The sequence below is a fragment of the Cupressus sempervirens genome, chromosome 5, assembly GCF_028749045.1.
Source record: "Cupressus sempervirens isolate cs-2001-9-10 chromosome 5, ASM2874904v1, whole genome shotgun sequence".
NCBI classification, from domain to species: domain Eukaryota; kingdom Viridiplantae; phylum Streptophyta; class Pinopsida; order Cupressales; family Cupressaceae; genus Cupressus; species Cupressus sempervirens.
In genome coordinates, this window is record NC_143122.1 from 55,720,768 (window position 1) to 55,864,946 (window position 144,179).

The following is a 144,179-nucleotide window of genomic DNA, read 5'->3' on the forward strand; positions in this document are numbered from 1 at the left end:
GCCTTGTTTGGAAAATTGGCTCCTAGAATCAAATCCATTTGGTAACTAATCTTCCTCATTGGGGGCAATCCATCAGGTACATTATCCAACACAATGTTAGAAAACTCTCCCAACATATCTGCAACTTCTGCAGGTATCTCCTCTATTTCTTCTTTACCATCTTTTGGAATTACAACAAAACACATATGTTCATGCTTCATACCTTTGAGAAACTCCTTTCCATCAATGAAACATATTCTGATAGCACTACATACCTTTTCTTCTTTCTCCTTCAACAACTTCGACTTATGTTTCACTCCATCCTTGGTCAAAGTGTAGGTATTTACTTGCCCATCATGTACAACACACTTGTCAAACTATCATGGCCTACCCAACAACATATGACATATATACAAAGTTATGATATCACACAATACCTCATCCTAGTGGCTTCTGATCTTGAACTTCACTGAGCATTGCTCATTGACCATGATCTTGTGGTCATCTTGCACCCAAGCAATACATTATGGATATGGGTGTTTCTGTCTCTTTAGCTTCAACTTTATGACCATCATTTCTGACACTAGATTGTTAATACTTCCACCATTAATTATCACATTAGAACACTTATCTTCACATTTGCACCTTGTGTGAAACAAACTCCTTCTTTGATCTGGTTTATTCTCACCACTTGGTAGGACTCATCTGTTGACTAGGACTTCTCTTTTAACATCTTTAGAATGTGATGATTTGACATCTTTGTCAAAATGTGCAACTTTGGCCTGGCCTTCAATTCTTTGATCTGTCCTTCCTTGGCATTAAGAACATTCAAATGCTCTATGCCCTTCTTCTTCGTAGTGAAAATATTTCTCACAGAAGTCTCCTCTTCCAGATCCTTGTCCTCTACCTCTTCCTCTCTGATCTCTATTGTTATGATCATGGAAAGGATTGAAATTATTTCTCCTCTAGTTTTGACTACTACTTCTAGCCTCATCCTTGTTCTTTTGATCATCATTTCATCTGCCATAAGATTGTCTGTCAAATCTTCCACCGTGACCTCTTCCACTATTCTTGTTTTCAAACTTATTGCTTAGTTTCTCCTCAACTCTTAGGGAAAATTGATATGCCTCCTCAATATTGGTCATTCAAACCAGATTCATCTCATCCTGAATACTTGGCCTTAATCCATTAAGATAACGAGCCACTTTCTCCTTATTAGCTTCTACATGTCGATTCTAATGAGAACTTGGTAGAACTCTTTGGTATACTCTTAAATAGATTTTCCCACTCCCTTCAACCCTTGATAAAGAATTTAATGATCCATAAAAATATGAATAAAATAGTTTTTTTTATTTTGAATGTAGTTTTTTTATTTTGAAGGTAATTTTTGTAGTTATTTTTGTATTTACTTATGTTTTGTATGACATCATTTTGGGACTTAGCCAATTTTCCCAAATGTTGCCATCAATGCCAAATGGGGAGATTGTTGGAAATATAGTTAGTAAGATGTCTAGAGTGTTGTCATTTATGGAAACATGTATTCAACATTTCATTTATGCATTTAAAGTTAGAAAATTGTCTAAGTGTTAGACAGTTTGCCACAGTATAGAGATAGATGTGATGAATACGGATAACACACTTCAAGTTAGCTCATGCGTAGTTGAGGATAATGATATGACGTAAGTAATTGCACAAATGTGTACAATGCAAGTTACAATAAAATTCTAGTTCAAGTATTTAACAAAGCATATCAGAGCTTTGAGTTGTATGATCTAATGAATTATTTTGGTGACTAAATAATTACTTAGTCATGATGGGCCGATATTGAAAATATTAATCCATAAGTGATTTTATATTTAGTCAAGCATGTGAAGACATGAAAGCTGATAAAGCTAAGATTTATTAATGTGCGAGGTATAAGTAAAGATTTTATCTTGCATCGATAATGTGGAAGTGGAGAAACATGTGAACTATTGTGAATATAGTTTGAAAGATATGCGAGCCTTATGTGACACGAAATCTAATGTATGATTAGATCAAGTGTGAGTTTCAATAGTGAGAAAATATTATATGTATACCTATACTTGTGAAGAACTTATTTGTATAATTGCATGTTAGGGCAGTAGCTCTTCTTGCATAATTTGTATTTGACCTACCAACTCCTAACAGGGTTGAGGCTTTTAACATGGCCTAGTCCTCTAACAAGGACTTGAGACACTATATCATAGACTCCTAATAGGATCAATATCCTTAATAGGATTGTTTTGTTTAGTGGATCATCTTGTGGGTATCATCTCCATCGGGGTTTTCCCTTGGCCAAGGTTTCCCTAGTTAACAAATAATGGTGTTATGAGTTCTCTTTGTGCATGGTTATATTTACTATTCAACATTGTTGGTTTACTTTTATATGCAAGTTATAAAGTAATTAACAATATTTAGTTGTGGAGAAAAGTTTATAAAATATTGATTCACCCTCCCTCTTAGTATTATCTATTTCTAACAAGACAAGCATATTATGTTCCTTTTTGAAGACATCCTATTGGAAATTATGAAAGAATACTTGAGTACCTTGGGATCAATTTTCATTATAAGCTCAATTGGGAGACATATAGAGCAAAAAAGATACTAGAGGGTGTTTCTACTCTAGATTTGATGAAGGATGGTTGAACTTTGGGATTGGAAAACCAAGAGTGTTTTTTTGCGTTTATTGGTCATGCTGGTGGTTCTATATGGTTGCGAGATTCAGGGTGACAACATGTCAAACAATAGATGGAGACAACTAGAGATAATTTAGAAGTGCCTAATCACAAACAATATCAAAATTAAAAACTTTTTTGCTTATGATATTGTTTGGCAAAGGCTGAAACTTTTTCATCAGAAGCCTCAACAATAACTTAATTATTTAAAGAAGGTTTAAAACATGCATAGCCAATGTTAATGTTTAGTAGCTTAAGTTTGATAAACTCAAGAGACTAAACAAAAGTTATATATATATATAAAATAAACTATTATTAATTAAATATAATGAATAGACATGTCCCATAAAGGGACATGTCTATTCATATCCCATCTACAATATAAAGAGGAATTGTTAGTTTAAATAATTAATTATTGTTACACTTTACTTAAGTTTACTTAGGTTAATTCATTATTATATTAGTTGACATGTAGACACCTAGTAGTATGTGTAGTCATATGAGTTGTCTTGCTGAAAACACAAGAGTTTGCATAATCATCTAAGTTGTCATGTAGACAACACAGGTGTTCACACTCCAATTGAGTACATGGTGTCTACAAAATCTCTTTACGAGATACACCTATGTAAGTTTATCCTCTCATCATCACACAAACTCTTATGCTCGACGAAGGATTATCCACTCTTGGTGGACATGTGCTTAGTTGTAAGGCTCATCACTTTGCTAACTCCTAGTCATTCTAGATGCCTTTATATACAGGCACTTCTAGTGTGTATTCATATGATATTCATTCTCATTATTGTTATTATAATCATACATTATTGGTCCATACTATGCTAAGTGCTTGAGCTTCTTAATCTTGGTGTCATTTTGCCCTAACGTAAATTCCTACATGGTATCAGAGTTAAGGGAGCTTCTTGATCTTGGTGTCATTTTTCTCTAAGGTAAATTCTTACATCTTTAAGTGCAACTTAGGGGAAAGCACTTAAGCTGACAAAAGCTATGATGAAAATGCATGATTGGTCCATATTGTGCTAAGTGATTGAGCTTCTTGATCTTGGTGTCATTTTTCCCTAAGGCAAATTCTTACAGGAATCATTGTACTTAGAACACATATACCTCAAAAAGGGCAATATAACTACATTACAATGATCCACAAATTCAATATGGTATCAAGGCCAAATTGCAAATGTATGATTGCATCCCACAATGCTCACATGGATGATGAAAAAATGTGGCAGACTGAAAAATCAATGTCAAACTTAGAATGGATAATGATCCAATGTTTTGATTAGATCATGATCGTAAATCATCCAATACATGGCATAGTTTGTGTCACAATTTCTTAGAAGTTTGTGATCACATTGCCTATGATAGTTCATTCAAAAATGTTGGTCGACAGTCCACCTGGCTTGGTCTATGCTATGCATGCAGGAATGGGCAGGTCTGTTGAAATGTCCCCTTTTTTGATTTGATATGATATTTCACACCTCTAATCAGATTTTCAAAATCAAACAACTGATATCACAAAGATCCACCAAATTTCTCAAGAAACCCCAAATCGGGTATGCCGAAAATAGTGCCAAAAAGCTTCACAGCTTCACCTGTTATTAATAAATCTGAAAGTAGACATTTTTACAGAAATTTGAGTAGCATAACAGCCTATAAAATGACATTTCCAGATCTGTATAACATGCACACAATAGCTCCCAAATGGAGGACAAAAACAATGCTCATCGGGCTCCCGAAAATAGCACAAAATAGCCCGAAATCACCACAAAAACTTAATAATCTATCATAGAAGTATAATCATATCCAAATACATATTTTCAGCCCTATTTTAACACTTAAAAGTCTGATATACAGCAACAACCCAAACTGATATGAAATACTCAACCGGAAACACCAAACTCTTACAAAAAATACACCCGAAAACTCACAAATTTGCACTATTTAGCACAAAGGAAAACTCTGCATGAGCATGCACATGGAATGGCTTCAAACTCCCGTCCTTAGCCTTCTTGGAAACCTGCAAACTCCCGTTGTTGGGTCTCCCTGGAAACCTGCAAACTCTCGTTCTTGGGTCTCCTTCTCCACAGGTTTGGCAGCCTCTGAAGAATAACAAAGAATGAGCAAAATCAAGTTCTGGAATGAGCCCAAAATGCCTCCAAACCCCTTAAAAGAGGGCATAACTATAACTCACATCCAAGAGAGGTTAATGAAACATATTTTAATAATAATTTTTATTTATTAGTCCAACGGTTTCCAAAGATTAACCCCCCTTTTTTCGAAACTTCACTTTCTTGGGCCTGCCTGCCTTAGCAAAGATTATTATTTTTAAATTATTTTAAAAGGGGACATGACAAGTCCTCCCCTCCCAAACATTGCTTGTCCTCAAGCAATGGCTGAACAATAAACCAATCAATCCACCTGGATCCCAAATGTAGTCATGAACTATACTAGTACCAATTAACACAAGCTCCTGCAATATCCTCTGCAATATGACCAAGAGGAATCCATAATCAAACTGAAAATTATAGCTCAACCAAACTCCAAAATCACCACTACCATAGTCAAAAACCCATGAGACACAAACTCTTTGAACATCAGAATCCAAGTAAATTGGACAAATCAAACTACCAACACAGTAAATACCATCAACGCATCCTACTGACCCATATGGAATGTACAATCCAACTCTGCAACAATGGTGAACGCTCTCGAATGAAACTGTACCAAGTATGGAGAATCCACACACTGTACAACTCCTACAGTCAACACAACTCTGCAAATCATCGGCCACTATCTCATAACCATAACTCCCATGCACTGCTGATGGTGAAAAGACATTACAAGATAAAGAGTAAGAAATGGAATCCAAACCAAATTTGCCTGCCATCAACTCCTCAAAACAAGGATCAAATGCTAACTGATGTACATACCCTGCAATATAATATTGATTAAAAAAACCAACCTCAGTCAACAGCTCACCATGAACAAGTGATACAACCCACTATGACTGATCACTAGCTAAGTCAGGAGATGTCATAGCCAAAGGAGTAGAATCAATAACAACACCCACTGAAGCATCACTCCCAAAATCCTGCTCTAAGTCACATATTATCAAGTTGTCAGCTGCAGAACCTATCACCATGTCATGCCCATCACAACTCTCATCTTGAGGCATCAAACTGTCCCATAACTGATGATAAGCACTAGGAACCAAAGTACATCTCTGTATCATCATCTCATCAACATGGTCATCAAAGGTAAATTGATGAGCATACCTCACAGTGTAATGTCGATAGAATGCGCCAATCTCAGTCAGTGGCTCAGATTGTAATCCAGATGAAACTAACTGCAATTGATCATTAACCATGTTGGAACTGACTACTACCTCCGAAGATATCCCCAAGGGAGTAGTATTACTAGCAGGAACCATGCCAACTGCCGAATCACCAACATCACACATGATCTTTGATACATCTCTAGTCTCCGTGCCATTAGTACTAGAGGCCACCACCATGTCAGGCATACAACAATTTGCTACAACACCCAACTCAACTGAACCTGACTCTAGTGGGAATGAACCTGATATGCCAATGTTAGTATCAAGAATGGATACATCCCCATCTCCACTGTCTCTAACAATCTCAGCCATGGACATCCTCGGATCACCAAACACCACAGCTTGTGACTGTATAGAATCAGGTAAAGACTGTAGTTGCTCTAACTCCATGGTCACCTTAGCCAAATGAAACCGTGACTCCTTGAAAGCCAACTGTGTACTCTCAACAATCTCAAAAGTCACCTCAAGCTGCTCAGTAAGCTCACTCACCTCATCTTCCTTGGCCAACAATGCATCATATGCTGTATTGCCCCACTCCATAAGATAGTCTCTTTCGGCTACCAAATGCATATAATCCTGTCTCAGAATCTGGATAGCCTCCCATAAAGAGTGGAACTCTGTCAAGGAAAGATAACTGCCTCCCTGCTCATCACTAGTAGGAGTACCCCATCCATAAACTGCTAACAACTGACGAGCAGCATCGAAATGCTGGCAAGTGATAGCAATGTCTCGGTCACTAACTCTTAACTAATTAGACACATGATGGCACTGGCTTGATTGTCTCCTACAAACCTCCTCTGATGCACTATCTAAAGGAGTATCCTCAAAGTTACTAGTCTCTAGAGTATTACCATCCATATTCTGTAAATCAAATCTGAAGCTCATATCAACATACAGAGTATCAAAAACTATAGCACTACTGTCCAACTCCTTTGTACCCAAGGAAACTAAGTCTTCAAAACTACCCACTGCATCCTCCTAGATGTCATCAATGCCAATATGATCCTGGGACTCATCTGTACACACTGCCAAATATGAAAGATCATCAACACATTCCATCAAGTATGGTCGACTGGATATATGAACAAAGCCCAACACCGGTGTATAAAAACTAATACCAACATCGGACAAGCTGCTAGCACAAGAAAAGACAACACCATGCAATCTGCAAATCAAATCCATGATAACACCTAAACAAACACTGCTACCAAAATGTGTTAAAGATCTCCAGTCAACTAAATCCCAAATGCCAATATAACAATCTCGATTCCATATCTGTAAACTAGAATCAACCGATAACTCAAGCAAAATCCTCACTTGAGTAATATGACCAATACCAACTAACTCCACATACCTGTCATGATGAGATAATGAAGTCACAATACTATCTTTGTTCACCTTCAGCTGGCTGGACAAATCATGTGAAGTACTACCAGCCTCAACCTCATGTGATGAAGCATCTAACTGTGCCTGGTACTCTTTCTCAGCAAAGTCATGAATGCTCAATGTCTGCTCATCTCTACCAGGTATCTCACCATCCTGCACAACAACATCCTCATAATCATTATCTGAACCCACTACACTGTAGTCATTGCCTGTTGTAACTATACCATCTTGAATACCTGTGGCATCACCCTTTGACGACCTGTAAACAATTGTCTCAATTTGAGTATCAAGATGACCATTACTATCAATCTGTGTAATATCCTTTCCCACCACCTCCTGTGGCAAAGTAGAATCTGAGACCTCTACCTGGCTATCAGCTAGTTTCTCAAACTCCTCATGCAAGTTCTTGGGAATTGTGTCATCTGTCCTGTGAGAAAATCTGCCAAATAGAAATCCAGTCAACTTATCCACCTTAGCTGGGTCGGACAACATGTCATTCATTATACGGTGGTGCTCAACTAACTGTTCAGACATGTCATGACTTATTTTCATAAGTTTATCTCGAATGTCTAAATAACCATCCTTTCTACTATTTTGACTCTAGATATCAATTGTCCAAGATCGTGTCCTCTGAGACTCTGTACTACACCTGTCCATTCTGGATAAAGTAGAGTGTAACCCCAATAGGATATAACTTCTTCAAACACCAAGAACTAACATGCAAATGATTAGAAGTAGCATGCAACCATAGATTTTGACATGCAACTGATTAGAAGCAACATGCAACCACCAAATTATGACATGCAAGATCTGGGTAGTTGTCAAAACTGACATGCAAGATCTGGGTAGTTGTCAAAACTGACACGCAAGATCTGGGTAGTTGTCAAAATTGACATGCAAGATCTGGGTAGTTGTCAAAACTGACATGCAAACTTCTACAACCACCAAATTCACCAAGAAGTAACATGCAAATGATTAGAAGTAGCATGCAACCATAAATTTTGACATGCAGCTGATTAGAAGCAACATGCAACCATAAATTATGACATGCAAGATTTGGGTAGTTCTCAAAACTAACATGCAAACTTCTACAACCACCAAATTCACCAAGAAATAACATGCAAATGATTAGAAGTAGCATGCAACCATAAATTTTGACATGCAGCTGATTAGAAGCAACATGCAATCATAAATTATGACATGCAAGATCTGGGTAGTTGTCAAAACTGACATGCAAGCTTCTACAAACCCTCAGGTTGGCAAGATCATGGCTTTGATACCACTGAAATGTCCCTTTTTCTGATTTGATATGATATTTAACACCTCTAATCAGATTTTCAAAATCAAACAACTGATATCACAAAGATCCACCAAATTTCTCAAGAAACCCCAAATCGGGTATGCCGAAAATAGTGCCAAAAAGCTTCACAGCTTCACCTGTTATTAATAAATCTGAAAGTAGAAATTTTTACAGAAATTTGAGCAGCATAACAGCCTATAAAATGACATTTCCATATTTGTATAACATGCACACAATAGCTCCCAAATGGAGGACAAAAACAATGCTCATCGGGCTCCCAAAAATAACACAAAATAGCCCGAAATCACCACAAAAACTTAATAATCTATCACAGAAGTATAATCATATCCAAATACATATTTTCAGCTCTATTTTAACATTTAAAAGTCTGATATACAGCAGCAACCCAAACTGATATGAAATACTCAACCAGAAACACCAAACTCTTACAAAAAGTACACCCGAAAACTCACAAATCTGCACTGTTTAGCACAAAGGCAAACTCTGAATGAGCATGCACATGGAATGGCTTCAAAATCCCATCCTTAGCCTTCTTGGAAACCTGCAAACTCCCGTTCTTGGGTCTCCCTGGAAACCTGCAAACTCCCGTTCTTGGGTCTCCTTCTCCACAGGTTTGGCAGCCTCTGAAGAATAACAAAGAATGAACAAAATCAAGTTCTGGAATGAGCCCAAAATACCTCCAAACCCCTTAAAAGAGGGCATAACTATAACTCACGTCCAAGAGAGGTTAATGAAACATATTTTAATAATAATTTTCATTTATTAGTCCAACGGTTTCCAAAGATTAAGCCCCCTTTTTTCGAAACTTCACTTTCTTGGGCCTGCCTGCCTTAGCAAAGATTATTATTTTTTAATTATTTTAAAAGGGGACATGACATCTGTGTGTGCAATCATGGTGTCATTCTCTAGATTGGAAGGAAGTATCAATTCTTTCACTCATTTGGCCCACCTACTTAACCCAAGGGGACTTACCTTTGTTAATATAGAAGGGAACCAATGTTGTATGTTGGATGCAAATGAAAAAGCGGGTAAGGGCTTTCAGTTCTTGATAATCTTCGATGGCTTCGAGGAAGAGAAGGATTGCCGCTATGATTGTGCTCTTTTGGAGGAGCATCTGGTCACTAGTCTCATAGAGAAGCTATCTCATATCACTTGCATTATCACCGAAAGCTTCACATATTCCATGCACCAACTAGCCCTAAATATGTGATTGTTCTGAGTTGTCTTGTGGACACATTTCACGACTATATCAGTTACATAGTTTAATGCAAAGTTTCTTCTCTCTCGGGGGTATATTCCTGTGAAAAGTAGAAGGAGCAAAAAGACCAAAGGTTGTGATCAGATGCTTTCTAGGTTTGGGTGATCTCATTGCCAAGTGTAACGAGGATATTAAATACTGTAAGGTATAAACAAGGAAAATTTTTATACTAATGGACGAGGATTCCATGTCAATGAAGAGGCCTCTACACTATGGGCAAGGAAGAAATATAAAAACATCAGTCTATATTTAAAACTTACATGCTCGTCAAGGGATGTGAACAAAGGCTATCACTAATAATTTCACATTCCATGTCAATAGTTGGGACCCACCGCAAATCAAGTGGGAAGTAAATAACACAGATATAATATAATAAAAGACTGCCACATACATGTGGGTAGAGAGAGATAAAATGATGTATAGTTGTACTTCTTTAGTTTATATTTTTATAAATAGTTTATATTTATAAACATAGTATTATCTTATTCATTATGAATATATATGACAAATAGTTATATAGATATGAACTTATTTAAAAATTCATATATTTGTTATTAGAATATTAAAATTAATTTCTAGTATTATCTTTACAATCATTCACCTTATATTTATATTTACATGGTGAGCTCTAATCTAAATCTAAATATATAATATCTATAAATGGAAATTAAAATATATATGGGAGAATCACTAGTACTAAAGTGGATCAGGTATTGTCAGAAGGACATTATCCTTTGACTACAAGAGATAAGTATTTTTTGATTATTATATCTCGAGAAAGTACCTTTATTTTATTTTATTTTATATATTTACTATAAGAGCTATTTTCCTTGATCCTTTCCTCTTAGTATGTTATTGTAGAAAATGAGAGATTGATATCAAATTTAGAGGGAGTCTGACACTTCTTTTAAGGTAAAGGAGGTCATAAGATTGATGAATCAAACGAATTTTTTTTTTTTTTTTGTAAACTTTTGATGTCATATGTGTGACTGTATGATTTATGGGCCTACCCCCTGTGTACATCATGAGGAAGTGACGACTTCCAAATGATTATCACTTGTGTCTGTAGAGGTTATTGAAAGGTGGCGATCTCTCAATAAATTAACCTTCTATTGTGATAGACATTTTTTGATGTCTGAAACATATCATGTAATAGATTGTAAACTTGCATGGTGGATTAAGTTCCTTAAACAGACCATGGCCATCTATTTGTGATAAGACACATTTATGATGTCTGAAGTAGATCACAATAGATGATAAATTGCATGGTGACCACATCCTTCTACTGTGTGGGCATCTTATGATGTCTAAGTAGATCACAATAGAAGATTACTTGCATGGTGGATTAAGCTCCTTAAATAGACCATGACTGTTCATATGGTAAGCATTATGAGAATGTGTGTGCACATACCTTATGAACAATTTTTTATATATGTTGTGCAAATTGATGTTTTGGAGGCCAATGATATCAAAGTGTTGAATATCTTCTGATAAAATATATTCTTATATTACATTGAGGTGATACATGGTCTTGTGTTCATCCTCCCCAGCTAAGAGGGAGTGTTAATGTTTAGTAGCTTAAGTTGGATAAACTCAAGAGACTAAACTAAAGTTGTGTGTATGTGTGTGTGTGTGTGTGTAGTTAAATAATAAACTATTATTAACTAAATATAATGAATAGACATGTCCCATAAAGGGACATGTCTATTCATATCCCATCCACAATGTAAAGAAGGAGATCTCGTTGCACTTGGAACACACATACCTCAAAAAGGGCAATGCAACTACATTTGTAATGATCCACAAATTCAATAGCCAACACTGACCAAAATTGTGAAAGAAGATGATTTTTATTGTAGAAAGAAAACTGGGATGAAACAAAAATAAGAAGTGTTTGAATAAATGGGACATTAAGCTTCATGAGTCTCATAATACAAATGTGGATATAAAAAGTTTGCCATAGATAAGTTTTTGAGTGCCATGTAGACTAATAACATTGATAGAATAAATGCTTACTACATTCAAGAATTCAACCCAACCTTAGAACATGGTGAGAAAGCATGACAAGGGGCTGCTATTAAAGGAAAAACAAGGTTTTTAGTGGCACAATTGAGGACAATATCTCATCATCTTAAATGGGAGACAGGTAGATGGAAGAGGTCCAAAGAGTTATGGGAGGAGAGAATTTTCATGTTTTGTGAGATGGGAACAGTTAAAAATAAATGATACTTTCCCAATGAATGCACAACCCATGATGAACTTTGCGCTCATTATCAAATCATCTCAATTTATTTGAAGAAAATCAAATTAACGAAAAGGTAATTTTTTTTTTAATATAATCTTTAATAGAATTTTGAAAAAAAAAAGGTTTTTAGTTATGATCTATAATAGAAAATGGAAAAAACAAATAAATATTAAAATTGCTTAAGCCTACTGTCTTCTTCCATTAGCCTGTTTGATGTCATAAACATTATTCAGACCACTCAATTCATACACTGCTCACTCCTTCTTGAATTAGAATGACGCGCTGTCTCAATATAGGTATCATTTTTTTCAAACTTCCTTCGGTATCAGCATGAGGGAATAGATCTGTCATTATCAAACCGAAAACAATTTATCTTCTTAAGCGGGGACTGCACTGAGAGGAAACAAAACCTAAATTGGGAGTCCAACAACAATCAGTTCCCAGATTGAAGACAATTTGCTCTCACTTACTCAAGCGCCAAACAGCGCTCTCGCAGTCGCTTAAATTATTTGATAGGATTTACTCTCCAAGTTTCACATAAATTTGTAGTCATTTATATGTGAAACTCAATATAAAATGGCACTATGGATGGAAGAAGGCAGCACACCATTCACTGAGAAAGAACAAGCGGATTTGGATGCCATCAATGCCCTTCGAGAATCTTCTGCACTGGAACTCAAGGTACACATAATCAAACATAGGTCTTCATTTCACTTCCTCCTACTGCTTTCCCTTTTATACCTCTATTCGGATTTGCTTTTCGCTTCTTTATTATTCTCTCTTTCAATCTGGTTTGATTATGGGTGGGCACTAACTCAGGTTCTCAATACATATTATCTTCTTGTCTATCTATCTACAATAGGAAGAGTTGAATATACCCTTTTTCTGTCGAGCCATGCTTAGTTCTTCATTTAGACATTGTCAAAGTTTTGATCCATAATCACTTCATGCTTTTTTGTCACAGTTGCTAAAACTGAAATTTTAAATATTTCACGTTTGTGGCAGCTACTACATTGAAATTTCTCTAAATTTAAATATTGGGTTCAAATTAACGAATTTAAGCAAAATTTTATAGAGATCTAGTTTCATACAAGTGCTAGCAAATATGATGACGTCGACAAATTATTTTTCATTATTGAACTCTGGCCTTGTGGTTCATGTCGTTGTTGGCAGTTTTGTTAGTTCTGTCAGGTTTCTTTTGTTTTTTATCTGTTAAATTTTTACGAGTGCATGATACGAAGTGCCCTGGAAAGAAAGTAACATATCTTTTAAATATAATAAAAATAATAAAAAATATTAAAACTAAGAACTGAAATAACATTTTAAGGGTAAATTTTGGTCGGTAGGACTGCATAAGGTTATGTGCTCATTTGTTTTTGACGGTTGTTTCTACGAATTAGTTGTTCTCAGTTGAAGTCTCCAAGATTTGAAATATATGATAACGAATATGAAAATCGTTGGCATTCTTCGGCCAAATTATCTTTATCAAAGTGTATTCAAAATGGTGAACAAATCTTGTACAATCATTACGTTGAATGATAAATTCTCGAAGTTTATTGATCTGTTAATCAGAAGTAAGGAAATCGATCTGACATTCTGAAGAGTATCTCCGATATCTTGAAGTGTTTTATAAGAAAAGTCTAAAGATAAGTGTAGTCCAAGTTAATTTGAGACTGAGTCTGATTTCTAGATCGAAAATTGGAAACAAAGGCTTCATATATTCCTGCTCTATTCAACAACTGAGGGCCTCTTACAAAAATACCCTTTTAAACTTATACACGTCAAGCTGTCGTGTTAAAAAGATGAAGCTTTCCAAGAAATCACATACAAAATGATTGAAAAATTGTTCAAACCATGCATCGTGGTACATCGTCAGAATGAATGATAAGAAACCAGATGCGGGCTCTCCAAATAGATAATTACAATCAAAAGTAGAAAACCAAATTTAGCGATTCTTCCAATTATGTATGCTTTGGTACACCATTAAATAGTCACGAAGCCATTGATTAGAAGTTAGAACTGTATTATGATTGAGTAACTAATTAGTTCATGAAAATTGATAAATTTTTATTCTTGCACTAAGATTATTAAAATAAATTCTCTAGAGCATAATCTTGGGTAGATATAAGACCTGTTGTATCTGAGTATACATTTCTACCGAACCAAGTTTTTGTAGCATGGCCACTAGTCATGCAGCTTAGATAGTTAATAGAGAGCTGGATGCTAACTTTGACAAGAGGGGTAGACAATAGCTTAAAATATTGTCTCTCTCTTGCAACTTTTAGTCGCCTAATTCGGGAAGCTTGTAAGGAACAGAAAAGAATTGCAGCAGAAAGTAAATTGTATAAAGAAAATCTTTTGTCACTTGGCCACAAGTCATACAGATTAGATACTCAATAGAGGATTCAATGCTAACTTTGACAAAAGGGGGTAAGCTAACATTTTAAATTATTGTGGCTCTGATTTGACTGTTATTTTCCTAAATCTGGTTCACTTGGTCACAAGTCGCACAGATTATATACTTAATAGAGGATTCGATGCTATCTTTGACAAGAGGGGTTAAGATAACATTTTAATTTTTTATGGCTCTGATGTGACTGTTATTTTCCTAAATCTGGAAACTAAAAGTGAACAGAAAATAATTGCAAAGAAAGAAAGGAGTCTAGAAAGAAGTTTGAAATCTCTTTGTAGCTCAGTCACAAGTCATACAGCTTAGATAATCAATAGACTCACTATTCGCTTTGACAAGAGGCAGGGAGACAGCATTTTAAAATGTTGTGGCTTTGATACCACACTTAATTGAATATTTCCTAAGTTGAATTTTACCATAAATAACATTTTCAGACATCACATAAATCATCATTCTTTCCCAAGAAGTTATGGTTGCAATCTCAGATAGAAAGCAAAGCTAGTATGGGTACTGCAATTGGCTGAATGCACAGATGTTCCAAGATCTTAAGACATTCAAGATATCTTATGTGGAATGATTCCTTTTTCTCATGAGGGATACTAGGTACCCAATCTGCTTTGTTATTAATGGATTATGGCCTTTTGTTATGAGACTTGAGGGTCTTGTGGTGTTTGTGGTTTTAGAGGGTGGCTTGCCCCATGTGGAAAATCTTCAGACCAAGAGTTTGGTTGTTGCTTCTGATGTCCACTCCATATGCACGTGGCTCCAGATTTATTGAGGACCTAGTCCCATTTGGGATGTCTTCGTTGCAGATAGTTACATCCCTCTTGCTTCATCTTCTTTTGGCATTCACAATGATGGGCATCCCTACCTGGACCTTTCTCTAGAGAGCACCAAATGCTCCACACCTTGCAATATCATTCTTTTGTGAAACTTTGATTACCATATTGTGACCCTCTAGACACCCATTCATTATCTTGCAAAGGATGAGCTATGTCTTCATGAGATGGATCTTGAGGAGTTTGTTTTATAGAGAGTTTCTGTTGACAGGAATATTGCTATCATTATCTATGGAGAAATCTTCGATCAAGGGAATCTTAGATCCTCCACATTCTCAATGGGCTTCCTCACTCCCCTAATTTTGATAGATTCACCCATTTTTCTCATGGCGGTGCTGCAAGTGTCATGGATCGTGTTCGCACTTGTGGGTCCCTCATGCTCCATATCTGCGGTCTCCATACATCTCCCCAGCAATTGCTGATCATGCCACAATGCCCTTCACCCTTCTTGCTAATTCTCACTTGTTTCATCCACCCCCTCTCACCGTGTCCCTTATCGCTAGACATCCCACTATCTGTTTTGTTGATGACCATACATTTTATTATTCAACTTGTCTCTCCCTTCTTTTGATGGATTTCTACTCCATCCCCTTTCCCACCATCAACTCCATGTATGACTTCATCAAGGCCTTTGGGATGCTGCCTTTCAATCTTGTCCCCACACTTTACTTCTCCCTCAGCTTCCTTACCTGCATGGATCTTGCTCTATAAATTGGTGGTTTGTCGATCAATGCAAATCTCTTCACCGAAGGCTTTGGTTATTTCTATATCATGACCCTTCTTCTGTGCTTTAGGCTCAGACCTGTTCTGATACCATGAAATTGTTGAAAACTGAACAAACAAAGAAAACGGAATGAATATTGCATTAACAACGAACTGTTAAACAGAGTTTACAGACGCTGATTATAGCGCAAACAAAAAAGCAAGGTTATTTAAATAAAGACATCTTTAAATAGAACTGAAAGAGCAAAGAAAGAGAAAGCGCAAATGACCATCAATTAGGACTAGCTAAATATAGTGAGATATTAAAAATATTTAAATTATTCTTATACATCTATGGGGATTATTGTTGTCTTCTCTGTTGCAAGAAGTGGGATCTCTTCCTTCTCAGTGCCTTGCCCTCTTTGCTGGTCTTCACTACCCCTCCAAACACTTTTGATGCACTCTTCTCCCAAGGAAATCTGCAGGTATAGCCTCTGAAGCCAGCCCCATTGCATAGGCTTCATATCCTAGCTCTCTGTACGATGTGCCAAACCAACTCAATGTGTTGATGCCAAACCAATTCAATGTGTTGGTTCCTACTTCACCATCTATATTTTCACCTCTAATATCGCCATTAAAAATATTATATGAAATATAATCAACAAAATAGTAACTACTGCAACAGATATAATCCTCAATAATACAATATAATATGGAAAAATTAACACGTTACACAACCATCCACGATAATTGATGATGCTTACTATCAATGTGATTTCAACTTTTAATCAATTTACTATTATTAAGGCTTTTTGGAAGCAATAGAAGAAAATTTTATTATTAAAAAATATAGCAAATCCATGGAATGGTGCTAAATAAATCATGCAATCATTACAAACTATAGGCACTAAGGTAGCCCCACCTATCACCTAAACACATAGGCATTGTAGGAGCTTCCAAAAAAGCAAAAGTGGCACCATGACAGTCAGCTGATGCAAGCAGCATGGACACTTAAGGAATACCATTGCCAACAGTGATGTTTGCCTTGTGAACTCATCATATAATTAGCAATTTGTTGCAGCACAAACACAATCTCTCCATGGAATGACATCAGGTTGAACCAGGGGTTTCCATTTACTAATCTAGTTATGCTAATTGCAAGTTTCTATTCTCCAATCTCTAGTGACAGATGAACAAGATCTCCAATTGATTTGAAGCAATCAATTAATAAAACAAACATACCATCTTTCATCATGGCTTAGATGAAAAAGTCACTTGAGTGCCCAACTTTTTTTCCACAAGACAAATTCAAATTCTTCGCTTTTTCTCTCCACAAGATCCTCACTCACAACCTGCGGCCAATGCAACTTAAGAAATAAAAAATATTTACCTAACACAAATGGCTCCATATCGTGGGTTCCCACTTTAACAGCACTTAAGGAGCTCTTTAGAGTTTAATACAACACCCTTAGAGAATATAGTTTATTTCCCTAAGCCTACAGGAAATGTGAAATATGCTTTCAGATCATGATGGAACTGTATTTGAAAAGGGAAGATTACAATCCGTCTGCTTTGAAATTGCTTGTCCTCAAGCAATTCAGATTTGACCTTCCAACTACTTCCATCTGAACCTTTTGCAAATACTAGGTTTATTAATCATCCGAGGGAGTTGCCGCATCCATTTGTTCAATCTATCAAAAGGGTGAGAGAGCTTCTGCAAACCCCTCCATTATTTGTTTTGTCCTTGTAAATTCAAACTTACAAGGGGCTGCCTTATGTGAAGATGAACTCACCATCATGCTTAAACTATGCTTCTCTGATGTAAGAAGTAGATGAAAATCTACTATCATTTTTCAGTTTTGTTAAGCACTCCATGTGGACTCATAGGAGGAAGCAGCAAATTTTTAACATGATCATCTTTTTCATGCCTTGGGCTGCCAATAAGGAGCCCACCCTCCTTTGTCAAAATAGGAATTGTGGAGATAACCTTGATATTTTTATCCTTGTGAAAAATAATTTCAGTTTTAAGAGTCAAAAACATTTCCTTCAATTACTTTCCTGTCAATATGGTGATCCTGGAAATCTATTTTATGGGGTAGAAGCTCAAGTTTTGGAAGACTCTGTTCAATTATACACCATCAATACAAACATTTTGTTTGGTAGAACTTACTAGCATTCCTTTTTTTGTCAAGGATCATTCATCTTAAATTTGTATGGTGATTCGTTTTGTTTTTGCTCACTTATTTTTGTCAGTTTTGGTTTTGTCCTTTCTTCTTCTTTTGGCTTATGTTCTGTGAATTCTTCTTTGACCTTATCTTGTAATTTTGTCTCCTGATTACTTGCCACTGGTTCCATGATCTTCTATAAAATCTTCATTTGATTTTCTGTCATTGCCCCATGAAGTGAATTTGTATATGTGATTGTGCTCCCAAGCTTCTTTACATGAGAAGCAAAGTTTCTTTCTTTGGAATTCGTTTCTATTTTCATTTTTCTTTTTTGTACGGGAATTTTTCTCTTGCTGGCGCAAAAGAGGTGTCATCGGGTGGATGTTTTTTGGTGGTATTAGGATTTAACAGTTCTAGTAATGTAGTCTTCTTGATGATCCCCATAATAATCTTTTGAGTTTTCCGCTCTCTCTCTCTCTCTCTCTCAATTCTTTTCTATTCCTCTTCATTTTCATCAATATATCTGCATGTTATCCTAATACTGAACTGGAATCTTTTGGGTTTGAGGGACATTAGAATGTATCAAATGATAGATCATTCTGAACTTTTGGCTCAAGAGTTTTGCATTCAATATTGACGATTGAAATATTTTATTAAATCAGTTGTCTCTTCTTTTGGTGAATCTTTGCTTATTTGAAGGAATTTGGGCTGGAAGGCATTGAGCAAAGAACCAATACCTCTGATGCACTTCTAGTAGATGATTTTGGCACTCCAAGAGCTTTTTGCCCTTAGATAACTTGCATCAACATTGCCATCATGTCTTTAAGGGCTTGGTAGATTTCCCTTTGTCCTGCATTCAGATTGACAACTTTTCCAACATTGGCTACATCTTTTTGTCTTTTGTCAAATTGTGCCTTCATTCTGTCATATTGTGTTTGCTCTGATATACTACTATCTACTATTCAGTATATAGCATCAGCTCTTGTTCCATAGGTTGGCAGAATCAAGGCACAAATATGGCTGTAATATGTGATTTCTAATTTTCAAAATTAGATTTTCTGCAACAGATATTGCCCTCAATATCATATTTAGAAATATGTCCTATTATACCCGTTTTGAAAATCTCCTTGTTTTCTTTAAGCATAATAAAACCTAATTCATAAGGATAGTTGCATTATTAGTTATAAGTATAAATTTAACCTAGAATTTGTAGTTTTTAATAATTATTATGTAACTCACATTAACACAGATTAAAAGCTTGTAATGTATCTCAGAAAATGTAAAACTTATCATTATATCTCTGCTGTAATTCTCCAAGAACCTGCAGTGTTATCTCTCTTTTAAATGTCTTTGACTTATTTGCTAAAATTTGCCAAGTCCCATTCACTAACTCAGCTATAGAAAGTAAGTTTGTGTCCTTTGATTTCAGGCCTAAAGGGATTTTGTCCTCAGGTTGGTTAAATACTTAATTCTTGGTACATTGGAAATATAAGTAGTTATTTTTTCACCAATTTATGTCTTCCTTTCCTTACTTGGACTCAAATAGATTATTTATCCAAGAGTCACCTACTCTTTGAATGTCCCTTTATAACTTCATCAGTTTATCCGAGCATTGCCTTGTTGTCTTTTGCAATTTCTTTAATTTGGTATCTTTTTGTCTTTTAGTGCTGACGCAGTTTTTCTCATTCAGCACATCTAATTCCTTTGGTGGCAAAAATGACATTTTATTAAAAAGTAACCCTCTCTTGTCATGTAGCAGCTATTCCAAATGGGGCCTTCTTAAAATCACCTTGATATATTAATAATTTAATTTTTGAATCAGGGTGATATTAGAAAGGTTGTATAGGATAGTTAATAGGCTTGATGGTGAATCAACCAAAGATGAAGTCAGAAGGTATAATTGGTCGAATAGTTTTTAAGAAGCCATTGGGTATCTGTGCTTGTATTTCTCTCCTGATTTTTTTCTCATTGAGAACTTGGGTTATGGTTGTGTGGAATTTGTTGTCAGAATTGTTTGGGCAAACAAATGAAATTAAGGAAGATTTGTTGGAAAATGAACTAATAAGTCTCAGCCCATGCCATTTTGACAATACAGGACTTCATCATCAAATTGAAGCCTCTAAAAGAACAATTGAAGGATTGTAAATTTGAAATTATCAGATTTAAAGTCTCATCACTACCTTCATCTCTACCTCATCATTCATCACAAGATCTCTTCTTCTTCCGGATCCTGGACTGTCATTTTCACTAGTCTGGCCTTTGTGCAGCTTTTGGTACTGATATGGGGACATCTGAGCAAAGACTTCACACATCTTCATCTTCCATCCCTCATATTCCTTTGTATATCGGTTTTGTATCTTGCATACACCTTTGGTTTTGTATCTTTTTAAGTAGATAATATTGTTCAATGATCATGGACCAGCTTCTATATTCAGTTTCCACCATCTACCATTGGTGCAATAGATTCTACAATGAGGGGTTGCTGCATGGTTTCTCTTTTTTATTTCTTATGGGCGGGGAGGAGATTTTTTTGATCACATGGAGTCTTGTAGGTAAGGATGGAAAATTTGTTTAGCAAAATAAATATAATTCCTTCATTTATTCTGAACCACAGTACTGCAAATTTAATGAAATGTTTTCTGAATTTTCTGACCTGCTAAACCTGCAAAAGCATGTAATGCCCAAATTGGACCTTTGTTTTAAGCCAATGAAGAGAATCAGAAGATTTTCATGCATCAAGTTTTGATAATCACAGTGGGTTTTCATTCTTCGGGAGAGATGTTAAACCAGGATTCCACAGCAAAGGTTTCTAGAAATTAATAATGATAGAATGATTTTCTTTTTCCATTTTTTTTAATAATTCCGTTTCAATCTAATCCTGAAAGTAATTCAAAAGCTCTATTTTTATTTTATTTGAATTTTCATCATTTTTCTTTAAAAAAAATAAAATTATTAATTGAATATTCCTTTTAACTGAATTTTTATTTGCTTTTTGTCCCCATTTAAGAAAATAGATTAAATGTCCTTTTCCAAATTTATAACTTGAGATACCTTTGAGACAACCTAACAAATCAAATTTATCAGATTTCCACAATCCATTTGAATTTAAAGCTTAAAACTTCTGGTTTTGACTGTGCTTGTTTTTTAGCATCAATGTTTCGGATCACACTTTGTGATCCATCATCAGGATGTAAGTATTACAGGAAGTAATTGGTAAAATACTTGCTTCATATTAAGAATGATCAAGAGATCAATATATACAAAAGAATGAATCATGTTTCCTTAGGAAACAATCATAAATAATAGAAACATTCTATTCTAGATACAAGAAACTAAATATTAGAAACATTCTAATATTTTTAGGAGATTACAATAGATACCATTAAATAATAAATAATAATAATAGAAACTATCTATTATCATATTACCCTCCCTTAATGGTTAATCTATCCACAACACCAAGCTGTCCTCTGAATTGGACAAACTTATCTGGATAAAGAGGCTTGGTGAGAATGTTTGCAACCTGATCCACTGTAGGAATCCACTGCAAGTCAATTGTCCTGTCTTCAACCCACTGTCGTATGTAGTGACAGTGAACATCCACATGCTTAATTCGTTCATGGAAGATTGGATTTCGAGCTAACTTGATAACACCTTGATTATCAATAAACAAAGTTGTCGAGTCTGCTTGTGACATCTGCATATCACCAAGCATTCGACAAAGCTAAACAACTTTACAACCTGCCTCGACTATCCCTTTGTATTCAACCTCTGTAGAGGAGAGAGAAACTGCATGTTGCTTCTTATTGGTCCGTGTGATGTCAATGAAACCCAAACTGAACACATTTAGAAGTTGACTTTTTATCATCAATAAAACCTACCTAGTTTGAATTTGTAACCCACCGAGTTTACGATTAGAACTCGAAGAGTCAAGAAGTCCATAATAAGTAGTACCCTTCACATAACAAAGCACACGCTTTGCTACCATCCAATGATCAGCCTTAGGAGCTGTCATAAAACATGAGGTGTAGCTGATTGCGAAGCTGATATTAGGTCTAGTAGTAGAGAGGTAGATGAGGCTGCCTACTAGTTGCCTGTATGTAGTATCATCAATTGGAGGAGAATCAGACTTGGCTGATAACTTCAGACCTTTCTCCATGGGTGTAGATGTAGGCTTGCAATCCTGCATACGAAATTTGTCTAACAAAGCCCTGGCATATTTGGACTGAGAAATGAATATACTAGTAGACTGCTGCCAAATCTCAACACCTAGGCAATAATGCATGAGCCCAAGTTCGATTTGATTCCCTTAATTAAAGATGCTGAACTTCTAGTGATGATCAAATAATCCACATAAATGACCAGTAGGATGATGTCACTATGAGTAATCTTGATGTACAAGTTTAAGTTTGAAGAACTCTTTTTGAAGCCTTATCACTGAGGTACTTATCAATTTTCATGTACCATGCCCTAGGGGCCTACTTCAAACCATAGAGAACTTTCACTAGTCTAAGAACTGGTGATCTTTACCAACAACCTTGAAACTAGGAGGCTACGTCATGTATAACTCTTCTTGCAAGTCACAATTTAGTAAAGCACTCTTGATGTCCATCTAATAGACCTTCTAGCCAAACTGTGCTTCCATGGCTAGGACTAATTTGATTGTGCTCATTTTTGCAATAGGAGCAAAGGTCTTCTCATAATCAATGCCCTGACACTGAGAAAAGCCCTTTGCAACTAAACGAGCTTTGTACTTATCCAAAGTACCATAAGAATTGTATTTGATTTTGTAAGTGTTATTCTTCAGTAGGCTCTGGTGTTCAGATGTCATGGCCTATTCCCACTTTGGAATTCCTTTAGCTTCAAAATATGTTTGAGGTTCAAACATACTGTTAATGTTGGCCATGAGAGCAAAGTTAACTAACTTTGTAGGTTTGCTCTTTTTCCAAGCAGTTCTCCCATCAATGAGCTCATCATCTCTAAGATCAACAATTGTCTTAGCCCACCACTTAGGTCGGGAAGGAGAATGACGAACATTAGTATCTTAAGATGCTCTATAATCAGCTTACTCATCAGAAGAATTGAGATCAAATTCAGGTGAAGGATTTACATATCTAGGTGATCCTACAGGAGAAGCCGAAGGTGTACAGGAATCATTGGTATAACTAGAGTTGTAGGAGCCCTCCCATCAGTTGGACTTAATGGAAGCCAAACTCCCAAATCATGAGCTTGATAGGTTGGTCTCTTGGATTAGGAACAAGAGAAACAAGCATGTATGGTCCTTGTTGCTCAACAAAGATTACATCACGACTGTACATGAGACAAGATGCCTTAGTGTCCAGGAAGCGGTATGCTTTGTGAAGACAACTGTATCGAACAAGTATGAGTTTTTGACTCTTGGTATCCAACTTGGTGCGTGACGCATTAGGGGTCCAAACAAAAGCAAGAGCCAAAAACCTTCAGGTGACTGATTCTAGGCTTGCGACCTGACCAAGTCTCTTCCAGAGTCTTACCTTTGACCACTATTGTGGGTGATCAGTTCAAAAGATAAACTACAATTTAATTACTTCTACCGAAAACTTCTTCATAACATGTCTGTGTTCAAGCATGGATCAAGCCATCTCGGTGATTGTTCTGTTCCGATGTTTAACTTCATTGTTCTACTGTGGTGTGTGGTTAACAAGTTCTTGATGCCATGAGTATCACAGAAGCTAGAGAATTCATTAGAACAAAACTCGCCCCCTCTGCGTCCCCTCCCCCTTTTTTGACCTAAGAGTAATAATAGATATCCTAGACTCCTTTTCAACTAAAGGTTTAAACTTCTGAACTACAATAGATGCTTCTAATTTTGTTTTAAGAAAATATACCCACATTTTTCTACCTGAAATCATCAACAAACAACTAAAAATACTTGGACCTAACAACAGAGGGAGTGGCCATAGGGCTGCAGATATCGACATGAACAAGCTGAAGTACCTGAGAAGCTCGCCATCAATCGCCATTGGTGAAAGGTGTGTGATGTTGCTTCCCAGCCTTGCATGCATCACAAACTTCAAGTTGTTGAGCTTGAATCTTTGGCAATTTGAGGACAAGTTCTCCACGAGCAAGCTAAGAGAGATAGTGCACATTCAAGTGCCCATACCGCTGATGCCAAAGTGCTGACATAAGACTACTGAGCAGCCATAGCTAAGTCCTGAGAATCACTAGAATTAGTAAGTCTGAAAAGACCATGATTCTCAAGACCCATTACAACAATAGACTGAGTCACACTATCAGTGATGGTGCACTAATGTGAACTGAAGGTGACATCCAACTGTGGAGAGTGTCGCAACAACTAACTGATTGAGAGTAGATTTAGTTCCATCCCTAGAACATAGTACACATCGAGGAAAATGAGATTCCTCCCAACAGATTGAATCCGAATGTTGCCTTTGTTGACAACGATGTACTCTTTTCCTCCACCAAAAATAAAAGAATTTGAATAAGGCTGGTAATTAGTGAACTGGTTTTTGCGGTGGGTGAAATGACGAGAGGCACTTGAATCAATGCACCAGGCAGACAACTTCACATGATTTGCAGGTTTTTTAGCCATGAAGGCGTAAAGGTTAGATTCTATTTGCTCAGTGTGCATTGCACTATTCGCTTTGGGAGATAAATCATATTGTTTAGATTGGGCAGCTAAGTGTTTCCGACATTCAACCTTCATGTGACCATACTTGTGGCAATAGTTGCATTGAATGTTCTTTTTCATAGAGCCTTTTGAAGCTTGAACAGAAGACTTTTGTTGAGAAGACTGTTGTGAATGAGACTTGCCTTCATCCTTTTGAAAGGATTTAGCAGCAAAGGCTTGCTCTGTGGAGGTGGAGTTGGAACTATTACCGAATTGTTGTTTCCACCGATCTTGCTAAAGCAAAATTGTGCAGAGATTTGTGAACTTCAGATCAACATTAATAGAAGTGATGTTGAGAGTCTTGATAAGATGCTTGTAGGACATGGGTAAACTTCTGAGGGTTATGATAACAATGTCCTCTTCCTCCATCTTGCATCCAATAGCAAGCAACTGATCATGGATTTCCTGAATCCTATTTAGGTGTTCTTGGAGCGATTTTCCCTCATCCATGACGATAGAAAACTAAGTGTTCTTGAGAAAGAAGGTTTTGCTTTTGTCTGAAGTCTCAGAAGTTTCTTGAGATGCACCCATATCTTGACAGTTGTTTTGTCGTATGCAATCTGAGGGAGCTGATCATTAGCTATAGATAATTTGAGAAAGATCATTGTCTCCCGATTATTTTGATCAATATTGACTGCAGTTAGACGTTATGTAACACCCAAAACAATCTGATCCGCATTCCAATAGTCAAAGATTGTTAACATCTGTTGCTTCCATGTGCTATAATTTCGACATTGAATTTTCAATTTCCATTGAGTTGATTGTTTGTCAAAGATGCCATAGTGCATTTTTTAGTGAAAAATGTGAAAATCTGTTAATGGACGTACTTCAAGGCAAAATTTTGGAAGACCTAGATAAAATGAAGAGGTACCCAGAAGAGAGCTCAAAAAACCAAGAAAGAAGATGTTGTCAGGTTTTGGATTCACTGGTTCGAAGATCGAGGCACCTAGAAAATTCTAACTACTTAGTTGAGCTCTCAAAAAACCCACCAAGAAAATTTATTAATAATTTGGATTTGGTCTAAAAAATTAGGGTTTAGAGCAAAACCCTATTCGGCTGCAAAACAAGCTCCAAACAATGGCAGATTTGCAGAAAAAATGCTAATTCTAGGCGCAAATCTGGTGTTGAGGGTTGAAGAAACCCTAGATGTCGCCCCAAGGAGCTTAAAACACCACATAAAAACTGGAAATCTGTTGAAGTTTGTAGCTTCGGTTAGACAATATTTGTAATTGATATCAGAATCTATACATACATACATACATACATACATACATACATACATACATACATATATATATATATATATATATATATATATATATATATATATATATATATATATATGAGTACATACTGATATATATACACATGTATATATTCTGAATTTATCAATTGTATATTTGTTGTTCTCTACATCATAACCGATATCATATATATATTCTGATTGTATCACAGCGGTATCTTATTTATACTGATCCTTATTTTGAATCAATATTGATTTGAATGCTTCAAATTGGGCTGCGATCAACACCATATTGGTTATTGATATCATTATTGATGGTAAACATATAATGATCTTTGATTGGTGATTATTACTTGTTAATTCCAATCGGGTATGATCGTGAATGATCATGTCTCCATTTAGAGACATGCCCATTACCCTTTCGTGATATATGTATATTCAATCTGCCCAAACTTGCTAAGTATCAAAATCTATTAATACAAGGCAGATTTGAAGGAGTGTAAATCAAACTTGAAGAATAATTATGACATATACATTCTGAACCAATTCATTGTCATTCAAACCTGCAATCAAATAGATCAACTGTGAGCATTATACTGAAATTAAATAAATATTCTGAAATCTGATAGAAACTTTACAAAATCCCATCCAAAACCACGAGCATAAACCCGTTGCGGCGACCAGTATAAAATGCGATGTTTTGGCATCAAAACTCTGCATATCAGGGCCAAAAAAGGTGTTAGTACAGACACAATTTGCAGTCAAAAGACACAGGAGCAGGAGATATGCTTGCAAAATCCAACAACTTTGAAACCCTGCAAAGGTAGAAAATGTCTATTTCAAAAAAACGCGATTTGTAACAGGAAAGCCTTGTGCATGGTTTATTTTCAAAAAAAATTGGCACTGATATCATAGTATAGTAAGTAATTGGTAAAATACGTGCTTCGTATTAGCAATGATCAAGAGATCAATATATACAAAAGAATGAACGATGTTTCCTTAGGAATCAATTGTAAAGAATAGAAACATTCTATTCTAGATACATGAAACTAAATATTAGAAACATTCTAATATATATTGGAGATTACAATAGATAACCATAAACTTATAAATAATAATAATAGAAACTATCTATTATTGTAATAGTAAGAGCAAAGAGGATATTTTGTTTGGCATCTTATGTTTACATATCCTACATGCTCTTTGCTCTCACATCTTGATGATGGATCACAAAGTGTGATCCGAAACGTTGATGCTAAAGAACAAACACTATCAAAACTAGAAGTTTTAAGCTTTAAACTTAATATATTCTATTTCCTTGCAAATTTACCCTTTAATCTTGGGGCAATAAAAATAGGCTTCAAGTCCTCTCATTTCATTTAGTTTGAAATAGGGGACATTACATGCTTTTGCTAGCATCTTTTAGAATATTTGCAGTAAGATGCCTAGTGTGAAGTGAGGGATTATGTGACCTTATCTAGGAGGAATATGGTTACATATTGTTACCTAGACCCCATTTTTATTTAAAAATGAAATTATGTATGGTCCAAATTGGAGTCATACCCTTTTTCATTAAAGTATTGTGTTAAATTTCAGTCAAGTAAAGGAAACAAACTATTGAACCTTCTAAACATTGAACTAGTTGAACCGGTTCAAATGTTTAATGGGTCCAACTATTGCAATAATAGATAAAATTGTCTATTATTAGTTAATGGTTATCTCATGTAAATATCTTAAGCTTTAGTTTGCTTTCATTTTTTGCTTTCTCTAGAATAGAATGTTTCTATTCTTTACGATCGTTTCCTAAGGAAACATCGTCTCATTCTTTTGTATATATTGACCTTTTAGTCTTTGTTAAAATCAAGTAAGTATTTACCACTAAGTTACCGATTCGGATGCGGATTCTGGAAGCGGATACGGGATGCGGGGATTTTTTTTTTTTTTTTGGATGCGGATGCCGGAGGAAACGTATATAAATATATATTATAATATTAACATATGCAAAGAAATGCAAGAAATATACAAAAACAAATCATTTGATAAAGCATAATATGACTATGAATCTATGATACTTAACAGTTAACTGAACGCTTAAACAAAATTCAAGATATTTCAAAATTCATATGATATTCATATATCAATATCAATATGTGCTTGTCCAACATTAGCGTTTAGTCTTGACTCTTAAACAATAAGTTCAAATAGGTCATGTTCAAGATTCCAACAAAATAGAATTTAAAAACATGGTAAATGATTGAAGTCTGAAGATTCAATCAATCAGAGTCTGGCTCTGAATCATAGGGATTTGCAAGAAAATCCACATTCTCATTGTCATCTCCAACTGCTGAAAGATAATTTGAACCAAGCATGGTTCCACTTATGCTAGATGCACCATGTGCCACACTAACATCACCGTCTCCAACAGTAACAAGATCATGAAGTGTTGCATCCAAATCTGCACACTCAGGGGCTACATCCCAAAGCTTTGTTGCCCCTTCCTTGTAATGATCATTCTTAAGTGACAAAAGACGCAAGTTGGTGTGGACAAAGACCAAGTCCTCAGCTTTCTTGGAGCCTAACCGGTTGCGCTTCACCGAATGGATAAAGGAGTATGTACTCCAATTCCTTTCAGCAACAGAAGAACTAGAAACCTATATAGTTGTCACAAAACATACAAATGAAAATCAAATTAATTTTATAGAATGTGTGAAACACTAAATTCTACAATGCAAGTGTAAACATAAAATTTTAAAACAAATTTACAAAACAAAATAAAAAACTTACTTGTGATAGGACTTTGATTGCAAGAGGTTGAAGATGCTTGAAAGGTTGACCATACATGTACCACCATGTGATAGCTCCCATTCTATTTTGGTCCTTTAGTGCAAATGGAGAATGCTTTAACCCCGAAGCAAACAACCCAAATTCTTCCCTCACTTTTTTATGCATTTCTTCTAGTGGGAAGAGTCTTGAAAGGGCTTTGTGGCACCCCTCAGCAACCTCCTCATCCGCAAATGGTGCAACTCTACCCGGCATACCAGCTATCTCCTCACTATAGTACCTAGGAGATAAGGCATATGCAAGGAGGTGCAATGGGGTAGTCATCTTATTCCAGCGATGGTTGATAATTGCTTGCACTTGTTTGCATAAGGCTTCACATTGTGTGGGGTCACTCTCATGTGCTTGTATAGAATGTTTTACCTTCTCAACCATGGTGTCCATGCCATCATACACATTCCCTAAGCAAGGTGTATTTGTATCAGCAAAATGGAGCATAGTCATGATGGGCTCGGTGAAATCCAATACATATGCCACACGAGCCCACCAACTCTCATTCAGGATCAAATTCCTGATCCTTTGTGCTCTTTCTGAATTTGAGATCTTCCATACACCCCATTGATGACCAATGACCATTTGACTTAATGCATCTTTTACCTTGAGGAGTCGTCTCATAACGATTGTATGAGATGCAAAACGAGTCTCAGCAACCTAAGCAAGTTAACAATATGTCAATTGACAATATAATTATAAATTTCAATTTTTAACTAAACTACAAAACCATGAAACTTAGTAATTTAAAAAAATTAATTTACCTTCAGCAACTCCAATTTGGAGTATGTTCTAAAAATGGATTGTGACATGTGGTAGTTGGTCACAAACATCTGTATGTCCTCCCCCCCTTCATATATTTTCTTCACCCAATCTACTTCAGTGCCAATCCTTTGCATGATCAAGTTAAGAGAGTGAACAGTGCATGGAGTCCAAAAAATATGGTCATACCGACTCTCAACTAAAGTACCCGCCCCCTGCAATTTTTGGCATTGTCAATGACCACCTGTACCACATTCTCACTACCCACCATCTTAATGGCCTCAATGAGAATTCTAAAAATGAATTCCGAATCCTTTACTTGCCCTTCACAATCAATGGCCTTCAAAAACATTGCCCCTTTGGGGGAAATTGCAATCACATTAATCAGTGGCCGGTTTCTTGTATCCTTCCAACCATCTAACACAATAGTTAGACCCAAAGTTTTGCAAGATTTTTTGATTGGTTGAAGGTCTCTCTCTATATGTGCCCTCTCTTGTTGCAATAAAGTTGTACACACCTTTTCATAGCCCGGGCTTGTGTAGTCAGCTGGTGATTCTTTGATTGCTGCCACCATTTCCTTCCAATATGGTGATCTCACCAAGTTGAAAGAAAGCCCATTCGCATAGAGGCAACGTGCAATAGCTTCATCAGTGCGGTCTCTTGCCCCCATTTTAAATGCGGTGTCCAATGGGCCTCTTTTACGGGTTAAAATTTCCACTTCTTCCTCATCCTCTTCTAGCACAGGTACTTGCAAGAATGGGTGTTGGCAGGATGCCATTGGTTCAGTGGGTGTCTTTGGCTTGCTCTTTGAGGAAGGACCTTGATAGTAGCTTTTTTTTGATCTATTGATCAATGCATCAGCAGCTTCTTGTTCTCTTACACATGAAAGTATTTCCGCGCTAGTCATCCCAGTACCATTTTTGCCTTTGCACATTCCAAATCCTTTGCCAGCAGGGCCCATAAAATGAAGCTTCACTCGAGAATATGAGCTATTGAAAGGTTTTCCTTTGTTACTTTGACAATAATTGCACTTCCAATAGTATGAGCCACCTCCTGAAACTTGCAATATCCGTGTTGTATGTCTCCACAAAGGAGAACCTACATCGATTTTGAAATTATCAGTGCCTTCCCCTCTTTGGGCCCCTATTGAACTTTGACTAGCACTACCACCGGTATCCATTCTTGCCTAGTTTTTTGCAACCTATTTTATAAGAAAATAAGTAAATTTTAATTAGTTCCTAACAACGATGAACATCAATGATCATGCATACAAGTGGAAAGAAGTGAGAAAAACTACTAAAATAGATACCCAAAGTTGCTTCTACATATCTTTCAAAAAAAAAAATTGAAAAAAAACTTTTAAAAAATCTTCAAGAACTTAAAAAAGTCATCAAAAACTCAAAAAAATTCATCTAAATACTCAAGAAAAGGATTGATCACTTACCTTGAATGGTTTAAACCTCTTTGAGAAAGATATCTCTCCCTCTTTGATCGATCCTCTTCGAAAATGCTGAACTTAGCTTCACAATGAAGGAGTGGCTGAAGGTGCAAACAAAACTCTAAAATGACTCTTGTGAATGCTTCTATGTTGTCTTCTAGGGTCGTTTTAGGGTTTTATTGTGAAAAAATGCTTTAAAAAATGCTTTTAGTCACATGTTGTTTCACAGTTTTAAGTTAAAATATACATTATTTTATTGGTTTTCCGCATAACTACCGCGGATGCGTCTGGATGCTCTTGGATTCCCTGCGGATGCTGCCCGGAAGCCACCCGCAGGCATCCGGATGCGGGTGGAAGCTGAGTATCAGCTTCCACCCGCATCCAGATGCCTGGGGTGGCTTCCGGGCAGCACCTGTAGCGCATTCGGAGGCTTCCCGCATCCGTCCGTATCGGATGCGGAAGCCAGGCACTAGGGCCACGAATCGGTATCAGTGATTTACCAATTGCCTCATAATATGGTATCAGAGCTAAAACTTAAATTTTTTCAAAAATATTTATAATTTCTTCTTGAAATGATTTGTTTAAATTTTACCAAAATTATTTCAGCTAATTTCTCCAAAAACCCACCTAGGGTTTTCTACCTAGAGAAATTCTTGAACTAGGGTTTGCAAATCGAGTGGAAATCATGGTTGTTTTTTACCATTCTCAATTGGTATCTGCAAATCGCGATTTCTTTTGCCCAAAATCCTCTCCAAATCACAATTTTTTTGGGCCGAACTCATCCAAATCGCGATTTACTGGTATTAGGCTTGTTTTTTACTGGATTAAATCACAGATTGTCTTGTCTAAAACTCGCACTACGGCTCTGGTCTTTGAACTCATGGGCTTATTTCTGACTCACGGCCACCGTTTGGAGGTCAAACTTTGTGTTTAGCATTGTCTCAGCTTGAAGTCGCAATCTGGGAAACAAATCCGCCTTTTTCGAGTGTTCTTTTATCCAAAATTCGCCATTTTTTTGCAAAATTGACCTTCCAAGCCGTCGACTAGGGTTTTGCCCAAAACCCTAATTTTCGGTGCGCAAAATTTTTTTGATTGCAGATTCTTGGTGGGTTTTTCGAGAGCTCAATTGGGTTGTCTGTTTTTTTTGGGTGCCTCATTTTTTGTGCCTCAATTTTCGAGCCAGTAGATCCATAAATCAGCAACAGATTCCTTCTGTGTTTTTCAATCTCTCTTCTAGGTCACTCTCTAATTCGTCTGGGTCTTCCGAATTTTTGCCTCGAAGAACGTACCTTCACATATTTTCATAGTTTTTCATTGAAAAACGTGCCATGGCATCTCTAACGAATATTTTGCTCGAGCATAACTCAAAATTCAATGGTCGCAATTATGGCACCTGGAAGCAATGCATCATCGCAATCTTTGAATATCGGAACATCGATCAACTTGTTTTGGGTGTTACGAAGCGTCCGACTTTTTCGCGTCCTGATCAAGTTACATGGGATCTGAATAATCAAGAGGCAGTGATGCTTCTCAAATTATTCATAGCTAATGTTCAGCTTTCTCAGATTCCATCCGGCAAGACAGCTGCCAAAATCTAGACACATGTCAAAGGTCTTCATGAGACTTCTAACAAGAGTAGAGCCTTCTTTTGAAAAAACACTCTATTTTTTATTGTCATGGATGAGCGCATCTCGCTCCAGGCACACTTGAATCGGATTCAGGAAATCTGTGATTAGTTATTTGCCATTGGTCGCAAGATGGAGGAAGAGGATATTGTGGTTATCACTCTTCAGAGTTTACCAAAATCGTATGAGCATTTTATCGAGACTCTCAACATCACATCTATTGGTGTTGATATGAAGTTCACTAATCTTTGCACCCTGCTACTTCAACAAGATTGGTGGAAACAACAGTTCAGTAGCAGCTCCAGTTCCACCTCCACAGAGCAAGCCTTTCCACAGAGCAAGCCTTTGCTGTGAAATCCTTTCAAAAGGATAAGGGCAAGTTTCAACAACCATCTTAGCAGAAGTCTTCTGCTCCAGCATCAGATGTTTCTAGAAAGAACATTCAATGCAACTACTGCCACAAGTTTGGTTACATGAAGGTTGAATGTCGGAAATGCCTAGCTACACAATCTAAGCAATCAGGTTCGTAGCCCAAAGTGAACAGTGCAGAGCCAATCGAGCAGGCGAAATTTGCCTTTTACGCCTTCATAGATAAATGACCTGTAGATCATGTGAAGTCATTTGCCTGGTACATTGATTCAGGTGCCTCTTGACATTTTGCTCACTCCTGAGATTGGTTTATTGACTACTAGCCTTATTCATACTGTTATTTTTGGTGGAGGAGAAGAGTACACTGTTGTCGGTAAAGGCAACATTTAGATTCAATCTGTTGGGAGGAATATCATATTTCTTGATGTGTACTACGTTCTAGGAATGGAACTAAATCTATTCTCAGTCAGTCAGTTGCTGCGACATTCTCCACATTTGGCAGTTACCTTCAGTTCACATCAGTGCACCATCACTGATTGGGTGACTGAGTCTACTGTTGCAGTAGGTCTTGAGGATCAGGGTCTTTTTAGACTTACTGATTGTGGTGATTCTCAGGACTTAGCTATGGCTACTCAACGATCTTCTGTCAGCACACTTTGGCATCAATGATATGGGCACTTAAATGTGCATTATCTCTCTCAGCTTGCTCGACATGAGCTTGTTCTTGGATTGCCTGAGATTCAGACTCAACAGCTTGGAGTTTGTGACGCATGCCAAGCTGGGAAGCAACATCGCACACCTTTCACCAGTGGTGATTCTTGGTGAGCTTCTCAGGTACTTCTGTTACAAATGTAAATGGCAGAATACTTGAATGAATTAATCAGAGATCAAACTAATCTATATATACAAAAAGGAGAGTCTAATAGAATAGAAACATTCTATTCTAGACTACACCTAAATATTAGAAACATTCTAATATTTATAGAGATATAATAAGATACAATAGTGAGCATTAAAAAGAAATATGAAGGTTATTTTAATACCCCTCCTTAATGCTCAATCTATTTACTACACCAATAGATCCCCTGAATTTAACAAACTTGTCAGGACCAAGGGGTTTTGTGAAAATATCTGCTGATTGTTTTGAGGTAGGGACATAGCATAACTAAATAGATCCATCTTCTACTAATTGTCAGATGTAATGGCAATGAAGCTCTATGTGCTTGGTTCGTTCATGAAACACTGGGTTCTTGGCAAGTTTGAGTACGCCTTGATTGTCTGAAAACAAAGAAGTCGGACCTGCTTGAGGAATATGCATATTTGCAAGCATCTGCCGGAGCCAAATTGCCTCACAAGCTGCCTTGACAACTCTTCTATATTCTACTTCTGTAGAGGAGAGTGCATGTGCCTGTTGCTTCTTACTGGTCCAAGTAACTGCTGCAGATCCGATACTAAACACATAGCCAGAAGTAGATTTCCTGTCATCAATTGAGCTAGCCCAATCGGAATCGGTGAATCCACTGAGCTGAGGAGTAGTACTCCTTGTGTAAAGAAGACCATAATCTGAAGTACCATGTACATAGCGTAACACACGTTTCGCTGCAATCCAACGATCAGTCTTGGGGTTTGTCATGAACCGTGAGATGTAGCTGATTGCAAAACTTAGATCAGGTCTAGTAGTAGTAAGGTAGATGAGACTACCTACTAGCTGCCTGAAGAATGTTTCATCTATAGAAGGAGAAACAGATTGTGCGGAGAATTTCAGACCAGTCTCCATAGGAGTGGAGGCAGATTTGCAATCCTACATTCGAAACCTATCAAGCAAACTTCTGGCATACTTGGACTGAGACAAAAAAATACTGTTGTTAGTCTGCCAAACCTCAATACCTAAACAATAATGAAGCAATCCGAGATCTGTCATATCAAAAATTCTGCATAGATCTTGTTTGATTTCTGAAATCAAATGTTCTGAATTTCCAGTAATGATCAAATCATCCACATAGACAACAAGAAAAAGAATATCATTACTAGAGTGTTTAATATACAGATTACTGTCTGACGGACTACGCTGAAATCCTTGAGCAACCAAGTAATGATCAATCTTTATGTACCAAGCCCTAGGGGCCTGTTTAAGACCATAGAGGGCCTTTTGGAGTCTACATACTTTGTGTTCTGAACCGGCAACCTTAAGACCTGAGGGTTGCGTCATGTAGACTTCTTCCTGTAATTCACCATTGAGAAAGGCGCTCTTCACATCCATCTGATGAAATTTCCAACCATATTGAGCTGCAATTGCAAGAAGAATGCGAATAGTGCTCATCTTGGCTGTCGGAGCAAATGTCTCCTCATAATCAATGCCTTCGTGCTAGGTGAATCCTCGAGAAACAAGTCTGGCTTTGTGTTTGTCCAAGGTACCATCTGCATGGTACTTGATCTTATAGACCCATTTACAGCTAATGGGTTTCTTCCTAGGAGGGAGATCTGAAAGAACCTAGGAGTGGTTCTTTTGAAGACTTTGAAGCTCAGCATCCATTGCTTGTTCCCATTCTGGAATTCCTTTGGCCTCTGCATATATCTAGGGCTCAGGGATACTATGGATGGTGGCCATAAGAGCTATATTAACTGTGTTGTGCTGAAGGCCCTTATTTCTGGAGGTTCTACCCTCAATGAGTTCATCAGGACGAAGATCACTAATTGTTTGAGCCCACCATTTTGGCCGAAGAGTCGAGGAGCCAATATCGGATGCTATCAGAATAGCTGGATGAGAAGCAGGAGCAAGAGTTGTATTATTTGGAAGTGACTGAGGTGGTGTATTAGTAGCATCAGATGACTCATATAAAATATAAGAACCCAAGTCAGAGATTGCTGAAGACTGAATCTCGGAATGTGGTGGAGAGTCAGAGAGCGGAAATGGTCCAAGTTCCTCATCAAAAACAACATCATGACTGAAGATTAAACGATCAGTATTTACATCAATCAGTCTGTAGGCCTTATGTGTGTGACTGTATCTTGTAAACATAAGTTTCTGGGTTTTGGAATCCAACTTAGTGCGTTTGGCATCAAGAATCCATACATATGCCAGAGAGCCAAAAACTTTCAAATGGTTGATCCTAGGTTTGCGCCCACACCAGGCTTCCTCAGGAGTCTTATGTTTAACTGCAAGGGTGGGTGATCGGTTAAGAAGGTAGACAGCTGTGGATACTGCTTCTGCCCAATATTTTCTGGGAACATTTCTATGTTCTAGCATAGCCCTAGCCATTTCTGTGATGGTACAATTTTGACGCTCTACAACACCATTTTGCTGAGGGGTGTGAGGTGTGGTGAACTGACGTCTAATGCCATGAGTAGTACAAAAGGCAGAGAAAGCAGAAGAACAGAATTCCGCCCCATTATTGGTCCTAAGAGTACGGATGGAGGAACCAGACTCTTTTTCTACTAGAGCTTTAAACTGCTGAAATACAAGCAAGGCATATGATTTTTGCTTAAGAAAATATACCCACATTTTGCGACTGAAATCATCCACAAAGAGTAAAAAATACCTGTTCCCAGTAATAGAAGGAGTATTCATAGGACCACATACATCAGCATGGACCAGCTGGAGTACTTTGGATGCCCGCCATGATTCACCATTCTTAAATGGTGTCCTATGTTGTTTCCCTGCTTGGCAAGCTCCGCAAACGCGATGGTTCTGGGTCTGAATATTAGGTAGGCCATGGACTAAATTATCCCGAGCAAGTTGTGCTAAATATTGAATGGTCAGATGACTGTATCGTTGATGCCAGAGACTGCTGAGAGCGGATGATTCTGCAATGAAGGCATGCTCAAGGGAATTGCCTGAATCTACAAGCCTATAAATACCATGATCCTCAAGACCAAAAGCAAGGGTAGTGCGAGAAGCACGATCAATAATCGAACACTTATTTCCACTGAAAATGAAATCCAACTGAGGAGAGTGCTTCATAATCTAACTAACAGACAAAAGATTATGTTTCATGCCAAGAACATTACATACTTTGAGAAACATGAGTTTTCTTCCTCCAGACTGGATCGGGACATTGCCCTTGCCGACAATATTGTATTCTTCGCCGCCTCCAAAGATTACTGAGTTAGAATAGGGAATGAATTCAACAAACCAATCACGCCTATGAGTGAAATGTCGGGAGGCACCAGAATTGATGTACCAGGCAAAAGATTTCAAATGATTTGCAAGTATGCTGGCCATAAAGGCATGGTAGATAGATTCTTTCTGCTCTGAGTGTTGGGCAGCATTGGCTTGCTGTTTAATTGAGTCGGACTTCTGATGTTGCTGATATAGATGCTTATAATATGTGAATATTTCAAATGGCACAAACTTTGAGGTGAGAAAATGAAAGACCCAGAAAAATTGGAGTACCCAGAAAAGAGCTCAAAAGACCCAGAAATAAAATGTTGTCGGAATCTGGATCCGCTGGCTCAAAAATTGAGGCACAAAAAATGAGGCAACCGCAAAAATTTGATGAAGACCCATTTGAGATTTCAAAAAGTCCAAGAATGTGATCAAATTTTTTTTTCGAAGTCAAAAAACTAGGGTTTCGAGCAGAATAACAGTCGGCAGTCAAAGAGGTCAAAAAAGGCAAAAAAATGATGTTTGCAGGTAAAAAAAACAACAAAACCCAGCAGCAGAAATGCGAGCAGAATATCCAACAGGGATAGGCAGGGCCATTTTTGAAAAAAAAAACAAAAAATCCCGCTTTTTGAGATTTGGGTGTGAACAGATTTGAAAAAACGATCTCCAGAATTGAAAAAATGACCTTCAGATTTGTGATTTACAGACTAAGCCACGAGTTTCCAAGAATTTTTTTTTTGCAGAAAACAAATCCACGATTTTCGAAGAACGCCAGTAGTTGAAGACACAATTTTTCAGTCGATTTGCACAGAGGGTTTAAACCCTAGCTCTGATACCATGTTACAAATGTAAATGGCGGAATACTTGAATGAATTAATCAGAGATCAAACTGATCTATATATATAAAGAGGAGAGTCTAATAGAATAGAAACATTCTATTTTAGACTACACCTAAATATTAGAAACATTCTAATATTTACAGAGATATAATAAGATACAATACTGAGCATTAAAAAGAAATATGGCTTGTTCATGCCGATATCTAAGGCCCTGTGGCCACTCCTATTCTTGGGTCCAGGTATTTTTTGTTGTTTGTTGATGATTTCAATAGAAAAATGTGGGTGTATTTCCTTAAAAAGAAATCAAATGCATTTATTGTATTTCAGAAGTTTAAACTCTTAGTTGAAAAAGAGTTTGGGAAATCTATTATTACTCTTAGATTAGACAATGGGGGGGAATTTTGTTCTAATGCTTTTTCCAGCGTCTTGGATACACATGGCATCAAACGCGAGTTAACCACACTCCACACGCCACAACAAAACAATGTAGTTGAACGTTGAAACAAGACAATCATCGAGATGGTTCATTCCATGCTCAAACATAGGCATGTTCCAAAGCAGTTTTGGGTAGAAGCAATTAACACTGCAGTTTATCTGTTGAACTGGTCACCCACAGTGGTGGTCAAAGGTAAAACTCCGGAAGAGGCCTAGTCAGGTTGCAAGCCGAATTGGTCACCTGAAGGTTTTTGGCTGTCTTGCTTTTGTTTGGATCCCTAATGCTTCATGCACCAAGTTGGATTCCAAGAGTCAAAAACTGATGCTTGCTGGATATAGCAGTCTTCACAAAGCCTACCACCTGATTGATGTTGAGACATCTCGTCTCATATATAGCCATGATGTAGTCTTTGATGAGCAGTGGGGACTATTCATGCTTGTTTCTCTTGTTCCTGATCCAGCAAACCAGCCTATGATGGCTCATGATTTGGGAGTACGGCTTCCATTAGGTCCACCTGATGGGAGGGCTCCAGTAGCTCCTGCAGCACTAGTTATTCCAGTGATACCTGTAAAAACACCTCCGGCTTCTCTTGCAGGATCACCTCGCTTTGTAGTTGCTTCACCTGAGTTTGATCTAGCTTCTTCTGATGAGGATCTTGCTGATCAAGCATCTTGTAGTACTACTGTTGGTCATTCTCCTATCCGGCCTAAGTGGTGGGCTAAGACACTTGCTGATCTTCGTGATGATGAGCTCATTGATGGGAGAACTGCTCAGAAAAAAACAAAACTACAGATTTTGTTAACTTTGCTCTTATGGCCAACATTCACAATGTGCTTGAACCTCAAACATATTCCGAGGCTATAGGAATTCTAGAGTGGGAACAGGCCATGGCATCTGAACACCAGAGCCTATTGAAAAACAACACCTGGGTCCTTTTTGATCTTCCACCAAGGAAGAAATCCATTAGCTGCAAATGGGTCTACAAAATCAAATACAAATCAGATGGTACTTTGAACAAGTACAAAGCTCATTTAGTGGTGAAGGGCTTTTCTCAGCGTAAGGGCATTGATTATGAGGAGACCTTTGCTCCTATTGCAAAGATGAGCACCATCCGATTAGTCCTAGCCATGGCAGCACAGTTTGGTTGGAAGGCCCATCAGATGGACATCAAGAGTGCTTTCTTGAATGGTGATCTTCATAAAGAGGTCTACATGACGTAGCCTCCTGGTTTCAAGGTTGCTGGTAAAGATTATCAGGTTCTTAGATTGGTAAAAGCTCTCTATGGCTTGAAGCAGGCCCCTCGGGCATGATACATCAAGATTGATAAGTACCTCAGTGTTCAAGGCTTATAGAGGAGTTCTTCAGATTCAAATCTATACATTAAGACTACTGACAGTGACCTCATCCTTCTGGTTATTTATGTGGATGATCTGATTATCATTGGCAATTCGACATCTTTGATTCAGGGAATCAAATAGAACTTATGCTAGTCTTTTGATATGACTGACCTTGGGCTCATGTATTATTGCTTAGGTGTTGAAGTTTGGCAATAGTCTTCTGGTATATTCATCTCTCAGTCCAAATATGCCAGGGCCTTGTTAGACAAATTTCGAATGCAAGATTGTAAACCTGCATCTACCCCTATGGAGAAAGGTCTCAAGTTATCAGCAAAGTCTGTTTCTCCTTCCATTGATGATACTACATACAGGCAACTAGTAGGTAGCCTCATCTACCTCTCTACTACTAGGCCTGATATTAGCTTTGCAGTCAGCTATATTTCACGCTTTATGATAGCTCTTAAGGCTGATAATTGGATGGCAGCAAAGCGTGTGCTTTGTTATGTGAAGGGCACTTCAGACTATGGACTTTTGTACTCTCAAAGTTATAATCCTAAACTCAGTGGGTTCACAGATTCAGATTGGGTAGGCTCTGTTGATGATAAAAAGTCAACATTTGGATATGTGTTCAGTTTGGGATCTGGTGCAGTCACATGGACTAGCAAGAAGCAATAGGCAGTTTCTCTCTCTTCTACAGAGGTTGAATACAGAGAGACTGTTAAGGTAGGATGTGAAGTTGTTTGGCTTTGTCGGATGCTTGGGGATATGCAGATGTCACCAGCAGGACTGACTACTCTGTTTGTTGATAACGAAGGCGTTATCAAGTTAGCACGCAATCTAGTCTTCCATGAACAAACCAAGCATGTGGATGTTCATTGTCATTACATACGACAATTGGTTGAAGACGGGACTATAGATTTGCAGTATGTTCCTACTACAGATCAGACTGCAGACATTCTCACCAAGCCTCTTGGTCTTGATAAGTTAGTCAAATTCAGAGGATAGCTTGGTGTATTAGATAGATTAACCATTAAGGGAGGGTATTACAATTATAGATAAAGTCATCTATTATTAGTTAATGGTTATCTCTTGTAAATGTCTTAAGCTTTAGTTTGCTTTCGTTTTTTGCTTTCTCTAGAATAGAATGTTTCTATTCTTTACGATTGTTTCCTAAGGAAACAGATGTCTCATTCTTTTGTATATATTGACCTTTTGGTCTCTGTTAATATCAAACAAGTATTTACCAATTACCTCATAATACCAACTAGTTCAACATTCTCGAGTTGCACTAAGCTTCTTGACTTTGTCGTGAGAGTTGGTCACTCTAAAATATTGAACCAATCAAACCTTTTTGATATTCAATGGGTTCACTAAGTTCAAGTCAATCTTATGTCCACGTCCTTCTCCTTCGTCCTCTTCTATTTCAAGTCTAATAAAAGATTAGAGTGAACTTTGAACCTCTTGAACCCATTCATTTGGTTCAAAGGGTAAAAGGGTTCATCGATAATCAAAGGTGGAGAACGAAGCAGGATTTTTTTAAAAGAAAGGCATTGGTGGTGGGGAATATTCTGACAACATATTGTGAAGAATTTTCAGTTTCCCAAAAAGGAATATAGTAATGATGAAATAACAAGCTTGCATGTTGAAAAGAGAAGTAATTAATATTCCTTTAAGGGGAAAAATCCTGTGCATTGAATTGGCACAAATGGAAAGATTGAGCCATTATTTCAATTTTTTTTTCTGTTTAAAAAAATGATTTAAAGCTAACCTCATGCCTGAAGAAACACAAAATTGTTCGAGAAGAAAGCGGTGCTTGAGATAATTGGGTTTTTTGGGAATTTGAAGTTGTTGAGTGTTCGGGTTTAAAGAGGTGAGTTCTGACATTAGTCCTTGTTGGTAGTAGTTCAAACTTCAAAGGGATAGTTTCTTTGATTTTTTTTGTTGTTGTTGATTAAACTAGTTTAAAATTGTCGCCATGAGAACGACGCTTAAAATTTTTGAGCACGAGACCAATATGATCTGTTCTTCCTCCTAACATAGATACAGTTTTAGCACACTATGAATTAGATGACTTAAGAAAAAGAGCCAGAAACCCCGAGGAGTTCTTCTTTATGGATAAAATTGTAGAGAGTGGTGTAATTGAAGTTGTGACATTCCCGTCAGCTGCAATATGTCCTTAGCTCTCTAGAGAATGCACGAAATGTATGACCCAAGGTATCGGTGTATTAGAAAGACCAATGGGGATGTTGTGTTGCCTATTAACAAAGAAACTATTGATGTCGGTTTTGTACCACTACATAACATAAAGCAATGGAATACTTGATATGGGATATCAAACAATCAATTTCTCTCTTGAAAAGTTAATACTCATGAAGACATGAAAATGACTCCAATGTTCCATACACCTTTGGATACTAACTCAGTATATCGATGTGATTTGTTGGTAATCACGTAGGCGGGCTTACGTTATTCATTCGAAGATAACTTGGTGGTACTTCTCTTGCTTGACTTGTTCTTTTCTCCTTGATCACTTTCAGTTTCAACTACTCCTACCACTAAATGCTTATTGCTCTACTCCTCCTATGGATGGAGAAATTAGGAAATGGATGGGGATCTCACCAAATGAAAGCTTGCCAGCGCTACCTCCATTGGTGCGATGATTCTAAGGGATACTCTTAGGATTTTCACACTGACACCTATCTTCCAACCTAACTTGAAGTACAAGTGGAAAGATGATATGCAAGTAGAACTTAGGAGCGATTGGACTAGATTACCACAAGGCTTCCTAACAAGCCACTAGGATGCTAGTGGCCTAGTATATAGGTCCCTATCAAACATTCACTAACATCACCATACAATTAGCCATCTACTTCTACTCTAGCAACATGAAATGAAATCCTACTTTTAATTTGAGAGATGAGAAGAAACATGCAATACACCAAAATGATCATCTATATCCACCATGCAAGCCACAACAATGAATAGAGAACAATTTTGATAGTATTTTGGCAACAATTCTCCAACATAACTCCCTCACAAATGAGAGCAAAATGGCCTTATATAGAGGCTCCAAATTACAATGAATGGCCGAGATTAAGAGACAAAATCAAGGGCCAAGATTATATCTTACAAACCCTAATTAGGATTATCATTATTCAACCAATTACATGAGGGCACCAACTTGGTGGGCCAATGAGAAAATTACAATAATTTGTCAACCAATGAGAACATAGGACACTTGGCATGATTTGATTGCATGCACATGAAAGTGCCACCTCATCAACCTTATCTTATAAATTTATTCAATCCTTGAGATAAGGTGAAGCCTTGGATGCTTGAGCTTGTGCTTAGAAACTTTCTCATCACCACTCGAACTTGCTTGTACTTGATGTCTTGACCCTGAAAGGATGAGGTCTTCATGCACTTGGGGTAATCTTGCCTTGGCCTTGATGATTTCCTTGGATATGAACTTCTCTGCAACTTGAGAGCCTTGCTCTTGGTCGCTACCTTGAAATCGAACTTAACCTCCCCCATTATCCTTGCCTTCCTTAACCTTCTTGGTCTTCCAACCTTCCCATTCGAATCCAACCAAGCTAGCTTGCATGAATAGCCAAGCCTTGCCTAGCCTCAAATATTTTCAAATCTCTTCTACTAATCCGTTCTTTTTTGAAATTGCGGGGCTTCTTGAATCTCAATCTTCAATCAAATTTGCCCTTCACCTGATTTCATTCTTCACCAAAGCTCGCACTTCAACCTTTGCCAGCTTGCAATCAAATAGAAGGGCTAGGACCTCATGTGGAATTGCTTCTAGTTTTGCACTGCCCTAAGTTGTAATTCTAGATTTTCACTTATAATTCTAGCCCAATCAAATTTGTCCTTTCCATTTACAATTTCATCAATAGAGTAATACATCCAATTCTCGAATTGCATACCTTGTGAGATGCCCATGACTCCATTGAGCAGCACAATGAGGTCGCCATATTTTGATTTGAAGTCTGATTGGGTGAACCTTGATGCCTTGGTGACTGCCTTCTTGCCTTCATGTACCCAATTCTATTTTAGGAGAGTGAAGTAGGCATCTTGATTATCCCGGTGGAACTTGGCAGCCTGATCCATCATTTGTCTCTCAACTGTATCATGTTTATAGTGCCACTGTTGGTGTCACCAAAGTAACGAGGATCGAAATCGGATTGGAATTGGCAATGCCGAATCAAATCGTGAATCAACCATGAATTGGTGATGAATCGGCAAATTTGAAAAAATCCTTTAAATTTAGAAATTTTAACAATTAAAAACTTATTTCATGCACCCTTTATTGAATATAACTTAAACATACTATAACATCATTAAATAGAAGTTAAAACTTAACATACATAAACATGGAACATAAAATCCATCACATACGTAACTATGTTATGTAAAATACTAAAATGTAAATTATAGGCTAGCTGAAGTAAATAGAAATCATATGATCATAATGATTCAAATCATAGAATGTATGTAAGATGAAGATCCATAAGACATCAAATCATAAATGTATGTAAGAATCTAAGATGAAGATCCATAAAATGTATGTTTATCGGTATCAATATTTGTAAACATAATGAAAAAACAAGGCTCTAGCTCAAGCCTCATCATCATCCTCAAGCTCAGCCGCAGCCTCAGCCTCAGCCTTAGCCTTAGCCTCTGAGTATTCAGTATGCCTACTAGAAATGCGTCTAAGGTAGGTCCTAGAGGATCGCTGAGCCATATCCTCCACATGTAAGATGGGCTCATGAACAAGATCGCTACGCCTTGTGTCTGTGCATGCGTGTGTGCGTCTACTATTGCCTGAACATGCTCTAGCTGCCTCCTCTGCCATGGCCATAGCCTCAACCTCTATATCCACTTGGTCAACCCATGCACAGTCTTCCTCAGTGAAGACTGGATTGACAGCCTCTGTGAGCCACTCTGATTCTGGATCAATATCCTCTAGAATGATCGGAGAAGAGTCAGCGCCCAAAATCTCTCTGATCCTAAGATGAAGGTTGTAATGAACAAAGACAAGATCATTTAACCTCTGTACAGTCAACCTATTTCTCCTCTTCAAGTGGATGTGCTCGAACATAGACCAATTGCGCTCACATCCAAAAGCGTTGCTTGGCTGACTTAGAATATGGATGACAATTTTATGAAGTTTTGGGGTTGTGGGCTCAAACATTTGCCACCATCTATCTGAAATAAGGGAAAACAAATATAATTAGTCTCGTTTACAACTTTAAAATTACATAATCAACAATTAAAATTTAAAATGCACAACTTATAAGTCATAAACTTTAGATTCATGAATATCTTATTTAATTTTTACCTGGCTGTATTATTGCCCGAGCATCTATGGCCATCCCACTAGAGAAAAGTGGCCCTTCTTTATTATTGAACTTGTCGAACTCAATGATTGTAGTTGCGCTATCCTCATCACTACTCAACCTCTGGATCACTGTATACAAGCCAGTGAGAACCTCATCCGCCTTGAAGTCAGGACGGAAACGAAATGCTGAATTCAAAAAGTAAGCTGTTGCATGCATGGGTCAGTGGAGTTGATTCTGACATCTCCTATCAATGATATCCCAAATAGGGGCATACTTCTCTTGCACTCCTGCATACTGGGCTCTAATGGTCTCCTTGGCCCTATCCATGCCCTCATATATGTAGCCCATAGAGGACTTCTCCCATCAACACTTCGTAGGAGAGATACAAGGGGCTTAGTGACCTACATATAAAGTAAAATGAAAATTTGAGTCAAAACTTAAATATAAAATAATATAACTTAAAGTAAAACTAAATCATTAAACAATTAAATATTAAATATTAAATACTAAATAGTAAATTGTAAAACACTAAATGTTAAATTGCAATACATTTACCTTGACGATTTCTCTAGCAGGTTTCCAAAAACCATCATCATCAAATATGCAACTCACCACATCTACCCCTGCAGTGGTCGTAGCATAGGAAGATGAAATCTACTCCCGCCCAACAAACATGCTCCTCAAATCGCTTTTTGATGTCAACAAGGACTGTAGTGTGATGAAATTTGAGGCAAACCTCGTGATGCTTGGATGAGCTAACTCCTTGCTTCCTATGTACTTCCTCATTGTGCTAAGGACAAATGAATGATTATAAATAAACTTGTATATATTTTTTTGTCCTTTTGACACATGACTTGACTCACTCAAGCTTGCCAATTTCCTCTAACATGAGGTCAATGCAGTGTGCCGCACAAAGGGACCAAAATATGGTGGGGTGCTTCTCCATCAAAAGTTTACCTACAACAATTTTAAGTTAATTAGAAATTCAAACATGTTAGAACTTATGAAACTCAGAATTAGAGAAAGTTCAAAATTCAAATAAATTTATTTTCAAAACTTGAAAAGTTAAAAGTTTACCTGCAGCAACATAACTTGCTGCATTATCCGTCACCACCTGCACCACATGTTGTTCCCCCACCTCTGCTGTGACTTCTTCAATAATCTCACATAAGTATGTGGTGTTTTTTATACGAGCAAAAGCATCAATGGATTTGAGAAATATGATATATCCTATAAAACAATGAATTATAATGGATCAACAAATTAGCAATCAACAAATCAAAATTTGAAATATTTAATTACGATTCGCAATTATGTATGTAGGAAAGTAGAATGATCAATCACCTCCACATGATACAAGAAAATTGAAGAGTGTTTTATTCTTCCTATCTGTCCAACCATCAGTCATGATGTTGTAACCCTTTTCGATCCACTCTTTTCGGTTCTCCTCAAGCCCAACCCTCATATCCTCTACCATATCATCCAAGAGGTATCCACTCAACTCAGCCTCAGTTGGGGCTTTAAACCCTAGACCACAAATAGCAACTGCATCTATCATGTTTTGCCAATAAGGAGCCCTATCACAAATAAATAATGATTAGAAATTTAGATGTCAAAGACTCAAATCATTATGTAAGCTTGTAAAACAAATCTATGATTAGTCAATGAATCATAAAACAAGTAGATATAATTAAAGTTTTACTTTTAGTTTTAAGTTTTACTTTAAAGAAAACAAAGAAAAAAGAATCAATTACCTGGCTGCAATAAATGGAATGTTGCAAAAGTACCAAAGTTTGCAAATCTCTTTTCTGACAGCATCATGAATCTCTTTGTTCAAATCCATACCCTCAAGTGTGGGTTGGGAGCCAGGAGTAGTGTGGGGCACAAAGTAACTGTCCATTCTGTTTTTTCGCACTCTAGGCCGCAATAGGTTGGAGTTGGACTCAGTCTTAGTATAAGACCGACTAGCACTAGCATTCACATGAGCATTAGAACTAGGACGAAAAAGAGGCCTGGAAGAATCCTCTACAACATAATCTACGGATGCGGAAGCTGATGCAGATGTAGATGAGGTTATGGGAGCATGGAAGCCAATAGCCCTTAACCCTTCAAGTTTATTCAATTTGTCTTGTTCAATTTTTTCTCAGGCCACTAAACAAGTGTGTTTTGCCTCAACAGTTTGTTGAGTACAAATTGTAATATCATGTCTAAGTATAGCAGCAGTGTGGTATTTCAATCTATAAATACTTCCAGGAACTCTTCGTTATATTTCCAACATTCATCTTTTTTACCCAAATGAAAGCAAAGGGCTGCAGTAATAAAAAAATTCATGTAAAATATCAAAGTTTGAAACTAATAAACAAAAACTACAAAACAACAAACCCTAGTTTGCAATTTAGTAAAACTAAAAAAATATTCAAGATTGGCAAATGGAAACTAAAAGAATTTAACAAAAAATGCCTAATACACTAACATGCAAAAAAAATCAGCACTTACCTCTTGCAAATGAGTTGAGGAATGTTGATATTGACTCCTTAATGCTCCCAATGCAATTTATAGCCTCCGCAGATGGATTTCTGATCTCTTTGGTGCTCTCTCTTCTTGTCGGTTGGAAACTTGTGGTTTTTCTTTTCTCTTCTTCTCTCTCACTTTTTCTTTCTTCTACTCATGCTTAACAATTAGAAGACCCTTTAGGGTTAAAACAAAGAGGAAAGGCTAGAAAAAAAAGAATAAAAATATGTATTTAAAAAATAAATTCAATGCAACTTTATCGGCTATCGTGGTCGATTCACAAGGCAGATTTAGGCGATTTTTGGCATGAATCGACTGAATCAGCGATTTAGGCGATTCATGCCAAAAAATTGCCTTTGCCAATTCACGAGGCAGGAAAAATCGCCTAGGTTGAATTGAATCACGATTCACGCGATTCAAACGATTCTCAAAACTATGAGTGTCACAGACTTGCTTCCATTTCGAGAAGAAGGTGGTCTTTGACATCATGTCGTCTTTGTCTTTTTGGTATACATTCCTCTTGGGTTCTTGTTTGCACTAACATCTACCATCCTAAACACTTATTTCTGCCCTTTCGTTCTAAGTGATATGGACTACCTTTATCGATCTTCAACCTTCTTTCTAGCAATGGATTCTAACTTATTTTTGCCTCGCTAAGTCCTATCACTACACTTATCAATCTCCAATCTTCAACCTAGGGGTGGGACTACCACTTATTTCTGCCTCTTCGTGCCTTAGGATGGACTACACTTATGACTCTGTCTTCAATACCTAGGGTGGTCTAGCTTATTTTTGCCTCTCCAAGTGACCTATCATGAAAACTACACTTATATCTCCCAACTCCAACCTATCAGTGAGATGATGAAGTGGTGGATGAAAAGTACAAGCAAGAGAAGAGGAACGAAACCAAGCAAGAACAAGAGAGAGACAACCTTGCCCTTAGAGCAGCCTCCAAACATGGAATGAAGTTCGTCCTTCTACCGACAAAGAACACCTTTGGAAATTTGTTCGGCCTGTGAAAATTTAGTCCTCCAAGCAAGAATGTGAAGTCATGGCAAGTGAAATAAAACTTTGGAATTCGGTCCACCTTATGCAAATACTGAAAATGCTTATTAAAACTCCTTGTTTAGGGCACCAAAATGTGTGAAAATCTGCCGTTATGTTGTCCAAATCAGACTTGATCAAATTCTGGAAATTGTCATTGAAATACTTGATGTAGGGCACAAAACAATGTCCTCAAATCTGCCTTCAATATCCTTCAAAAAAGTTGCCAATAGTAGAAGATGTTAATAAAAATTGCTAGAGTTTGGTTATGACCCAGCTACGGCATGAAGCGCTGCAATAAAACTTGTCAAAGCAGGCCCTCAAATTTGTCATAAATGATATAAATCAGACCTTCAAAACACTATCCAAATTCTGTCCAAAATGCCCTAGAAGTTGCCGCCAATAAAACCCTAACATGCACATGTAAATTGCCCAGAATGAAGGTGCTCAAATGTTATGGATTTTGCTGCCTTATGAAGATTGGAATTGATGCCAAAGCATCAGATCTAAAAATGAATCAAATGCTGCCCAAAACAGTCCACAATGGAGGTGCCAAAACCCTAGATGCTAACACATGCCTCAAAACCCTAGCTCGCTGCCCATGAACAGATCTGATATAAAATCGCAGGCCCTTTGCAAGAAAAAAAATCAAGCCTCCACAAAATTCGCCCAAGCAAGAAAAATTTGAATTTGCCTCAAAATCGCCTAGGGCAGAAATTCGCCCAAGATGGAAGAAGAAAAAAATGCCTCCAAGCAAGGAAAATTTGCTCCAAGAAGAAAATCGCTTAGGCTGGAAATTGTCTCTCCACACATTTCGCCCAACACATGAGGAAGAAGATGGAATGAGAAATGAAAGACGGGGAAGCCTCTCTTATACCAGCATTTCACTAATCCTCCAAGCTGGCTGACTTGCCCTGGGAGAGACAAAAAATTAAATTAGGCCACCATTCATGGTCCAAATTTAAATGTATCATTAAAATTACCTCTTCCGTAGTGAAATTAGCAATATTTAATTGCTGGTTAGAACCAAATTTTGCAAAATAAAATTAAGAAAGCCTTGGAGATGTTAAAATTTCCATTTAATAACGTTTTAGTAACTAAAATATCATTTAAAGTCGGATTTAGCAAAGCTAAAATCGATTTTCAAGTTTAATTTACCAATTTTTTTTTTAATAATTTTAAAATCTTCAAGGCAAATTTAACCAATTTAATGCAAAATTTTGCAATTTAATCCATTTTTGATTTTGCAATGCAAATTTGATTTCTAACCCAAAATAAATCATTTTTATTATTATTTTTTTTGCATCCAAAATCAAATTTTTCAATTCAATTTCATTATCACAAAATTTTCTTTTCACCAAAAAAAATAAAAATTTTCCAAAACAATTACATGTAAAAAGATTTTTTATTTAGAAAAAATGCTCAAGATTATACAATTACATCCAATTTTCAAAATAAATCGTTTAAGTCTAAATTTTTTTAAATTTATCCTGCCGAATATTGTTCTAACCATCGAAAAAAATGTCTTCTTTGAAATTTGTTCGGCCTAAAGATAAAATTGCCAGTTCCGAAAAATCGAGCTAAGATCAGGTGAAAAATAAATTTAACCTCCTCCCTCTTGACCCAAAGGCGTCCAAGGTGTAAAATTTTATAAAATCGGAAATTTTTGGACAACTTCAAAAAACTATTGCCAAGGCGACAAAAAAGAGAGGGTCCCCAACAATTTTGGGGCGCTGATGTGAAAGCTTCACAACAAAACCCATCATAGCTTCCAAGAAAATACCATTGAGAGAAACCTATTATGATTTTACCATCGCATTATTTGGGCTTGTCTTTACTGAGAAGAAACAACAATACCGACTGTCATTTATAAAAATTGTTTGCTAAAATTCTGGAAGGGAGTGTCAAGGTTGCCTAGGTCACTCACAAGGGAACCTATGAAACCCCATATAAGAGATTTGGTGATATTATTACACATTGCCAAGGGTTCTCAACAAGCCTTTTTCCTTTAAGACTACATGTACCTTTTCATCCAAATTATCCTATAGGGTACCCAATTCCTAAGACTGGTGAGAGATAATTGCAGAAGAAATGCATGATCAGTTGAACAATGGTCGTTTTGGAAATGAAGGCTTTTACATGACTTCATATTTGTTCTACAACTTGGCTTGTACAAGGGAATGGATAGGTTTACACCATGACCCATTCACCAAAGGCATTAAGATCTATGAATAATAACCTCACCTACAGAGGAAAAGGTGTTGTAAGAATTACAGGAGGGTGCATATTGTATTTACTAGCAGATTGAATCATGAATTGGCAAGAAATCTGAACATAAGATTGTTTCCTAGGTATGCTTTGGACTGTTTTATACTAGTTGAACTATGCAGGTAGCTTGCTCATGTGAGTAAAATGTACTTACCCAAAAAGGAGCCAGATATTTCCTTTCCAATTGAGTTGGGATTCTGTGAGTGCAAGTTTGTTTTAGATGCTCTTAATCTAGAATTAGATTTGGAGGACTTTTTATTTTCAATTTATCAAAGCAAGGGTCAGATTTGATAATAGAGGCTTTGCTAGAGAGCACTTAAACTTGGGAGGACAATTCTTACCTCTACCATACACGGAAGATTATTGGGAGAACTTTTGGGATGAAACAAAGGTTATAAGGAGGTTGTGGAGCAGATTTTCCCTACAACGGATCATCTGTATGGGCTTAAAGATGGATGTTACAGGAATTAAGGAAGACGAAAGTTCCTCAGTAGACCCCCTTTATGAACAAATCAAACAAGTACCAGTACCAGAGGTAGATTGATCAAGAACAAAAAAGGATAATGTTGAAATGAGAACATTTCTTGTGATACAAAGAACCAAGATCTGGATAAAAGAATAGAGGATTGGTAAAGTTCAGACTAATGAACATCAAATTGTGAGAGCTTCTAGTGAACACAAACCTCATGTTTCTTTTTCTAACAAAAGTGTTAAAATTTGCGATGCATTTAAATCCAAGGCTAAGGCCAAGGCCAAGAAGTCTTCCTCCCATAAAAGTCTAAAGGTACTCTAGTAATTGCCTCCCTTGTTCAAGTTACTAGATCTAGTTCAAAGAGAAAGAAAAAGGAAGAAGCTATAGGAGTAATCAACCTGGACTCAGGTGAAGATGTTGGGAAAGAAATGGTTAATCAAGAAATTAATTTTCCTAGGATGGACATTGACTATCAATATGAAGTCACCATCGACCTTGTTGATACCATTGATTTTGCAAAATCGATGGCTATGGTCATTTCCACTCTCGGCCAACCCTCTCCCAACAAAGTTAAACCCAATACTACCCCTAAATGGCTGGAAGTTGCAGTGAGTAAGAAGAGGAACATAACCCCAGTTTCCTTGCACCATTGGATGACATGGTTAGTAAATGCCTAGGAAAGACTCCCAAATCCAAGAAATTGGAAGTTACTTAAAGGATGGAGGTGGTCTCCATGATAGGGAACTTGATTGCGGAGCTGGCCAACTGCACACCGAAGATGAGGTTCAAGAACCCATTGTTAGTGACTTCGAAGTGGAAAAGGTAAATCTTGGGGTGACAAATAGAGATGCAGACAACTGCCATTTCAAGGTTCTTGCAAAAAGAATGTTGAGCAGGCCGTGGAAAGATGATAAGGACAAAAAGGAATAAAAATAAATGTCGAAGGTGATGGCTGAATACATCGACACCATTTGCAATCCAAGCCCACAAGCGATCTCTCAAGAGCTTATGTCTTTTGATCCAAAATTCCCAACCAATCAAAATTTCCTTAGCCAAATTCATCAAGAAAAGGTTGTAGTTGGAATATTTGGTGACCGGTTGGAAGATGTAATTCATTAGGGGAAGAAATTTGTTATTATAGGATCAAGGGAAGTTTATGTTGATATTGTTGCTGCTTTAGGGGAATTGGAAACACAAACCTTGACCTAGGAGATGGAAGAAACAAAATGGGCAATTGTAGCACTCTAGGTAACTAGGGTCTAGAAAGATGAAGTTGCCAAGTTCTTATCAGGAAAGCCTTTGAAAAGTATTGACGAAAATGTCTCGTATACTTGCAGGAGAAATGCGGAATGGAGGAACTCGGTGCTAAAACAGGGGAAGACAAAGTTCATGAAATTGGGGAAGGAGCTGACTGACCTCACCGAATCCCTTTTGGACGATCTCCGGTGTAGCAACATGATGTATGTGGGTGGAGATGGTAAGGTGAATAAGGATGTGGATGCTGTGCTCAAGACACTATAGTGGGAAATTGAAGAGATAAAAGGAATGAAGACATTGGTAGTAGAAGATTTCTCTCGAAAGTGGCATAGATAGAGGCCCTACTTTACGTATGTTGAAGCCATCTACCGGTATGAGCAGCAAAGATTGTAGAGATCAAGAGGGAGAATGAGGTATGGAAGCAATAGATGGCTCACATAAACACCCCAAACCTCCAGGCGATAGAGGAATTTGTTAAAGCCTATCAATAATGGAAGGCGGCACATACACCTAGTTCAACAACTCAATCCATGGGATTAGGAACGATAGCTCAGCCGTAGCCACATCACCACGTTCCATTGTTTTACTGCATACTCTATACTATTCTATTGTGTTAGTTAATTAGAAGCTGTAAAGTTTAATAGATCTTTATTGGTGGAGACTAAGCAATTTTATTTCAGTATGATTTCCTTAATTTAGCAGACCTATTCGTTCCTTATGTGATTGCTTGACTTCTTAATGTTATATGTTTTCTGAAGTAGTGTTCTGATCTAGTCAGAGATCTGTATGCCAATGTTTTTGATATGATCTGCAGATAAGAATTAGGGCTAGTATATAAATACATTGAAACATAACCAAGTAGGGGCATGACCCTCCATAGTCATGCCCCGACATATATAATAATAGCACCTGTTCATAAGTGATCTTTATCGATGCTAATCACACCTGATGACAAGTCTTTTAATGATCAAATCATTTGCCAAAGAAGACTCACGATTCATCAATCGGTATGAGCAAGTTAACACTTAATTATGATCGGTGGTAAGAATTAATAACACTCGATAGCAATCGGGATGTGATATACTTTCACTTGAAGATTATCGAATGTGAAGCACACCATTTAATGTAATGATATCTTCAACATCTAAATGTAGAAGATTGTTTGTCATATTAAGAATGAGGAATGTAAGATACTTATGAAATTGATATTTTGCAGTATAAATTGTAATGACAGATTTGTAATATATATATATATAGTTAATGTCAATTACTAATATTTAACTAGCAGATGTTTGAATACACTAAATGCTAACATTCTTAACACTCCTTTAGCAATGAGGGTTTGAAACATTATATATATATATATACACACACACACACACACACACACACATATATATATACACACACACATATATATATATACACACACACACACACACACACACATATATATATATATATATAAGTACCACTGAACTGTGCCTTAACAATTATGGCGTCCAATAAAATTCGGCCCGAAGAACCATAACAATAATTTTCATGGTGTCTGGCAAAATTCGGCTCGAAGAACCATGATGGTAATCAATGTGTCTGACAAAATTCGGACCAAAGAACAATAATAACACTTTCCTTCAACACTTTTGGTGTTAGATGGTTGGTCAACTATTGATAAGATCGTCACCTTACAATAGTGACCTTAAACACATATGAAAGATCCTCCCCTTTCATTTTACAAGTTTGCAAACAATCTAATTTTTCAACATTCATGAATATTTATAAATTTACAAATATGATTACAAATTTGTCATACCAAGTTTACCTTTGAAGTACTTTATTTTCATTCTTGCAAGAGGCTTGGTGAAAATATCAGCATTTTGATCATTAGTGCTGATATAGATCAGCTTAATCACATTCCTGTCAACCATGTCTTTGATATAGTGGTGTGGAGTCTCAATGTGCTTTGACCGATTGTGGAACACTGGATTAGTGAAAAGTTTGATGCAACTCTGGTTGTCACAGTGAATCACTGTGGGATCTAATTTCTTTCCAAATAATCTAAATAATAGCTTTCGTAGCCATCTTGCTTCACACGCTCCAATGGAGGCTGCCATGTATTCAAATTTGGTGGATCTCAAGACAACTATAGGTTGTTTTCTACTGAACCATGATATCATTGCTGATCTAAGATTGAAGCAACATCTATTTGTACTCTTACGGTTTATGGAACAACCATCCCAATTAGAATCAATATAACCTTCAAGTTTGATTTCAACATTTGTGTACTTTAGTCCAAGACCAATAGTGCTATGTAGATATCTCAAAACATGTTTTACAGCCATTAGATGTATCTTCTTAGGCTCACACATAAAGTGACTTAATACATTTGTGGCATCGCAAATATCAGGCCTAGTATTTACCAAATACATGAGAGATCCAATGATTTGTTTGTAGAGAGTAGGATCAATAGATTTTGAATGTGCTGCTTCCTCTTTCAGTTTGTGTAGATTAGTTTCCATTGGAGTTGCAAGTTGTTTTCTGTCCATCATTCCAAATCTAGTGAAGGTGTCCTGAGTTTATTTCCCTTGATTTAGAAAAATATGATCTTTCGTTTGACATACTTCTAGATCCAAAAAATAATGTAGTAGACCTAGATCCTTCATTTCAAATTTAGCTACAAGATCCTGTTTGCATCTTTCAATTAGATGATTATTTCCTATTTTCAATAGATCATCAACATATAAAACAAGTATTAACATATCATCATTAGAGATTTTGAAATGTATGTTAGGATCAACTTCATTCTTTGAGTATCCTAATTTGGTGAGCTAGCTGTCTATCCTTTCATACCAAGCTCAAGGTGCTTGTTTGAGGCCATACAAGGCTTTCTTGAGTTTACACACATAGATTCTTATTTTTTATAACAAAACCTTCAGGTTGTTCAATATATATTGCTTCATTAATGACCCAATTTAGGAATGCAGTCTTTACATCCATTTGATGTATCTTCGATCCTTTAGCTGTTGCAATTGCAATAATTGTCCTGATCGAAGTGTAGCGAGCAATAGGAGCAAAAGTTTCTTCATAATCAATGCCTGCCTTCTGGGAAAACCCTTGAGCAACAAACCTTGCTTTATGTTTCTCAATGTTGCTATCTGATGCATATTTGATTTTATATAACCACTTTGAAGAAACAATTGAATTTTCTTTTGGTCTAGGTATAACATCCCAAACATCATTTTGTAGTATGGATTGATATTCTTCAACCATAGCATCCTTCCAAGCTTGACAAGTCAGAGCTTCTTCAACAGTTGATGGTTCAGATTTAGTAAGCTCAGTTACTAATGCAGTATAACAAGATTTGTTTATGGTTTCATTTCTTTTCCTGGAAGTTTCATCTAGTTCAACATTATTTTATTTGATCATTTTTCTTGCCCATAAAGGCCTTTTCTTGATATTGGAGATGTCTTCATCTTCTGTATCTAGTAATTGTTCATTCTCTTCTGATATGTTCTCCCTCTAAATTTCAGTTTGTAGATTTTCATCTAAGTTTGTAATGGGCTCATCTTCTGTATTTGTAGATAGTTTTCATGTAGTGTTTTCCTCGAATATGACATCTCTACTTACTTCAATTGATCTTTGTCCAGGGACATAAATTCTATACCCTTTAGAGTTTTCACTATACTCAACAAATATCCCTTGCTTCCTAGATGGTTCTAACTTTGTTGTTCTTTCTTTAGGTATGTGAATATAAACAGGGCAATGAAAAATTCTAAGATGACTTAAGTCAAGTTTAGTTCCTGTAAAGACTTCTTCAGGTGTTATGTTTTCTAGTATAGAGTGGGGGCATTTGTTTTGAATGTATACAATAGTATTAGTGGCTTCCGCCCAGAATGAAAAGTGTAGGTTTTGATCATGAAGCATGGCTTTTGCTGCTTTAACAATGGTTCTATTTTTTCTTTTTGCTATCCCATTCTGTTGAGGATCATAAGGTACTATATACTCCCTCATAATCCCAACAGAGGTACAAAAAACTTTGAAATTTTCAGAAGTATATTCTCCCCCATCGTCTGATCTTAGAGTTTTAGTTATTTTTGATGTTTGGTTTCCACAATTTCTTCGATTTCTTTAAATTTTGATAGAACCTCATTTGATTCTTTGACTTTTAAAAAATAAATCCAAGTTTTCCTAGAGTAATCATCAATGAATATTATGTACTAAGAGTAACCTCCTAGAGAAAGCGTTGGCATGGGCCCACATAAGTTAGAGTGAACTAGTTCTAGAACTGATTTAGACTTGTGTTCACTAGGAGGAAAATGTTTTTTAATGTTCTTTCCTAGAGCACATCCTTTACAGGTGCCTATATGCTTTGAATTTAGGCTCGGTGTTCTAGAGGTGATTTTCCCTATATTTGGAAGTGAACTAAATCCAATATGTCCAAGTCTTCTATGCCATACTTCATTAGAATTTGTCACTTCGTGATTAAGCGCTTGCTTTTGAATATTGCATAGTTTATATAAGGTCCCATCTCTGGTCCTTATGGTGATAGCATTTTTTAGATTTGAGTTTTTAGGCCAGTACAAAACTTTGTCTTCATTGAAGGTGACTTGAAATCCTTAATCAGCTAGTCTAAAAATTGAAATTAGATTTCTTCTTATGCCTGGTACAAAAAGAACATCTTTTAATTTTAGTGTAACTCCATTCCTTAGTTATATAGAATAGGTCCCAATTTCTCTAACTAGATGGATGAGTTGTCTCCAATGGTGACTCCTTCAGAAAGGTAATTTCCAAAAGTTTCAAATTTTTCTCTGAATCTTGTTATATGTCGGGAAGTGTTGGGTGGATATTTTGCAACCGACAATTTTGGGTAAAAATCTAGTCGCAAAGTAGGATAACCAGCTACAATGTGTGAGGCAGAGTCTCTCCTACCTTAAAGGGAAGGCTCCCGCTTCTCACTGTTCCTTGGATCAACTCAAGGTAAGCAAGAAGTTGAAAGATTTTATAAAATGGGTGTTATCAATATCCTTTCTTCTTAACTTTCAAGAAAGAATCTGCTTACTCATGGAGCGAGTAATGGGCAGGGTGAATCTCTAACTACACTTCTATCAAGAGTTGGAAATAATGATACCGATAAGCCTTCACTAACTCAAAGGCTAGCTGAAAATGTACCGGTTTGACTCTAAGTCTGGTTGTACTTCTATATGGAAAAGCTTTACAATTAGTGCACAAAGACTCCTAAAAGTAAGAATAACTATTTCGTGAATTAAGAAGAAAATATAAGTTATAGACAAAGCTTCTAGCTATATATTACCACAATTACTCCTAGTCAAAGCTTTAGCTCCAATTGCTTCTCAACTCTTTTCTATTCAATTCACAAGATACAATTATCAAGAACACAAGATAACATGAATCAAAGATAACTTAAATGAATTATAGACAAAGCTTATAACTTACACAAGTAACAATCTTACTTAATCAAAGTTAAGTCTCAAATGCTCCTTTGTATTCACTTTCTCTCAAAATAGTGCTTACACAAACAAAGTTTTGCTGGTACAATTTCTCCAGAGCTCTCTTGCATAAAGATAATGATGATTTTACAATAAGGGGGCACTCCTTTATATAGGTACAGGAGCTGAGAAAAAGGTAGAGGAAAAAGTGGCACTACTTTAGCACTACTTTAGGGGGCACTACTTTAGCTCCAAATGAGGGGGCACTACTTTAGCTCCAATTGCTTCTCAACTCTTTTCTATTCAATTCACAAGATACAATTATCAAGAACACAAGATAACATGAATCAAAGATAACTTAAATGAATTATAGACAAAGCTTATAACTTACACAAGTAACAATCTTACTTAATCAAAGTTAAGTCTCAAATGCTCCTTTGTATTCACTTTCTCTCAAAATAGTGCTTACACAAACAAAGTTTTTCTGGTACAATTTCTCCAGAGCTCTCTTGCATAAATAATGATGATTTTACAATGAGGGGGCACTCCTTTATATAGGTACAGGAGCTGAGAAAAAGGTAGAGGAAAAAGTGGGAGCAACTCAACCAACTTTGCCCTAGTCTAACTACAAAAGAGTTATATTCAACTGCACATGCAACTCGCATTACATGTAATTACACTTTTTCATGTAATGCATCCTTTATAACTACTAACATGAAATCAAAACAAAACAACAATCTTAAAGATTGTTTCTTAGTGCCTTGAATTTGACAATGATGTCACGCACTGTGAGAAGATTAGCAATTTCCATGGTCTTCGATATGGTTTCTACTCTCACGGCATTTGCATATGCTGATTGCACAACTTTGGAATTTGCAGCCGTAGTATCTAAAAAGTGTTTTGTCCAGGATTTATACAAGACAAACTTGTTCATTGTATGTGAACCGAAGTCTTCAGAATCTACAGCAGCATTGATCCTGATTGTATATTCTGAGTTTACTCTCTCTGCTGCAATAAGATTACTAGATTTATCAGTAACATGGCATCCCATTTGTTCCAAATCATAAGTAACACTTGTTTCAACTGCTTGACAATCTCCAAAGGCCACCTGCAACTTTGTGATCAGCTTCCTTAATGTCTCTTCTTTGTAATCAATGAGCCCTTGAAATTTGAAGAACACTTTACATACAATCTCCAAAGGCCACCTGCAACTTTGTGATCAACTTCCTTAATGTCTCTTCTTTGTGATCAACGAGCCCTTGAAATTTGAAGAACACTTTACATGACGGAAGAATGCCACGTGAGACCAAGGCATCCAGATCGAATTTCACCATTTCATCCCAATCATCAAGGATTTCCTTACAAGTTATCTGCTTCTCGAGTCAAAGAAGAGATTAAGTTTTGCTTCATTTCATTCATCTCTTTGAGGCGCCTAAGGACTGCAAATGTCTCCGTGATGGCTCAAACTTCTTCAAAAATGATTTCCTGTATCTAAGACTTGGCGGCTTCGACCAACTTTCTCTCTTTAGATGTTTGAGACATAACAACAACACCCTGAGAAGATTGTTGTTGAATGACTTTGTTTAGATGAGAGACCTCTTGTTTCAATTGATTTTTCTTTTCCTAAAGCTCATGATTGCTTTTTGATACATTAGCCAATGCATCTTGAGCATCTTGCAAACAACTCAAACGTGATTGCTTTCCGATTTCAACCTTAGTAAACTTGTAGTCATAACGAGTAAGTTCCTCAACAGGTTTATCTACCAAGGGCTCAACAACTTCAACGAATTTGGTTTTATCATAATCAACCAAAATCCTGGAAATAATCTTATCTTTTAAAGATTTGGATTTGGTCTTCTTAATAGGAAGATTGTCTAGAAGAACAACCATTTTTCTCCTCTTTGTTGATATTTTGCTCAACCATGTAGGTAGGCTGAAACCTTTATCCGTAGAAGCAATTACGGTGGAGACCATTGGCATTGATCTTGATTGTATTTCCGTTGTAATAGAACAGGATTCAGTTTGTACAGTTGAAGGCATAGGAACATGCTGAGAAGACTCCATCATGAAAAACTCAAACCCTACCAAAGATGTATCAAGTTGGGAAACTTGACCACTGGTAAGAGTTGGAAAATCCTCAAACACATTTGCTAAATGTTCATATTGTTCATTTGCAGGGATGTGAGGAGTGGCAGAGGAAATAGGAAGAGCCATGGTAGTAACCTCTAAGACTGGAATGGAAGGAGTGAAAATAGTGGAGAATGAATCCACATCATCATCTACTTCATGTAGAAAAGACTCTTCATGTATAGAAGATGTACAAGCTTGTGCAGGCTTTGGAGGCGATATGATCATGATTTCCCCTTCTTCATCTGAATCTCCTTTATTAGATTCTATTTCCAATTCCTCTTCCGAGTCTTCCATTCATTCTTGAATTGGTTCAGGAATTTGAGATGAATTAGCTCCTTTTTCGCCCTTCAATTTGAATTTGAGGGAACCCTTAGCATCAGAAGATGAGGCACCATCTTTCCCTGTGATTTCTAGTTGTGACTTCCTGCTAGGAGGACCAAAACTTCCACAATCCAAGCCTATCTTAGGATTTACTCTTTTAAAGCCTTTACTTTTCAACCATTTATTGTTGTTTACCAAGATAGATTGAAACTTGTCCATGATAGAGGTACTTTCCTTTTGTTGCCACTAAATAGAAAAATGACACTTCTTATCAAAGCCGGTTTGATGAAACTCCAGATCAAGGATGTTGCCATCATCTTCAACTTGGAAATCTAAAGGGATTTCCAACATGTTAAGATCAATTATCTACTACAGGGTTAATCTACAGTAATCCATCTTCATGATGTCAAGTTCTGTCCTCATATCAATCTAGATGACCTCGATGCGATGAACATGAGTGTAAGCTCTTTTCATTTGAGAGTTCATCTCTCGGTAGTCAAAATCAAATCGGGCCTTGAACTTCTTCAAGGTGATCAATTGCAACTTTGCTTCCATGTTCTTTGCTTTAGGCACAAAAATGATCGAATAATTGCCAATAGCTAAAGGTTTAGTTGAGGTGATGTCGAAACCAAGCCTATGCATAGCATGCTGATCACTCTGTATGTCTATGAGCTATCTAGCTAGCTCCATCAAAATAATTCGATTTGTAGCATACCTAGGTAAGGATATGGCTTGCCTTTGAAATATCCGACTCTCAAGTATGTGAAAGTAGGAAACTGAATAAAAATACAGCTGTATTGGTTCACCTTCTCCCATATTGCATCAGATACTCTTTTGACAGATAACTGTTTATTGAACAAGTACTGAAAATGCCCAAAGAAGGCATCTTGGACTCTTCTATAATGAAATTTACTATTTGCCAAAGTGATTTGGTCATAGTAATCCCAAATAGGAACCTGAAGACGATCTCCCTTGGTAGAAAGACCAGAGAAAGATCCCATTGCAGTAGCTATATAAACAAGGTAAGAATTCATGTAGAAGGGTACCGAAGTTCCCACATTGCATATCTGCTGGCAAAGTACAATACTAATGAGCTCTCCCTAAAAGATGTGTTCTTTATTGAAATATGAACTTATACATCCATGGCTCGAGATCAGTAGAATCTTTAAGGCCACAAATTCTGCTGAGAAGGATGATGAGATCCTTATATTCTTATTTGAAGTTAGACCGATGAATAGTCTTTGGCCATTTGGAGAAGTTGCTTCTCTCATTGTGTAAACCATAGATGGAAAACTCGCCGAGTACTCGGCAAGTTTCAAACACTCGCCGAGTTTTTCAGCTCGGCGAGTTTTTGGCCACTTAACTCGCCAAATCAAAAATTCGGCTGGAAGGTATTTACTCGCAGATTAATCGCCGATTACTCGGCTAAAACTCGGCGAGTTTTAATTAAAAACTCGCGATTTCTTGGCCTGCGGACTGTGACGGCTAAAAAGGGCACAAAGTTATTTTTTTGCTCATTGTTTGTTGTATTTGCATTGTCTAGAGCCTTGAGGCATGGAGAGAAGAAGGTTTGGAGGCATTCTTAGCTGATTGCAAGTGATTCAAAACGGATTTGAGTGGATTTTAGAGGATTCTAACCGGTTTTCGAAGACAAATTTCTTTCCAGGTATGTTCATTTTATCATAGTTTGAAATTTTTTTATAGTTTTATAACAAATGTTCTTTTGTTTTTGTTGTTGTTTGTAAATGATTTCAAATCATTTCAAATCATTTTAAGTTTAACTCTATGTTTGAACTTTGAATCATTTGAAACCCTAGCTTCTAAGTTTTAACTTTGTTTATTCATTTTTCTATAAATTTATGTGTAGGGCAGCGGTCAAGCATTAAAAAAATGACAAACCCGCAAGAAGAGTGGCCACAAACACCATGCCCATCTGGATATATAGGCACTCGGCCTAAAAATGCAAGAGATAAGGCATGGTGGTATGCCTATGAAGCTCCAAATCCAAACGATATTGGGAAGGTGATATGCATTCCCTGTGAGAGAATTATTTCTGGAGGCATAAATCGCCTCAAATACCACCTTGCAGGCATAAAGAAACATGACTCAAATCCTTGTCTCAAGGTAATTGATGAAGAAAAAAGATTCATCCATGCCCTACTTGCAGCTGCTGAAGAGAAAAAATTGAATAGGGAGAGGGCAAAATTAGCTATGAGGGCAGCCATAGCTGAATCAGAAGGAGCTCCTTTTGATATGCAAGAGGAAGAAGAAGCACTTGAGAACATACCAGGATCTCTTCGTGGCCCACGGATCCACAAATAAAATTTCTCATTTACCGGTTCCACTTCTTCTACATCTCCTACTTCTTCATCATCACCATCCGGATCCCCATCAGGGATAGGTGGTTATTTTGTGCCCAGGAACACACCTGGAGCACAACCATCATTAGAGGGCACTGCATGGTTTAAGGAGGTGCATGAGCAAACTAATATTGCAGCAGCTGATTTTTGGTTTTTCAACAATATCTCAATGAATGCCGCTGATAGTCCCTATTGGGTCAATATGGTGAATGCAATGACAATATCAGACAAAGGGTACAAGCCGCCTAATCGCAAGGATATGAGTGGAAGGTTAGTATTTTACTATTTAGTAATTGTAAATAATTGTGATTCACTTTAGTTCATTATTATATTTTAAATCTTAATTGTTATAACTTATTTCCTAATTTTTTACTAACACTTACACTTTATTTAATATTACACCTAAATTTTGTTGGTTGCTTGACAAAGCGGTTGGTAGGGCAACATTGTTGATAGAAGACCAAAAGAAAGAGTGGAAGAAGTATGGCTGCACCATTTTATCTGATGGGTGGACAGATGGAAGAAGTAGAACCATTATTAACTTCTTGATTGCTTGCAAAGATGATGTGGTGTTTTGGAAATCTGTCGATGCCTCCAACAAAGTGAAAAATGCAGCCACATTGGCTTTAATGTTGGAGAATGTTGTCATGGAGGTGGGAATAGAGAATGTGGTGCAAATAATCACAGATAATGCAGCAGCATATGTGGCAGCAGGTAGATTTAATTTTTTATATTTGAATCAATATGAATTATGAATGTAATGCTATGGAATCTGGATAATGGTATTATTCAATTTAGATTTGATGTAATTTGTAAATACTAAATATGGAAAGTTTGTTATTGATTATTGATTTTTTGCTAATCTTTTAGGTAGAATCCTCCAAGAGAGGCATCCCACACTTTTTTGGTCACCTTGTGCAGCACACGTCCTTGACCTTTTTTTGGAGGACATAGGAAAACTTGATTGGGTGAGTCCAATTGTGGAAGATGCTAGGCGAGTCACGAAATATATCTATAATCACCCATGGGTTCTCAATTTGATGAGAAAAGCCACTAAAGGCAAAGATTTGATGAGACTTGCTATGACAAGGTTTGCAACGGTCTTCTTGACGTTGCAAAGTATTCTTGACCACATATTGGCTTTGAAGCAAATGTTTGTGTGTGCTGATTGGGTTGCTTCACCTTACGCAAAGAAGCCCGAAGGAGAGGCTGTGGCACGAATAGTGTTTGATGATAGCTTTTTTGCAAAGGCTAAGGAGATTGTGGAGGTAACTTCATTATATTTTTAGTGTATTCAAGTTTCATTATCAATTCATAACTTACTATGTTATTAACTAATTTGTATTTTTCAAATTTCAAATGTAGATGTCTCTGCCCCTAGTTCTAGTCTTGCGCACATGTGATGGGTAGCAATCCCCAATGGGAGGTCTTTATGAGGCCATGGATAGGGGGAAAGAGGCTGTTAGAAGTTACTATCACGGGGATAGTCTCAAATTTGACCCCATTTGGGAAATAATTGATAGGAGGTGGAACAATATGCTCCACCAACCTATTCATGCAGCAGGCTACTTCCTCAATCCCAAATTCAGGTACTATGATAATTGATTGTCCTTGAAGTTGGGATTTTAATAAGTCTTTATTTTACTTTACTTTTTAAGGTTGTGTAGTAAGATTTGATATCATTTTCTATTTGTTTTAGGGCTGATGATTCCTACTCAGATCCTAATGGAGAGGTCATGGAAGGTCTCTCCAAATGCATTGAGAGAATGATATCAAGTGAAGAGGAGAGAGACCTTATTGTGACCGAACAACAAATCTATGTGGAATCAAGGGGTCCTTTGTTCTCTTCTATGCTAGCAAAGAGAGCAAGATCTACTCAAGCACCAGGTAAAGCGTCAAACTTTAAAATTTTTGCTAATTGATAAGTTGTGCTTCTGATTTTTTTTTTCTTGCTTTAGAACTTTTTTAATTTTGTTTTGCAGATGCTTGGTGGGCAAGTTGGGGTGGCAATACCCCCAATTTAAGGAAATTTGCTCTTAGAGTCCTATCCCAATCTTGTAGCTCATCCCATTGTGAGCGCAATTGGAGCTTATTTGAGTCCATCCATACAAAGAAAAGAAACAGATTGACTCAAAAACGGCTTAATGACCTTGTTTATGTGCATTATAATCTTAAGTTGCACATAAAAAAGGCACAGCTCTTAGAACTACCTGGTCCGCTTGATCTAGATGAGATAGATCCTTATTCTGATTGGATAGCACAGGAGCCAAGTCCATTGTTTACACCAGATGAGATCGCTGATTTGGAGAGGCAGGCCATGGAGGGGGAGGCTAACGCTGATTTTCAGTTCACTATGGATGACATTGAGGATGAGGACGAGGATGATGATGATTCAGGCGAGGATCAGGCATTATCGTTAGGAGGAGATGCATCCTCTTCTAGGACGCCGAGCCAGTCAGTAGGGACGTCAAGTGAGGGGGCATAGCCACAAAGTTCACAGTCACGCAACTCACGCCCTATCCCAGTGCGGGGCACTTCTTCTAGGACTAGACCCCCTTGCTTTCCTGCTAGTGCAAGTGGAAAGAGGAAGATGTGATTGACATTGTCAAATTGGACTTTTAGTATTTACTTCTAGTTTGACAAATTGAAACTATTTAGTAATTTACTATTTTGCTTCCTACCATGAGCATTCTGCATGAGAATGCAATTTTGTACGCATTATACATTTATATATATCTAAACTTTGTTTCTTTCTTTTGTATTGTCTTTAATTAACTTATTATATGCATCTTCTCATTAAATTTTGCAAAATAAATGTATTTTTAATTAAATTTCAGCGGTTTTTTAGGTTCCCGAGTTTTTCCTGAGTTTTTTTTTTTAAATCACCGAGTTTTTCCCGATTAAACTTTTGGGGGGCTTGGCGAGTTTTTGCATTTTGCGAGTTTTCCAACTATGGTCTAAACAATAAAGGTTGACATACTTTTGATAATCGCCCTTTTGCCCATTCTAGCATGCCAAAGATGATTCTTTGGTCAAATTTGCACATTCTGCTTTATGTGGAACCTTGAAGATTTGTTCAATGACCTTAGGATCAAGGCTAATGATAACCTTGCCATTAGCGTCTTTAATAGTCTTCGTCTTTGGGGTAAACCATCGTGCACATCCGAGAATGAAGTCAGGTTTTATGGCCGCTATAAGAAATGTAGACACTAGTTGACTGTTGCTTCTTTTGATACGCTTTATTTCTTGACTAGCTGGAGCTTCAACTCTCTGTAGAAAATTAGTCACGTCCACATGACCAATCTTTGTGTCCATCACGTTATCCAAAATAGATATGATTGATGAAGGAGCTATATGAGCCAATTTTTTATCATATTGATATTTCATTTTGCCTTTGGATTTTGATAGAGAGGACATTTCTTGTGCTTGTACTGCAGCACAAAAACCCCAAAACATAAATACATCATCAGATGGAATCGCCATACGAGTTGATTTGTAATCAACAAAACTTTCGAAACAAATTGGAGACTTGGTAGATTCAATGAAATGATCTCGAAAAAATCATATGCATATGCAATGGATGAAAATGAAATGAACGGAATGCGGAATGAAGTGTTATGAAGGTGGAAAATATGGAAGATGGAATGAATGAGAATGTATGATAGTGGAATGCATGGGAATGTGTGCAAATAAAGATTGCTGATTTCAAAAGTGACTTAGTGTTTTCAATGCATTATTACATGAAAAATGAGTATATGTAAGTACAACATGTAATGGGAGATGGAAGGTGAGATGAGATGCGAATGCGGATGGAGGATGCACTTCACATGTAAGTGCAAATGGAGAATGAGATGGAAAGCATGAAAAGATGCAGAAACATGTATTTGGTCATGGAGGTGCAAATGCATATGGAGGGATAGAAATGAAAAATGGAAGAGGGATAATGAGTTTTATAGTCACTTTTGGTGAAAAGGGGAAGTCAAAGTACACCTGGGAGATGAAAATGGCATCTTTTTGACTTTTCAAAATGTGACTTTCAATCAAAATTGGACCTTTTAGATGCAATTACACGTAAGACATTTTGTGTAATCGTGTCGTGCGAATGGATGCGAAAAGTGAGATGAGTGAAAATGGAAATGGAAAATGAGATTATATGCATGTATGGATGGCGAATGAGATGGAAAACATGTAATTGCATTCGTTGAGTGAGAGATGAGGTGTTGTGACATGGAAATAGAAAGTGGAACATGATGATGCTTTCGCATGAAATGAAGCAAGAACAAGTTCTTGGGAAAGAACTTGCAATTTCTCCAAGTGGAGAAAACCGGCAAGCAAGCACAAAACACAAAAGAAAAAAATGTAACTTTGAAAAGTGACTCAAACATGCCAAGATGCAATGCACTTCAACACACAAATTTGAAATTGGGACTTGGGGAAGAACCTAAAACATGGAAAAGAACAAAAACTTCATTTTTAAAAGAAAAATGCACTTTCCATGGCAAAGATTTCAACAAGTGGCAATCATCAAGCAATTATATGCACAAAATTAGCAAGATAAGCATGAATTAAAAGCAAGAAAGAGTTCACTTACATGTGCGAAAAATGAAGGGAAAAGATACTCCAATGTTTGTAAAATTCTTCAAAAATGTTTGAATCTTTCAAACTTCCACAAATTCGAGTGGGAGAAGGTAGCAATCAAGGAGAAGTTGGTACAAGATACCAAAATGTGCCTTAAAAACACTCTTAGATCCAACGTTTTGAAGAACACATGCTTGGGACGTTTTTAGCAAAAAACATGTTTCTCCATGATGCAAGATCAAAACGGTTTGCTGTTTAGACACCAAAATGTGCATCAATATGTAATGCAATCCTAGAAAGAAGCCAAATTGATTTGCTTTGGAGCCAAAACGTGGAGTCAAAATGGATTTATTTGCTGATTTCTCCAAAAATGCACCCTAGATGGGAGCTTCCAAAAACATTTTTTAGCTTGTTGAATCCATTTTAAATGTAAGATAAATCATTGCCAATCAAAAACACCTCGAATAGAAGAAATCTCATGCAAATCCATTGAGAAAATCTCTACTTATGATCAAAATCGGGTTCTTGGAGGGCAAAAGCATGTTCTTCAAAAGCATGTTCTTCTTCAAAATCAGACTTTTGGAGTGTCATTGCATATATTAAAACATGTTTTTGGTCAAAATTGGACCTTTTTGGGTCACTTGCATGTTTTAAAATATGCATCTCATCAAAATCACACTTTTTGGGATGCTATGACATGTTTTAAAATATGAACATAAGCAAAATTGAACCTTTTGGAGGAGGATGCATGTTTTAAAATGAATCTGACTTTTTTGATGTAAAAGCCTAAAAACTTCACTTTTGATGCGATAGCATCAAAAAGGTCCACTTATGATAGACTTTTGATATAATGAACATCAAAAAGGTCCACCAAAATGAACTTTATATATAGTGACATGTAAAATGTCCACTTTTGAAGACTTCTTGTCATTTAATTCACTTAAAACTATAAAAATGTTACAAAATGGGCCATAAACAATATTTATCTATCCTATTTAAAAATATAACATATAAACATTATTTAAAAAGTAACATTTAAATAAACATTTGATTTAAAAACCAAAAATTAAATTGGAACTATATAGTTATATAGTTACTTTAAGTGAAAAATTAAAAAGTAACTCAACGTAAAATTATAACATAAAGTGCACTATAATCACTTTAAGTTAAAAATTTAAAGTTAAAGTAGCTTAAAAACATAACAAAAAATGAATATAAGTTACATTTATAAAAAAGTTAAAGTGAAATTAAAAATATAACATCATATTTTTAATTTGTGTTATTGCATCCAAAAGGTCCACTTTTGAGACACTAAAACAAACATATCTCTTGATTGACAACTCCGATTGAGCTCTAGGTTAGACCGAATCAAAGGGAAAAATGAAAGGCATAACATAAGCAAAATCAAAGGACTAAAAATTGTTTACCGTACTGGGTAAATGAATCAACGCATACAAATAATAGATAAGAACAACAGAGCTCCCTTATATTATTCGCATATGCCAAAGACATTACATTATGCTTCTGCTGATTACAATGATTACCCAGAGGGTGTATATATACATCCCGAGGAACCTTCTCGAAGGGGTCCGTTGGTTACATGACAATACCGAAGGGCCCGTCGGCTACAACAAGAACCTTCCCGAAGGGACCCGTCGGCTGCATAACAATAACCCTCCCGAAGGGACCCGTTGGCTACACAATATCTACCGACGACATACATCCTGTTGGCTACACAATATTTACCTACGACATCATCCCTCCCAAAAGAAAAAGTCATCTCCGGACGACAATTACAAAATATTTGAGACAAATTAACAAACAAAATACATTAACTGACTAACTACAAGATAAATCTGCTTTTGTCACAACACTTTCACATTCGTCCCGTGCCTACACCCACGTTGCATCCTGTAGCCTCTGCTAACACAATACTGTCTCCTTAATCAAGTTGACCTTGATAGCCACCCGTGCTACTTTCTCTGCTTCCAACTCTTGGGTACTTTAAGCCAAGTGTCGCTGTACTGCCTTCAACTGGATGATCAGCTCCTCACGAGCTCTCTATGCATCCACCAAGACAGCCTCACGTCCAACACTTACTCCAAGTGCTTCTAGTACACAAACACTCCATGCTTGCAGCAGCTTCAGGTCTCATCAACTGGTCACACTTCCCATGACTGATAATTGCATCGACTGGGGGTCTAGGGGGCATTGCCCCCAGCGGGGTCGAGGGGCAGCACCCCAGGCGCGCTCCCTATTGCAATACAGGGTAGGGTCGAGGGGCAGTGCCCCTTGCTGCCAAGACCAAATTAGCATTCCGAAACCCATGGAAAATAGCATGGACCCGTCGGCTACAACAAGAACCTTCGCGAAGGGACCCGTCGGCTACATAACAATAACCTTCTTGAAGGGACTTGTCGGCTACACAATATCTACCGACAACATACATCCTGTTGGCTACACAATATTTACCTACGACAAAAACAAACAAACGCAAACTCAAAAGCAAAGAATGGACGATGAAGGCTTCAAAAATCAAACAAAGGCTCGACAAAAAACAAAATGAAAAAGACTTGATGAAAGCCTTCAGTAAAACAATTTGATATACAAATTGAAATGGATCGATTGATCAACATTAAACAATTGAATATCAAATTCAAGCTTAGAATTGCGAAACTAGCTTGAAAAAGTTTTGTGCTGTTACCAACATTTTGTGATGACAAAATGTAGGACAACAGGAAGCACCACTATCTATTATTCACACATTTTCATTTGAATTCATCTCGCTTGATGAGGCGGAGTAGAATAATGGATTTTCATCTTTCTTTGTTTCAGCTAAAGAAGCTATAAGATTTTTTCCCTTTTTGGACAATTTCTCAAAGTATGTCCGAGTTTCTCACACTTATAACATTTAACTTTGGAGAAGTCATTTCTTTTGTGATTATTATTCTCTTTCCTTTTGTCATATTTCTTTCCTTTGAATTTCCTCTTTTCCCCTTTGTTATTAGAGACTAAGAAAAGAGCTTGCTTTTCTCCATCTTGATTTGAGATGATCCCTCTAGAGATTAGTCTTGATTCTTCTGATGTCAATCATTCTTTAGTTGATCAAAAGCTGGTATTGAAGGTCTATTGATGACTTGGATGAATGCTTCCCAAGATAAGGGCAATCCTCTACGTGCTATTATCAATAGTTCTTGGTCTTCTACTTTGCGTCCAATAGAAGATAGATGATTTTTAATTTCGGAGATCTTTCCAAAGTAGGATGAGATTGTTTCTCCTTTATTCATTTTAGTATTCATTAGTTGATTTTTTTAATATAATCAATCTACTTGAGTTGTTTATTTCAAACGTATCCTTAATTGTCTTGAATACTTCAAATGCTTTTTTTAGATTTGATATGGATGGAAGAATATGATCTTTTACGGAATCCACAATGATTTTCCTGGCTTTATTATTTCGTCTTTTCCAAGTGGCTTTTTCTACCTCATCTTTAGGTATCGAAATGTCTGATTTAATAAAAGAATCTAGTTCTTATTCTTCAAGAATTGTAATAATCCGAATTTTCCAAGAAAATAAATTTGCCGCTCCTTCGAGTGTGTCCTCTACTCTCACATTATTTGACATATTGTCCTCCTTTGATTCAAGATACAGTTTGAGAGTCTCTATACCAATTTGGCTCTGATACCATGTAAAGTGTAATAGATCTTTATTGGTGGAGACTGAGCAATTTTGTTTCAGTCTGATTTCCTTAATTTAGCAGACCTATTCGTTCCTTATGTGATTGCTTGGCTTCTTAATCTGATATGTGTTCTGAAGTAGTGTTCTGATATAGTCTGAGATCTATATGCCAATGTTATTGATATTATCTGCAGATAAGAATTGGGGCTAGTATATATATACATTGAAACATAACCAAGTAGGGGCATGACCCTACGTGGTCTTGCCTCAACTTATATAATAATAGCACCTGTTCATAACTGATCTTAACCAATGCTAATCACACCCGATGACAAGTCTTTTAATGATCAAATCGTTTGCCAAAGAAGACTCCCGATTCATCAATCAGTGTGAGCTAGTCGACACTTAATTATGATCTGTGGTAAGAATTAATAACACCCGATAGCAATTGGGATGTGATATAATGTCACTTGAAGATTATCAAATGTGAAGCACGCCATTCGATGTAATGATATCTTCAACATCTGAATGTAGAAGATCATTTGTCATATTAAGAATGAGGAATATAAGATACTTATGAAACTGATATTCTGCAGTATAAATTGTAATGACAGATTTGTAATATATATATATATATATATATATATAATGTCAGTTACTAATATTTAACCAGCAGATGTTTCAATACACTAAATGCTAACATTCTTAAGAAGCAATTTCTGAGTTTATGCTACTTTTTACTCAAGTTAATTAATCTCAAGAGTTAATACTTTCTGGATATGTAAAGACTATATATATGCGACATAAGATCGACAAAGGGTTCAAAATTTTGATTTGACAGACTATATATTTTGGAATTTTATATTTTTTGAAGCAATATTATCTGTGAATTTGGATGCGTGTGTCTAAATTCTGAGAAAGAGATTTCTGTGTGGATTTCTCTCTTGAACTGCTGAATCTGTCTAAGCTTTGGAATTATTCATTCATGTGCTTTATGATTTGTTCTGAACAGTTTGTTGAAGCTGGACTACTTTGTTATGCTGAAAACTAATGGGATCGGTGTATTCTATTGGAACTAAAATGTCGAATGAAGTTTGTATTCATGTCATATTGATGTGTGGATATTATAGTACATGGAATGATCAGATTAGTTTTCATTCATTGAACATCATACAAGGGAGATGTACCTTGAACTTTTCAGAGGGAATTACTTGTCATTTGCCCTACTGTTGCTATAGATTTGTGCTTATATCTAAGAGTCAAATTACCATTTTGCAATAAGGGACAAATTTGTTAGCCAACACATGGGCAACTACCTCTCCAGTGGTAATTTAATATTTCCTTCACATTTGAAAATCCTGTAGAGAAATGTATTTAACTATGCACAAGGTGTGAAGGATGCATGATTGAGATTCTTTGTCAAAACATGGGAAATTTGTAACTGCAAAACCTAGGCTAAATTTACATAAATTCAAGCTATTGGTGATTGTGTGTCCTAAACAGAAAAAGAAAAATATAGTTTGCACCATAAATTTATTTCTACCATCTTGTAATTTCATATTTTTCATCGCACTGGTGGACATCATAGAGCAGAATGTCTTCTATGTTGATATATATCATGTTTGCTATGGCTTGTGGGGCAGATGATGTCATGGCTGTAATTCAAATTTTTTTTACACAATTGGTCTGAATGCTTTTCCTATACCACTCTGGTGTGAAAATGAGAACTTTTGTGCTTTACATTGATTTAATTCTAATATCATACAACAATTCCTGTTGCAGGAAAAAGGGAACCAGTATATAAAGATGGGGAAGAAGCATTATGCTGATGCAATTGATTGTTACTCTCGGGCAATCAATCAGAAGATATCAAATGATATTGAGAATTCAATTTTTTTTGCAAACAGAGCTCATGCCAATCTTCTTCTTGGAAATTATAGGCGCGCATTGATGGATGCTGAAGATGCAGTAAAGATCAATCCAAAAAATGTTAAGGTTGTCTGGAATGACATAGGTTCTTCTGTGTTTACGAATTTACTTACATCCAATGGGTGCAATTTCTTAATGTTTTAAGCAAGGAAGATGCTGATGCCAATACACAGTTTAGTATTTAGCCTTTAGGAATAATTTGCGCACATAATTTCTTTTTCTTTTCCTTCTTTATGAACATGCTAGGCACATCTTTTTAGTTTTTAATTTCTTTCTTTGATTTAAATATTTTAGAGGGAATAAAGTCTTTCTAAGAGTTTCTATGTCTATTCTCCTTTATATGGATTATAAATACATTTAAACTTTTCCTTTTACCATAGATCCTTACCTGTTTACTTGTACAATTGTTTAATTAGGCCTATTACCGAGGGGCAAAAGCTGCTCTTGCTTTAGAATTATTGGAAGAAGCAGGGAGGTTTTGCAGAACAGGTCTTGAACATTTTATGTCTAATGATGAACTCAAAAAGTTAGGGGAACAAGTTAATGCAAAGCAGGCGGAGATTGACAATCGTAAGCTTCAAGCATCAGAAGCATTATCTATAGCAGAGGTTAGTAAGTCCAGATTGAAAAGATGTTAGAATTTATCTTCAATTTAACCGGTGCAAATTGTAAGGTTATATACCCTGAGGTCTAATATGACATTCTTTCTGGGATTTCACAGTTTCTTACTTCTGCATTAGAGAGTAGAGGTTTGAAGTTGGGAAAGGTCATGTATAAAGAGCTAACTGGAGTAAGGAAGCCTAGGTTGGATGAATCTGGTATACTGCACTGGCCAGTTCTCTTCCTTTATGGGGAGGTCATGTCTAGTGACTTTGTTGAGGACTTCCCTGAGATTGACACATTCGCATTACATCTTGATATGATATCCTTGCAAAATCATTTTTCTCAGCCTCCACATTTACTTCATTCTATTTGTTTTGCCAGAAAACATGTGAATAGTTTACATGTTGCCATGTCCTTAGCTTACACACTTATTTGGAAAAGATGCACCTCAGCTGCCTTGGGATGAACATCACGCATACAGTCGTGAAGCAATAGAACTCTATTATCAGGTACATTTTAGCAAATGAATCTGATGCTTATATTTCTAAGTTTGAAGGAAAACAAGATAATTGTGCATGCTTCAATGGAAGAAATTGTAACAAAATGAAACAGTAGGATGAATTCTTTGTCTAGACAAAATGGAAAGGAAACTACCATATAACTAAGAATGATTCAATTGGGCCCTCAATATTCCTCTCATGGTTTATGTGATATTCACAATTATCTTGTAATCTGATTGGTGGTGCCACCCTCTATATAAAATAAGTTTGTATGTTATTTCTTGCTTGGTAATTTCCCCTTTCATGGAACATTTTTTCCTTTTTCTCCAGCTGCATTCACTTGATAATGCAAATTAGACATCAGTCAAATGCAGGGAGGCCCTTATCTAAAAGAAAAGTTTTTGAGTACTTTTTGGAGGACACAGCTGGTACCATAGCCACAAATTTTGAAGAAGCAGATGATGGAAATCTAGATGACGATTTTGCAAGTATGTCAGGTATATGATATACTGAACCAAAAACCATGTTGCAGAGCTATATATGTATTTTGCCTGAAAGAGTAGAGTATTTTGCCTGGACTCCTGACAGAAATCAGCTTTTTGGAATTTGATGTGTTTCTGTATTTAATAGTTTTGATTGGTAAGGTCTACTAGCCTCGCTGTCCAAATAACAATTTGATATGTTGAAAATATTAAACTATATAATATGTACATGTATTAGCAATTTATCACAATAATCAATGCTTTGAAGAAGAAATTGTTTGTGTCAGAAAAGACGAAAAGCAAAGAAATAGATGTTGAGATAGTTTGTTTTTTCTTTTGAAAGTTTTGAAAAAGACATACTAAGGGATCTGTAGAGTGGTGCATATGCAAAGACATTTTGACATTGAGAAAAAGGTTTAAAAATAAAAAGTGATGCTGATATTCGAAGTCTGGCCCTAGAATAAAATGTTAAAAACTGTTATGACATCACGATCAAAGGTTCCTAGTTGTCTATTATCATGAAAGGTCAATGCAATCAGATTGGATTGCACCCATCTTCATTTCCTGCATGTCTGCAATAGCAGTGTATATTATTTGGTATGACCTTGATTCAGCCACAGAAACAGGAAACTCATATTCCTCTGGTCAGAAACATCTTAAGCAGGATAAACATTCTGAACAGTGGAGGAGGATATTCATGTCACCCAACCTAAAAAAATGTAATTATACTTAGGTTTTAGAAACCAGAACTGTTTCTCGCTACACCAACCATCACGCCCAAGGTGCCCAAAGGCTCCATTCGTGGCTGAATGTGGAGAGAAGTCTTCTTTACTTTCAATGATCCAATCTCTGACACCAATGTGTCTTCGTACATGTCTTATCAAGGGTGGATTTATATCTTAGCCACTTTATAAGGTCCCCTTTTTGAAATAGGATTTAAAAATAAATAATAGAAAAATAAATAAATAATTAAAAAAATAAATAATATGATTACAAGTTGTTTAAGATTAATGAAAGGTCAAGAGGCATGCAATGAAGAGTTGTGACTCCCTCAACATAAGATATAAAAGGGATTACAGTTTGAAGGGATTACAGTTTGTTTGAAAGAGGATATAGGAAGGGAATGAAATATCATTTTGGATGTAACATCAGACATATAAGTAGATATAAGTAGCAAGCAGCGATGCCAAATTAATGAGCAGAGATAAGGTTAATGCGGCAGTGATATAGTAGTGTGCAGCGAATATATTATAAAACTTAAAAGCCACTGAGTCATCCATGAAGAATGGCAATGAAAATTATTGTTAAAGTAGTGATCAAGGTTGAAGGTTTTCATTGTTAGTGAAAGACACATCATTATGAAATGTTGCCTTTCATCACAATAGGTGTGCCGTGTGTACATTCATGAAGTCAGCCCTCCTCAGGAAGATACATTAAGTTGTGAAATGCACTTGAAGGGAGACTGGAAGATATCAAATCTGCAAATGAGAAGATAAAAGGGAAGATCATCAAAGAAAAGCCTAAAGGTTGAAGGCATAAATGTAAAAAGAGATTATAGCAGAATTGTAAGAAGAGTATATGCAGATATAAAAGAGGAGTATATGCAGATATAAAAGAATACGCTGATGTAAACTGAGAAGGAAAGAAAGAGAAGTATTAAGAAAAGATGTAGTTTGAAGATGTGAATCAAGAAAGCTTTGGTGGATGAAAGAAGGAATAAAGAGAGGATTATGCAAATCAAGGAGTATAGAAAAAAGAATTGGAAGTAAATAAGGGAGAGACTATTATTACAATAATAGATAGTTTCTATTATCTCTGTTTAGTATCTAATGGTTATCTATTGTAACCTTCTGCAAATATTAGAATGTTTCTAATATTTAGTTTTCTGTTTGAAGAATAGAATGCTTCTATTCTCTACGATTGTTTCTTAAGGAAACATCGTTCAGTCTCTTGTATAAATTGATCTCTTGATCACTATTAATAACAAGCAAATCTTTTCCAATTACTTCATAATAACTATTTCAAAAGGGCAGAATTTATGAAGGGTTGTACTCTTCCAAAGGGTGCTAATTGTGGAAGGTTGTGATTTTTTCCAACCGCAGAAATTATGAAGACACGTGACCTCTCCCTTACCTTCAAAGGTACAAAGGGAAGACGAGTTCATTTGAGGGAGTCGAGGGCTATCAATTGGGAAATAAATTTATTGCTCTCAAAGGGCAGCAAGGAGGGTGGTGACTCATGTCTTATGAAAGATGGTGATCCTTTCACCAACAAAGTATAAAAGAAATCCCAATCATTTGAGGATCACTTATGAATCATCATCCATGAATCCACATACACAATCATCATTTATCAAATCAAAGAAACAATCAGTCATCAAACCACTCTATCAAATGAGCATACATTCAATTTAGCAATATATTGAACCAGCACTCATTACATCATCACTCACAAATCGTCTAATCAACAATCTCTTAATCATTACTTATCTAATCAACAAACCACTCATTATTACACTGGTACCTCGAATCATACAATCAAAATAAACTGTCCAATCACTCAAGTATAGTCAGCAGCAGGAGAATAAATAAATATATATGCTCAGCAATATTCTTGATTATTAATCAAGCAGGCAATAAAATATTCAGTAGTTTCTATCAATCAGTAATCTGATGCACACAGAAATCCATTGCGGCAGCATAATCAAAGTCTTGAAACATATTAAAAAATTCATTTCATCTGCAGAAATGTAAGGATCAAATCTGCAGATTAAGCATTCATTGACACCAAGATCAAATCCCCAGCATAGCATTAAACAACAGTGGGCAATCTCAGATCACACAAGAGACTGCAGCTCATCAATAGATGATAGTGAGGAATCGCAATAAAACATCTTGGTATGAATAATCATATTTGTCAATTCTATATATATAAATAAAAATATCTTATGTTTGAGATGGATAGATATACATACTGTCTGAAACCCACCTTGCAATAGAGAGGGCCTGAGGTGTAAGAGAAGTGTGGCAGATGGCTTGTAAGAAGGCCGTCCTAGTAGGTCTGTGATGGCCTAGGGCAAAGAGGACACTTATAGAGTTAGGTAACCTCCGCTTGACTCTACAAGATGGCAACTTTCTGTAGGGTGACAAGACATGATCTGAGAAAGCAGGTGCAAGTCACCAAGCAAGAGGGCTATGGTAGACATCCACATGTTTGTAACCTAAGTATTCAATGTGATAGACTAACCCTTTTATATATATATTCTGACTTGGCTTGGACTTGGCAAGGCTGACTTGACTCGGGATTCAACAAAACTCAACAAAGTGAAAACACCCAAGAAATTTAGAGATTTTAAAGGATTAAAAGCTTGTTTCATGCACACTTTATTGAATAAAGCATAAAGACACAATAACATCATCTAATAGAAGCTAATTTGATCGCATACACAAGTATAAATCAATCACATAAGTATAAATGCAAATTGTAGCTGAAGGAAATAACAAACTTTGATATACAAAATTAGAAATATTGCCAAATGTATAGAACTCATGTAATATGAAATCCATGATATCAGACGTTTCAAACATATATCAAAACAAAACTAAGCCTATGGCTCAGCCTCAGCCTCATAGGACCTTGCATCCCTCCTACAAAGGCGTCTAAAGTAGGTCTTGGATGAATGAACAACCATAATCTGTGCTTGTGAGACATCACTTTGACCAACATCAGCTGTGCCTATGCCTGTGTGTGATTGTGCTCTATCCTTCTATGCCATGACCACCTTAGCCTCTCTACTGGCTTGGTGAACCCACACAAGGACCTTGTCAGTAAAGATTGGATTAGTAGGCTCAATGATCTAGTCAGATTCTAGATTGGCCTCCTCTATTGTGTTCGGGCTTAATCTATCTCATTCTAGGATGAAGGTTGTAATGAACAAATTGAATCCTCTACAAACTGTCTATTGTGCGTTTTCGAGCAAATGTGCTTGAACATGCTCAATTTGTGCTCAAAACTTGAAGCATTGCATGGATGGCTCAATATGTGGATGACAATTCTCTCAAGGTTGGTATTTTAGGCCCAAAAGTCTACCACCACCTATGTGAAGAAAAACTCAGTCTCATTTCCAACTCTAAGACTAAATTTTGAAATAAAATCATGCAGTTAACTTATAGTTTTAATTGGCTGCAATTCTGTGCGGGCGATTTTGCACATTCAACTATGAACAACTTCTCTTGTGCATTATCAAACGGCTCTATTTTGTGGAGTGTATTTCTGATATTAGAATCACTAGTAGTCATCTACTCTACCATTGAATAAAACCAAGTAAGAACCTCCTTATCCACCTTATTGAGGTAATAAGCAATTGCATGGATGAGCTTGTGAAGCTGGAGGTGCCATCTCATATCAATTATTGTTCAAATGAGAGGCTACTTACTCTCATCTCCTCTATATACATATCTAATGGCCTCCTTGGCTCTATCCATGCCCTCATATATGTAGCCCACCATAGTGGACTTCTCCCCATCAACTCATAGGAGAACTACTAGGGGCTTAGTGACTTATGAATATTGTGAAACAATGACAATTAAGTGTGAATTAAAAGTAAATACTTAAACATAATGTAGAATTTATAAAAAAATTACTTGCACAAGGGGTCCAAAAACTTGTATTGTCAAAAACACAATCTCCCACATGAATCCCTGCAATGGTCATATTATAGGTTGAGGAAGTACCTTCCTCATGAACAAGCATGCACCTTGAAGATGCCTTTGACTGCATCGAGGATTTTAATATGATAAAATTTGGAGCAAGTCTTGTGATGCTAGGGTGAGCCAACTCCTTCGACCCTGCAAATTGCTTGATTATGCAAGAACCAATGCATGATTGTAGATAAAATTGCAAATGTTTTTGGCCTTATTAGCACATGTTTTGATCCATTCAGTCTTGCCAATATCCTTTAATAAAAATTCAAGGGAATAGGTTGCAAATGGAGACTGCTCAGGCGTTTCTCTGATAGGCCAACATTGGGGCAAATAATAATAAAAGAATCAATGATTTGTGATGGAATTCAGCTAGTTTGTACATGTCAATCCGAGAGTGTAAGATTGTGAAAGGTGTCCAAGCGATATGCTATCAATGGATGATAGTTGTGAGATGAGGGTTTATGAATGCATCTACAACACACGAATCTAAAGCTATAGGAAATCAAAGTGATTGCAGTGACAGGAATTGTCACTTCTTGACGATATAAAGATCAAAAACAAAATTATCTTCCTGTAATAAAAATAATAATGACAATAATCTATAAATTAAACAATAATAAAATCATTTCTATATTACATTCTAATTATTGAATGACTAATCAAGAACTTACTAACTGATACAAACACGAAAGTATGTTGTGATGATAATCTAAGTAAGAAATATACATTTATACAAGTAGAATAACACTCTAATGAAATGCATCACCGTGTTTCACCATGGAGTGGGCCCTTACTCATGGCTTGCACGGTGGATAGAAGAAACACTGTTTCTATGCTGTTAAAATTATGCAAAGCATCCTTTTATTCATATAATATAATATCAACGTCCTCTTTTACAACTCCTTTACAATATTCTGCGTTTTTTTAATAACACTGTCCACCTACATTCTATCTCTTGCTGCCTATATATACGCAGCATTATACTGGCTTTTACATAACAACTCTATAATAGAAATCTACTATTTGCAGATAATAGTCATTTCATTTCAACAGAATACTCTTGTCCCCATATTTAATTAAGTTGTGGTTTTAGTTTGACCCGTAACCAATAATAATAAGGAGAAGATTGAAGAAGTACGGTTATAACAGAATGCATAGAACCACAGGTTTTTCAGCATGTATCCACGTAATTTGCTGCAGGTACGGGTAGAATATATATATGGCATAAAACAGAAATATATCCCATGCCAGGAATAAGCAATTAGTTCCATCATTCTAACAAAACAATATTGTCCTCATTTACTGCTGATTCATGGAATAATTCAGTGGCACATATCAAGAAGGTTCCATATTGCATCGTATCCTCCACCAGTCGTCAATGCCCTTTCCACATATTTACGTAGGGTGCAACAAATGCATCTTATTTCAAAGTTGATGGAGTTTCATATTGATGAAAGAGCTACAGGAAGATGCATAGCAGGCGAGACAAGAAGAACCATAACATATTATCAACATGTTAGATAAAGACAATTTCATTTGTTTATTCACATATTCTATCTAATAACTATATTAAATATTATTCATAAATATTAGATCATATGCAATATAGAAGGATAAAATGGAATATTAAAATGAACATGAAGGTTTATTTGAAAGGTAAAATATGGCATAATCTGGGACATAAATTGTTCTCATCACTCTCCATTAAAAGTCTACCTATAGAAACATAACTTGTTGCATTCCTTATCACCACTTGAACCATGTTTTCTTCCCCCACCTCACATATGACTTTCTCAATAGCCTTACATAAGTATGTAACATTTTTGACATTTGAGGAAGCATCAATGGACTTAAGAAATACGGTGGATACTAAAAATAAAGCAAAATCAATGGTCAATCAAGAAATCATAAATAACAAAATTCAAATATTAGTCACTATATCGAACTCAAATTATTCAATGCATCTAGGGAAGTAGAATAATCAATCATGTCACAGAAAATAAGTAAATTAAGGTGTCCTATTCCTCCTATTGATCCAACCATCTATCATGATGAGGCAACCCTTTTTGCTCCAAAATTCTCACTGTTCTTGTAATTCAACTTTTATATAATCAATCTTTTTTAACAAAAGAAAATTACTTAACTCAACAACAGTAGGGGCTTTAAACCTTGTTGTACAAATAGTTACGATATATATCATGCCTCACCAATAAGGAGATCTGTCACTAGTGGATTAAACAAGAGCTCATGGTGAGCTGGAGTCCTTATCTTTTGAAGAAATGGGAGCAACGATGAAGTTGAAAAACAATGTAGTCTTAATGTAGAACAAAAACTATACTATATCGAAGAGTTTAAGTACAAGGTATATGGCTGAAACATTTTTGGATTGAATGACAAAGAGACTAGTGGGATTAAAATTTGAGATATGTAGCGGAAACATAAAATAGCCTCTATGTTTTAAAATAGCAATTAAGCCTTTGTGAAAACAAGGTTGAACTATAAGTGTATAGTTATAAAAAATATTCAAAAATCAATTCATTATATAACAATGCAAACATAAAATATTTTGTATTTTATTTTTTTAATTTGTGAGATAAAATGTTGAGTAATATAGATTAATCGATAAATTATTGTTAAAATAGAAAAAAAGAAAATGTAAGAAACAATTAAAATATAAATATGTAAATGTAAAAGTAAAAATGAAATTTATTTAAAAAAAAATTATATAGCCAATATTGTAAATTCATCATTTAAAATGAGAAAATAAATTTCCACAATCATTGTAGTTTTATCTTTAAAATAAATAAATTCATCTTAAAAAATAAACTTAATATTATAAATTTATTTTTAAAATTAACTTATAATGAATAAATAATCTATCTAAAAAATTGAACTTACATAATCAATATTATACATTTATTTTAAAGTTAACTTAAAATACAAAAAAAAGATAATGGTATTATAAATCTATATTAAAACACAAGTATCTTCAATTTAATATCCTACAAAAAATTTATTTGAAATGTTGAAGGGCCATGCAAAATTTACAAAAACATAGGAAAAAAAAACGCTCATCATTTCCCATTGACGTGTGATGAGTAGAGCAAATTTTCTTGAAATGTATATTACAGGACTTTCACTATATGTGTCAGCGAATTTGACAAATTATTTAATTAAAAAACTTCCCTGTCAAACTCCCTGACACATGTCCTGATAGATATTTATTCATTTTTATTGTTGGCTTTTGTTTTGAGCTCTTTTCATTCTAGAAATAAGATTTATCCCTAGGAAATTGGTCGGGGGACAAAAAGAATTAACAAATTAGAAGGGTGAAAATGAATTAAAAAATATTTTGTTTAAAACCTTAGCTTCGAATAAGTTTTTGGCATGAAAAGATTAATACAAATTGGGGTGGGGGGTCTAACGGGAACATTAGTTCCGTGCCTTTATATACAAGGTAGGGACTAATAAGTATGTGTAATAAAATTATAAAAATTCATTTGACAAAGCAAAGATCAAATTATAAATTATAAATTTAAAACAATCAAATAAAAAAGAATTACATGGCCACAACAAATGGAATGTTGCAAAATTACCGAAACTTGCAAATTGCTCTTTTTGCATCATCATGGACCTCATTGTTTCAAGCGAGGGTTGTGAACCAGCAATAGCGCGTGGCACAAAAACCGTCCAACTTTGGTTTTTGAACTCTAGGACCAATGTAAACGATGCCACAAGGACCCGAAGTAGAAGCACTAGCACTAGCAAAAGAACTAGGACAAAACAAAGGCACGAAAATACCCTCTCCAACACAACCTACGGGTGTGGCTGAATGAGAACACATACTTGCCAACTCCATTGCCTCCTCTTTATTTCCTTTAATTGTTCAATTGATTCTATTGTTAGGAATAACAATGCATAATATACAACTTGGGGAGGGGTGGTGGTAATTAGTTGTAGCAATCTTAAATCCTTGAACCATTCACCATAGCATAGATGTGAACAATAAAGTGCAATGAACAAGAAATAACACCACAACGCACAACACAATTTCTTTTGATGTGTAATCCTATTAAGGGAAGACCTTAGTGGGGATCAAATGCACTAGATAATGTACTAGCACATATAAAACTTTGTTAAAGGTTGATGGGGAATGCACATGCATTCAGACATTTGCTTGGAGTTCAGTGCCTCAACACAAGGGCAACGACCTTGATTTAGACAAAAAACCAATTACAACAAGGGCAATGACTCAAAAGATGGACTACAATGCACTAGAAACGTGAACTGACTGATAACATCGACTATGCCAATACAGTTCTAATGAAGTGCATCAACTCTATTAGACTCCACTGATACTTCTTTTCAAGGTCTTTGATATCTGATCACTAACTTTCCTTTGTATCACAATCTTTCATCAAATCCACATTTGCAATCTCAACTTTGCATCATCATCATAACTCTCACACACCACACACCACACATTCACTTATACACTTCTCAATTCACCAAAGAATTCCCTTCTTAAATGCAAGTCCATAACTCTCCATTAGGTCGGGCTAATAAGAATTCTTAATCACATCATCCAATACAAACATAAATCCACACACTACCATAACAATAATTAAAGCAATACGTTTCCTAATCGAGTCGGCCAAGAAACATTTCACTGTCTTCTGTCTAAAGAATACTGTGTTTCTTGTCATCAATCCACAAACAAATCCAATAGTGAATGCATATCCATGTCTAAATAACATCATTAGTTTCACATACCAATTTCGACTCCACCTAAACTTTCCCAAGAAAATACCTTACCACTATCCATAAAAATTTACAGATAAACTGTCTACAACTTGTCTTTAATATGTTCCTTGTAACTCCAGCAAATGAATACATCAACACCTGTGATAACATATATCATCTCAATATATCCAAGAACATAATCCTAGCTGCACATGATCTTGTCCTCAAAACTATGTCTTCATCGAAACTATCAAGTACACAAATTAACTTAAGAATATTGGCTGTTTGACGCATATGTTGACGTCAATGACAAAACATTAATGCCAAACTTTAAACTACAATAATTAGCAACAATTCCATCAGGAATGCAACAATCTCCCCCTTTGCCATTGATGACAACATATGGAGTGAAAAACCAATCAATACAGAAAGTTACATTATATTATATAAGTAATTGGTAAATATTTGCTTGTTATTAACAGAGACCAAGAGGTCTATATATACAAAAGAATAAAGCGATGTTTCCTTAGGAAACAATCGTAAAGAATAGAAATATTCTATACTAGCTAAAAAAAGCTAAAGAAAGCTAACATATAACTACAACTAACTAAATGTTAGAAATGTTGTCCTGCATTTTGTCACCACAAAATGTAAATAATAGCACGAAACTTTTTCAAAATAGTTTTGCGTTTCTCTAAGCTTGAATTTGATATTCAATTGCTTAATGTTGATCGAATGATCGATTTCAATTCGAATATCAAATTATTTTTCTGAAGGCCTTTATCAAGTTGTTTTTGTTTTTCTTTCTGTCGAGCCTTTGCTTGATTTTTGAAGCCTTCACAGTCCGTTCTTTGCTTTTGAGTTTGCGTTTGCTTGTTTTTGGTCCTTTGGATTTTCTCATGTCATGCTTTTCATTTTCCCCTTCAATTCAGTCTAACCTAGAGGTCGATCGGAGTTGTCAGTCAAGAGATATGGTCATTTTAGTGCCTCTAAAGTAGACATTTTAGGTGCAACAGCATGAATTAAAAAAATGATGTTACATTTTCATTTTGACATTCATTTTTTCAAAAATATAACATTTACCCACTTTTTGTTATGTTTTGAAATTACTCTTCATTTAAATTTATAACTTAAAGTGACTATAGTGCACTTTATGTTATAATTTTAAGTTGAGTTACTTTTTAGTTTTTCACTTAAATGACTATAGAACTATATAATTACTTTTTAAATTTTTGATTTTTAAAATCAAATACTTATATAAATGTCACTTTAATTTAATGTTTATGAATTATATTGATTAATATGATGCATAAATGATATTTTTGACCCATATTGATGACATTTCTATAAAAATAAGTGAAATACATAACTTAAAATCCTCAAAGTGGACATTTTGTGTGCATATGTATGTAAAAAAATTATGAAAAATGGAAACTTTTCATGATATTGCATATAAAAACTCACTTTGGGGACATTTTTCATGCCATTACATCAAAAGCTTGTAAAAGTGGACCTTTTTGATGCAATGACATGAAAAGTTGAGTTTTTATGCTTGTGCATCAAAAAGGTGAGACACTGTTTATAAAATATGTAAGTGACTCCAAAAAGTGAGATTTTAGAGTTTTACACATTTTAAAATATGCAATGAGTCTCAAAAAGTGAAATTATGTCTCAAGACATATTTTAAAACATGCAATGGATTTTAAAAGGTCCGATTTTGCCTTCCAACATGTTTTAAAATATGTAATGAACATAAAAATGTCCTATTGTGTGAAGAAAACATATTCTTGCTCCAAAAACCTCCGATTTTGATCATAACTCTTGATTTTCTCTATGGATTTGGATGAAATCACTTGCATTCAAAATGTTTTGGAGTGGCGATCATTTTGCCCTCATCAAAAATCAGTTTATTGCACGAGTTTAAAACGTGTTTAAAACTTCCAATGTAGGGCACGAGTTTGCATAAAAATCCATAAATGTTCAAAGTTTGATCATGTTTTTGTATGGAATCAAATCGTTTTGCCCGAAAAACATGTTTAAAACTTCCATGTAGGGCATGAGTTTGCATAAAAATCCATAAAGTTTCAAAGTTTGATCACGTTTTTGTATGGAATCAAATCGTTTTGGCCCTATTTGCTGATTGCATCACATAGTGATCATCATTTTTATGTTTAAACATCAAATTGCTTTGTTTGGAAGATCACGTTTTTTGCTTGGAAGAACACGTTTTTGGAAAAACGTCTCAAGGCATGAAATCTTCAAAACATTGCAAGGAGCTAATCGAGGGCACATCTTGGCATCTTGCACAATAATCTCCTTGTTTGCTGCCCATTATCATTCGAATTTTGAAGATTTAAAAAGTTCTCACCATTTTTGAAGAAGATTTCAAACAAAGAGCATCTTTTCCTTCATTTTTGACACTTATTCTTCATGTAAGTGGACCTCTTCTTTCTTGCAAATTGATTCATGCTTATCTTTGCTGATTTTATGCATGAAATTGTTGAATGGTTGCCATTTGTAAAAATCTTTATCTTAGAATGTGCATTTTTCCTTTAAATATAAATTTCTCCTTCATTTTGATGTTTTTGGTTCTTCCTCAAGTTCCAAATTCAAATTTCATCTTTAGAGTGCATTGCATCTTGGCATGTTTTGAGTTGTTTTCAAAGGTATGTTTTTTCTTTTGTTTTGGTTTTGTGTGCTTGTTTGCCGGTTTTTCTCCATTTGGAGAAGTTGCAAGTTTTTTCCCGAAAATTTGTTTTTCCTTCATTACATGCGAAAGCATTATCATTTTTCACATTCTGTTTCCATGTCATTACATCTTACATTTCATCTGACAAATGCAATTACATGTTTTTTACCTCATTCGCCATTTGCACACGCATGTAATCCCATTTTTCGTTTTCATTTTCATCGATCTCATTTTTTGCTTCCATTCACATGACACAATTACAAAAAATGCCTTACGTGTAATTGGATTCAAAAGGTCCAATTTTGATCAAAAGTCATATTTTGAAAAGACAAAAAAATGTCATTTCGCTTTTCGTGTACTTTGACTTCTTCCTTCCTCCAAAAGTGACTATGTAATTCATTATCTCACCTCCATGTTTTATTTCCATCTTCACATACGCATTCGCACTTACATGAATAAGTACATGTTTCCACCTCATAGCATATTTAAGATGTTACCCTTCATCCACATATACACGTAAAGTGTACCTTTCATTTGCACTTACATCTCATTTCACTTTTCACTTTCCATTACATGTTGCATTTACATATATGCATGTTTCATTCAATAAAGCCTTGAAAACTTTAAGTCACATTTGAAATCAACAACTTTCACTTTGCACGCATTTTCATGCATTTCACCTTCGCACTTTTTCATTCCATTTTCCATATCCACACTTTCATTTCATTTTATTCCACATTTCGTTTATTCCATTTCTCTTTTCACTCCATTGCATATGCATATGCTTTCTATTCAAAAGTCATTCCTTTTTGAATCTTCACTGCTGCTTCGGAATTCACTCGCATGGAGATTCCTTTTGATGATGTATTTGTGTTTTGAGATTTTTGTGTTGCAGTACGAGCACAAGAAATGTCCTCCACTTCCAAATCCAAGGGCAAGATGAAATACCAATATGAGAAAGAATTGGCTCATGCAGTTTCTTCTTCAGTAACATCTGTCTTAGACAACGTGTTGGACACAAAGATTGGTTATAAAGACGTGGCTGATTTTCTACAAAGAGTTGAAGCTCCAGCTACTCATAAGATGAAACGTATTAAAAGAAGCAACATCCATTTGGTTTCTACATTTCCCATGGTGGCCATAGAACTTGATTTTGTCTACGGATGTGCACGGCGATTTACTCCTAAGACAAGGACTATCAAAGATGCTGATGGAAAGTTTATCATTAGCCTTGACCCTGAATTTATTGAACAAATCTTCAAAGTTCCTCACAAATCAGAATGTGCTGATTTGACCAAAGAATTGTCATTGGCTTGTTGGAATGAACAAAAGAGCAATTATCAGAAGTATGTCAACCTTTACTAGTTAGACAACAAAAGAAGCAATTTTTCCAGGTGGCCAACGACTCTTCATCAATCAAACTTTAAACAAGAATACAAGGATCTCATCATCCTTCTCAGTAGAATCTGTGGTCTTAAGGATTCTTCCGATTTTGAGCCATGGATGTACAAATTTATGTTTCAAATTATAGAGAACAAAGAACACATCTTTTGGGGAGAGCTTATTAGTACTGCGCTCTGTCAGCAGATATGTAATGTAGGAACATCGGTACTTCTTTACATGAATTCTTATCTAGTTTACATTACTGCTGCCATGGGGTCTTTTTAAGGTCTTTCCACCAAAGGTGATTGTCTTCAAGTACCTATTTGGGAATACTATGACCAAATCATTTTGGCTAATAGTAAATACCATTATAGAAGAGTCCAAGATGCCTTCTTTGGACATTATAGGTGTCTGTTCGACAAAAAGTTGTGTATCAAAAGAGTATCTGATGTAGCATGGGAAAAGGTAAACCAATACGATTGCATTTTTCTTCAATTTCCCACTTTCACATATTTGAGAGTTGGGTATTTCAAAGGAGAGCCGTATACTTTAACTAGGTATGTTACAGATCAAATCATTCTAATGGAGTTAGCCAAACAACTTATGGACGTGCAGAGTGATCAGCATGCATCACATAGGCTCGGATTTGGCATCACCTCATCGAGGCTTTTATCTATGGGCAATTATTCAATTGTTTCTGTGCCTAAAGCGAAAAATATGAAAGCAGAGTTGCAATTGATTACATTGAAGAGGTTCATGTCTTGATTTGACTTTGATTATCGAGAGATGAACTCTCAGATAAAGAGGGCCTATACTCATGTTCATCGCATTGAAGATATTTGGACTGACATGAGAACAGAGCTTGATATTATGAAGATGGATTATTGCAGGTTAACCTTGCAACAAATAATCGATCTTAATATGTTAGAAATTCCTCCTCCAGGTTTTCAAGTCGAAGATGATGGTAACATCCTTGATCTAGAATTTCATCAAGCCGGTTTTGATAAAATGTGCCCTTTTCTTATTCAATGGCAACAAAAAGAAGTTACATCTATTATGGACAGGTTTCAATCCATCTTAGCAAACACTAACAAATGGTTGAAAAGTAAAGCCCTAAAAAGAGTAAATTCTAAGATGGGTTTGGATTGTGGAAGTTTTTGGTCCTCCTGGTAGGAAGTCACAATTGGAAATTACAGGGAAAGATGGTGCTTCATCTTCAACTATCAAGAGTACTCTCAAATTCAAATTAAAGGGCGGAAAAGGAACTAAATCATTCCAAGTGCCTGAACCAATTCAAGAATCAGTGACAGAATCAGAAGAAGAATTGGAAATAGAATTCGAGAAAGAAGATTCAGATGAAGGAGAAATTAGAATCACATCTCCTCCCAAGCTTGCACGAGCTTGCACGTCTTCTCCATGTGAAGAGCCCTTTTTGCATGAGGTTGATGATGATGTAGATTCATTTTCTACTGTTTTCACTCACTCCATTCCAGTCTCGGAGGTTAACACCATGGCTCTTCCGATTTCATCTGCTGCTTTTCGTATTTCTATACATGATCAATTTGAACACTTAGCAAATGTGTTTGAAGATTTTCCGACTCTTATTAGTGGTCAAGTTTCCCAACTTGATACATCTTTGACAGGATTTGAACTTTTCATGATAGAATCTTCACAACATGTTCTTATGTAATGTCCCCTTTTTAGCATTCATAGCATGATGTTGTTGTTAGCCTATTTCCCCACGGTCCCGTAGGCTAACCAGGACATCAAAAGGGCTTAGAGGCCATTTGGCCTAGATAGTTTCAGTTGCAGGTCTTTCTGAGGGGTTTTGAGGCAACTTTGGGCATACTTACTATTTATAGTAAGTCATCTTGGGCATGGGTGGACATCCAGTGGCAACGATATGTTGATGGTAATTGTTTAAAATCGACAAGAAGACTTGTTCATCATTGATAAGATTTGTTATGCATTGATAAAGCTATTTTATAAAGTTAAATTTAAATATTTAACTTTATTAATGCAAAGACTATAGTTTGTGAGAAATATTTAAATTAAAAGAGTCCCCTTTATTTTATAACACATTGGAGACATAAGTTACATAAAGGGAGTTATGTTTTATCCCACATTGAGAAAACGAAGGATTGAGCTCTTGTGAAAACACTATAAAAGAAAGGGAAGAGCTTCTTTTTAGCATGGTTGGAAATATCAAAGAAATTGGAAATTTTTTTGGAGATTATGTCTCAATAGTTTGAAGGACGAAATCTCTTCAAGCTGGTAATCTTGACGCCATTGAAAGATATGGTCTTGAGATTCAACATGGTAGCAGTTTGAAAAAAGCAATCTGAAAAAGCGGAACCGAAAAAGCAGTCCGAAAAAAGCGGAATCGAAAAAGCAGGCCGAAAAAGCAGTCCGAAAAAGCGGAACCGAAAAAGTAGGCCGAAAAAGCAGTCCGAAAAAGCAGTTCGAAAAAGCAAATCGGAAAAGCAAAGCAGAAGGGGCAGCATTGAAGAAAATTATTACAGCCATCTATAACCAGGTTCCTTTATTAGTATTGTTTTTTAGGGCATTATAAGTTTCAGCTGTAAGTGTGCATTATACCAGCATTATCATTTGTAATCCATGTAAATGCCAAAGTCTTGGCCATATTTCATGAGCATTGTAATTTTCATTGCAAATTAATAAGATAATAGTTGCTGATGTCATTTAAGCAATTTAATATCATTATTTATCAACTAGTTAGTTTGCATACCAACTGTTTGTAAAAATGTTAGTTGGCTGTAGGTGTTCATTTCTCATGCTTAGATCATATGTATGCACTGAATATTGTCAAAATTAGTAGCACACTCATGTTAGGTCATTGTGTAGTCCATTGTAGTCTTCTGGCACAAGATTCTCATTGATGCAAATTGAAGAAAAAGTCATTTGAAGCTAGCTGAAATACTATATCAGTCATATGTCCCTTGCATATGAATTGTTTGATGAAATTCCTTGGGCTTTCATCAGTTTTTTTTGAGGGCAGATTTGAAGAGGGTTATTACAGTGGTATCAGAGCTTGCTTGCAAAGTGTTTGACGAAATGTCAAACAACTGAAGTATAAAGATTTTTGGTGTTTGAAGAAGTTATAACCTATTGAGGTTATTACAGTGGTATCAGAGCTTGCTTGCAAAGTGTTTGACGAAATGTCAAACAACTGAAGTATAAAGATTTTTGGTGTTTGAAAAGTTATAACCTATTGGGGTTATTATATCTTATGCCTATAGTAGTGTAAACCGAATCCTGTTTAGTCACTACAGATATACAATTTGGATCAATGCCAATGGTCTCCACTGTGCCTACTTCTATAGATAAAAGTTTCAGCCTACCTGCATGGTTGAGTAGAATAACAACAAAGAGAAGGAAGGTGGTTGTTCCTCTTGACAATCTTCTTGTGAAGAAGACTAAATCCAAATCTTTGAAAGACAAGATTGTTTCTAGAATTTTGGTTGATTTTGACAAAACCAAGTATGTTGAGGTTGTTGAGCCCTTAGTAGATAAACCTGTTGAAGAACTTACTAGCTCTGATTATAAATTTACTAAGATTGAAGTTGGAAAGCAATCTTGTTTGAGTTCTTTAGAAGATGCTCATGATGCATTGGCAAATGTATCAAAAAGTAGTCATGAGCTTTGGGAAAAGAAGAATTAGTTGAAATAGGAAATAGCTCGTTTGAATGAGGTCATCCAGAAGCAGTCGTCTCAAAATGTTGTTGTTACATCACAACCATCTAAAGAGAGAAGGTTGATTGAAGCTACTAAGTTTTGGATACAGGAAATCATTGCTGAAGGAGTTCAAGCTATCACGGAAACACTTGCAGTTCTAAGGCGTGTTAAAGAGATGAACATAATGGAACTAAGCTTAATTTCTTCTTTGACTCAAGAGGTAGATAACCGGAAGGAAATCCTTGAGGATTGGGATGAAATGATTAAGTTTGATTAGATGCTATGGTCTCATGTGACGTTCTTCCGTCATGTGAAATGGTTTTCAGATTTCAAAGACCCATTGGTTACAAGGAAGAGACCTTAAGAAAGTTGATCACAAAATTGCAAGTGGCTCTTGAAGATTGTCAAGCAGTTGAAACAAGCCTTGCTTGTGATTTGGAGCAATTGGGATGCCATCTTACTGATAATCTTGGTAATCTTTTGGCAACAGAGAGAGTGAATTCAAAATATACAATCAGGATCAATGCTGATGTAGATTTTGAAGATTTTGGTTCGCACACAATGAACAATTTCGTTTTGTACAAATCCTTGACAAAACACTTGTTAGATAATACAACAATAAATTCCAAAGTTATTCAATCAGCATATGAGAATGTAGTGAGAATTGAAGCCATATCAAAGACCATGGAGATTGCTGATCTTCCCACAATACGTGACGTCATTGTAAAATTCAAGGCATTAAGAAGCAATCTTTAAGATTGTTGAATAGTTTCTATTTCATAGTTGTTTAGAATGCATTACATGAAAAAGTGTAATTGCATGTATGCAAAAGATGTAATGCGAGTTGAATGTGCAGTTGCATGTAACCCTTTAGTTTCTATAGTTAGACATGGTCAAAGTTGGTTGAGTTGCTCCAACTTTTTCCTCTCCTTTTTTCTCAACTTCTTCGCCTATATAAAGGAGTGCCCCCCTCATTGTAAAATCATCATTATCTTTATGCAAGAGAGAGCTCTGGAGAGATTGTGCTAGCAGAACTTTGTTTATGTTAGCATTATTTTGAGAGAAAGGGAATACAAAGGAGCATTTGAGACTTAAGTGAAATTGTTGCTTGTATGAATTGTAAGCTTTGTATATAATTCGTTCAAGTTATCTTTGATTTGTACTATCTTTTGTTATTGATATTGTATCTTGTGATTGATAGAAAAGAGTTGAGAAACAATTGAAGCCCAAGCTTTGACTAGGAGCAATTGTGAAAATCCATGGCTAGAAGCTTTGTCTGTAGCTTGTATTTTCGTTTTGATTCGCAAAATAGTTAGATTCTTCTTACTTTTAGGAGTCTTTGTGCCCTAATTGTAAGGATTTTACCATATAGACGTGCAATAGAAATTAGAGCCAAATTGGTACATTTTGGCTAGCCTTTGAGTTAGTTAAAATTTATCGGTATCATTGTTTCCAGCTCGTGATAGAAGTGTAATTACAGATTCAACTTACCCATTATTTGTCTTACGAATAAGTGGATCTTTTCTTGAAAGTTAAGAAGAAAGGATAATAGTGACAACCTCTTTATAAATCTCTCAATTTCTTGCTTACCTTGAGTTGATCCAAGGAATAGTGAGAAGGGGGAGCCTTCCCTTTAAGGTAGGAGAGACTTTGTCTCACACACTGTGGCTAGTCATCCTATTTTGCGACTAGATTTTTACCCAAAACTGTCGGTTGCAAAATATCCACCCAACAAGAAAGATTCTAATATTTACAATAGATTACAAACAAATAACCATTAACTAATAATAGAAGCTTATCTATTATCGTAATACCCTCCCTTAATGGTTAATCTATCCACAACACTAAGTTGTCATTTGAATTTGATAAACTGATTTGAACACCAGAGCTTGTTGAAGAATAACGCTTGGGTCCTTTCTGATCTTCCACTAGGGAAGAAACGCATTGGCTGCAAATGGGTTTACAAAATCAAATACAAATTTGATAGTAGTTTGGATAAGTACAAAGCTCGTTTATTTGCGAAGCCAGAAGATGTGATGTTGAAAGTCTTAATAAAATGCTTGTAGGACTTCAGTAAACTCTGGAGAGTGATAACCATAATGTCCTCTTCCTCCATCTTGCGACCAATGGCAAGCAACTGATCACGGATTTCCTGAATCCTATTCAGGTGAGCCTCGAGTGATGTTCGCTCATCCATGATAATAGAAAACAGAGTGTTCTTCAAGAAGAAAGCTCTACTTTTGTCAGAAGTCTCATGAAGATTTTTGAGATGTGTGCATATCTCGACAATTTTCTTGTTGGATTGAATCTAAGAGAGCTGATCATCAGCTACAGATAATTTGAGAAGCATCACTGCCTCCCAATTTTTTAGATCCCATGTATCCTGATCAGTACCAGGGGCAGTCAAATGCTGTATAACACCCTGAATAATCTAATCAGTATTCTGATATTTCAAAAATTGCTATTATCCACTGCTTCTAGGTGCCATAATTATGACCATTGAACTTTTGATTTTGAGCAAAATATTAGTCAGAGATGCCATATCACGTTTATTAATGAAAATGCATAATTTTTTTTGAAGGCAAAAAATGGAAGACCCAGAAAATTTGAAGGGTTACCTAGAAGAGAGCTCGAAAAAGCCATAAAGAGTATGTTGTCGATTTCTGGATGCACTAGCTCAAAAATCAAGACACTTAGGAAAAAAGACGATAACCCAGTGCAGATCTCAAAAAACCCACCAAGAATCTATAATTTTTTTTGATCTCGTATAGAAAATTAGGGTTTTGAACAAAGAGGGCCCTGTTGCAAAAAAAACTCACAAAAAATGGCAGGAATGTGCAGAAAAAATAGATGGCAGTTGTAGTAAAATGGCCGTAAGAAGCAGATATCATAGAAAATAATTTCAAAAAATATTGCTCTGATAATTTCGAACAAAAAATTATAATATTTTTCAATTTTTTTTGAAGAATTAGCACTGATAATTGGTAAACATTTGCTTGATATTAATAGAGACCGTGAGGTCAATATATACAAAAGAATAAAATGATGTTTCCACGATCATAAAGAATAGAAACATTCAATTCTAGCTAAAAGAAAGCTAATAGATAACTATAGACTAACTAATATTAGAAACATTTTACTATTTACAATAGATTACAAATAGATAACCATTAACTAATGTTGTCAGTAAATTCTATAGTGTCGTCGACGCGTAGAATAGTATCCGAACGGGCGTGTGATGCTTGAGTCACCCCTTCGGGAAGGTATGTGTACACCGTCCGAAATGGACTTTGGATCATTGTTGTAATCATTGTATTCGGATTGTAAGCATTGAGTGCATATTGCATATGTGAATAAAATATTTGTTCTATGTTGTATCGTGCTATACTACATGCGTAAAGTATCTTTACCTTGTACGGTAAACAACTAATAATAGAAGCTTATCTATTATCGTAACAGAAACAATAGCTTTAAATGCAGATTCAACTTTAGGTAAAGCATCACCCAATTTATTCATTTCATAAGCAAATAACTTACCAACTAATGTATCTCTTGTTACGGTGTAAATAGGTCTGATCTCCTCAATAGCTGCAACTTTTGTATTGTAGAATGATGGTAAGGATCTCTGTATCTTTGATACAATCTCAGCTTCAGTAATTGTTCCACCAACACATTGGATTCCACATACAATCTCTGTTATCTTCTGCACATAGGTCTTGATTGTTTCATCTTCACTCATCCTCAAGGATTCCAGCTTTCATTTCAGACTTTGTAACTTGGCTTGCTTCACATATTTATCTCCTTCATACAGTGCTTCAAATTACATTGACAATTCATTAGCAGTTACAAATTCCATGATATTTGTAAATTCAGTATCAATTAAGGCACTGAATAATGCTTCCTTGGCAATCATATTGTAATAGGTTTTTTTTTTTCATTTCATCTTCAAATGCGTTGTTTATATTTTCAAGAGGTACATTAGATTCTTTGTACTGTTCCAATACTCTATTCCCATGCAGATCAGGGGACTCATCATCTTTCCTTTCCAAAGTGCATAGATCCATCAAACTTAAGACTATCCTTCTTAAATGCTCCTATTGCAGATCTCCTTAAGTGACTAAGCTTTCAAAAGAGGTGTCATGAGCCCAAATTTAAGGATATATGAATATTTGAATGACATATTATACAATGATAATAATTAAGAATAATAATGAATAGATAATAATAAATATTATAATTGCATTATGAAACCAAAGAAGATTATAATATATTCACATTTGAATATATATGATATTAATAACTAATGATAATTATAATAAATTGATTAATAGACTAATCAATATAATATATATTAATGATACAAGAATTAATATAAATGATAATACAATATGGTATTATATTTGCATAACATATATTTAATATATTATAATAACATACAATATTATATAACGTATTTAATGATATCAAATACCCTATGAAAATATATCAATTATTTAGTATACATAAGCTATGATTACAAAGCACATTTAAATATAAATCAATAAGACAATAATATATCTAACTATTATCACATTTAAATACTATTTAATGAATTGATTACTAAATTTAATATAATATTGTATATATTAATACATATGATACAATAGTGATAATAAAGTATAAGTATATAAATATAAAAGTAATAATCTAAATATATTCAAATATCATAGCAACATATAAATATATATTTATTATATGAAATAACATATATATTAAGCATAACCATAACTAATCGATTAATATCTACAAGTTGTGACTATTGACCTCTCTCAACAACATGTATTAAAGAACAAACATAGAAAGAGGAGGATCAGTTTTTACACCATGGGAATAAATCATTTGCAATTACAAAGACATGAATCATCACCGAATAGGGATATCCACCAAGTTGTGAGTAGTAAAGAGCCACATTGGAGGAATAGAAGGCGATAGTATCGGCTGTGACAGCACCGAATCCCATTCACAAAATACAAAGCATGGAACAACATTAAAGCAAAGTATGGAGGGAAGGATATACAACTAATCACGTAGAGAGAGGAAATCACCAACTTTAGTGACCCAAGCGCATAGAAACAAGGAGTAGCAGTTATCTTGGCTTGGACATACAATTACAAGTGTCATAAAACAGTAACAATGCCATAATCTATTGCCATCGTAATCAAACATATCAGGTAGGACATAACAAACATTGGAAGGTCATCTCAGACCATAACAAATTCATCTTTGCTTATTAATAAAGTCATACCAGACAAGACAGTCGATAGTGATCAATGAATTAGTAGTATTTTCCTATTTCACGAGAATATTAGATTAGCAATCAGATAGAAATTATCAAACCCATCTGGAGAAAATATGGCGAAAAGAATTTATTTAAAAGAGAAGTCGTAGATAAATGATGGACCCCCAATTTGGGTTCATTACAAATGGTATCAGAGCATCGATCTTGCCACCCTATGAGAATATTACAGAAAGATCTGAGTTTAATCAATGGACAAATTCAAGACCATATAGAATCAAACATGTTCAGATCAAAGAAATAAAGAACTATATTTGTCTTCGCCATACCAAAACATAATAACTGAATGGAGATTATTTTTAGAGATTATATATCCTGTTGATCACTACCACTATATGGAATCACAGAAAAAATGATTATAATCTAGCTACTAGTGCTAAAAGATAGAAACGATAAATTCTGCATTGCTAAACATTTTACCTTGTTCATTTTGATTATTGATTCTGATTATTTTATGTACATTCAGATTCAAGTGGAAATAATCCATTACTAGTTAGGAAACCAAGATCGTGTGGGCATAGAAGTTTTGATCAGAAACGGCAACCTTCCATTGCATAAACAGTAAGTGTTACATCAGAGACATCTATAGTCACATTGCATAAACAGTAAGTGTTACATCAGAGACATCTATAGTCAATCAAGATTATCATTGAATCGTCACCATTACAAAGTTTTATGGGGCAAGCAATCATATCCAACCAATCAAAGTAGATGTATCAAACACGAAAATTGTTCTACAGTTGGATTACTTTTTCATATTGGTGGCATTTGTTCCTTTATTGTTCAATATTTAGGCAAGATAAGAATTAAAACATCTGCAATTTGGATAAGGCATTATATACTTCAGATCAGTAAATATTGCACTCATATTACGAAGATATCAGAAATAGTGACTCATATACACACTTGATTGATATGATAAATTTCTTGTTCTTGCATATTGATAGATATCTAGATCAATATAACCTCCGCAACAATTGAGAAAGATTACTTATTAGATATTCAAGATCGATCTCTTTCTCTAAGAAATTTAAGGATAATCATTGCAAACCAAAAATAATTTCCATCGTTTGCTACCGTTGCATTAACAATGAGCAGATGTACAGTATGGGTGATTGGGTAACTAGATCACATACTAAATTGCTTATAAAACTATAACACCAGTTTACATAACGTATACAAGCTGAGTCCGCTTCCCATTTGATTCCACGTTGATAATGATGGCAAGGTGTAAAACTTGAAATACGCGGTTACATTAAAGCCTATCCACCCTTGAGCCGAAACCGTGGAATGCCATAGAAGAGCATACAAAAAAAACTATTGATAGAACATTAGTGGATAATGTGTTAAGAATGACATGAAAACAAAACTGATGTATTAGGAAGAATATAAATAAGATATAAATGAACGTGCAGCCTTAAATTTTATAATACTTTAAATTCCTACCAATCAGAAATGGAAACAAGTGGGAAGGAGTATTAGTTGGGTTTAAAGTCATTGATACCAGTGTTCATATCATATGAAGAGAAGCGTACCTCATAGCGATCAGACACATGTATTTGATAACAGTAATAAGTTTAAACTTGGTTGAATGTATATTAAATAATACATTGTCATGTCATGAATATTGCGAAAGTAATTCCGTAGACAGATATTTGGATGTCTTATCCCTATATTTGATGTATATTCACTACATCATTATCTCTTTCTACTGAAATATCACCCAAGAGACATGAGCTTGAGTATTGGCAACGAAAATGTTTATAGTTTCCAATAACTCTGAAATGCTATTTATCATTCAATCTGAATGTACACGACACTTTTATGCCTTTTGGCATTTGGAGAAATGACATTCATTCTAAAAAGTTCAGTGATCCGAGAAGACAATGGGAAAGGAAATCAAGAGGATCATTCAATACGCACGATACTCGTGGAACTGTTCGCAATTAGATGATAATCCATATGGAAGCATAAACAAAAGGAAGAAGAAGAAATAAGTTAAACATGGAAAACTCCTCTCCGTTAACTTATGCAAGGGAAACCATCGAGGGCATTTAACAATGGATATATTGTCAGCAAATAAATCAAACTTAAAGACCTATATGTTTGAATGGTGGACCCACCCCTATCATGAATAGAATGAATAATAAATAGAAAGAAAAGATATAATTATATGGCAGATGACATTGTTATAAAAAAGGGCAAATAGAAAAAAATATGGATATATTATGAAGACCAACTTTAAAATCCCGAAATTATAGGGATCCCATAATGTGAGGTATGTGATTTTCAAAGCTAATGTCTTTTATTAAATAAGAAAGTTAACTTTTTATTATGTTATTTTTCTTTCATATTATTGATAATTTTATATTTATAAGAGATGTTATTATAAAGGTTATAAGGCTATGTAAAGATTCTAACATAGAATTATAAATGATATTGAATAATTTGATGGTTGCGAGAACTATTATAAGTATCAAATTAAGTATTTTGTTATTTTATTCCAATTATTGAAAATACAAGATAAAGAATTATGTTACTATCATTTATGCTATTAAGCATAAGTTAAATTACTAACATTCTAATTAATGTTAATGTTGTTATTTCTATGAGATATGTGCTTTAGTCTTTTCCTCTGAGAATTTTATTGCAAAAGAGGGAGTTTGAGAATCAGAGGAAGTTTAAGAATCCATTAAAGGCAACCTTAGACAGAGAAGACAAGATGTTGATACTTCATATACTTGAAGCTTTAGAAGGGAAGTATATTATCTTTTATTATTTTCACTCATGTTAGTATGAAATCAAACAAGTACATTTGTATAAGAAATGAAATCAGAATATATGAAAAATGAAAAAAAAATGAAATATAAATATGTTGATTTAAGGAAAAACATAGTAATTAGAATACATTTCAATTATAGTACAGAGAGTCTATCTCTCGTCCAAATTATGTAATCTTAGATAGGGAGTTGGTGGGGGGAAAGGCGGAGTAATTTCGAGCACTTGTTGGATACGCTTGGAGCTTGTTTCACGTGCCCTCTGCACCGTCATTCTACCATCAAGATGATCATAACAAGGAAAGAGAAAGTTGTTTGTGTACTATAAGAAGAAATCTTTCAAATGAACTAAGTCAATTAAATTTAATACTCATCTTCTCATCCACATTATGATATCCTAAGGTAGGGAGTTGGTGGAGTAATTTCGAGCACTTGTAAGATACGCTTGGAGCTTGTTTCACGCGCCCTCTGCACCGTAAATCTACCATCTTATGATGATCATAATAAGGAAAGGGAGAAAGATTCCTTCCAAAGGATTATGTAAATAAGAAAAGGGAACCCTACCACTTTCCTATGGAGTCTGCAATCAGGAGAGAGCACCCTATTATAGTGCTAGTTAAGGAAAAGATAGTAATGACTCCTTTTCACAAGAACCTTTCTAGCCAAACAAGCAATCCACTAAGTAGACCACCTTGTGTGGATGCCTAACACCTACCATTGGGGCTAAGGGGGCCAAAGTTCCGCTCTTGGGCTTAGCATGGATTTGGCTTGGATTAACTTATTATCATTCAAATTTCTTTGAAGTTTATATATATGCATGTACTGACGCTTATTTTGTGGTTGCAAGGTTTATAAGCCTAACGAAGAAGTATAGTCATTGTGCATTATTAATTTTAGGATCTAATCAAAGTTATGTATGATGTGTCTACATCATGTCTTCATGCATCAATGTGTATGCTTCGTGTCTTCATACATTCATATGTATACTTTGCATTCAAATGCATACTACATGTGTGACTCTTTATAGAATAGAATGAAGTAATCTTATAAGTAAAAATTTGAATGGGATCTAGTAGTCAATTTTGTTATATAAAGTGAAACAAATATGAAAACGATTATTGCTCGAGAACAAGCAAATTCAAGAGGGGCGGACTTGTCATGAGCCCAAATTTAAGGATATATGAATATTTGAATGACATATTATACAATGATAATAATTAAGAATAATAATGAATAGATAATAATAAATATTATAATTACATTATAAAACCAAAGAAGATTATAATATATACACATTTGAATATATATGATATTAATAACTAATGATAATTATAATAAATTGATTAATAGACTAATCAATATAATATATATTAATGATACAAGAATTAATATAAATGATAATACAATATGGTATTATATTTGCATAACATATACTTAATATATTATAATAACATACAATATTATATAACGTATTTAATGATATCAAATACCCTATGAAAATATATCAATTATTTAGTATACATAAGCTATGATTACAAAGCACATTTAAATATAAATCAATAAGACAATAATATATCTAACTATTATCACATTTAAATACTATTTAATGAATTGATTACTAAATTTAATATAATATTGTATCTATTAATACATATGATACAATAGTGATAATAAAGTATAAGTATATAAATATAAAAGTAATAATCTAAATATATTCAAATATCATAGCAACATATAAATATATATTTATTATATGAAATAACATATATATTAAGCATAACCATAACTAATCGATTAATATCTACAAGTTGTGACTATTGACCTCTCTCAACAACATGTATTAAAGAACAAACATAGAAAGAGGAGGATCAGTTTTTACACCATGGGAATAAATCATTCGCAATTACAAAGACATGAATCATCACCGAATAGGGATATCCACCAAGTTGTGAGTAGTAAAGAGCCACATTGGAGGAATAGAAGGAGATAGTATCGGCTGTGACAGCACCGAATCCCATTCACAAAATACAAAGCATGGAACGACATTAAAGCAAAGTATGTAGGGAAGGATATACAACTAATCACGTAGAGAGAGGAAATCACCAACTTTAGTGACCCAAGTGCATAGAAACAAGGAGTAGAGTTATCTTGGCTTGGACATACAATTACAAGTGTCATAAAACAGTAACAATGCCATAATCTATTGCCATCGTAATCAAACATATCAGGTAGGACATAACAAACATTGGAAGGTCATCTCAGACCATAACAAATTCATCTTTGCTTATTAATAAAGTCATACCAGACAAGACAGTCAATAGTGATCAATGAATTAGTAGTATTTTCCTATTTCACGAGAATATCAGATTAGCAATCAGATAGAAATTATCAAACCCATCCGGAGAAAATATGGCGAAAAGAATTTATTTAAAAGAGAAGACGTAGATAAATGATGGACTCCCAATTTGGGTTCATTACAAGAGGACCAAACAACTCTTATACCAATTGTTAGGAATAGCAATGTACAATATACTAGTGAGAGTGGAGAGGGGTGGGGGGAATCAGTTATAGCAATCCCAAAATCTTAAACCACTCAACATGGTTTGGATCTGAATAATAAAGTGCAATGAACAAGAAATAACACCACAACACACGACCAGATTTTTTGACATGGAAATGCTATTAAGGGAAAAACCATGGTGGGGATCAAACCCACCAGATAATGTACTAGCTCATATAAAACACTGTTAAAGGTTGATGGGGAATGTACTTGTGTTAATTAGGCAGTTGCCTGGAGCTCATTGCTCAAATACAACCAGGGCAACAACCCAAATTTGAACAACAATTCAATTACAATGAGGGCAACAACCCTGATCTAGGAAACAACGCAAAAGATGGACTATAATTTACTATAGAAAACAATCCACTGAAAAAGTGAACTAACTGATAGGATCAACTATGCCAATATAGTTCCAATGAAGTGTATCAACTCTATTTGATTCCGCCCATACCTCTTTTCAAGGTCTTTGATATCTGATCATTGATTTGCCTCTGTATCATAATCTTTCATCAGATCCACATTTTTTAATCGCAGCTCTGCATCATCATCATAGCTTTCACACACCACACATACTCGCACACTTTTCAATTCACCAAAGCAACCCCTTTTTAGATACAAGTCCATAACTCTCTATTAGGTCGACCTAATAAGAGTCCTTAATCACATTATCCAATACGAACATTAATCAACATGCTACCATAACAATAATTAAGCTCATTAACTTAAGCAACACGTTTCCTGACTAAGTTGGCCAAGAAACATTTCATCATCTTCTGTCCAAAGAAACCTTTGTCTTCCCAATCATCAATCCACAAACAAATCTAGTAGTGAATGTGTATCCATGTCTGAATAACATCACTAGCTTTGCATACCAAGATTCAACTCTATTGAAATTTTGCTAAGAAAATACTGTACCACTGTCTATAACAGTTTGCAGATAAACTGTCTACAACTAGTGTCTGATAAATTCACTTTAACTCCTGCAAATGCAAACATCAATACCTGCGATGACATATATATCATCTCAACACATCCAAGAACATAATCCTAGCTGTGCATGATCTTGTCCTCAAATTTGTGTCTTCACCGAAACTATCAATTACTAAAATCAACTCAATGACACTGTCCGCCTGACACATATGTCGACATCAATGACAAAATGTTAATGCCAAACCATAAGCTGAAGTAGCCAGTGACAATGCCATCAGGAATCCAACATCTTGTGCCACATATCATGTGCGAACAACCTCGGGAAGTGCTTCTTTACATGACCCAATATCATTCCATGTATCTCTGCAATATGGTATTTTAATCTATTGCTACCACCATGATTAATTTCTTTACAATATTTATGTATAACTCGTCCTTTTATCTAACAAAAAATTCTTTAGTATATTTCCAAGCCTCATCCCTATGATCTGGTTTCTCAGCTAGAGGTTTGGGTGGAGTAGGAGTAAACATTGAGAAAAAAAAATGATTTTCAAAACGTCAAAGCTGCTAAAATAAGACAATATTACCAAAAAATAATCATTTGTGCATTATGTTTTAAATTCTAATACAAAAAAATATTGTTTGCTCAAAAAAAGTGTTTTAATTTTTTTTTCAATTCTCCAGTCTTCATTCTATTCCTTTCAAATTCAAAGTCAAACTTCAAAGTTAAAAGGGAAAAAATCAGTAAACTGGCATTTTTTTAATAAAAAATTGTAAATACATATTTACAATATTTTCTAAAAAAATCTAGGGCTTTCGATTGTTCTTGCATTAAGTTTGAAATTTGGATTTGAAAGGAAAAGATTCAATTTCTAGAATTGGAAAGTAAAACAAAGCAATGAAGATTGTTGTTCACAAAATACAAAGAAAAAGCCAATAAAATTCATACAGTTTCATTCTTACCTCTTGCAACAAACTTGAAATGAGATGAGAGGTCTTTACAATTGCTGGTATAGACTCTTTGATGCTCCAAATGCATGTATTACACTGTCCCAATGTGATATGTTGAATATTTTTTAGGTCTTCCTCCCCGCTGGTTGCACTTCAATGGACTCTTGTTTTTTTGTAATCTCACACGTCTCCTCATTTCTTCTCCATACAATGAAATGAAGTTCTTTTAGGGTTGCAATGAACAAATAGAAGAAAAAGACAAGTTAAAACACAAATCTTATGTTATTTCTTTTTGGAAATCACTTGTAGTCTATCGGTTGAGTCCCGTCATCTCAACTTGGCTAGTCACCTTGAAAGTTTCCACTTTGGGAATCATGGCGAGTGCTGACCTAGACTCGGTTGAGTTCAAGTCCGGGCCCTTGGGACTTTGCTAGGGTCTCCGCTTCAGGGCTCATTGAGTTTGGGCAAGTTTGTGGATAGGCTCACTATTTTAGGACACATCGAGTTTGGGCAAGTTTGTGGACTTTGATATATATATATATATAGAAATTAGGGTTAAGATTACATCTCACTAAATGAATATCTTTAATAATGTGATCTTGGATTTGAATCTTTGTGTTTGCAAGGTTCAAATCTCACTAAATATATATTTTCGTGTTGTGTTTACAAGATTCAAATCCAAGATCACATTATTAAAGATATTCATTTAGTGAGATGTGATCTTAACCCTAATTTCTCGCAATTGTGATTTAGGGCAAATTAGGAAGGGGACATTACTCTCTTCTCTTAATACTGCATTGAACTTACATGTAAGGGTCTTTACTTCTTTCATTATATATATGTGTGTGTGTGCGTGTGTGTGTTTTCGTGTTGTGTTAGCAAGATTCAAATCCAAGATCACATTACTAAAGATGTTCATTTAGTGAGATGTAATCATAGCCCTAATTTCTCGCAATTGTGATTTAGGGCAAATTAGGAAGTGGGCATTACTCTCTTCTCTTAATACTGCATTGATCTTGAATGTAAGGGCCATTACTTCTTTCATTTTTCCCCCATCTATTTCAAACATATACCTTTGTAAATCTTCTTCAATAAGCAGTTGAATGGAAATCCTTATTGAGAAAGATAAAATATGAGTATTACACCAAAGGTGGCTGACCTTTGCTTCTTGCCGTGGAAACTACTTATGTTCCCTTTTCAAATAACCCATGGGATTTATAATGAAAATGGTAACTAAATTGGATCCTTAAACTTCATATTTTAAATTTAGAGAGTCTAACAGGAAACGAAATGTGCAGCCAGCAAATGGCTCTATCAATAAATATCATCTAACCTTAGAGTATCTTTTTGCAAGGCAAACTAGCATAACAAATCTCATCTTACATTTTCTTTATGGTTTTAGGTGTATGACAAGCTTCTCAACAAAGAACGACTAGTTAGAATGGTGTGATCTTGTATCTTGTTCGAAATAAAGATCCATTGGGTATACAATTTGTTTAGGACTGAAAACATATGACCAAGAAAGATTAAAAAAATTTAAGCTAGAAGACCACATTGAACCATCATCATTCTTAAATTGGAAGTAGTTGAGGTTATGAAAAATTGGGAGCTCTCACTTACTGCCTCCTCGTTTGTGTCCTCTCCAACCTCAAACGACCTCACTTATCACCCTATTTAGCAAGATGATTTCTCATCCAAGCAATAAACAACCAGTTAAGGGAGGTCGTTTCTTCACAAAGCCAACCCCTTCTCTTTAGAGGTCTTTCTTAGAAAATCTCCAAAAAAATTTCTTATAGAACCACTCTAGAGATATCCTTTTGAATTCAGGGGTCTATAAGGTGGTTGTTCTCGTGGTTCTCCATATATTGGCAAAATTGGCCACTCGCCACTCTTTTTATCACTAGGATCAAAGAATATGACACTGACATCAAGCATGTGTGTGTGCTTAAGTCGGCCTTGGTGGACACTCCTCTACCAAGCACTATATCTGCTTAGAACTTAGATAGCACCTAAATCTTTTTAGAGAGGAAAAATTGTTTAAGAGGAAGCTTAAGTAGGCCATCAAGATCTTTAACCATCCTTCCAATCTTAACTGGGATGAAGGGTGGACTTTTCAGTCCCTCATGGCACCTGTAACAGCCAACTTTCCTATCTTTTAATTATCTTCTAGTTTAACATTCAAAATCAGCTAATTTACATAATCACATGCATGGAGTTATAACAGATTATCTGATTCTTGTGAAATGCCTTCACTAATAGATGGAAAGAGAGATCATTATCTAACTGATGCTTTAATGAATTGATACATAAATGAAGGAGAGAAATTATTATCTAACTGATACACTTAAATATTACTCCACATTACTGAAAAGAAATAAATACAATAGCAACATAAATAATTACATATTTAACTAAACTTGGATGAACATGAAAGAGAAATAAGATACCTGCTAACCGTATCTTGTGCAAGTCTTGGCATTGGTGAAGAGGAGAAACATCGACAGAGGCTTAACCACCCAACCAAAGACCTAGTGTATTCCCTCTCACTCTCAACTGAGAATGGCCCTACCCTGCGGGATAAGACATGGGAACACCATCTCGTCGTGCCACCTAAGCATCTTGGTGTTAAGAGTGTCAATGGTTAGACCCTGGAATCCTTCCTTTAAGCCTATCCATCCGACTGGTAGTTATCCTGACCTCTAGTGATCACAGCAGCATCATTTGCTGCTAAACCTGTTAGCTTGGGTGGCAGGTTGGTGCTCTCGTACCCTATTCCCTCTCTCCCAATGCTTCCCCCATCACCGCGCTTCCTGTAAGAAGAATTAATATGGTGAAAGCATACTTCCACATTGTTCAAGTGAAATTAGCTGTCATAACTAATAACCAAATTAACTGTATTTATATATATTTAGGAAAAAGCTAGGAGAATCAAGCACCAATTTAGGAAAAAGGTCATTTGATTACCATAAAGGCATAGGAAAGGGATGAATTGAAATGTGGATACACTAGAAAAAAGCAAGCGAACAAGTAAACCAGCCAAATGAATCAGCACTTAAGTCCCTTGGAGTCACTCACTCAACCATTCTGGGATTGACTAGAAAGATTGTATGCAAAGCTGCCAGGAGCAAATGACAAATCCTTTTCAAGCCCCAACTTCACAGGAGGATAAGGAGATGATATACATCGACATAAACTGGCCCAAAAGAATCAAGAAGGCACTCGTATGCCTGAAACACAAGCATGGGAAGAGACAGAATTAGGCGATCTGTCGAATTCGCCAACAGATAGGCACTTTTCACATTAGTAGCAGACTATTGTAATCTAGCATACAAACTTAGGCAAATGAAAAGCCAAAACCTTCATATTTCTGCCAAAAAGAATTACCAAATAAAAGAAGAAAACCCACATAAGAAAGCTGTCAGTGTTCCTATCAAGGGAAGACTTTGGAGGATTCAAAGGAACAGATCAAAACTGGGTAGATGTGGACTTTGAAGAAACCTTGCATCACATTATGGGCTCATTCCACAGCCCACAGACATGGGAATGAAGATCTCAGATCTTATATATAGTTCTAGTAATTTTATTGGATAGAATTCATCAGCCAGTATTCCAAAATCAGGACCATTTGAAATGGTCATTGCTTATCTATAATATATTCAAATGAAGTCAGCATCACATATCCTAACCTGAATGAAATGTATTTTACCTTTTTAGTTATAATGTGATTGAGCTTTTATATAAAAAAGCTTATAAAATAGCAAAAGCAGATCTGGACAAGAAATTAGACACTATCATTTTCCTCCTTTTAAATTACTTACCTGATTTTTTAAAATCTCCATGGAAGAGGTAGCTCGTTGCAAAATTTGTAAGAAATTGTCAAAGAAACCTTTTTTTCTCTATAGTGTGCTTTTGAATTTCTCATCAATAATGTGGAGCATGACTGAATTTTAAAATGTTCAGAAAGACTGTAGGAATCCCCTGCACTTCTAGTCCGATCTCATAGACATGCAAAGTATCATTGCTGTGGTGGATCCAGATTCTAGGATATATCTGGAGAACAGTATATCGAGTTTGTAATTGTGAATATAGAAAATCTGTAACATAATCTTGAGATAATAAAAAGAACCTGAAATGTACCTCATTTGAACAAAAGGGTTCTATGGTAAGATTGTTGCAAAGAGGGGTAAAGAAATTTAAAATGATCTTAAGCTGGAAAAAATAGTAAGAACTGAATTGAAATAATTCCTAATTAATGACAATACAGTAATAATGAGATTTGAACTAATCTCAAACTGTCAAGGACTTGGAAGAGCCAAAACGAACAAACTTTCTTATTGATGGGTGATGACAAAAGAGCACTTAAATTACAATTGCAGGGAGAATCTGACCAAGAAGCTGAAACGTTTAGACTTCAATCCACCATCTGAATTTTGTAGATTGTTGGGCACTGTGGCACACTTCTATACATGTTGGAATCAGCACAGAAAATTTAATGTCAACTGACCAACATGAATCTTAGTGTTGGCCCAAGCTGGATAGCTGATGACTGGTACATGAATTTGGAGTGTTGAAGTTTTGAATTGCTATCATTTACATAGGATAAAACTTGGTTCTGCATGATAGACAAATTATTGCCTTTTGATGGTTTATTTATTGTATCTTTAATAGCTTCTCTTGGTGGTAGGAGCAACGGGACATGGTGGTCTTTTTCACGTTTCTTGGTCCCTGCTTTACTATTCCATGTTAAATATTGGCACTGATCGGTTGCTTCTTACTCTTATGCTTTGAGTTCCAGGGTCCTTGTGTAATTTAATCAGCGAGTTTTCATTTGTGGTGACACAATGCAACCCTTGTAATAATATTTTCCAGATGTTTGAATTGATAATTGAAAATGCTCATGCTACTTTCTTATAATATCCCCTCTCCAGGATTAAGAAACGAATGCTGGAACCTGCAACAAATCATCAGTAGAATATAGAAAAATGTATATTAAACATGATAGAAATATTGAGCTAATTAAATATTAGTCTAAATACTACCCTTTGTAACTCCTCTTAAGCCCTCAAAAGAAACCCTTTTCAAATCACCTAACACTCTAGTGAGAATTACTTCTCGATCAGGCAACCATCATATGAAGAGCATCTTCCTAAGGCCTCTTGGGATCTCTGATCATGCACTTTATAACACTACTTCGTAGAGATTTCACCTCTAACCAAGTCTTTTATCTCTGACATATGTTTGACCACTACAATATATATTGCCTCTAAGTGACTCCCTATGAATCTCTCTCTGACATTTCACTAAGAATGTCCTCTAGACATTGAGTTCTTACATGAGAAATGCGACATCTTGTAGATCTTCTCTAACCTCTGAGTTCTCTTTTAGAGAAACTTGACATTCAAAATGAATGTCGTCTAGTCCCTGAGCTTCCTTGAGAGAAAACTCGAATTTCATATGAATGTCCTCTACTCAGACCTTCATGATCTCTATGAGAACTGTAAGTTCTTATTCCTATATCATGTAATTATAAGCTTTTCTATATCAATATAAAAAATGTACTTCTGGCTCCCTTGAGCTCAAACTGTATAAATCTTCTCAAAATTGTCTATTAATTCTTGATCTTTTCTTAATTAGTTAATTTCTCCTATGTCTATCATATCCACTTTACTTTCCCACTCTTAGAAATTTATTGTTCCTTTTCTTTAGTTGACTGACGTATTAATATCAATATGTCTTATCTCTATGATACTGCAGCCTCATATTAAAATTATTTAATACTCTCTCTCCATTCGATATATTCTACTCTTGTTAGCGTGAGTCACTGTCTCGCATGGCTACTAACTAAAGATGGTCTGTACTGAGGGGATCTTGTCTGAATGATCTTACTGAGTTTTGACACCAACTGCCTCCCTTCTCATCTGTACCACTTTGTTGTTCACATGGTCTAATGCATGGTGGTCTTCCTTTGTTATGTTATCTCTATTTGACTCTTTATTATCTCCACCAATAGAATTACGCCACTATCTATCTTTGACTTACATTATTATTTCTTTTGTTTCTCTTATCTATTTATGTCGCTGCTATCCAATCTCTCCTTTATCTACTATTTTTGCTCTTGGTATTCCTTTTGTATTTAGTGTTTGTTGGTTGTTGTAAGTTCTCCTTGTTTACTATTTTGAATATATATAGATATATATATCTTTTAAAGATGCAATGGGCTTCTACGTTCTCGATTGTCACTTGTATTAATGTCAATGTACTTGCACTATATTAATTTTACTTTTAGTACCTTGGTCACTGTATAGTTAGTTGTCTAATGAACCCCTTCTTATTATTGTCTACGTTTATTACTTCATTCACTGGTATGTTCTATGAGTGTGCCTTATCTAGTATTTCCCTTATATCTTTATCATTGTTCGGTATACTTTAAGAATATGTGTTTACTTCTTAATTGTTCCAGATCTCTGACATTATTCCTTATTGCTGCCTTGTATGCTAGTCTCCTGTCGCCATTTATTGATGTTGTGTGTAATGTTAGAGTTTGTCTGATGTAAGTGTATGTTTGTTCGTCTGCTTTGGTTTGCTGTCTGCTATATTTATGCTTTCACCTTTGATGACAGGATATAAATTTTATATGATTCTTTTCCCTTTCCATATATTGGACTTGCTAGCTTGATGAGTGCATCATGGTCTCGCAAATAAGTAGACACTCTTTATAAATACCATTTGTCGTATTCATTTGCTGGTCCCTTCATATATATTCACCCTGTTCGTCCTGTTCTATTCAATATTGGGTGCGGTTTATATATTGCCAGTCAATCCTTGCAATGGTCGTGATCCATGGGCCTTCTACCTGCTGATGTGTCACTATTATGTAAATGGTTGTTAATGTCTATTGATAGACATGCATTGGTAGTTTGGCATAGTAACCACCCAAGCTTTCATTTATTAAATATAAATGATTATACCATATTACTTGTTTTTTTATATTAAGCTAAGCTTTTAATGAATACTGTCTAAATTTAACTTGACAATATAAATTATCTTAAATAAATTATTATTCAACTTTATATATCTAAATCAGCTAGCTATTCCATAATTTTGTTCTATTATAATTTAGGGATGTTGACTGCAATTTGATATTAGATTCCTCATTAGAGAGTTATTGCAGTCCTACCCTCTTGAAATTGCTTGTCCTCAAGCAATTATGATTTTCATTTGAATCATTTGACCTCAGTGAACCCTCAGTTTTGAGAAACAACTTTGTTTGAATTGAGTGATAACCCAAAATTAGCATAGATATATGGGCATATGCTACTACTAATTTGGATTTGATGTTTTCATTCAAATCAGTGAATATAGGATGGGTTTCTATTTAATATTTGGTGATTGTTTGAGCACAATTGGCGATCAATTATATTTGGTGATCAAATAACAATTCATAGGTTTTATAACATCGAGGTTAGTGATTGCCTCAAATGATTCCGAACATAATTTGATTGATATCTCAGTAACCTAAAGGTATAGTTTGATTTATTGAAATGTTTATAATTGTATTAGATAGCAAGATCATAGCTCTGATACCACTGTAATGTCCCCTCTCCAGGATTAAGAAATGAATGCTGGAACCTGCAACAAATCATCAGTACAATATAGAAAAATGTATATTAAACATGTTAGAAATATTGAGCTTATTAAATATTAGTCTAAATACTACCCTTTGTAACCCCTCTTTATCCCTCGAAAGAAACTCTTTGGAAATCACCTAACCCTCTAGTGAGAATTACTTCTCGATGAGGCAATCATTATATGAAGAGCATCTTCCTAAGGTCTATTGTGATCTCTGGTCATGCACTTTATAACAATACTTGGTAGAGATCCCATCTCTAACCAAGTCTCTTATCTCTGAAATATGCATCTGTTTGACCACTAAATATATATTGCCTCTAAGAGACTCCCTACATATCTCTCTCTGACATTCAACTAAGAATGTCCTCTGGACATTGAGTTCTTCCATGAGAAACATGACATCTTGTAGATGTCCTCTAATCTCTGAGTTCTCTTTTAGAGAAACTTGACATTCAAAATGAATGTCGTCTAGTCCCTGAGCTTTCTTGAGAGAAAAATCGACATTCATATGAATGTCATCTACTCAGACCTTCACGATCTCTATGAGAACTATAAGTTCTTATTCCAATATCATGTAATTATAAGCTTTTCTATATCAATATAAAAAATGTACTTCTGGCTCCCTTGAGCTCAGACTGTATAAATCTTCTCAGAATTGTCTATTAATTCTTGATCTCTCCTTAATTAGCTAATTTCTCCTATCTCTATCAGACCCACTTTACCTTCCCACTCTCTTAAAAATTTATTGTTCCTTTTCTTTAGTTCACGGAATTATTAATACCAATGTCTTATCTCTATGATACTGCAGCCTCATATTAAAATTATTTAGTACTCTCTCTCTCCATTCAATATATTCTACTCTTGTTATCGTGAGTCGCTGTCTTGTATGGCTACTACTAACTACAGATTGTCTGTACTGAGGGGATCTTGTCTGAATGATCTTACTGAGTTTTGACACCAATTGCCTCTCTTCTCATCTGTACCACTTTGTTGTTCACGTGGTCTAATGCACGGTGGCCTTCCTTTGTTATGTTGTCTTCATTTGGCTCTTTATTATCTCCACCTTATACTTCTTCTATTGGACGATTATGCCACTATCTATCTTTGACTTACATTATTGTTTCTCTCATTTCTCTTATCTATTTATGTCGCTGCTATCCAATCTCTCCTTTATCTACTATTTTTTCTCTTTTGGTATTTAGTACTTGTTGGTTGTTCTAAGTTCTCCTTGTTCACTATTTTGAATTTATATATATATCTTTTGAAGATGCAATGGGCTTCTATGTTCTCAATTGTCACTTGTATTAATGTCAATGTACTTGCACTATTATAATTCCACTTTCAGTACATTGGTAACTGTATAGTTGGTTGTCTAATGACGCCCTTCTTATTACTGTCTACGTTTATTACTTCATTCACTGGTATGTTCTATCGGCGTGCCTTATTAGTAAAGATAAAAATTATACCATATCACTTGTTTATATATATTAAAGCTAAGCTTTTAATGAATATTGTCTATATTTAATTTGATAATATAAATATTATAATTTAGGGATGTTGACTGCAATTTGATATTAGATTTCCTCATTAGAGGGTTATAACATTTCTTACTTCACATGGCATTGCAAAGCATGATCTTGTCCATAAATGCTTCTCAAGGCTTGGGGCTTATTAATGTGCTACAATCTTCCCTTACAGTAATTTATGTGTTTATTTTCAATTCAAATTCGATGTTTACCCTTCCAGGATTGACAATTTCCACCTAGAGTTATAAAATTTGTGTTCTGTATATTTAACTGTTGCAGTGGAATCTATTCATTTTAAAGCTAGTGCATATTACTCTTTCTTCTTTCTTCCTCTCTCTTCATTGGGTCCCTTGCTTCCAAGGCATGCAAGAACAGCCTTGAACGAGATACACGCTGGCATATGGCATTCACCTTTGATGGGAAGACTAACTATTCGTGTTATGTTCTACTTTTAGTAAAAGATGCTTTGAAGTGGGTGAAAGTGAATGAAAGAAAGACCCTTCAGGATGTTCTCAAACGACAAGACCATGTTATTCCTGGTATTCCAGGTATGTTATAACTCAATGATATAGGAGCACATTTGTTTTTTCATTGGAACATGTTCAATTGAGTATTTAAGAATTATTTCTTTTTACAACTAAAGATCAGTTATTTTTTTCCTCTTTTGGGAGCAGTTTTTTATGTGGTGTCACGTCAATCAAGCTTTTATGAAAAATTTGTCTCGGGGAGTTGGTCTCTTCCATAGCTGTGTTCCACATTTCCCGTCTTCTTGAAGCTTTTTTGATTGGAGCCGCTGGTGAAAATTTTCTACTTAAAAGGGTCAGTTTCACATTTGGGATGATGAAGTTTGCTCGCAACAAGTGGTCTTGGGTTAAGCAAGTACAAGGATGAATTGATAAACTCGTCTTTCTAACACTTTGGACTCATCTTAAGAACTACAATCTGAAACTGTAAACAGAATTAAGAATTTAACAGCGACTGTATGATAGCTCTACGGGATTGTATCTAGATTGATTATGTCTGAATGGCCATAGCATATATCTTAACAAGGAGTACGCATTAGTGCAGTGCTGTTTAATGATTTCTACATCATACGCATTACTCTGGCACCCATAATATAACATAAACTGTGGGGACCTGATGACATATCTTGAATAAATGAATTATGGATGAATTATCCAGGCATTCTTTAATATGAGATACCATATATTTGAATGTTGAAGATAGAATTTGTTACATAGGATGTGATGAAGCATTCTAAAGATGAAATGGGTAGTCATGTAGTAACAACAAAGCAAGATGATTATTAGAAGCATTGTTAGTGCATGAAATGGTCTCGTGCTGCAAAAGCTACCCTGCAATTTAAGCACCAGTGTAGTAAGCACGGAGCTGGTGACTCGGAATTTTGCCATGCTTCAACCCATTTTCACAAACAATTCAATGATAACCTATGTATAACCTTGGGGCTCTGCATTATAAGGATTGCATTCCACCTCTAAACTTGGAAGAGCTCTATATTAATTCATTTTAACCCTTCATAATGCACGTGTTATTTAAGTAGAAAAGCATATTTTAATATCTTTGAGCTTATTTCAAATATAGTTTAAATGATGTTTATTCTATAATTTTATAATTTAATTTATCAATTTAAATTTTTTTTTTTTTTTCTGATATTCAAGTATTTTATTATAATTTAATATCAAATATTTTAAGTAATATAGATATCTTAAATACATTTAAATTAAAATGTTTCGATTTGTTACATTTGCTGAGCAGTACTTTTATTTTATTATAGAATTATTCAGAAATTAATTTACATTGTTCACTAGAGCTATATTAATGAAGAGCTAATTTATTTTATTTATATATTCAAAAGTTATCTATTATCATTTAAAAATTTACTTATGTTTACGTGATAAATTATTTACAGGTGTTCTGTTTACTTAATTATATTTTTTGTTATAATGTGCACAATCTTAGTAGTCTTAAGATATGAATCGAGTTCATATCATGTGTGAATGAATAAAGATAACTATTTGTAACTATTAGATTATTTTTTATTGCCTTTTTTTTCAAAGCTCTTAGATTTCTACAATGCATATACATGACAATGCAAGTCTTTGGATTTTATTTATGTTTCTTTTTTTTTTAGATTAAGGTAAAAGTAGGTTTTGAAGGGGCCCCGAAACCCTTTACATCAAAAAGAAAGAAAAACCATGAAGCACTACTAGGGTTTAAAAGGACTTGAAACCAGCTGAACATCTAAACCAGGTTTTATAGGGACCTGAAACCAATAGATATGACCAGAAAAAGCAAATAGAAAATACACTGGAACTTAGAAAGTAAACAAATTGGAAAGCAAAGCAACCAGAAAAACCTCCCAGACCAGTAACCAGCGTACCAGTACCACAACCAGCACACCATCACAAAAAAACCAGTCAGAACAAGGGAACTTATGATTTTCCTTTTAATTTAAAGTCTCCCTCGCGCGACCGAAGGTTCATATCTAAAAGGGGAGCAAAAGGCTTAGTTTTCTTTTTTTTAACTGCAATCCAACTGTCTTCAACTTTCGCAGCCTTAGCAACCCAAGCCTCTGAAGAAATAAAAAAGTGGAACCTAGGGGACGCAGAAGCCACAACAATCTCCCTAGGAGAATCAGAGGATGACTGGCCCCCAAGAAGAGCTTCCGATACAGGGGTAGAGACTGAAGAGGGGACATCCTCCTCTACCACAGGCACCGAATGATCACCAGAAGAGACCTCAGCCACAGAATCCACAAGAGCAACCAAGAATTTTTTCATCGTATAGTGCTCAGAAGAGGCCCCTGACCACCAAGAAGGTGGTTGCGTTGATTTGGCCTTCCCAACAACACAATGAGCAGTAATGTGACCTGTCATGTGACAATTCCTGCAACGAAAAGGGATGCCTTCGAAATCCAACATTTGAGTCCAGGAACCCCTTGGGGAATCCAAGCAAATCGCCTCAAGAAGGCCCTTAGAAACATCCAACTCTACAAGAATTCGTGCACACGTCGAATGGAAAATATTCGAAGTGTCAGAATCCACATAAAAAATCTCCAATAACATTCCCAATAGTTTCAAAAACAGAATCTTGCCAAAGATGCATCGGGAGATTCAGAAGCCAAACCCAGATAGGGAACTTGTTAAAGGACTCCGAAAGTGGATCGAAATCCATATGACATGGTTTGGCCATAAGTGGATATTTGCCCTACCAAGAAAAACTATTATGACACAAAATAGTCTTCTTGTCATTAGTACTTTCAAACTTAGCTATAAAGAAGCCTTTTGTAGACGGAAAGATGTGGACATTATTATCTATAAGTGGTTCCCAATGCTTGAAGATCCAGGCATATAGATCAGCAAGAGAGGGCCAAAAATTCCGAAAGCGAAAAATAGTTGCAAAAGAAGAAAGCTCTTCTGCCGTATGGAAAATATCTTCAACTGTTTCTGGGTCTAAAGAAATCCTAATAGGCTTTAAAATACTTACAGGCGAAACATGATAAGGCCCAAATGAAAGGGCATGAGGGATAGCACCATGTAAACTGGGTTTAAAGGCAGTCACGTCTACAAAAGTCCTTCCCCTAGAACTAGGAGAACAAGGGGCAGACAAAGAAGAAAGGGCGCCAAACCCAGAACTAGGAGACCTTGAAATAGAATGAGGGGCAGACGAAGAAGGAAGGGTGCCAAATGCAACCCTACCCATACCTGCAACACACCCACCACCACCAAAACATGCAGGACCTTCACCCGAACGACAAGTGGGAACAGAAGTTGACACGTTTTCAAACGCAAAAGCAGCGAGAGCAGGAGACATAGTTGGGCTTTAAGTAGTCAATTATGTTTCTTTTTCAAACATTAGTTTTTTGGTTTTTAAATTTTGATTAGTTTCATGTATTTTTTTTGTGTTTGTTTTAGGAATTTTAAATTAAGTTCTTTATAAAAGTTTGTTAGTTTGGGGCAAAAGATCCATGGGAAAAGAATCAAAATCTTTTTGACAACTTGGCAAAACCTTGGAAGAAATATCTACGTAACATGCATTTGGGTTTTGGGGGCATGAGAACTCCCAACCCTTGAAAGGGTTAGAGATTACTATGCCCTCAACCCTTGTAATTCAGGTCAATGCAAGTGCAAAAAGTGGCGAATAAAATACATGGATGTCAAGGGTTCTATTGATTGATCCCTACAATTGATATGTTGAAATGTCATTGTGGTTGTTTGGGTTGGAAGATCCCCACAAACCTCAAAAGGGTTGGGGGTTTCCCCCACACTTGACCCTTCTAACATATATGTACAAGAATTAGGTGTATGAACACCCCTGTTTTCCTTTTGAGTGGCAAGGGTCTTTGCTCTGTTGGCTTGCAAAAGTTTCCTTCGTGCTGATTCAAGGACGAAGGCTTGTGGGGAGGATTTACAAGTGATTCCGAAATGGGATGGGGGTGATTCCCACTCGACACTCAACATGCATGCATTCATTTTGATGAGCAAAACTTTTTCTTTTGACGTTTTAGGTTGGGGATAGATGACCCTGAATACTCTAGTTTTCATTATGTTTTTAACAAAAGGGGGAGTGTTTGGGTTTTCAAAATAATATGGATTTTGTGAAAATTGTTGAATAAGTGAATCCATCGGGATGTAATATTTCCTTTTCTTAAGTTAAATTTATTTAAATAATTAGTTTTAGTTAATTTTTAATAAAACCAATAATGTTTAGAAAAGTTTTTTAATATGTAGAACAAGATATGACTCTTGTGCCAATGAAGTACATATTCCTTGGATGTAATACACCTTCCACATTAAGGAATAACCGCTTGGATATCTTAGACACAAATATAGGCCACTTGGAATTAATGAAGTTCATCGAAAGGATAAACAATCCAAATGGGAGATCACAAGATGCTATATCCTTGTACCTATTTGAGCCTATGCATGCAACATAGTATATGGTTTCTATGTAGACAACTAATTTGATTAAGGCTTGTGTTGAAAATTAGAAGCTTGAGGAGAGAATGGTCTTGAAAAAGTTAGAAAAAGCTATATTGGATATTAGACTAGACAACTATGAGAGGTCTTTTTTAAGATCCCCAGTATGATGAACATGGTCCTACATTTGAGGGGAACCCAAAATGAGTTTGAAATTAGAATATATATCAACAGTAACCACTTAGAGAGGCCAAAGTTACCTCATGAACTAGCCAACATGGATCTGCATAGGGCTTTTTCTGGAGAGGATATCATAATTATATAACTCATTTTAGTATAGTCTTTGTTCTTTCCCATACCAAACAATTGGAATCCTATATGGCGTTGGTAATCAAAACCATTTAGAAGAGGCAATAGAAAATTGACTTGAGAACTACTATTAGCGACAATTTAGATGAGTAGTTGCAGTGAGTGAAGGCCAAACCATGTTTCAATATTCTTGAGTTTGTAGCTTCAGTCGGATTGATTGGATCATGAGATACATTGTTGATGGTAAATCATCATTTGTCTACAAATATTCTTATATATATGGTTATTTATGTTATTGTTAATATATTATTATTGTCTAAATGATGATTAACCATAGAGACATGTCTCCTCTCATATTTATAAGTCTTCAAATCTGCATTTAGAACACACCTATAACAATGGTAGTGTTACTACAGAAAACGATCCCTGTCACTCAACATGGTATAAGAGAGAGACTGCAAATGTAGGATAAATAAAATATGACAAGAAGTTACAAATTGTTGTGGACATTACAATATATTATTTGACCTCTTCATGATGGAATCGCTTAGCTATTGATGGAAAACTATAGTCGAATCATATATGCACTACAACATAATAAGCCATGGATTAAATAAAAAGATATATGATGAGCTTGGCTGAGTGTCACTCAATTTTTTAGTAGATCAAATGACTAGTCTTGAGAAACAGTAGTTGTTTTGCAATACATTCCTGTTCAAATACTGTTATATGAGGATGATTGTTGGGTATCTCAGGCCATGGTAACTCATTTTCATTGCGAACTTCAATCCTCAAATATATTGTGGAAGTACACTGTCATTCTGGAGCCTGGAATCTTTCGGAGGGTCCCAATTGTGCTGGACAAGATCATTTAAATGGAATCCAATGGTAGAAGATGATCAACTTGAAAATAAGTGCTTGTTTACAGTCAAAGTGGCAAGTCTAGCAAATCATTGTTAGATGATTATTTATGACATGTTTAGGAAATTGCAAAGCGAAATGAGGAGAAGGTTAGATATATTTAGCCGAATTCCGTGCACTAACCCTGCTCTAAAAGAAGCCATTTTGATATATCTTGATGACTTTAAAGAGGGTAAACATTTTAATAAAGAAACTGGTCATCCATAAAAATATGGGTACATTATTTCTGCCCCCATGGAAGTGCAAAGTCAAGCCTTATTGCTGCCATTTTTGCTTACACTAATTACGATACATATATTCTTGAGATCAGTAGAACTGATGGCAATGAAATACTATGAATGCTTCTGGATCGTACAACACGAAAATCTATTATTCTTATTGAGGACATTGATTGCTCTCCCCCAAATAGAGATGTTTACAACGATGAAGATGATTATCATAAAAGAAACGATACTTTCTCTGCATTATTGGATTATACAGACAAATTCTCTTCCATCTTAGGAGAGGAACAAATTATTATCTTTACTACCATCCACTTGGATTATATTGATCTTGCCTCGCCCAAAAATGGCTGTCGGAGAAAAGATGGTTCTAAGTGATATTATAGAGACTCTATTGAAAAACATTGATAACTCTTTATTTCTCGATTGAATACAAAATAATTCGACATTATCTTTCAAGACACGATCCCTCCCAAAATAGGTATTTGCATAACTCAATACAAAATAAACCTTTCCAGTACTTTTGATATCAGAATTTATGACATTGGGATCAAGAGTCATGCATACTCGATAGTCGTTAACAACGATTAACCCTTTTACAAACATTGAATGCATTGATTTCTCCACTAGACGCAAAGTTGAAAAGAAAGGTAATATATGTTGAGAAAAGGTGCACCCTCTACGATGAGGCAGACATTGTGCATGGGGCCAACACCAATGAACTAACTATGGACTTTCAAAGATTAGCCTTTCATGCTCAGAAAATGTGAAGTAGGAATGCAACCTCGGTAGAAAATCATAATCTGGAAATTGGAATAAGAATTTATGATCCTTACTAGTGCCTTCAGTTGAGATATATAAGACCAAGATAAAATACATTCAAATAGTAAAGATGAGAGTATTAGAATAAGTTGTATAATAGTTCTATGGACATATGTACAAAGTAAGAGTACTATGAACATTATATTACTTTGATCAAACTAATTAGGGATATTGATCACCAACCATCAAAGAAGAAGAATTGTATAATTTCAAAGAGACAATAACCTTTGATTTTACTTGGAACAATAATGAGAAGTAGAAACAACAAATTCTAGAGAACACTGCAGATTTCTTGGATTAATTTGGATAGCCATTATAGATGCACCACTGAGATAGTGAACAGTGATCACAACAAAAGAGGGATACAAATTTGCAAAAATGTGGCTATACTCACAAACCATTAGATGAAATCAGCAATTCATATACTTCCATAGACATTGGGAAGAGTGTGACACACAAGCACTAGTTTTGATGGAGGTATTTTCTGATTTGATGCATAATATGAAATTGGTTAGGGTAATTATTTTGCATTTGGAACACACCTATAACAATGACAATGTTATTACATTTGCATAAAACAATCCCTGTTACTGAACAAATATGACATTTGACACAGTGCAAGGCTGAGTGAACCCCCAATGGAGGTGACTAGCCCCCAACAAATAACCACACAATAGAAATATAACAATAGTACAGAGATTCAGATCCAAAATAACCCTTATTCTCATAATAGAATCATAAGGTTAACTTCCAACATGCCTGACTGTAAGGCCTTCTGGGTTACGACCATTACAAAGAAGAATATAACTCAATCCTCATATCGAAGATCCACCTCCTAGCTATCATCCCACAAGATGCTCTTAGCTACTCCATGCTCAACTCCATCCTCCCACTGAATGACTTAAAACATCACAAGACCCTCTACTTATACTAAACCAAGACACATGTCGGCCTAGCAAGTTACATTAAATAAACACTCAAGACACAAGTCGGTCTAGCAGATAAATAACACTTAGGACATGCCCCAAGTTTATGAACATAACTAGCTCATAAGATAAAATAAACCTACACGACCTTATACATAGGCCTATATGCCATCCAACAATCTACATCTAAGGCTGCACAACCCAACTCCCATGGATTGGAGCTCTTGGAAACAATTTCTAAAGTCTATCGACGAAATAAGGAACACATTACCAACAACTACCAAAAGGGCTCTAATTCCAATATGATCAATCCAATCATTATGCACACATAGGACAAGGTCCACCAATATGCCTCAAACATAACCCTAACTGTGCAAAACATAAGGTCCACAAAATTCAAGCTCGATGCTTGTGCATCCGACTCTTCAGGTAAATAGAAAACTGTGCCCCATACTTTGATGCCAAGAGAAATATCCACACCTTGTATATGAGCAATGTTAGTATGCTAATAGAAACCAAATTTAAATAAAGCTTAGATACAAACTAAACAAAATTCATAAACTTCAAGATAGACTAAGATGAGCTCTCAATTGAGAATATGAGCCATTAATGGGCTCTCTCAATGAGAAGCTCTCTTGTTGAGTAGCTTTGTCTAAATAGATAGGATGTATGCTCAAGCTTATGCTTCAAAAAGGGCTTCAAATGGAGTTGGAATTTGGGTGTGAGTGTATGGTTTTGATGTAAAATGGCTTCTTAAAATGGCATTATGACTTTACTTCATGGATTGTGTTATTTTGCAAAGGGGAAGGATCCAATTTATAGGCAAGAGGCTTGAGGGATTGAGAGCTAAGATGCAAGGATGGGAAAAAGCTCATGGAGGGCTCAGATTGCATGAGAAGAGAGCACATGAATTGTGCTTTTTTACAGCCAATCAGGGAGTGACACATGTCACAGGGTGAGAGGATGGAGGAAAGGGGAAGGATGAGTCAACAAAGGAGGCTGAAGGGATAAAATCTTCATAAAGACCCTCATAATGGCTTGTAAGAGCAATAAAAGGACTTGGAAGAGTCATTTATGGCCTAGTGGGCTTCATAAAGTTTTATGGTTGAGATATTTTGAGGGAGATGAGAGCAATTTCGACTTGGGCTTGATTAGGAGGGTTTTAAGCTTGCTTAGGATTGTGCAAATGATTAGAGGATGGATTATGATGGTTTAGGATTAGCTTAGGGATAGGCAAGTGGATGGCATTTAATGAGGGTGGGTGAAGGAGGAGATATTTGTTAACTTTGGCTTGGGTTAGTAAGTTTTAACCCATGTTTAGGGAATGTGACAAGGTTAGGAGGGGATTAGGATTAGGTTTAAAGACATCTTCTAGAAGAGTCTAGACTTTGGATGAGGATAAAGACTTTCTAGAATAGTCTAGAACTTCCTAGGATGAGGATGAAGACTTTCTAGAAGAGTCTAGAACTTCTTAGGATGAGGATAAATTAGATTTTTAGGAAATAAATAAAGTTTTATTTATTTTAAGGGTTTGGGTTGAAGAGATATTTATTAAATTTTTTTTAATAAACATGAGGATTAATATTTAATCTTAATTAAATATTTTGAGTTGGGATTAGGGGTAGGAAATGATGGGATTAGCCTTTAATCAAAATTAAAGAAGGATTAGAAGATTTTGGAAGAGGTTAGTGGTCTTAAGGAAATTGGCTAAGTTTTGGGCAAAAAATAAATTTTTTATTTATTTTGGGTTTTTTGGCCAATTTATTAATTAAATAATTAATAAATAAGGAAATAATGTTTAAATAAGATTTAAACATTTTTGGGAGGGATTCCTTAATTAAATATTTTAAATTAAGATAAAGGGATTTAATGGCATAAAAATAAATAAATAAATTAAATAAATAAATAATTAATAAATGATGATGTCATCAGGACTTTTTCATAAAATAAAAATACTTTATTTTCTAAAGGTTTTTAAGTGTCTACACACCTAACTTCTTCTTCACCAAAGGCTTTCAATCCATCAACAACAAGATAATAAATCTACAAATCATCCATCTCTGCTTCATCCATTCAAATATTAGAATCATATGAATCTCAACAACCCAATCAACATGCTCACTCCTAGGAACAAATTGAACATAATAAGGCTTCATAAACAATCCCTGCAACTCATCAACAATAGGTGAGTTCACATCAACCACATGTAAATACAACTTCACATCAATATCAACATCCATATCACTAGCATGTAGATCCATGTCCATATCAGCAACAATAGAATTATCAACCATATAAGCAACAACCATATGCAAATCTCGATCCATACATAAATCCTCATCGCCACAAATATAAACCTCATAATCACCAATCTCACCATCCATAATAAGATGCTATGTAATTTTAATGTCAGAAACAACCAATTGATCCTAAAGACAAATCTCCTTTCAAGTCTCAACAAGGTTAGGAACTTCTTCGGTAAGCTCAAGTATCTTAGCAACAACCACAAGTTTCTCTACAAGTTTCATATCACTCTACAAACTGATCAACAAAGCCAACCACACATACCTCTTTTACCTCCACTTTAATCTTGTCATCCCCTCTTCCTTCTCAAATAATTCTTCTAACTAAATAAATAAATTTAACTTATCTTATCTTATCTTATCTATCTAACTAGCCATACAACTTTCTTCCGGATCAGTAGACTCCAACTTTACTAATATTTGCAAAACTCAACTATCCTTTCCTTGATTCAATTGGTTAAATCAACTTCCAACTGAGTAAACTCCTCTATTATCTTCATCTCCACCACACACTAGTAAAATTTGACTCATTTTTTGACGAAAATTGGTTGAATTTTCAACCCATGTTGGTCTAATTTTTGACCAATTGGTTTGTCACTATTTTTGTTGTCAAAATTTTGACCAAAGCTTGTAGGTGTTGTAATTGTGATGATTTATTTGGTCAAAATTGAACTCTTTTGTCACTGCATCTCGGTGGACGCATTGGTCGAAATTATGACCAAGATTGGTTGAAAGTTCCAACAGTGTTGGTCGATGCATTGGTCGAAATTGCGACCAAGATTGGTTGAAAGTTCCACCAGTGTTGGTTGATGCATTGGTCAAAATGTCGACAAATCTTTGGTTGAAAGTTTCACTAGTGTTGGTTGATGCATTGGTCAAAATGTCGACAAATCTTTGGTTGAAAGTTTCACTAGTGTTGGTCGTTGCATTGGTCGATGCATTTGTCGAAATATCAACAAATTGTTGGTCAAAATTACCACCAAGATTGGTCAAAATTTTGATCAACTTGTTTTGTTTAATTTTTTTTTGATGAACTCCAATGACTTTGCGAATGTTATAAAATGGACTTCCTTGCACCCTCGCAATGGTTACGGCCTAACTACTATTTAACTGTGCGAGGCTGCGAGACAGTTATCTTTGCCTTATTGCTACTTCATAACTATTAGACATGAAATCCCTAAATGTCATGCGACATCGCGATCACTGTTTTGATGACTACCATCCTTGATATTATGGCTTCGTGACTAAAAATTGTAATTGTGGGTAAATCCATGCGAAGTTGCAAAGACCATTAACTGTTTCATATTTCTTTGTTTGCAGCTTCACGACCTGAAAATTGTCTCAAAGCCCCTTAACCGCAACATTGCAAGAACTACCTAAAGCCAACTATTTTATGCTATCGCAGCTTTGTGACTTCATTTCTTCATTGACTGTGTAGACCTGCGAAGCTGCGAAGACTACTTTCAACCATTGATCGCTCCATTGTGACTGCTTGTTGTTTCTTTCCATTGACTGCTGCGAAATGACAATAACCACTAGACTAATTGCCATCTCACCATTATGACTTAGGTTCTTAACTCAACAAATAACCTTGCGATGGTGCAAACAATGGCTGCGCTACTACACAACCTTGACTAGGGTTTGCACTTAACTCTTTGCGACAATGCGAACAATGCATTTTGCATCATCGCCATCTTGACCTTAGGTTAACCTTGATCACTTGCGATGGTGCGAAATGGACTGCTCTAGTTAGCTTTCACGTTGTTGCAACTTAAACTCTGAAGCTCATTTCAATGGAATGTATTGATCAAGACCAGTCTACATCTATCGAAGGGATACTCCTTCAAAAATTGAATATTAACCAGTCTACATCTATCGAAGGGATACTCCTTCGAAAAGTGAGTATGAATTTTTTTTCTAATAATCAAGTAAATGTAGCTATCTCAAATTAAGATATTGTCAATGATTGCTAACTTAAGGTGGCTCTTTAGCAATGCTACAACCATACATCAAAAACAAGTTATGCAGAAAAAGTATTCTTCAAATGATTTTTTTTAGAAAGAAGGAAAAAGACAACCCATTGCACTACATACCTTTACTCAATAACTTCCATTTGCTCCTCCCTTGGCTTCCCCGCCTATTAGCTCCCCAACCTGTGAAGTAGTGCACATAAGCTTAACTTCTGACCAAAAGATGTTGACTACAATCATAAGCTTAGACATATGTAGTCTAAAAGACAAAAGAAATAAAATTTTGTAATTAATGGAAATGTTTAACGAATACTGGAAGCAGAGGTTTTTTCTCTCCTGTCATTCAACTTTATATAGCTTGCTGACATAATGACCTTATTCATGAGTTCATGATATATAAATTAAGGATACACAACCTATATGTTTGTGACACCTAAATAGGAGGGACAGATCCTAATTTAAAAGGCATTATGTCTATGAGAACTACAAATATAATTAGCAACACAAAATCTTGGAAGCATATTTCTTGCGCTACACCACTATTATCCATCCATGTGATGTATAGATCTAATACTATCTCTGCAACACCTTCCTAGTGAATGTGTACTTCAAATGGATACTACTAATTCATATATTCAATATTTAGAAATATATATCAAAACTTATTATATACTCACTAGTGTTGGCATTAAGTTATTATTGCCATTAGTGACAACACTTATCTGTATCAGTATAACTACCGAGTTCATCACTCAGTATACAATGTATACCGAGCATTCAGTGGTTACCTTGTACATTCATCACTTAAGCAGTTTACACCGAGCTTCGTAGTTCACACCGAGCATTCTAGTGTTAACCAAGTTGAGTATAGCTACCGAGTGAATGTGCAATCCAACAGTGTTTACCTAGTAATGGAACCGCAGTGCTTACCGAGTGATGGAAGCGTAGTTTTTACCGAGTAATGAAAGTATAATGTTTATCGAGTGAAAGCAAGGTAAACGAAGGATTCAATTTTTACCGAGTGATACTATATCCACCGAGTCTCCAATGGTTACCGAGTTCAGAACTACGTCAGGTGATTAGTATGGACCGAGCTTTCACTTCTACTGAGTGCATGATGATGCCGAGTAATTCAGTGGATGTCGAGTATCAGAAGGTAATCGAGTCAGTTCAGTGAACTCGAGTTATTTACTATTTGGCCGACTCAGTAATATTTTGTTCACTTGTGTTTTAGCCGACCTTGCAATTGTAATTATTGGAATGGTATATATGTAATGTATTATATCATTTGCAAGATGTATGTGATACGGATCGGAGTATCAAGAGAGACATTTAATGTTTTGAGAAGTGTAAATGCGAATCAGCAGAAGAGCAAAATATTCAATAAGGTCTACAAGGAGCAGTAAAGATTCATCAATCACAAAAGGTGATCTATACATCAAGGATCTAATTAGCAAATCAAGTTTGTAAGTAGATCCACTGTTTCATCCTAATAGGTGAATCATTTTTGTAAATCCTTTAACAGGGTAGACTTAACAGTCTTTGTATAAATCTCCTAACAGAGTGCATACTTCAGTGTATGTTTGTAAATCCTCTAGCAAGGTGGACCTAGCAGTCCTTTGTGCTCCTAACAGGGCAGATCACCAGAAGTGGTCAATGTAAGCCTTAACAAGCCAACTTCATACTGCAGTAACGAAGTTTTGTGGGTATCATCCCCACCCCAGTTTTACTTTCTATTTGGAAGGTTTCTGGGTCACCAAATCATTGTGTACATGTGTTATGAATGTTTGATTTCTCATATATGTAGTAGATTAGATGAATGAATGATGAATAGTTAAAGTGCTGAATTGTTTAATGTTTTGAAGTTACTGATTCACCCCTCCCCTCTCAGTAACCTATCATATCTTGAATATTTCCAACAGTTGGTATCAGAGCTTTGTGGTTCTCAAGATAAAGTTTGACAGCTTGAGCAAAGATCAAGGACAATGGAGATATTCAAACTTGACAAAGCTATTGAAAATGAAAAGCTAGATCTGGAAATGGCCATGGCTCAACTCAAAGAAGCTAAGGAGCATCTTTCTCAATCCATGAAGAGAAGGAAGGAACTTGCAAGACAAATGAATGATCATCAGTATGTTGAAGAAAAGATTGAAGACCTTTTACCATCAAGCAATTCAGATGAAGCTAATGAGGCTATCACAGAACTCCTAGCAAAGAATGGTTATCTGTAGGAAGAAGTAAGAAAGCTTTAAAAAGAACAAGAAATCCAATCAATCAGGCTATGTGAAGTTTTGGAACAGAGAGACAAGGCAAATGAAGACTTAGAGGCAAGAAATAATCAATCCCTTCAGCATGAAGATCTTGTAGATCAACTATCTAATGCAAATGAAGCAATTATGAATCTGAGATATGAGAATGAAAGCCTGAGGAATGATTTAATTACTGAAAGACAAATCAATGAAAGCTTAAAAAGCGAATTGAGATCTGAAAGAAAAATCAATGAAAGTTTGGAAAATGACTTGATCATTGAAAAGAAAATCAATGAGAGAATGATGAAATCTCAAACAGACATGACTCAATTAAATCAACAAAGTGAGCAGAATCTTCATAGACAAAAAGGCAAAGTTGGACTTGGTTACAAGGAAGAAGGTGAAACCTCCAAACAAGGTGCCCAAAGGAATCAAAGACCTACTTGCAATCACTGTGGTAAGCTAGATCACACATCAAACAAGTGTTGGAGCAATGGAAAAGGTAAATTCAATGGTAAATGCTACAATTGCAGTCAGCATGGTCATAAAGCTAATGAATGCAAGGAAAAACCAAAATTTGAAGGCAATTGTCACAAGTGCAAGAAGCATGGTCACAAGGCATTCCAATGCAGATCCAAATCATTCAATCCAGCTAAACAACTTGTTAAAACAATCTTTGGATGGGATTACAATACCTAGTGCATATGTCATTATTGTGGAGAATATGGACACATTGGCAAAGACTGCTCAAGGCATCACTTGAGGAAAAGAGACGCAACAGTAAGATGTTATACATGCACTGAACTCTGTCATATAGCTAAAAATTGCATGAATATAGGAAGAGTTGAAGATGAAAAGAAAGCTAAAGTTGAAAACATTTAGAAGCAAATGAGGCAACAGTGGATTCCAAAATCTACCAAGCAAGATAGTTCAAGTGATGGCAATGTCACTCAAGAAGTGGGTGACTCCATCATTTCCAATTTGATTCATAAAGCATCTGGAACTGTATCATCAAGCTATATCCAGAGCAGTTCCAAATGCAAGAAAGCAAAATGATCAAATCAGTATCCCAGATACACAAAGATCAAAGAAAGCATATCTATCGTCGAGTTACATCTATCGAGGAAAGTCGGTTGAAGACCTTACCGAGCTAGGTCGAGAATAACTAAAAGTTTTGATTCGATCACCAAGTTGCAAGCTTCTACCGAGCAAATGAATGACAGCCTGTCAAACTCTATGTCATCTCAGCTAACTTCGTACCAAGCATTTATGGCGAAAATTTCATCAAAAGGGCAAAATTTGATTTCATTCTTCATTGCAATTTTAGAGCTAAGAAAATTCAAGCGAATTCCAAGCAACTCCAAGCGATTTCAAGCGATTTTAAAGTGGACAATCTGTTCAGAATTTTCTTACACTTACTGAGCAGCAATGGCATCTGGGATTAGCAGTGGCACCAAGGCAAAAAGAGGTTCAGAAATGTTGGTAAAGGGTACAAAATGGAAAGCGCCCAACTTCAAAATTGTTTTGACTGTTGCAGAATCACTCGACCCGAATGGAGCTCAATCGCAAATTCCACCTAAGGTACTTCTTATCAATAATATTTGTACTCATTTCAAATGTTCTGTTCAAGAAATTGGAAACCTAGAGATGGACAATGCCCTAGGAGAAATGAGTGTAGATGGCTCTCTGAAACCCGAATACAAGCATCTTGAAACCAAAGACTTGACTCATATCTCGCGTATGCCTAGAAGCTTCCAAACCAAATGGATTAGGTATATTTTGAGTCGGGTGCACACTAGGCAACTATGGTTCGAGCAGCTAGTGTTAATTACAAAGAAGATGATTTATAAAATCACGGGTCTCCTTATGCTCAGCAAAGCAAAAACCACCAAAACCCTAGGTCGGGAGGAGTTACAGAAGCAAACCCTAGCCGAGTGGGACGGTAAAGGTTTAAAGGTCAGCACTGTATCAGATGTTGAACTAAGATTTGGCATTCATGTCATTGCCCACAAAATCTATAGCTCTAGTCGACTGAACAATGTACCTTATGAAGCTGTGGATTTGGCCATTAAAATTGTAAAGAAAAACCTTGAATTTGATTTGTCAGAATTATTGTTGAGACAATTGAATAAAAATATGGATAGTACAAGGACTTCAAAGACTAATCCTTGTAAATTCGGCTCTCTATTGATCTGTTTATTTTTCTATGTTCAAAAATTCTTTCCATCAAAAGGAATAGTTGTATGGAGAAAAGACATTCCCATTCTTTATCAGATTAATGAGTTTGTAGCAGAAATGGGTGAAAATTTTGATAATATCATGGACATTTATTTTGAAGATTTCAAGGAGAGAATGAATAACAGGTTCCAGATTCCACCAAAATTAGTTGAAGACTACAGAGATGATGTATGCTTTATGGTTGACTGTCATAAGGTATACATTCAGGCAGTTAGACCTCGAGTTGCATGGGTAAAACCTCTTCTTTATGAGGTAAATATTGATGAGGCTAAGGATATTATTGAAGCACTGGTGAATGAGCCAGTAGACCCAAGGCAACCAATCTTCGGAACATATGATGAGGCAAAGCCCCGAATTGAGCTTGAAATCAAGCTACCCCAGGCCATAAGCAAAGGCAAGAGGAAGATAGCAAAATTAAAAACTGCTACCGGTCCTCTTATACTTACCGAGGGAAAAGGTAAGGATGAAGAAGGTGATGAAGAAGAAGAAGGAGAAGAAGAAAAAGAAGAACATGAATCTGAAGAGGAACAACCAAAGAAGAAAGGTAAGGTAACTATTACCAAACTTAAGAAAAAGCCTACTGCAGTATTCTCCAGAAGAACCAGAAAGGGCAAGCAGGAACCTATACTGGTCAGGCCTCCACCCACATTCGAGGAAAGGCTTAAACAATTGGAAGAAGGAGCTGGCATCACAAATTTTAAGGCATTGAAATTTGAAACAAGAATTGATGCTGAGAAAATGCAGATTGAGGAACTGGTACTCAATATGATGGGTAAATGGAAATACTCCCTGGACCAGCTTGCTTCTCAAATCTCCAGAGAACTGTTGGAGAGATTGCAACTAAGATGGGAGTCAACCACCCAAACGGTCAAAGACATATATGAGCAATCTCTAAAGAATCTTCTACTGAGTCGAGCAGAAATAAAGGCAACAATGAAGAACCATGAAGGTAAAATGATGATTAGATTTCAGAGATGTTTGATCTTAATTAAAGACATTGAGCATGTTGTAAATGATGCAACAAACATGTGGAAGAACATCTATCATCTACAAAAGCCCAGTGAAGATCCAGTTGAGATCAAGGATGATGATAGTAGTGACAGTGATGATTTTGATAGCACTCCATCCATCACAATTACTCTAGGAGAGTTGCATGCACTTATGGAAGAAAAAGAGGAAGAAGACAAGGAGGAAGAAGCACATGAGGAAGAAGAAGATCCAGTTAAAATTGCAGAAGAATTAATTGCATCCCTTCCTCACTCTCCACTGAAAACTGTTACATCCACTTTGGAGACAACTTCTGCAAGTGAGATTGTGAGCACAATTGCCACATCAATTGTTCAATCTTCACCTGCCACCTCCCAGCTCCAGGTATCTGAAAGAGAGGTGCCAAGCACTTCATCTATCGAGCTATCTGTCATTTCTTCAGCCATCGAGTCAACCTCCTCAGCTCCTTCATCAACAATAAGTGTACCAGTAAGTTCCACAATTTTGTCTTCACCAATTCCAGCAAGTTCTACAATTTCGTTTCCATTAGCATAATCTATATCCACTTCCACTCCAATCAGTTCTACTATGGGTACTCTACTAAGTATGATACCATTTTTGGGAAGTGTTTCAATTTTTGATCTAGTTAATACTCTTATTAGCATTCAATCCTCAAGTCCTATCCCAGTTTTCACTACTAGCCCTTCCATCTCCACTATTGTGTTTGTTCCTAAGGTCAAACTAGTCATCACAGAAGTAAAACAAAAGCATCCATTAAAATTTCTGATCACTGGAAAAGAAATTGATGAAGACTTTGACCTAGACACCGAGATAGTGATTCCTAAGATTGACTATGACAATGCTACCATTGAAGAGATGAGGTTAGCTAGTCAACTCATAGAGATGAAAGCTACGCAGAAGCAGTTAAGGTTTGAAAGGGATAAGGAATACATAATAATTGAGAATGCCAAGAATATAATTATAGATGCTATAAGTGTTGAAATAGATTCTACTCAACACATTTTGATTCAGTTAGAAGAGGTTGTACATAAATTTAATGAGGATTCTTCCGGACAAGAGAAACTTATTGAGAAAGCTGAAAAAAAAATTGATAATAAGGTGCTAGAGCACATTGCTCAAAAAATAGCAATACAACAACTTGAATTGTCAACATTTTTCGGAAATTTTGAAAATTCTTTTAATAATGCAGCATCACTTTTTGCTAAACTTTGTGATGTTTCTGGCTTCACCAAAGAAATAAAGGATAAGTTAAATAAGATTAACATTGATATGCAATCAATTGCCTCCAAGCTAAAAATGGACTCCTCCACAACCTCCCATCACACCAAGATCAGATATTTGGCAGATATACAGGCAGAACTATTGAGAGAGGAAGCAAGGATCCGGTCTACACTCATAGACATCCAGAACATGATCCTGCCTATCATGGACACAATGCAGAAACATATTATTCACTACAAAACATTGGTCCAAGATCAAAACTTCTCAGTGGCTGATTACTTGATCCAATTATCAGCAGAAGTTCAAATTGCCCTCTCCACCTGTCAAATTTTGTAGCAAACTTGGGATAGTACTTTTGCAACCATCCTTAAGGTACATCAAGAATTTCTATCTCACTTTGGTGTAGCTAGATAAATTGTATATATGCAGTCCTTTGGCATTATTGTCAAAAAGGGGGAGAGATTCAGAGGAGATTCATCGCTATAAGTGATAGGGGGAGTTAGCACACAATGAAGTTTGCATGTGTACATAAGTATATTTGTATATGCAGTAGTTCTACAAAGATCAATTTTGAAAAACCTAAATTCATTCAGTCAGGCTGTGTACATATGTTTTGACTTATAAGTGTTTTGTCATTAATGCCAAAGGGGGAGATTGTTGGCATTAAGTTATTATTGCCATTAGTGAGAACACTTATCTATATTAGTATAACTACCGAGCTCATCACTCAGTCTACAATGTATATCGAGCATTCAATGGTTACCTTGTACATTCATCACTTAAGTAGTTTACACCAAGCTTCGCAGTTCACACTAAGCATTCTAGTGTTAACTGAGCTGAGTATAGCTATCAAGTGAATGTGCAATCTAGCAGTGTTTATCGAGTAATGGAAGCGCAATGCTTACCGAGTGATGGAAGCGCAGTGTTTACCGAGTAATGAAAGTATAATGTTTACTGAGTGAAAGCAAGGTAAATGAAGGATTCAATTTTTACCAAGTGATACTATATCCACCGAGTCTCCAATGGTTACCGAGTTCAGAACTACGTCATGTGATTAGTATAGACCGAGCCTTCACTTCTACCGAGTGCATGACGATGCCGAGGAATGCAGTGGACGCTGAGTATCAGAAGGTCACTGAGTCAGTTCAGTGAACCCGAGTTATTTACTATTTGGCCGACACAGTAATATTTTGTTCACTTGTGTTTTAGCCGGCCTTGCGATTGTAATTATTGGAATGGTATATATGTAATGTATTATATCATTTGCAAGATGTATGTGATATGGATCAGAGTATCAAGAGAGACATGTAATGTTTTGAGAAGTGTGAATGAAAATCAACAGAAGAGCAGAATATTCAGCAATGTCTACAAGGAGCAGTAAAGATTCATCAGTCACAAAAGGTGATCTATACATCTAGGATCTAATTAGCAAATCAAGTTTGTAAGTAGATCCACTGTTTCATCCTAACAGGTGAATTAGTTTTGTAAATCCTTTAACAGGGTAGACTTAAAAGTCTTTGTATAAGTCTCCTAATAGAGTGCATACTTTAGTGTATGTTTGTAAACCCTCTAACAAGGTGGACCTAGCAGTCCTTTGTGCTCCTAACAGGGCAGATCACCAGAAGTGGTCAATGTAAGCCTTAATAGGCCAACTTCATACTGCAGTAACGAAGTTTTGTAGGTATCATCCCCACCCCAGTTTTACTTTCTATTTGGAAGGTTTCTGGGTCACCAAATCACTGTGTACATGTGTTATGAATGTTTGATTTCTCATATATGTAGTAGATTAGATGAATGAATGATGAATAGTTAAAGTGCTGAATTGTTTAAAGTTTTGAAGTTATTGATTCACCCCTCCCCTCTCAGTAACCTATCATATCTTGAATATTTCCAACACGCCAGTAATTAAAGATCAACATCTTTTGAACTTCTGGAAGAATTTGCAGATCTATAGCCTAAAATCCCTAGCTACTAGTTCCCCTAAAATAAATGGAAAAATCCCAAATGTGATTTAAAGAATGATTAAATCAGTGTAAAAGAGAGAATGTAAAATGCAATATTGATATTCATAAATTTGTATTCTACTCTATTCATAAATTTGTATTGATATTCAATAGATGATTCTGCAACTTACGTTGATGTATTGTATTCATAGATGCCTAGAGCCAAGTAAACCTGTTAGCGAAAATGGTGAGCATTATAGCAAGTTGGTATACATATGAATTAAAGTATAGAAATGTAGTTAACCAACAATTACAAAAAAGTAACTGATCAAGGTTGATTGTTGTTGTAGTTCTTGATAGGGGAGAAGTAACATGATCTAGATAAGCAATAGGACTAAGCATTGCAACTTTTTTTTACAAGGCTTGCAAGATTGCTGTTTGTGAATCCAACAAATCTTGTCATGGCTCGCAACATTATTTAGACACAAAATTTAGCTAGTTATACACATTTCTTTTATGTCTATGTAAATGCATAGAATGAATTGAAGGTGAGTTCAGAGGGCTGATAGCAAGGAGATTTAATAGCAGGTATAGTGGTCATCATGGAAGAAAATATGGACGCAAGGTGCATTCAAAGGTCATCCATATTCAGGATGTTGGCCTGGTTTTTTACATTTTTAAAATTTTGCAAAATTACAATGAAAAATCCAATTATCCATTTGAAATTATGGATTGTGTGTCTTTTGTTTGGTTATGCCCTAGAAAAAATCCCTAAAATTTTGACTTTTTGCCCTAGATTGCTAAAAGTGGGTTTACATTGTTTGCATTTTTAAGAATGTGTGGGAGTTTTGCCACTTAATTTTTAAGGTTTTCTTGCTTAATTTTTTGAAGTCCTAACTTATTGTTAAAAGCTCATATGCAATGAGGACCTCATGTGCACTTGACCCACCAAGACACATGTCAAAAACTCGTATTCTCGCATTGGCTAAACTTTGTGCATCTTAAGAAAGCACGAATATGCTAGCCATAGATCTAACAAGATTTGATGGTTATGAAAATCGTGGGCCCCTTGAAGTATTCTTAAGGCACGTGAACTATAACCTGCGATGTATGGTTAGTCACAACTTTGCAACTTGAAACTAGATGCTATTCTTTTGAGTTGCAAAGCTGCGTTGACTGCTAAGATGACTGTGTCACGCCTTCGCAACCCCTCTAACAGTTAAGTAATGAATTGGGGTGACAAAGCGAAAAGAGATAATCACATCATCACAACTTCAAAATCTTCATTCGATGTGGAGGAAATAAAGGACTTAGGGATATAAGGAGTTTTAATGTATCCCTATCAAGTTTGCATGGCAATAAATGAATAGTCCAAACAATGTAGACCTGGCTGTTACCCTAGATTTCATGAGATTGGATGTAGAAGAAAAGACTCAGTCTAAGGGTTAGCTACTTCCTATATTCAACTGAATTCTCTTTAGATCTTTACCAACTTCCATAGAATCATAGGGACTCTCTACACTTTAGGCTGCAGGGCCAAGGTAGTTGCACCTTAGGGATGAGAATAACTGGATTTTTTCTGATATTCTTTTTCATAGTTCATTCATTCACACTTTTCTCTCCAAATCTATCTCCTATAGCATATAATGGTCACAATTCTTCTTAGATTTGTAATAACTCCTTGATTATAGTAGCTACCTATAATTTAGAGAAATATTATTATAAATAAGTGAAGACCAACAGTTTGATTCTTCATTATAGAAAAGTAAAATTGATTTGATTTATATGTACTTTGTGTAACCAAACAATTGCATCAATTTGCATCACAACTTATGATCAGTGCCTTATCCATTTGCTGTAGAGAGTCACACTAGTAAATACTTGACCTATATAATTGCCTTGCAATTAAAATTATCAGTTGTTAACCCTAAACCACATTCTTATGATATCCCTTTCAAATGCTTTGAAACCCTATCAATTTATGGAAGCAATTACTTAATTCCTTGAATTAAAAGCAACAATAAATTGATATACAACCTATCTAAGCTGCATTAAATTGCATGAAATTTTCTCGCTCAATCCCAATGTAACAAGCATATGAAAATGGAGACAAAATTTAGAGACAAAGATATTCAGAAATCCCTCCTTGTATTAATATTATTTGAAACTAATACATTACTAGTATAAACTCAATAACAACTCCAGATATGGTAGGCTTCTTTTTCTATATCCATTTGTATTCTTAAACTTGCAAAATTGAATACATCATACAATTAACACAAAGAAAATTGGACCAAATGCAAACAATAACAAAAACACTAAAAGTTATACAGACTTTGGACCCTCCTCTAGCCTTGGGAACTCACTTATATAGTGTGAGATGTAACAAGCTATGGGCATAGAGGGAAAAGGACAACTGTCCTTAGAACAAAAGAAAGACAAAAGGATAAAAGTTGTCGCTATCACAAAAAGACAAATTTGGTGCTCGCTTGCAACTTTACAACATAATGTCTTTATCATTGATCTTCTTGTAATGGGACCAATTCTATTGTTGCAATTGCTTGTTGATCCACTGCATTTGGTGATTGGCTCTATTGCTCTTCCAACTTTGGGACCACTTGGCTTATACTTGATGTATTAGGTTCAGTGATCTAGATATTTATCACAATTGGTTGATCCCCTTCCATATCATCTGTTCGAACTACCCTGTGCATAGTTGCAATTGGTTGTTCTTCATTGAATCTCTCTGTTTGCACCGATACATCAGCTACACTTTTTTTGTAGCAACAAACTTGTTTATGTTTTCTCCTTCAACTACCTCTTTCAATAACTGTGTTGCTGGAGCATAATCAGTTACCCACTTGTCAAAGAGTGTATCATCAGGCCAATTGAAGCTCAATATTTCTTGTTCTTTTCTCAAGACATTTCTTCCAATTCTCCTTATTTCTTCAAAATCTTGTTTAAAAGAATCAAAAAATAATTGTACTTGTACCACTTCCTCTATAGTTCTAGAAAACCAATATAATTTTTATCATTTACAAATGTATTAAGACCGATGCTCATTAATTCATTCAATTCTTTAGCCCATTTTTCCTTTCCTCTTATTTGGCCTATACCTTTAAGTACATGTGGAAAGAGATCATTTATTTTACCAAGGTACTTAGGAAATAATTATTTATTTTTCTCTACAACAAATTTCTCTTACAATGAAAATCTAAGAGATCAGTAGCCTGGTCAAAAGTTCTTTCAACTCATTCATTAGAAAATTCAATCGCATGACAACAAAGGGCTGTGATGATATCATTCCTACTATTCCATTTGTCCAAAATTGGCCTTAAAGTTGCCTCATTATTCATTAACTCATTCCATGTCTCTACTGATTTTGACAATTCCAAATAAAATGAAGGCCAACCAACTCTGTCCACTAGATACAAAATTGTATCTTTGATTCTATTTTCACGCTTGATGCCCAATTCCACATGTAATGATCATACTTTTTCCTTCTCCTCATCAAGATCCTCTTTTCTATACACTTGTGGCTCTTAAGGAGTACTGGGAATCTCTACAAGTGGGATGCTATTAAAATGTGGTACTAGAGGAGGAGGATAAGCAATCCTGAGCTGACCACATTGTGTACCTACCTTTTTTTTCCCAAAGTTTTTATCCATTTGTGCAATCATGCTTTCTAGTTGGTTGATCTTCTTTCCTCTTTCTTCAGAGGCATCGAAAACCTTTTCAAATTTATCACTTAACTCCAAGAATTTATTCTTGTCTTTAGCAACAACCACAACTCCAAAATCAACCATGTCTTTAGTCATTCGGGCCACTTTGTCACTATCTACCTCTTCTGCCTCGTAAACAACGAGACTGCTTGTGTGCTCATAATTTGAGACCTCTTCAATTTTGGCCTTTTCTTTCTTCTGAATAGACCATATGACCAAGGCTTGATGTTCATCACTATATTTCAACTCTTTATTGGCTTGCAAAACTTCCTCCTCAATTTTGAACTAGGTGTCTTTTGCCTTTCTAATTACATCAAAGATCATTACATTAACAATGTCCCATTCGGGAAGTATCATGATCCCTATGTCCTTTAGCAATTGCCTCCCCTCCTCAGGGATTATTTTCTCAAACTCTTCTATGAGGCCATCCTTGACCTCTTCTTCAATTTCAGAGTCCTACCTATTAGGTTGCTCTGTTTTAATTTTCTTGCACCTTGCCTCAAAATTGCTAATATTGCTTCTCCACAAAAATTGAGTAAATGCTCTAGACTTTACAAATATTTCATCATCCAAAAAATTCTTAGATGCCTGTTTCACCACAAGGTCAATTTCTATACCTTGAAAATCTCCTACAGTAAGAGCTAATGATCGCATGGGAGGCTCTTCTGGCGCTCCTTCCTCTATCTTTGTTGTAGTTATAACAATATTCCTTTCATCTCCCATCTGTTTCAATTTCTCCCTTAAGGAGTCTTCATCATCTATTCAGATAGGGGTCTATGAAGGAGAATACTCTTCAATCTTGGAAGAGGAACCCTGTTCTAACTTTTGCTTCTTTGTAACAGGTGCAATGGGTGGACTCTCTGATAGTTGTCTCTTATAAAGAGGCACAGGCTGAATATTTCTTGCCACAAAATAACCAACTGTCTTTTGTAATGTGTATTGGGATGAGTTTATGACTGCGCTACTAGCCAACCTATTTTGTACCTCAATGGCCTTGTTTGGATAAGTTTGAGTCAAAATTGCTTTCTTTTCATTTAAGATTTGCATAAACACAACAAAATTGTTCATAAGCATATCTATTTTGGCACCCCAATATTTCTTATCAGCAAGGGGATTATACTTTGGCTCAGGGCATCAACAAATTCAAGCACCCTGCTGTACACTTTCCATTTTTCTTTTCTAACCTCTTGCTCTTGTAATGAAAATTGATTTCTAATTATATCCTCTGGAAAATAAACAATATGTTCATGTGATTTAGCTCTTGTTCTCTCCTTGAACAAATCATAGAAACCTTTAGGATCTATAAAACGAGAATGAGACTGGGCCATCTAGTATTTGTCTAAATTTTTTTTCTAATTGCCTCCTTCCTTTCTTGAAAAAAAATTGTGGACAACAATAATCTGAGGGAAGAATGTACCTTTAGATCTACCTAACAGTTCCTTTTCTTCTAACCCTCCCTACTTGCCATAAGAATTCTGCAATCCCCACCTTCAAAGGTACTTGATATGGAAACACATGTGGTTTTCCTAGGAAACCATACACTCTGAACATAGTAGAAACTAGATATGGGATAATGTCTCCCCGATTATGGGTCACCTTCAGTCCTTTGGTGTGATCCTTTGGTCTAATCAATTCTAGCAAGGATTGAGCTATTCTAGGGTTATCTCTAGTTAATAGAATTCTTATCTTGGAAGCAAAATACTTGTCAAATCTGACGAAACTGGCATCAGTGACTTGCTAGGTCATATCAGTGCTCCATAGCTAGACTAGTAATTTCCCTCCATCCTTCTCTAGCTTCGAATTCATCTCTTTGGAGAAAAAGGTAACACCCTTGTATAAACATATGTACATCAACATTGAGTATCAACATAATGGTTTTACAACTTTAGCCTTATTTATGCCTATTAATCCATCATGGATTTCTTCTGCTAAATATGTAGTGAAATACAAATTTAGCTCATGCAATATTGTAGTGTCTCAGTAATGATAAAAATAATGGATCCTTGGATGTGATCCTATTCATCCATTCCAAATATTTTGCAGACAGACAAATATAGTGCTTGAGCCTGAGGATTGAAATATTTCCCTAACAATGACTCTGGGGTATTGGCAGTCACCAATGATAATTGACCTATTTTAACAAAGTGTTCCTACAGTGGCCTACTCCTTAGGAACAATCTCTATGCATCATATCTTTCTTCCAAATCCTTCATGTTAATTTTCTCATGTGCTGCATGACTAGGGTTTAACATGAAAACTTTCCTAATCAGCTCTGGTGAAACCCTAAAGAGATTATCTCCACTATGATTCTTGACCATCCTTGACACTAGGTCATATCTCTTTGCTATCATGGCCAATAAATCATCATCAAAGAAAACACCTAGGACAACTAGCTTACCAATGTTGAACTCCCATACATTGTTGAGAGGAGTACCAAGTTTTCTCTTCGAATACCATTTGTGGAAAAGCTTTGGACCTCGAGCAGATTTTTGTGCATCTCTTAACCAATTGGCCTTGTTATAGAAAGCCTCACTGAGCAGTAATCTAGGGTTTGTAGGCACTAGTTCTTTTCCTTTGGAAGATTCATTAGTTGATTGTGGTAATTGTTATAGAAAATCATCATGCACAACTCTCAACTAGTAATCTACCTTTCATGAAAAATCCCTTCGTGGAGGCATTCTATCTATATTATCTCAATTACAACTGCAAATTCTCGATTAACCAAATATTTTCAGTACTCACATGAACAAACTTGTTTTCTCCACTAAGAATTCCGTCTGCAATAATTCATGGCTTTGAGGAAACACAATTTGAAATTCTGAATATTTTTACACTCTAAAAATTCTTTGCTACTTGGTACTAAATAATGAGAGGAATCATAAATTTGATGGCAATTGGCTTCACACGAACTTGCATTGATCATAATTAATGTTGCAATCATATTTCAAGCTGCGCCGCAAAATTTGAAATCTAACCATTGATTTACACTAAATCAGATGATTCCCTTTAAAACTTTAAAAAGTTGCATTAAGTTTTTCAAAAGTCAAACATGTGTCAATGTGTCGCTTCCCTACTTTGATTAAAGTTTGATCATCTTCAAAATTTGGGGAAGCGACGATCGTCGATCATCATTTGGTCGATGATCTAAGTGATTCCAACTATTACTATGTTCACTTAAAAGATATTGGGCCCACTGATCCAACTCAACATCCACCTTTGCTTACACACTGTACCTTTGGTGAATCGAAATAAAACATTTGGCATATTATCCAACTTAGCATCGTCTAGAAACTCATGACACAATTGACCCCACCAAGTCCACGTGTCACAAACTTGCTTCCCTGCTTTGGTTAAACTGTGTGCACTTTCAAAATGTGGGGAAGCGACGATAGTCGATCATCATTTGATTGACAGTTCTACAAAATTGACACTCCATTATCCTCGTTAGCAACCTTCAACCAATAGGAAGATGCCAATCTGTCACTTGCTCTAACAATTTTCCTTTTGTGGCCCACATATTGAACCCTATCCCACTTTGTCAACATGGCATCTTCTCACTTCCTCGCTTTTGTTAAATTTTGCACATCTTTAGAATCTAGGGAAGCGACGATCGTCAATCATCATTTGATCGACAATCAATAACTTGCATGATATACACTACTTTAAAACTAAAGAAAAGGGCCCCACACATCCATGTGTCACAACCTCGCATCCCCACTTTGTTTAAACCTTGCACAACTTCAGAATGTGGGGATACGCCCATCATTGATCTTAACATGATCAATGATCAATGAAATAAACTCTCCAAGGGTTAGAAGGATAAGTTGCAACTTGGCAAACATAACTGCAAAGTGCAAGAAATCTTTTGTTTGCTTGGTTGCACTGTTAAAAAGGATAAGAGTTATAAAGTTAGCGACCCAGCGACATATTCAATTTGAAGAAAGAATGTATATGATCACACTGCTATGATATTAAGAAAAAGTTGATCAAAACAAGTTGCAACATGGCAAAACTAGTTAAAGATGCTCATTTGGATGGTCACACGGTTAAGGATTGAAAGAATTGTTTAAACTATAACTAGGCGAACATGTCAGAATGAAAGTAGAACATAGTAGATCATGCAATCACAATGATAAAGAAATGTTAGTAAGGATGAACATGAAGGATCCTTTGCTGGCATGGTTGCAGGGCAAGTTTGCTATAAGATAAATAAAGTAGCGACCCTGTGAAGTCTTGAACATGTTATAAGTAGGAAGTGATTGCGTGGTCATAGGAATAAAAACTTAAAAGTAAGAAAGGTGTGTGAAGCCATAAATTCATGACTATTAAGGGCATTCATGTAGTCGCAAGGAAAAATGTTAATGTTAATAAAACAAAATGACTACAGGATTGAAGTTATATAAGGGGTCAAATCTTTAAGGCACTTAGTCACATAATTAATGGCCAAAAACATTGATTAGACCGTGAAGTGACGAAGAAGGTAAAAGGATGTGATCGCCTGGTCGCTGATGTTAAATGTTAAGGTGGAAAATAACCACAAAATGCTAACTAAAGGGAGTTGCTGGGTTGCAAGAATGAGTTTAAAGGAAAAAATTTGATTGTTAAGAGCCTAATCATGCTTTAAAAGTGATGCCCTTTCAAAAACTTCATAAAAAGATTTGGAAGACTGGTAGTACAAGTAGATTTTGGCATTTTTACAAAAATTGAGATTTTTCATGCATGTTGAGATAAAGACACATAAATGCTTCTCTTCTGCCCTTTTCTCTATTAATAAGTTGATATAAGGGTTCTCTGAGCTAAAATATTTCGCACAATCTAGAGATAGAAGCTAGAGCGTTATGAGATTTCTAGAATTTGCAGAGATATTCAGAGCTTTCAGAAGTTGATATTAACATAGTTTGTTCAAAGAGATTGATTGTAGAAGTCATGGCACAAGAAGAAGGCAAGATAATAGCCCAGGTTGATATAAAAGAGTCTTTACAAGCCATTGAGTAGGCCAAACCAAAGCTAACAACTCTATATGCAATGGAATGGGTATATTTCCTTCCAAGGTCTTCTCATGTTCAAACTTTGAATGCACATATTTTTAGAGATGCATACGCTTTTTGTAGAATGAGCTCTTCTGGTATTTTTACAATAGCAAATTCGAGAAATCACCAATTTGCAACCCTTGGATAAGAAATTTGGCAAAGTTGATAATGCCAGAGGGAATAGTGGATGATGATATGATGAAAGCATTGATCAAGTCATACAATCCTACAACTAAAGGATTTCATAGAAAGGATATGAGTATGCTGCACAGGATGGATAGGAAGACTTTCATTGAATTTTTTGACTTAAGAGGACCTATGACCACAACAATTGAGAAAGAGAAGATGAATAAAACATTTAAGAGTTAGAAAAGTTTCTTTATTGGAAGGGTTATGAGAAGACACATCCCTATGGCCAAGAAGGAGAAGGGTGAAATATAAAAGAAGGTAGGAGAACTTATGCCACTTGAATTCTTCTACAAATACTTCCAATACACTATTTT

The 144,179-nt window shown here is 35.7% G+C and overlaps 2 protein-coding genes across 2 annotated transcripts; both read left to right on the forward strand.

Annotated features, from left to right (window-relative positions):
* The first annotated feature begins 12,443 nt into the window (after nucleotides 1–12,443).
* On the forward strand, nucleotides 12,444–115,046 carry TPR2 (Tetratricopeptide repeat (TPR)-like superfamily protein). The gene is made up of 8 exons (XM_089828570.1): nucleotides 12,444–12,915; nucleotides 73,200–73,412; nucleotides 73,763–73,954; nucleotides 74,068–74,268; nucleotides 74,378–74,458; nucleotides 74,814–74,946; nucleotides 114,309–114,401; nucleotides 114,528–115,046. Exons 1-8 carry the CDS (start codon nucleotides 12,811–12,813, stop codon nucleotides 114,596–114,598), a joined length of 1,089 nt encoding a protein of 362 aa, XP_089684696.1. The 5' UTR covers nucleotides 12,444–12,810; the 3' UTR covers nucleotides 114,599–115,046.
* Nucleotides 63,578–64,533, forward strand: LOC149554527 (uncharacterized). Its single transcript, XM_089833482.1, has 2 exons — nucleotides 63,578–63,875; nucleotides 64,032–64,533. The coding sequence occupies exons 1-2, from the start codon at nucleotides 63,791–63,793 to the stop codon at nucleotides 64,448–64,450; spliced, it is 504 nt and encodes a 167-aa protein (XP_089689608.1). The 5' UTR covers nucleotides 63,578–63,790; the 3' UTR covers nucleotides 64,451–64,533.
* Nucleotides 115,047–144,179: the final 29,133 nt, after the last annotated feature.

What these genes read in the sequence shown, in the direction of transcription:
- TPR2 (XM_089828570.1), top strand. Translation starts at nt 12,811, where the DNA reads ATGGCACTATGGATGGAAGAAGGCAGCACACCATTCACTGAGAAAGAA. An exon ending in AAGCATTATCTATAGCAGAG is followed by an intron (nt 73,955 to 74,067) that starts GTTAGTAAGTCC and finishes GGGATTTCACAG; the next exon opens with TTTCTTACTTCTGCATTAGA. An exon ending in CAATAGAACTCTATTATCAG is followed by an intron (nt 74,459 to 74,813) that starts GTACATTTTAGC and finishes ATTAGACATCAG; the next exon opens with TCAAATGCAGGGAGGCCCTT.
- LOC149554527 (XM_089833482.1), top strand. Translation starts at nt 63,791, where the DNA reads ATGTTGGAGAATGTTGTCATGGAGGTGGGAATAGAGAATGTGGTGCAA. An exon ending in AGCAGCATATGTGGCAGCAG is followed by an intron (nt 63,876 to 64,031) that starts GTAGATTTAATT and finishes CTAATCTTTTAG; the next exon opens with GTAGAATCCTCCAAGAGAGG.